Source organism: Aquila chrysaetos, chromosome 25, assembly GCF_900496995.4.
Source record: "Aquila chrysaetos chrysaetos chromosome 25, bAquChr1.4, whole genome shotgun sequence".
NCBI lineage: Eukaryota > Metazoa > Chordata > Aves > Accipitriformes > Accipitridae > Aquila > Aquila chrysaetos.
The window spans coordinates 509,946-651,994 of record NC_044028.1 but is presented as its reverse complement, the minus strand read 5'-3'; the positions used below and the strand labels follow the sequence as shown (position 1 = coordinate 651,994).

The window sequence follows — 142,049 nt, the reverse complement described above, 5'->3', positions numbered from 1 at the left end:
GTGGGATGGGGGACCCAGGTGCAGCTGCAGCAGTGGCACTGCCTCTCCCCAGCACCTGGGAGCTGCCTGTCCCCGAGGAAAGCAGCATGCTGCATAGTCCTCTATGAGCAGAAACTCCCTTGACGCACTTGCCAGGCTGGATGGAGCTGGACCCGTTCCCTCTGCAGGCTGTGTACTGCTACTGTGCTGGCGTGATTGAGCGTGGTGGAGTCTAAGTGCCTGTCATGCTGCCTGGGTATATGGCTGCAATATACTCGTGTGGAGCAAAGCTGGGTAGCAACGACATCTGCTTTTATCTCCTCTGCCCGAAGGAACAGAAAGAAAAGCAACTTTCTGTTCTGGGCTCTTTAATTTTGTGCGGCACTTTACTGCTATGGTGAAGGTGCTTTAAAAACCCTGGAGAAGGATAGAGGCTCTCAAGCCCCAGTGGCCAGGGGAGGTCCCTCGCCCTGGGCAGGACAGCAGCAATGGCAAGCAGTAGGAGGCAGCTGCTGTCCCCCTCCGGGACAGCTGGGCAGGACAGCAGCAATGGCAAGCAGTAGGAGGCAGCTGCTGTCCCCCTCCGGGACAGCTGGGCAGGACAGCAGCAATGGCAAGCAGTAGGAGGCAGCTGCTGTCCCCCTCCGGGACAGCTGGGCAGCTGGACACCCCAGCCCAGCTGAGTCTCCAGTTCCCACCATTGGTATTCCTGAGCAGCAGAAGGAGCACTGCGGCTGGATCTGCTTGCTTAGAAAAGGCTTTGCCTTGACTGTGGGCAGAAGCTTTGTGTCTGCTCAAGAGCCCGGCTACCTTCGGGGCTGGCTGAGCTTTCTGCCCGCTGGGGCTGCAGGAGGCTCCTGCCCTGTTTGGTGCCCACAGCGGAGAAACAAAGGCTGGTCCTTGGCCAGAGGCAGCTCCACCTCTCCTGGATGCCCCACTTGGCTGCTGGGGAGCGGCTGCCTGTATTTAAGATCAGCCATTTGCCTGTTTGATTCCTGAGCAGCAGGCAACAATGCACCTGCTGTGATAGTTCAAGTTGTGTTTGTTTCTGCCTTTCTTCCAGCTGAGAAATTCACTCCGTGAACTTTTCATCCTCTTCTCCTGGGGCAGGAGAGGCCATGGCTGGAGAGGTGGGCGGTAGTGAGCGGGTGTGTTTGCTGCCTGCTCATAAAGAGGCTTTCCCAGGCGAATTAACCTTGCAAACTCAAGAGGTGCGCAGGCAGCCAGCGTCCCTGTCACTCGTGGGCCTGCAGAGCAGCAATTTCAGGGATCCCCTCTGCTCCTTGTGGTGCTGGCAGCTCCTCAGCCTTGTCCCAGTTTGCACAGTCACCCCAGGAATGGCGGTGGAGGGAAACTGGGGGGCTTGGAAAAGAGAAGGATTTGCTGCATTTTCTGTAGGGCTAGCTGGGGCAGCCTCTGTGCGGAAGATCCTCACGTGGGCACAAACAAGCCCAGACGAGGCTTGGGAGGAGAAGATGTGTCTGGCCAGCCTTCTCCGTTGCCTGGTTTTGTCCAGGTGGCTGGAGAAGGTGAAGGAGGGAGGAGACCACGTGCCGTGGGGCTTCCTCAGCAGGTCTGAGCATGTGCCCCGAGCCCGTGGGGAGCTGGGCCTGGTGTGCTGACCCAGAGAACCACGTCCTCATCAGAGCCAGGCCTGCTGCTGGGGGCAGCGGCAGCTCACAGCATGGCGGGGGAGCAGGGCTGGAGGATTAGCATTCATGTCCCCTCCCCACTAATAGATGGGACTCCGGAAAGCGCAGCGTCTGCACCTGCCATTTCATTACACTTTGTTAAGCACCCTGTAACTATGACCGATGGCACTTCCCTGGGCGGCTGCTGCTATGTGCGTTTCAGTCGTATTTTTGCTGTGCTGGCAGCACAGAGCCGAGCAAAGGACAAGTGTAGCTGTGTAGAGACATTCACTCAGGCTCCTGAAGTGATGCTGAGGGAACTGCAGCAAGAAAAGCAACAGCTTTGTAGGGAAATCCGGAGGCGGGGAAAACGGCTGCTGACAAAGCCGTTGTAGCATGGCTTACTGAGTGCCTAATGAAGGCTGGCACCGAGCTTGGGCACCTTGCCCTGCTGATGTGCTCCTGCCCAATCCATGCCCTACCTGCCAAGGAGACCTCCTGGCCTGTCCCCTTCTGTACACCAGTCACCAGGTGCTGAAGCACCAGGTGAGCTGGTCCCTCCATGCATGCACCATTCCTCCCTTTAACAGCCAAGAGCATGCTTTGCTCCAGGGCACACTGTGAACCCAACTCCTTGTGCCATGGTGCATCCGTGCTGTTCCCTGCCTGGGAGACAAGGACCTTGGAAACATTCCCATCCGTCCCCGAAGAGCCAGAGCAAGTCCCAGTGCCACCAGATGGCACAGAGGGAAGCTGCTGAAATGGCACTGGAGCCCATGGGTGGTGAGCTGCACTTGTACATTTAAACATGCTGAATGTGGGTAGACACTACCAATGACACTTGATTAAATGGCCGATAGATGTCTGGTGTCCCATGGACAGTCACTTAATGGACATACTGTAAAGGATGTGCTGCCCTGATTAAGTGTCTCGGGGACTTTTCTGTCTCAGAGTGAAGACAGACAGTGAAGCACCTGGTAACTCTTTGCATGCCAAGATTTGTGGTACAAGAGGAAACAGATGGTACTTCGCATTCACACAAGACGAGAGCAGAGAAGTCTCTTCTGGCACTTCAAGTGTGAGCTAGGCGAGGAGCAGAATTTTGTATCTTCAGATAAAATCTTTCTCCAAATATGCTCATGTTCTGGCAATAAATTTAAAAAAATCAAATCTTGGCTGTCCTTATTGGTGCATCAGCCTTTGCCCGCGTGGAACTGAGCTGCAACTGGCAAGAAAGAGCAGTCAATGTTGTGGGGTAGTTAAAGACTTTGCAGCCCCCTTGAGCACCCCCATGGCCTTCCCAAGGGCATCATGACCCCAGTAGGCTCCCAGACCTAACAGCAGGGTGACTAACAGCATGCAAATACTCACACAAGCCACTCTTTACCCCCGGGTGTGGGCAGGTGCTGTGTGAAGACCCCCAAAGTTCAGTTTTTCAGCAGCACGGGGTATGGAGGTCGGGAGACCAGTGCCCATGCACTTCTGGCTGCGCAGCCAGCCTGGTACCGGCAGGTGCCATGGCAGAGGTGAGTCCCTGGCCTTACAGGTCTCCATGGCTTCTGCAACGTCGAAGGAAACTTTGGAGCACGTTGCTGTTTTATTTGCCTAGCAGCAACCTGCAGCCCTAAGGATGAGATCATGAACCTGTGAGAATTGTCAAGTCCTCTCTTTGCAATAAATCAGCATCTCATTGCATTTGTAACTTATCTTATCAGCTTAATACAATCCTTATCCAAAAAGCACTAATCCAATTCCTCTAGAGAGATGTGTCTGATTAGATTAATTAATCTGTTTGCACTAGAGATTTTCCTAACACTTGAACTTCTTTGGGGCAAACTCCTCTCTGAACCCTGAGCTGTTCTGTCTGAACTGGGGAAGAAAGGGGAGAAGGGCAAAGGCACCGCCAAGGTGGAGAAAAGGCACCGGTGCTGCAGCTACTCCAGTCAGACCAGGAGGGGCAATGCGCAGTAGAAGGGATTTTGGGAAGCGGGGTGCTGCCCAGGGATGCAGCGAGCCCCGCAGCTAGTGCAGAGCCCTGCCTCTGGCTGTGTCTCGCCTGTCCTGTCGGGCATGGCAGCCCCATGCTCGGGGAGCCGCAGCCGGGCACCAGCCCCCATGGCCGAACCCCACGCTGCGGACGCACGACACTGGACACTGGCAGTGCCTGCCTCCCCCCGGTGTGGCACATGTGACTGGGGAGTTCTGCCGGGGTCTGCTTTCTGGTGCTTTTCCAAGTTGCCCCACTTTTTATACATATTTTGATGAGTAAATTTGCCACATCAAGCTAATCTAACTCCCAGCAGAGCCCTCTCTGCACTAAAACATGATGGAATCAAAATGATGATGTTTTAATTGCCAGTCGGTATGGGCACACCTATTTTTAGCCATTATCTTCATAGCTGCCGGGATAAAAGCTTTGGAAAATTATTAGTTTTCCCTCAGATATGTGCTTAATTACACCAAGATTATTGTGTTGGTCAATGGTGTGTAGGTGAGGAGCTGAGTGGAGGGGCTGGGAAGGGCGGTGGGGGGTCCCCTCCTGCAGCAGGGCTCCAGAGGGCAGAGCCTGTGGTGATGTCTGCAGCTTGGGTCAGCCCCAGCTCTACTCGGGTCCTGCCAGCCCCTGGTCTCCTCCGGCCTCTTCTGGCCGCTGTTCTCCGGGGGTTGGCGGAGATGGCAACTCCCGCAACACACCAGGAATCCAGGCAGCTTGGGGCTGCCGGCTCGCGCTCGGTGAGCCGCGGGCTCTGGGACACCGCGCTGCAGAGGTGCCCTGCTGCTCTCCAGCCTGCCATGCAGGAGGAGGAACCAAGACACTCTACAGTTCCGCCAACTCCATGGGGACTCTGCCGTCACCTCGTCAGCTGACTTTGCGGGCACCCAGGGTGCTCCCAGCTCCCGGTGCCAGGGCGCGCAGAGGGCATTGCTCCCGCAGCCCCAGCGCAGCAGCGTCGGCAGCGGGCGGGCAGCCTCTGCGCCGGGTGGGAGGGCGAGCCTGCAGACTGTTCGTGCGAGCCTGCAGACTGTTCGTGCGAGCCTGGCTGCCCGGTCTGTGCAGAGCCTGTGCAGCCGACTGTGCTCTGGTGCGGGCCCAGGACATGGGACGGCCGCTGTGGCAGGCAGATCTCAGAGATGGGGACACGTTGCTGAACACCATCCCCAGGGCTGTTCCCACTCTCTGGCAAGGACTAAAAAATATCATTAACGTTTGTATTCAGATATGCTCTCCCTGCCCCTTCTCACACACAGCAAAAGAGGTGATGTAAAATTTATCAGCAAGTGTCAAGATAACCTATGCAATTCAGAATCAAAGTGCAAAGACCAGCATGAAATGACAGCTGCAGCATCCATGGAGTCACATGTTTTATCCCAGTAAGTACATGAAAATTGCAATGTGCTTTTCTGCTATTCAGGCTGAAGGGCTCCTTTAACACAGACCATCTCCTGATATCAAAGTGAATGATTTCTTTCATTATTCCTGGTTATGAAGCCTATTTTCATGTTATTTGTCATTTGTGAAGCAATTTTGTTTAAAGATGGCTCGAAGCTTTTGTACTGAGCAATCAGGGAGAAAGTAGGGAAGGAATAACTAAAGGGAAGATTGGGATTCTTCATCTGCTCTTGCATAACCAAACGCAGAAGCTGCCCTGTGCAGGGCAGGGATCCATTCCCCGGCAATTGGATTATGTGAGCACTCCAAGGCTCAGATGATTTCCAGGCAGGTGGGTGTGCAGGAGAGGGGCTCAGCTCTGCGGTTTCAGCTTCCCGAGAACTAATGGCACCTCTGGGACACATGGGGAATTTAAGTGACTTTGGAGCCAGCTACTTTCTGCAACTCACAAATTTGGACTTAAGAGCCAATCAATTGTGCAGTTGTTTTTGCACCACCAGAAATGGAGTATGGATCTTCTGGAGGAATTTTAGAGGGACTTTTTATCCTCCCATCTGCAGCTGGGCTGCTATTCCTCATGCTGAAAAGCCAGCCATAAGAGCATCCTGAAAACCAAACCCTGCACTGCTGCAGCTCCGATATATCGTTCACTGAGGAGTAATACTGTGGCACCAGCTAGGAGGGAAACAAAGGGCAGAATCAATTCTCCAGCAAGTGTTGTTTGATTTTGTCATAAACCCTTAATATTCTATATTTAAAAACGTAGCTGCTCAGCCTTGAGATGAAAAGCTGTGGCATTAAAATGCCACGGAGGGCAGCTGCAGCCAGCGAGCGCCAGTCGATTCCCACCCTAGGAGATGGGCACATTGCCCTCCTGTGCTGCTGGGCTGAGCCAGCCCCAAGCCCTGCTCACACCATGACCCACACCCTGGCTGTGGAGCCACTTCCCATGTCCATCCCCATGGGGTCCTTGTCCCCCAATGCTCCTGCAGCCGGAGCTGGGCAGGACTCGCTGTCCCCGTGCTGCGCTGCGAGACAGAGCTGCCCACATGCAACACGTCCCTGCCTGCCCACGAGGGCTTTGGGGATGCCTTGCCTCTTGTCCAGTTAGTGCATAGGGCTAAAGGCAAGCCGGCATCCTGCCTGGACTGCGGTGCCGAGGGGCTGTCCCCACGGGGCACTGCACCCAGCCGGGGCTGGGGGGAGCACGGCCAGAAACGCCGAGGGGAGCAGGGACCGCACACAATGGAGGCTGAGCAGCCTTTGTGGAGGTGCCACGGCCATCCCCAATATCAGGGGCTTCTCTTGCGGCCACCGAAGATGCTGCTCGCCCCAAGGAGCTGAAGGCACTTTGCACTCAAGACAAGCAGCTTTGCTGTAAGTACAGAAGTAAGAATCCCATGGCTTCCAGGAGGATATTTTTATTGGCCGCTTGCTGAGAAGTGGCATTGCAAGTCTAAAATAGCTACTGATGTAAAAGCAAATATAGGAATGTGCCTGCAAAGGCCCCTCCCAACGGAAACAGATTCCATCTGCTCCGGCACCAAGCACATTTCAAAAGGGTTTTAATCCAGTTCCAGGGATTTTGTTCTCTCTCTTTGTACTCTGTATTTTAAGACTGAAGTGAGATAGGGTGACATGAGCAGGGTTTTATCACGCACACAGCAAACCCCCTCTTGTGAGCGGAGCCTGGCACAGGGGAGCCCGGAGCAGCCTCAGCCAGGGCGTCCACAGTGGGTCCCTCTGGGGAGGCAGGGACCTTACCGGGGGCTTTCTGCCCTTGGGGACTCTTTCTTGGAGACAGAAATCGTGAGGGCTATCACAAAATGGAGCCGGAATGGGAGAACCCTCTTCCTGCTGTCGGGTGCCCTCTGAGGCTTTGTGAGCTCCTGCTGCGGCGGCAGCGGCTGTGCTGGCAGGGGTGCAGGCAGGGCGGGCAGGAGCGCTGCTGCAGCCTGTGCCCTGGATCTGGCAGCACAGGCAGCAGCTTCCTGACCGAGCAGACTCGCCCCTGCCCACAGAACACCAGGCGCTCGAGTCTCTCGGACCCAGCTGCAGAAGCAGCATCAGTGGGGCATCCACCCCGCGGTCCCTGGGCGAGCAGCAGTGGGGCGGGCTGAGCCCTGCCTTTCCAAAACCAGCCAGCAGACAAAACTGGCAGGATCTGTTCTGAGCCAAGGATCTGTTACAGAGTGGGCAGCAGTAATCCTGGCTCACAGGAGGCGGATGGCTTCAGCTGAGCCCAGTTCCCCCAGCAGGGATCAGCGGTTGCCATGGCGTTAATGCAGAAAGCGATGGCTGGCACTGGCAGGGCCGGGGCTCCGGCGCCTGCCGGCCTCGAGTGGCCGACGCACCACTGGCTCCAGCGCTGCAGGCAGAGGGGGTGCATGTGGTGCCAGGCCAGGCATCAGGCAGTGGCTTCTGAGGGTTGTTTTGGGAGCACAGGCAAGCGTCTTTTAATGAAATACTGATTTCGCCAAAAAATAGTGTTTCATAAATATGCCTTTGTTTTTAGCAAAAAAGTTAATTTGCCTTCAACAAAAGCATGAGAGGTTGTCACACTTAAGTAAGACCTGCATGTTCTTAATTGACTAAGATTTATGCTTTTCAAGGATTTTTTTTTTTAAATATAAAACTTATTTTCCCCACTGAACACCCCTCCTGCCCCTGGAATGCTGTTTCCAGCCAGAGCAGCTGCCTGGTTTCCCTTGAGGTGAAGTCGGGCTCCCGAGATGGTGCCCAGGCTGCCACACCTCAGTGCTGGCCCTGCGGAGATGGGGACATGGAGGAGCTGGGGGGATCCCAGAGCGGCTGGCGCTGGGGCCAGCCCCGCACCTCTCCCCCTCCTCGCCTGCACCCAAGGTACAGCTTGAGGGGTCCCTTTGCTCCCTGTCTCTTGTCTGCCTGCATTGCCATCACACGTCCCTGTCCCTTCGCGTCTCTTCTGGTTCCCACATGAAACGTTTGCTGAGAGCAACATAAATACAGCAGTCCCCTTAGAAATGTGTTTCATCAAACTCACCTTTCTCCCAGCAAACCTGCAATTAATTCTGTGCTGATTAGAAGTCACTGCTAATGAAGGGAGATGGTGGAGGTGGGCTGGGGCGCAGCAGGTAATAACCACACTGTAGCACTTGAGAATTAATTGTAAAGGCAGCAGAAAGGTAAAAAAGCTGCAGTAAGCGTAACGAGTCAGCAAAGCAAAGTGCCAGCTCCCTGGTCCTGCTCTACAGCCTTGTTGCTGCATCCCAGCGCTCCAAGCTCGCTGGGACTCACCGGTGGGCACCGAGGACCCCAGATAAGGGGCGTTACGTTACGCCCAGCCCAGCAAAGGGCTCTGCTTGCCCAGCCGCTCCGGGCATGGCACTCCGGCTTCGGCGCAGCCCCTCGCCCGCAGGGGCGTTACTCCCCATTGGTGAAGCCCCAGCATTGGCCATCTGAAGCGATAGCCCCGCAGAGCGAGCAGGGGAACCTCTGCTGTCCCAGGGCTGCGGCCGGGCTGAGAACTGAGAGGCGGTCTGCACGCCGGGGGACCCCGGGAGCCCTCTCCTGTCTGGGGCTGCGAGGGGACACTCAGACCTTGCAGCTTCTGCAAGAGACACACATGTAGTGGTTCTGTTCAAGATCGCTTCCTTAAAATTACAAGTCTGGAGACAAAAAGAAAGCTGCTTCTATGACTGAAAATTAAAGATACTGCTTCCTGATCATCGTAAAATTGACTTCTAAAATAAGATACTTAATTAAATGTATCCATTCTTCTGATACTACTCAAAAGAGTTAAGTCCAGAAATGATGCAGAGATACTGTGGGATAATGTATTCATATGGATGGTTATCTTCCTCATAAAGGCATTATGAAAGTAGCAAAAGTAATTGCATTATATTTATGTCAATTCTCTTATTTAACTTGGCTGCAAATGAAGTATTCTGTATTGAACTGCAACCCATTTTAATTTACAAAACCAGCTCTGCTTTGCTCAGTAGTATTGCAACTAATGAAAAATGACTCAAAGGAACAGATCTTTTCCATATGAATGCTCGTATAGACCCGAACAGACAGACTGGATAGATGGAGCAGCTGCCAGGGCCGAGGCAAGCTATGGGCTGAGGGAAAAAAATAAACTGAGTTTTAGCTTGTTCTGAAACTTGCAGGAGCAGAAGGCTCATCTCCCCGCCAGGCCCCTCTCCTGGGGGATGCAGCAGGAGGAGCCCCTCACCTCCCCTCGACGCACTGCCATCCCCCCAGGATCTGCTGCAAAGCTGCCTCCCACCTCGCTCCAGAGGGAGTGGGTCTTGGCTGCAGTCATCTCTGCTCCTCAGGGCCGGATTCTGCTCTCCTGGGAACCGCTCCCTCCCGCGCTCCCTGCACGCCCGTGTCAGCAGCACGGCTCCCCCCCGCCGCCAGCAGATCCATGCAAGCAAAACCATCAAGGCAGCCGAGCACCAGCCCAGCATAGCCCCGTTCTGCTGCCAGCTGATGGGGAGCCCGCGCTCTTGTCCTGACTGACCCAAAATGCTGGATCCCTGCCAACAGCCAGCCAGGGGCTCAGGCACGATGTGACTGGCATGACCTGAGCCGAGTAGAGGAGCCTGGTGCTGCAGCCGGACGCAGAGCCCATCACGGGACCTGGCAGCTGATGGGGACGGGGCCATTGTGCCAGGAGGGGCCGAGGGACTGTCCCGGGGGGGCTGCAGGGCCACCTCGCTCAGACGGACCATGTGCAGCCCTGTGGCCAGTGCGGGATGGCTCGCCTGCCTGCTGTCAGCTGGCACCCAGTGCCAGTGGGGACAAGGCATCCCGTGGGTGCAGCCCCTGTGGGCCTCGGTCTGCGTCTCAGGCACGTTTGGGAGGAGCAGGGCTGTCCCGCGCTGCCCATCGCATGACAGTGACATCTCAGCTGCGGCAGAGCTGCCACAGCGGCAGGACGTGCCCTTTGCTGCAGGCAGGGAGGTGGTGGCGGCACCACCCCTCCCGTCCCCATGTCAGTGCTGTGCACTAATCCAGCCTGATGTTTCTGCACGCAGAGGCATTCCTGAGTGTGCTCAAACATGGTAATTTATTATTATTTATTTACAAGTGACAGAATGTCTTCTGACCTTTCGGTCCCGCTGGGCCAGCTCCGGAGCTGCGGCTCTAATAGCGTCTTGCACATCCAAAGAATGCCAAAAGCGATGCTGTCCTGGGCTGAATCCTGGCGGCAAGAGGGGCTGGCACGACCGCAGGAGGCTGCTTTTGCTCCAGCTGAGAGGAGCACTTAGAGCCGGCAGTGCCAGTGCGGTGGGCTCAGGCAGCTGGCTCTCCATCGTGGTGGGGCAGGGAGGGCTGCCTGGGCCAGGCTGAGCACTGGTTCTTCCTCTCTGCCATCCTCCTAAGTGCTTCGTCTCACCTCTGCATCCCCCGAGCCCGGGCTCGGCCACCTCCATCGGCAGGTCCCTGTATGTCCCGATCAATCTCCCAGCCAGGCACTTTGCATAACATCTGAGGGAGAGCAAAGGGCCTTGCCTGCCGTGTTGGCTCTCCCCTGCACCAGCCTCTCCAGCCCCTGAAATAACTCCCTCCTGCCTGGTGAGTGCCTCAGCACTGCATCCATCGGGCCAGCCCTCTCTTCCTCGAAGGCTGGAGATGTGTGTGCATGTCCCCATCAGCTCTCTGCAGCCATCGCACCCTTTCCTCCTCCTGTTCTGCAGGTCCCTGACATCTCAAGGATGTTCTGCCCTGCTCCATGCTTTGGCCCGGCAAAAGCGTCCCTGCGCTATGGGCAGCGCTGGGAGCCCAGAGCAGAGCACTGGGCTGGGATGATGTGTGATGGGGCAAAAGGCTCTCTGCTCTTTCAAATATGTCAGAACAGGTTTTGTTTACACAACCCTAGGGGTTGCAGCTCAAACTCCAAGCCCCAGGGAGCACCGGGGGAGCAGTGCTGGGTGCGCTTCCTAAGCCCTGCATAGCCCCATGGTGAGCGCTTGCCCCGCACGCACCCTGCACGCACCCCAGCCCCAGCCCGCTGCCCGGGCTCGGCCGCCTGCCAAAAGGTGCCGCGGCCCCAGTCTGCTCCGTGTCTCCCTCACCCACCCACCGTCGCGGGCGCAGGAGCTTGGGTGCTTATTAAGCACATCTGAAGGCCACCACTCGGAGGCAGATGCGGAGATACAGAGATTTTCATTGTCAGTGACAATATTAATGTTGCGTGATTTACAATCTCCTGCGCGCCTGCTCTTCTGGCAGCAAAGCATCTGCTTCAGGCCCATTTGGGTGGTTTAGATCTGTCCTTGAGGATGTAATAGAGTTATTGAGAGGGCACAAACATTGATTGATTCATATTGCTTGGCAGATGGCCTCACATGGTTGTGTGGGAGGGAAGGTTTGGGACAGGGGAGAGGGACCCACGAGGTGCTTGCTGTGCACCCCACAACTGGCCCCGCTGTTCCTTCCTGGAATTGCCTCTGCAATGTGCTGAGCCTCATCTCTGCCACCAGCGTTTGGTTCCTGGCTCCGAGTAGCAGCAGAGCCCAGCCTGGTGCTGCCCCCCCAGGGTGTCCTGGCCCCCCACACTGGCGGGGAAGAACTGGAGCTTGTGCCACTGGACCCCCCGCCCCGAGGACCTGGCCTCCTCTGCTTCTCCCTGCAGGCAGCCAGTCCCACAGGCTGGTCCTGTCGTGGCAGCACCAACAGCCACTTGGTGCTGGGTCCCCACGTGCGACCTGCCGGGTGCCATCGGTGCTCACTGAGCCCCAAGGCAGCCGCCTGTGCCTGCTGCGGCTGACCCATAGCCATGCCCTGGGCAACTGCCAGAAGGATGCCCTTGAGCCGCTCCTAACGAGGTGACAAATCCTATTTGCGCCGTTCCCAGTGCAAAGCGCTCCCCGTGCAGTGGCTGCTGGGACATGGGCTCTGGAAATGGTGTACTGGTGTGTGCACACTTAACCCCAATGGAAAAGACGGGCAACCCCCTTCTTCCATCGGGCCAGCCCTGGTTTGAAGTCCCCTGGTTTTCTGCTCCTCTAGTGTGTGTGCTCTGGAGACACTTGGCTGAATAGAGATGAGGAAAGGAAAGAGATATCCATAAAAATTCACCCTGTTCAATAAGCTGAAGCAGAAAGGCACTGAAATCCATCATCCTGCAAAGCCACCTCTATTTTAAAGCTTGCAGTGTTTTCAAGTAGCCAGAGCCCACTGGATCCAGCAAAGCTGGGAAGCAAGGATGACAGTTTTCAAGATGGAAAATTCATGCAGATCCCACTATCTGGGAGGCAACGGGTGGCAGTGACAGCCCAGGCCTGGCCTCCGGGGTGGCTCTGCACCGCGTGGATAGGCAGGGATGGCAGCCAGGGACGGCCAGCGTGTGCTGCCTGTGGCTGTGGGGCCTCGGGCACTGCAGCCCCTAGACAGAGCCCAGCGCGTGCCAGGACAGGATGACACCCCCACCACCCTGCAGCATGACCAGCGAGGACCTTGGGGGCTTGCTTTAAAAACGCTCCTGCAATATCAGTGCTGAAGCACCCTCAGAACAGAGGCAGATTTTGCCAGTTCCCAAGCATGCAGACCGTGCACCCACGAAGGACCTGCGTGGGTTTTGGAGAAGACCCCCCCCAAGTCGGCAGCAGGCGCGGGTGGAGGGTGCACGGGGGAGACCTTTTCTAGGGTGCCAAAAAGGGATGGCAGGTCTTGCCACTGCGGGTGACAACCTCAGGGCTCACTCTGACCGCGGGGGACAGCTGTGCAGCCCCGGCGCTGGCCAGTGCTGTCCCCCCCACACAGAGCCCCCTCCCGCCCCCCCCATAGCCCCCCAGGCACTTCTCTGAGGCTGCCCCAGCTCATCCCCTCTCCCCTTGCAGTGGCTCTCTCACATAAACTGCTCCCTGATTTAAGTGATGTTTGAGCCAGGGTTTCTGCCACCCCGGAGGCTGCCTCTAGCCAGGGCGTCTCGGGAGATGAATGGTGGGCTCTGTCCACCTGGGGTCCCTCCCGTGAATGCCGGCAGCTGATCCATCCCCGTTCTGGTGGCACACTCTCCCTTGTTCCAGCCAGCCATCCAAGGCAATGATGGAGATGCTGCTGGTGTGCGGGCTGGAAGGGGCAGCTCTGGAGGAGAGGGAAAGTTGTGAACATATTTTCTGCCAGCATGACTGACTGCATGACTAATGCCCTGCACATCCCCGGCTCCCACCACACAGCTAATAACCAGCCAGATGCAAAGCTGCGGCCACTGATGGCAGCACTGGGGTGGTGTGATGGGGCCCAGAGGGTGGGAGCTGGGGGACCAGCCAGCCTGGCTGTGGCAGGAGCAGACAGCAAGACAAATACCTCCTCACCCAGTATTTATAGGCACAGGGTACTGGTGTAGGCTGGGTCCCCGCAGACCATCGCCAGGTCCTGCCCCCGGCAAGGGCCAGCCAAGAGCCCGTGGGAGAGGGTGAGGGGCAGGGTGGGTTCGGGGGGATCCTGCCCACCATTTCTGGGTGCACAGGGCCTCAGGGAGCTGCAGCTCTGCATTGCCCCAGCTGCAGCATGAAGGGACCGGGGAGCACTGCCAGCATCTGAGGTAGCAGTATGCTCAGATGGGAGACAGCCCCCCCAAGGGCAGTGGGAAACCTCCCAGGCTGGCAGGTCTGCTGCCCGCCGTGCTGCTGGCGATCCGGGCACGTGCTGCCGCAGCTCTGCCGAGCAGCACCCTCAGACGTAATTGAATTCGCACTCTTGGATTTAACTCATTATCCTGTCAAGATTTTGGCATTTCAAATGATTCACAATTGCTTCAATTATAAGAATTGGGGTGTTTAGACAATTCTACCTACCCTGCCTTCCACTGTTCCTGTGCCTGGCGTTCCAGGCTGTCAGGCGCATAACCCATCCCTGCTCCAGACCCCCATCGGAGGAGGGTCTCCTCCAGGGGCTCAGCTCTCTCTGCCATTCCCTTCTCCTTCCTGGGCACACTTTGTGTGGCCCCTTACAAGGTCCCTCGTGGGTGCGGTGCAGGGTGGTGCTGGGGACCCAGCCCTGTGAGGTGCATCTCCCCTTCTCTCCTGAAATGGGTAACATTTACTTAAGGCAGCATCTGTCCTGGAAGTGCCCTGCAGACTCGCAAGGAAATTAATAGCTCTGTTTCCTGCTTTTGTGGTGCAGAATTGTAATTCTTCACGGTGCTGTAAAGAGCTGCGCACAGCGGTGCAGGGAGGGATGAACAGGAGCAAGCTCTGCAAAAGGACATTTAGACCTGACCTCCGGAAAACATTTGTGTATCATGGTGGGACCAGCTGGAATAAAGAGTAGCTGTCTGAAGGCAGGTGCACAGGCAAGGGACAGGCAGGAGACGAAACTGCATGGACAGTCCTGCGTGGTACTGGGAGGTGCTGCCAGAGCCCACAGGCAGCTCCTGTGCCCCCCCCCCGGGGACGAGGGGACAGCACCAGGGTGCTGGGTGTCACCATGCCCATCTCATAGCCCTGCAGCAGTTCACCCCATTCTCCTTCAGCCACCACCCTCCAGCACCCCCCAAACCCCTCCCCACCTCGCAAGGCAAAGCCTTCGTCCGCAGACCCCGCACCCTCCGGGGCCTCCTCGAGAGCAGAAGCCTCCCGCTCCCACTTTGCTCTGTGGTTATTTCGTTCAAATCACCAGGTCAATACCTGATCAATTTGTAAGTATCCAGGACCAACTTTGGAGTCTTTAAATAAAGAAATTTTTAAAATAACAATTAAAGAAGCAGTTATAGCATTTGCTACTTCTTTGGGACAGGGATATTTTCATGCAATTCCTTGAGAAGAGCTTAAACATTTCATGCCTGAATATCCCAGCTCGGGGCCTGGGCACTTGCTGCTCCCTATCACCAGCGCCACAACCTCTCCCTTTCTGCAGGAGCCCACCTTTGGATTTGAGTGGCTCCAAACCAGGAATCTCCCTTGAGCCCCCGCCCCAAAATCACTGCACTGGGGTCCTGTCAGCCCTGGCTGCTCGCTGCCCCGGGCCAGGTGCTGCACCGAGCTGCTAACCCACACCTGCAGGAAATGTGCCCCGAATGGACATTAAATATGAACTCTGAAGGCAGTTTTAATGCCAAGGTCATTCGTTTGGTTTTGCTCCTTCTTTTCCATGTTGCCCCTCCCTTTTTGTGCTCTGAAAATATAAAATAGGATTGCAACACTTAAACTGTACTCTGAAAGTCATCAAAGGCATGTAAAATATGTATTTGTAACAGGAACACAAAATTCATCATCTTGTGCACATTAAATATTTCCTATTTGGAGTTTGATGACAAAGTGCATATCAAGGCGTATTATGTAAAATGGACAAGTTAAATCCAATTGGGTCTGAGTTAACATTGGTATTAGAAACTTAACTTCTGCATTTCCTAGCTTTCTGATATTTCCAATCCATAATTTCACTGTTGAGGTAAGGTTGAAGAGATTGCTTTTGATACCTGGGGTCCCCATGCTTCACGTAGGCAATTTTAATATATTTCCTAAAATGCGTGGTACACCAATGCCCGGTGCTCCCAAATAGCTGTTTAACGGCACTCGACGGTATTCGGCATGGAATATATTCATTAGATACCCACAAAAGTTAACTGCAGTTTCAAAAAGCCCAAGCCCTTTATAGGAAACACAAAACAATTAATATAAACGATGGTATTTACTTACAGCAGCAATCCAATGGCAGTGAGGGGCTGCTCTTGGGTCTGCCTGGCTCCCAGTGATGGCGAGGTGGGACGGAGGGGAGAGACCCACCTGGGGCTGGGGGGAACCTGCCCCAGCCCTGCTCAACGCCTTTCAGCAGAAGCATCGCTTCTTTACTTCCCGATAATGTCATTCTTCCACTACAGCGACTGCCCTTTTGCCGGGCAAGCTGCTCCAGAAGGGTCGGGCACCCACGCTGTTTGTGGGGAGCCGTGCGTGGCCCGTTGGCTCTGCAGAGCGCGCTTCAAAGAGTCGTGCTCAAGGGATCTGCTCGGAGGCTGCGTGGCCTGTTGGCTTCCGTATAACGGGAAAATCTCTCACATCCTTATAAATACATCACTTGCTCCTTCTTCCTCAGCCCCTTTCCCAAAGCAAACTGGCATTAACTCTGCTTGCTGCCTTGCCTGCTCTGGCCTGGAGGGGCTCATCCCCTGGATGTGGGTGGGTGCCCTGCTCGGGCAGCCTGGACGAGTGCTGGGGCACGAGGCAGCTCACCCTGGGCACGCAGCCCCTCACCCCCCAGCCCCTCCCCAACCTCCGGGGGCTTTGCCCTGTTCTGTGTGTGGAGGAGCCCTGGCTGGGGTCCCCTCTGCTCAGCTCACCCCACCCTGGTTTCCCGTAAGCTGGGCACCCAGCACCCTGCCAGCCTCCTCCTGCGCACCCATGGGGCACAGCCCCAGCCTGGGGCACGGCAGAGCCACCTGCACCCGGGGGGTCCTCCTGCAGCCCCGCACCTGCGGCTCTGCCAGGCGCCGCAGACCACTGGTGCCAGCGACGGGAACCGCTCCTCAGCACCCAGCGGGTGAAGAGTTTTGGTAAGATTGCTTTCTAAGACAGCGGCACAGTAATGGCAGAACACAGGCAGGAGCAGCAGGGAAGGTTCTCGCATCATTCATAGTCACGCTTGGGACCTGACGCCTTGGTTGGGCATTTCCTCTCCTGCTCTAACAGAGACTACGGAGAACGGGGCTGAGCCACACTGGCCCCAATGGGCGCCGGTGCAAGCCCTGTTCCCCATGCCGGGCATGCGCAGGGGCTTGTGCGTGCCACGTCCCCCAGACCCTCCCCGGGCTCCCGTGGGAGATGCCTGCTTTGAAATGCTGTTCAAGCAAGGCCAAGTGGTTTGAAAACGCACCCAACCGTTGTCCCTCTGCTTTCTTTGTGTGCCGCTGGGTGCTAGCAGGAAGAGAACGAGACTGTCCTCTGGCACCAAACAGGTCATTGCATTACATATGGCTAATCTGCTCTGAGGTACCCATGGCTATCCCCCTCTGTAACCCTCGTCCATACCCAGCAAAAATACATTTACACCCACGTCTACTCCTCTTTGGTCTGGTAGCCAGGCTGCTATTACCCCTGAGGGTTTCCAAATGCCAGTCTGCTGAGGACAACACACCCACATCTGCTCAACTGATGGTTAATACTCTGCAGATTTTTTTAAAATGTACCCCTTATTTTTCCCAGGCCCACTCAGGAGTACAGCGCCTGCAACACGCACAATGCAGAAGCACCAAATCCCACAGCCTCTGGAGGAACGCTCCTTGTCATTCCCAGCACCAAGCAGGGCCAGGGCAGCGAGAGGGCAGTGCTGCAACAGCACCGCTGTGCTGAGCTGAACCGCAGCAGCTGGGATTCATCACATGTGAAGCATCTTGCCTGCGGCTTTGGACTTTGCTCTGTGTCTGTATTTCTCCATTAACCCGATATACTGGATGCACTCGGAATATAGCCCGTGGGATTTGTATGTGGTGGGTGCTGAACTAATAAGAAATCATGCTAGAATTTCTCCCTTGTGTGACTACCCTCATGCTGGCTGACTCGGGCTCCCTGGGCGCCTGCCCTGTGTACTTGCATGGTGCCCTGTCCCGATGAGGTCCTGGGGACCTGCGGCACCAGGCAGGCCCTGGGAGAAGCTCTGCCAGGAGGGAGGAAGGGCACCGATGAGGGACGATCACAGATGCTGGAGCGCTTTGGGTGAGCATTTGTGCAGATCATCCCCTGACCTTCCCCAGATATTTCAATGATCAGCACAAGCATCCAAATATTAGCACCACAGCTCATTACGCTGAAGGAAGGGAAAGGCAGATGGCAATGATTTGCAATTCCTGTTCAGAGAGCGGCGCCTGGCTTCCCTGACCACAGGCTATCCCTGCAGCCAGAGCGTGTCCAAGGAAAGGGCTGACCTCCTGTCCTCGCTCAGCAGGAGCTGTAGGCTGCACCCTGAAACACACTGCACAAATCTCAGTGCAAGCCTGCAGTGCCGGACCTGGTCTGCCACGGCTCTGCTGCAGTCCCACGATGCCTGGCAAGGGCTGGCTTTCTGGCCATTTAATGCAGATGTTGGAAAATAAGAGACCTGCTTTGGGGGATGTCTTGTAGGACAGCCACCTCTCTGGTTCTGACGGTCCTACTGCAGACTTGCAGCTTTCACCCTCTCCCCTTCACTCCTCCCAGACTCATTTTCTTGCGGCTCTGTCTAATGCCCTCCCAGTGCTCCCCCACCTCGAGGCATTTTCTCCCCCACCCATGACACCCAGCGTCCTGCTGGACCAGTCCATAGAGGGCTTTGCTTCCTTGGCCCTCAAAGGGAATAAAGGCCATTTGTGTCTGCTGCCAGAAGCCAGCAGGGCTCCGACACCATAGCTCCCATGGGGTGGCAGGGACAGCCCGGCTGCCCGGCTCCGGGTGCACGCTGCAGGGGCAGCTACTCTGGGCTGGTGACCACTGGAGGTGAAGCACCCTCAGACCCCGGCAGTACAGCCTTGAGGCACCAACAGTATTGTTGAAGAGGGGATCTCCCCGCTGCCTTGTTTCCTGCCTCTCCAAAGGAATGCTGCCAAGTTCAGCCACCTTCAGCCACTTCATTTCCACAGCAGCAAACACATCTTGGCTTTACTGTGTGAAACTGAACTGGGGAGATGTGTGGGGGTGGAGAAACGGCCCTGCTTGCTGTCTAGCAGCACAGGGCACTTCTTTGCTGTCTATTATCTAGAGGCTTATTCAGTCCAGTTTATTTCTCCCACTAATGAACCCAGAAATGCATTCACCTGCAAAGAGCTTTCTCCAACACAGCCAGGAAGGGTCCCAAGGTCACAGGATGCTTTTCTCCAAGGCCACATGTGGATGGAGCCACGTGTTCTCACTCTGCAGTCGCAGGATCACCTCCAAGGGACATCGGGAGCTGGCCGCAGGCTGTGAGCAGAGCGGGGAAGGAGGCACCTGGACCCAGAGCTACGCCTCCGAGCTGCAACACCACGGCTGCACGCAGGGCTGGAGGCCAGTGCAGCCCCTGCTCCGGGGAAAGGGGCTCAAAGGAATGATTTCACTGGAAATGCTAAGGAAAGACTAACCCCCTGGGAAAAAGGAGGGAGGTGGCCAAATGGGAGCCCCTTGGTGTGCCCAGGCAGCCACCTTCCCTGGGGCAGTGGGCTGGGCGCTCCACTGCCTCCGGAGCCCCTTGGAGGGGCAGCGGCTCCGGGCTGGTTCTGTCCCCAACCAGGGTGAGGAGGGGAGCCCCATGCCCCGAGCCCCGCTCTCCCTGGGGTTGGCATTTGGGCCCTCCTGGAGCCCGGGGTGGAGGGCTCAGGCTCTATGATTTCTCCCGTGGTTGTTTCAGACCCTTTTTGTGCTGGTGAGAGCCCCGGCGGGGGGGATGCTCTGTCACCTCACACTAATAGCGGAGTGGAGGTTGGTGCAATATGTCCTGCTTCGCTAGGGAATAACAGCATTTCAGAAAACGCTTTCTCCAATCACAAAGGAAAGCCTTCACCTAGAGAATATTAGCTCAGACCCCCTGATGTAAGTGTGGCTGTTGAAATCCATCTCAACTCTTTAATAGAAAATGTAGAAATTCCTCTGCTATTCATCTCTGATATTTATATAACTAACCACTGAGCTAAGGCGCACTCTGAGCGCTGATCTCAAACAAATACTTACTCAAGACTAGAGATTTAATCATTACTTTTGAAAACATAGTTGTTATTTTTCTTATTATATTATAGAGAGACGGAGAGAGAGGCAAAGTGTCTTTTTCAGACCAGACCTGGGTTTGCTGCGGGTATGTTCCAACGCTGCGTGTCTTATGCCAGGCTGGGGAGCAGGGAGCTGCGCTGACGTACCCCTCTTTGGTCTTTGCAGCACCCAGATCAGCCTCTGGCGTGCAGAGTCACTTCTCACCATGCAGGTCAGTCCTTGCCCAAGCCTGGGAGAGGCTCCAAGGGAGTCTTCCCCTGATGGGAAGTTTTGCTCGTGCTGCTGATCTCAGAGCAGAGGTAGGGATGAGGCGTGGGCTGGGACTTGCTTTAAACTGGAGAGGCTTCAGTGTGAAGGATGCTCAAAATCCTGAGGGGGATTTTGGAAGAAACTTCTGAATTGCAGCTGGTCTCGGACCTCCGAGGTGGCAGGTGCAGAGTGGCAAATGAGGGTGCTCCTGCTGATGTCCAGGGTTTGCCTGTTGGCTCCTGAGTAGTCTCCAGAATAACCATGTGAAGATGCACTTTTGGAGGTCAGCGTGGCTCATTGGGAGCGCTTGCAGCCCTGCAACACTGGCAACAGGGCAAGGGCTGGTTCTCTACGAGTGGCCCTGCACGTTTCCCCTGCGCAGCTTGCAGAGCTGTCCCCGCCATGCAGCTGGGCGACCAGGCTCCAATGCAGCCGGCTGTGGGGCCTGGAGTCTGCCACTGACACCAGCACACTCCCACCACGCACCCTCTCAAAGCAACAGGGCAGCATAGCAGCTTATATTAATTAGGCCTTAAGTTGTACCACAGCACAGACAGGAGTGCAGTTTGTTTGTTTTTAAACAGGGCACATGTCACAGTAAATGCCAGCAGTCCCAGTGCTTGGAATAATAAGTGTGCAAATAGCAATTAACAGTTGTGTCTTCTGCTCACATGCAAAGGACATAATTAGCTAGTTCCATCTGTTAATTATACCTGCCATGGTTCAGATATTCATATCCCAGCCAGAACTCAGAGGAGGAAGGTGAGCTTGTGCAAGCAAAATTCTTGTCATCCAAACATTAGGTCCAGCAAGCTTCTATCTCCTCTCTCTTGGCTGCAGCTCAAAGGCACTACATACTTGCAGGGTACAAGACTGCAGCAGCTCCCCTTTCTCCCACTGCTCCAGCCCCCTCGCAAGGTCTCTCCCCAGTGCCCTCCTGCTGGCATTTCACCAGTTCGGGAAGCCCCAGCGATAGCTGCTCACTGGAAACACCCGCAGCTGCAGAGCCGTTGGTAGGTGGTTTCCAGAGACAACTTCCCTCAAAGCCCTTCGAGGCTGGGTTTGCACAGACCTTTGCCAGGGCAGGAGTCAGAGCATGAGTCCAGTGTGGTGGGAGGTTCGGGTCAGACCGCGGGCTGGGACTCGGTGGCTGATGAGGCTGAACCCAACACAGAGCGAGCAGACTAACACAGCGCTCTGGTAGCGGGCTCGGTGCTTGCACCCCACCACATCTGAATTTTTACCTCTGAGGAGATAAAGGACGAATGTGCCTGTCTCACCACACACCAGCCAAGGGTAAGGGTGGAGACGGTGCACGGTGCCAGGGACGGCGTTGGCGACAGTGCCGAGGCTGAGGAGCGGAGCCCCAGGGAAGCTTCCAGGTGGGATGCATCTGTCCAGCTCTCGCCCTTGCCAGCTCTGCTGCCACTTGCCTGGAGCCCCCCAGCCTGCCCTCCAGTGCCTGTCCCTGACCCCGACCAGACCCCCAGCACCCAACCCTGCCCCCCGACCAGCCTTGCAGCGGGGTGCAGCTCTGCAGCACCTGATCCTGCCGAGTCTGGCCGCTCGCTGTCTCCTCCTGTCCCACTGCCGTCCCTTTCACTGCCCTTTGCAAACAAGGGCTCATCCTATTCCACCCACCGCTGCCTGTGCCTAATAACAGCCTCCGAGAAAGCCCTGGCATGGGCCTGGGAGGGAGAAGGGCGCGTCGGAGTCATGAGCGGCTGCTTTGTCATTAAGAAATAACTCCAAATTCAAGTGCGGAGGATGAGGACCGAGTCCTGGCTCACCAGACACATTCCTGTATGCTAATTTCAAACAGACTTTCAGGATGTGCTCTCGTGGATCTAAGCAAGCAACAGAATCTTAACTATCAGAGCTCCTTGCTGGCTGATAAAATATGGATAAAGGAGCCATCACTTTAGAACAGCAGGAAGAAAAATAATTGCCAAGGTTGGCTCTCATTTGAATATTGTTTAAAACCCTTGTAGCATGGAGATGGCTGTTTCAGTTTCATTCTGCTTGTGTGAATAATTTTGCTAGACAAGATTTCTACTCAGCACAGCCAAAGCAGAGGTAGCAAGGGTGCCTGCTAATTGCCCCATCAGACCCAAGCGATTGGCCTGCTCCAGCCAGGGCTCCCCTGCTCCGGTGCAGGGGGGACCCCAGGTGTCAGGGCTGCATCCGCCAGCAGGGATGTAGCCTCCTGTGCAGGGCCCAGGGAAGAGCAGCAGTAGTAAGTAGTGTGAGCCATGAAGGAATGAGCCACGGAGAGAGGAGCTGGGTCTTGGCAGGATTTGGTTTGGTTTTAACAGGCTTTTTTGTTTGGGTTTTTTTTTTTTCCTACCTGAGCTAGTGCAGAGGCTGACAAGGACGGTAAAGTGACACTGACTAATTGAATTCTGAACTAGCAGGAGCAATGCAAATATCTGACAAATTGATTTAATTGCATTCACGTACAATAAAGCTGAGATCTAAAAGGTCAGCTAGAAAATGGAAAGGGTCCCTGGAGTGCTAACAGGAGGAAGCTGACTTTAATACACATTCATCACATTTTATCATCTAATTAGTTCACACAATGCCAGACTGATAGACAGAGGCCTAAACAAAAGTATCGATTGATTATTAGCCACATATCTATCATATTGCCACCAGCCGGCTGTCAGAGCGTGCTGGCAGCTCCTGTCCAGTGTATCAGCAAAGGGGGGGGGCATTTGATAAATAGTTTTTCTATAGCAGAATTTAGACTCTGGAAAGTGTTTTACACAGACACTGAATGATAAAGATCCTTGCAAAAGCTCTCTAGCAAAACCACGATCAAAACCCAGCCAGTCTTGCCTGCATCAAGAATATTTATGAACGTATGGGCAGCCAGCTCTGCTCCAGTAACAAGCGCCCCAGCCCTGGCATCGCCTGGCACCCGCTCTGCAGCCACGCTCACTGGACCCCCAGGGGGGCTGCCCAGGCAGGGTGTCCCCCTCCACTCCCTGGTACATAAACTCTCTCTTTTGGGACTCTCATTAGGCAGTTTCCCTTCCTGACTTTTCTAAAGCAAGATGATTTTAAGTAGGCAACAGGAGCCAGGCTGGGGCTCCTCCGAAGAATAAACCTTGGGGCCCTCCTGCTTCCATGCACAGGACATTGCAACCCCAGGACAAGCAGCCACGTGAAGCCTGGCAGAAGCCTCCTCCTGCGCCTGCCGCTGAGCGGGGGGCTCACAGCCCCTGACCCTACCCTGGGGGATTTACCCCAAATTGCACAGCTTCCCCCAAGCAGCACCACAATGTGGGGTCTCTCCCCAGCCAGGTGCCCGGCAGGGCCAGGGACTAGCAGACCCCATCCCCAAGGGGCAGCCACAGTTTGGAAAGGGCAAGTCAGGGCGGGAAGACCAGGCTCCTCTGCTGACACCATGCCAGCCCCAGCCCGTGCCAACACCCAGGGGGACAGGCAGCAACAGCCAGGGTCTGGCAAGTGCCCGGCGCGACGCTGTGGGCTCTGGCAGGAGAACGATAGAGTCAGAGAAGCTTGCCGAGAGGCTGGGTGCTCCCGCTACTTCCCTCACCAACCCTCCTCCCGGTCCCACCGCGCTGGGGAAGCCTGCTCAGCCTTGACGGCTCCGCACTCCCTGCCGAGAGGATCCCCGAGCATCCCCAGAAACGCCGTTACCTGATCAAATCCAGGAGCTTTCCCAGAACGCTATTGCTGTTTCACACGACATCCAACTCCTGCTGATCCAGCAGGATCAGCTCCAGGCTGATCACCTCTGCCCTGGGGGAAGCCCATCGGCACCCATCCTGCCGGCTCCACACGGGGCTGGCGCAGGCACCCAGGACCTGCAAGATGCACGGCAACAGAGGAGGGAACCAAGAAGCATCTGTCCTTGGCAAAGAGAAAACCCCAACCCGTGGGAGAAGGTGACTGCGAGGCCTGTGCGGTCCATGGGTCATCCCCTTGCAGGCAGGGACATTCAGCCTCTCCTGGGCCACCTGGAGCAGCCACACGCTCATAAGCCCTTCTGCACACACATATACAGCCACCGCACAGGGCGTGGGATGCAGCTGGCATGCTGGGCTGGCAGCTTGGATGCTGCTCCTGTCCCCCTCTAATACCCACAGTGCCAATAACCTCCTGAGAGACCCGAGCTCCTCACACATGCTGGTTCAGAGCAAGTGTTTCACCTTTCCTGGGCTGGGAGCCTCCCTGAAAAGCCCCGTGGGAGGGAAGGTCCCGGGGGCAGCTCAGTGTCCCCAGGTGCTGTGAGGATGAGCCCAACTCACTTCAGCTGTGCCAGTGGCAGAGAGCCCGCTCCGCTCCCCCAGCCCCGGCAAGCACATTAGCTATGCTCCTTGGGAAGGCTCAGCCTGTATTTACTAGTGATTTGTAAGATGGCAAATTTATGAACTGTAATTTCATTAAGCAGGAAGCAGTCACGGCTCCCCACCGCCCAGCTGCAGGGTGTGGGGTGGCCAGGATTGATCCCCGTCAGCCGGGCAGGGAACAGCGGCAGTGCCAGCAGCCACCGGCCACGTTAATAACCTGCAGCAGGGGCTCCTAGCAGAGGTGAGAGACTAATTAATGACAGCCGGCTCCATGCAACTTCACTCAGTTTGCCACTTTGCAGCTTGTACTGGAATCAGCCTGGAGCAGGCACCACTGAAAAGGATCCCCTTTAGAGGGGGTGAGGGGAGCACTCCAAAAAGCAACGCACTGAGCACATGCAAACCAACAATTTGAACCGAGTGCCGTAAGGTTACACGCTGGTCTTCTGCCACACATCTACATCTGCATTTATTTGCATTATTTTTGTCAGAACATATGGGATGGGACCTCACTAAAGCAGCTTGCTTTTCCTTTTCCTCAGGCTTTATTAATTCGTATTCTGGATTATCTAATCATTCGGGCTTTAAGTATCTAGAGTTAGAAAACAGATTTGACTATGGCCTAATTCAGAAGAATTAGCTTCTGCTAAAACTGACATCTTCAACAGCTGCCAAAATAACATCAGCCTTAAAAAGAAAATGTCTTCACTTTTTTATTGTTAAAAAGTTAGTAGAGTTAATAACTGGAATGGAAGCATTTAATTGGTGCACAGTATGTGCTGAATCTATTTGTTAATTACACTGCAAATCGGGCCTTAGAAGCAGTGCAGTTCTCAGCCTAAATATTCAGCTGGAGCTGCTCAGAGACCCGCAGGGAGCCTTGGCCAGACCCAGCTCACCTGCAGCCATGGCATCCCGCAGCTCTCTCCCAAACCAGTCCTAATGCAGGGAAAAACCTTCCTGCAGAGACCTCCTCTGCCTCCGACATCTCTCCGGCAACATGGGGCTGGCCAGGGAGCATCCTGCAAAGGCTTCAGCTCTGCACAGCCCTCCCACCTCCCTGCCCACATTCTCCTGCCCACCAGCAGCTGCAGGCAAGGCCTCCCCTTTTCAGTGGCGCTTGTACCGCACTTGGCAAAATGAGACCTTGCCTGGCAGCTCTGCCATGGTACGGAGGCAGCAGCACACACCAGCCTGCAGCAGCTTCGTCTCCCACCGGCATGTCTTCATTATCCTCAGATACTTTCCACAGGAGGGGAGGAGAAGAGAAGGTCCTGAATGCAGTGGGATGTGCAGACTTATGTGCAGGGCTGGGTCTTCAGCCCGACTTGGCCCCAGTCAAGTCTCTGACCTAGAGAAGGCTTCTTACATTCTGGTGTTTAGCCTGACTCTAATTATCTCTCTGAACAGACTACCACAGCTAATTTATTTTGAACAAAGCTAGAAATAAAAGGATAATCAGGTTATCCCAAATGACAGCTGCAACATCTGTATTTTCTGGTACACTGGGCACATTTGATGTACAGAATATTGTAATGAGGCTGAAAAACTTGTCAATGATATTTCTTTTGTCCCTTTCTCAAAGGAGCAATGGTTAGCTCTCCAAAAGAATATTAATTGGTGCAAAGTGTGGGAAACGGCATTTTTCTGTAATGATATTTGTTGTTTGCTCCTGACTTTCTGCAGAGAAACCTCTCCCTGCAGCAGCAAGCACACCCATCCCCATCCCATCGCCAGCTGGCGGGGAGCAGCTGGAGCTGCCTTTGGGAACCTTCACATCCACTCCACAAGTTGAGTTTCCAGCCAAAGACCCTTGCTGAGATGCCCCCAGGGCAGGAGCTCAGCACTCCCCCCGACCCTGCCTCTCGGGTCTCTCGTGTCCAGACCCAGGCAGAGCCGCTGGTGCCGATATGCCAAAGCACCCCACAGCTGGCCCGGGGTACACCGTAAACCGCCAAGCCTGTTTATTTAATTGCAGGGAAACTGATGGGTCTGTGTAACCCCGGGCAAGGGCCCGCTCTGCTGCCTGTCCCGCCGTCCCCGGCTCGGCCAGCTCTGCTCAGTCCTGCCTCCTCCCGGGCTGGCGCCCAAGGTCCTCCCCTCCTGTCAGCGGGGCCACACAAAGCACTTCTCTGCAGAAGACACACAAACCTGCTGCATCATCTTCTGAAGCCAAGCAGCGGCTCCACCATCACCACCATCCAAGCTGGCCGGCAGCAAAAGCCCCCAGTCCCGCTCTGCCAGGATCTCCCCTGCACCCGGGGTCTGTGCACAGGATGGGACTTGCCCACAGTCCGGGTGTCCTCTGCAGATGCTTCTCACGAGGGTTTCAGAACAGCTTTGAGGCAGCAAAGCTTGGAGAACAATTGCAGATTTTCTGTTTACACTCATTTTTGCTTTCAGCTTTTTAGCTCTGCTTATTCTGCAGGGGGATTATATGCTCCTCACCACCAGGCTATTGCTTCAGTATTTTAATTTATTTTTTAGCTATAAACCCATTTTCCACTCTGTCGCAAGGAAAGCAGCAGCCACCACGGACTTGCTGCTGGCAGGTTCAGGCTGAAGGCAGGGCAGTTTCCTCCTCACGGCCAGGGCAGCAGAGGGGCTGGGTGCCCCTCGCACCAGGAGGTGCCAGCTTTGCTGACTGTCAAGGTGGACACTCTTAATCACACACACCCTGATAAAACTCAGGGCAGCACTTCCTATGAAGTCCCCCTATTACAGCTTTTCTCTTTCCCAAAATTGTTGCTGCTCACATGAAAATTTTTAGCGCAGTCTTGATTGAGCCTCCTATTAAGGCTGGAACCCCCTCAAGAGCAAATCTGCACCTGGAGTTAGAACCACGAAAAGCAGAAGCTGTCTCAATAGACACCCCCCATACACCCCCAAAATCCAGAACACTCCCATATGCTCCAAACAGCTGGAGCACAAGGCAGCAAACCACTAATTCAAACAACACAAGATACTCCAAGGAAGATCCTGGCATAGCACAGCTATTCTCCCCTCTCCCATCCCAAACACAAGAACAGACAGCAACAGGCAGCTGTGGCCCTCTCCTTCTTTTATCCTAATTAATGATTATTGCTTTCCCCTGCGTGCCCAGCTGCTGCTCCTTGCCATTAGACTAAATTAAATGCTGCTGGGGAGCAGGGTCTCCATTCCTATACAGCGTGCCCTGATCCCGGGATGGCTCTTCCCCTGGGAGGGAAAACTGCTGTAGTTTAATGTTTTACAGCTATCAAAAATATTTCATGTGCTCCTCTCAGTCATCTACAGAGTGGACAGCTAGCAACCTGCAGGTACCCGAGCTGGGGAGGCTCTCATCCGTCTCACCTCTGTGTCCACCATCCCTTCCTACCCACCCCGTTATCCCTGAGGGGCTGCATAGTTGCAGCTGCCCCATCACCCAAACCTGAATTGTATGAGCTGCTCTAGGCACAGGGACTCCTGTATCTGAGTTGGTGCGGTGGGGATGGGGTCATTGCACCTGGGCAGATGTGGAGGGTCCCCTGCATGGGAGGGCTGCAGGAGTCCCTGGGCAGCCAGGGGGGAGGGCACCGGGCTCGCTGAGGGACGTGCCAGAGGGACATGCCACACATTGTGGCTGGCCATCTTCTGCAACTGGAGGAATTCTATTTGGCTGCAAGCTTACAACTCATCTCCTGCCTTCTTTCACGTGGGTTCCCAACAAAAGTGACTGGAGCCACCCCAGGGCAGTGATGCCGGTACGGAGCACCCACTGTGCCGCTGGGGACGCTGCCAGTTCAGTGGGACTGAACGGGGTGCTGGCTTGGGTAACAATCTGTAATTCACTAATTTTCATTTAAATTGAGCTTTGTGCTGCTTAGATGAGGGAACGTATTAAAGCCAGCGTGGCTGATGTTTTTTAAATAAATTCCAAGATGAATTCCACACATATCCTGCATTAATGTGGAAGGTGGAGATAGAGGCCAGGGTGAGCTGAAGCAGAAAGTATACTGTAAATTGAAGCTTGGCATTGAATATAAATGGCAAAGGTTGCTGACTGCCAATAACAGTAAATCAGGTTCGAGCAGCACGTGGCGATAAGGCTGCGAGATGGATTGCCTTTTGGCCGGAGCTCACCCGGTCAGGAGGACAGCTCGGGGCCCAGGTGGCAAAGGGGATGGTCGCTCACCCCAACCAGCAGCTCCCGGCGGGTGAGGAGCCTGCGAGGTGCCCGGGCAGGGGCTGGAGGGCCTGACAGGGAGCAGCTCCTCCTGTCCCACAGTGCAGGGGGAGCTGAGACCCAGCCCTGCTTGCATGGCTCGACACCGCGTCTGGGGCTGGAGGGCTCAGGGTTGTTTATGTTATGCGCTGGCTAACTTGCTTGGGAGGTAATGGAGATAATTAATATTTCCTTTCTGACTGAGCTGTAACTATGCTGCCACGGGATTCCTGTGCAGGACAAAGTCCAGGGAATTTTCTCCACGGGCTGGCAGCCGACTCCTGGAGGGAGCAGGGCTTTGCAGAGCTCTGCCCTGGGGCATCGCCCCTCCCGTTGCCGTGGAGCAGCCAAAAATTATGCCCCAAACATCTGTCTGCTTACCTGCTCCCTTGGCAAGCCAGCACAGCCTCGCAGGACCCCAGCCTCTCTGGGGCAGAGACTTGGCTTTACCAAAGGCAATTCCCAGCTGCCTTCACCCACCGGAGGAGGAGACATTACCAGTGATAAAAACTACACCATCCATCCCGCCGCCATACGCACGCTGGGGCAGTGGCTGGGATCCATCTGCCCTGTGTCCCCAGCGTCCTTCCCCCGTCTCCCCTAGGTAGCACGGCAGTTAGACTGGGGAGCCAGGAGCTGGCATAGGGGCGACGGGCGCCCCAGGATGCTGGGTCCCCAGGGAGCCGCAGCTCCCGTCGCAGGGAGGGCATTGCAGCTGTTGGCAGGGGTTTATCTGAGTGTGTGAGTGTGGGGAAGAGCTCATCTGCTGCAGGGTGAAGGAAATCACTTGGGTGAGCTGCTTCGGCCTTCGAGGAGGGCAGCCAGTGGGCTGAGAAGCCGATTGCAATGTGTGCCACGCAGCCTCGGCAGTGCCAGCACTGGAAACCCTTGGGCTGCAGCTTTGTCAGCCCGGCGTGTGCTGCAGCTTCCCTGGGACCAGCAACGTGGCTGGCAGCAGAAATAAACTGCAGTTTGGGGGCCTGGATGAAAACTGGTGAGTGCGGGACTCCCAGGCTGGCCAGACCATTGAAGTGGGATTGCGCAGATGCTATCCTTCCCGAGAGCACTTCAAAAGCACCAGGAGACTTCAGAGCTCTGCAGCTGGCCTTTACGGAGGGCAGAAACCCAGCAGTGTGAGTGCTGTGAAAAGGAGAGCTCACAGCCTGCTGGGTACAGGAGAACAGAAATTAAACGGTCAGTCTGGGGGCACCTCGCCTGCCCAGACATCGGGCATGCAGGAGGCTGACGGGAGGAAGCGGTGCTGGGAGAGGCTGGTCAGTGGGTCTGGGAAGCCAGGAGCTCCCTCGCCCATCCCCGCTGGGGCTGCTCTGCCCTCTCCTCACGAGCCCAGCCCAGGGCTCTCCCAGCTGCTGCCAGCTGTGGCCCCACTGCAGGCGCTCTGGGCATGCAGGGGAGATGCTGCTTTGCAGCAAATGCGGCCTCCTGCCATGGCAGGAATTTTAAGTGTCTCTCCTGAGGACATGCCACGTGCGCAGGGAGGAGCTCCCTGTACCCCTCCAGTGGGAAGATGCGGGGAGTTAAGGAGTTTCTGAGGCTTTTGCTCTCACAGCCAGCCCGTGTAGGGAAGGGTAATTTGTATCTGCAGCGAGAGGGGAGAGAAGGAAGATGACCACACAGAGACAGTTTGAGAAATGAGAAGACAGACCAGAATGTTTTTATAATGAAGAAGGAACCTGTGCAAAATTGTTTTCGATTAATCTGCAGCTAACTGAGCTCATTAAATTGAAATTATTTCATACAGGGCCACGAGAGAGCGCCTGCAAAAAGCTGTGTTAGAGAACAGGGAGGTATCAAACCCTGCAGTGCTGGCAAAGTTTGGCCTCAAGCAGGAGACAGGAGTGGGATGTCGGCTGCCTGGCCCTTGCTCAGCCTGCTGTCCTGAGCAGGGCTGCCGGTGGGAGGATTGGCAGCATTGGAGCGGGGCACTCCGGGACACCCTTGTGATAAATAACCTGAGGGGGCACCTCCTGCCCACCCCTTCTCACAGTAGCTGCTGTGCTGCCGGACCCTGTGCTGCCATGCTCAGCCTGGCACCAGGCTCCCCTGCGTTTCAGCAGTAGAGTGAGCTGTGTAAGCACAGCCAAGTTCTGCTGCCCTCGGGCAACACAGTCCCCGTCACCCAGTGTTTGTAAAGCATTCAGGCATGCTGGGCTGCCTGGTCCGCGTGGGAGGGAGGGTGACCTTCTGACAATAGCCAGACGTAACAGGATGACTCAAAAATGTACAGGACGCATTGAGTATATGGGTCTTAATTTAGTCCTTTTTGTCACTTCTTGTTTCAATCTCGGCCTCAACTGGATTTAGCTGTTTCTGTAGGTTTTTCCTGAGGCAGCTGAAGAAAAGGAGCAGCAGGAAAACGTTGGAGCTCCCCGCACCTGCAGGAGAGCAGGCAGGAGGACTGCTGGGCTTGCTGTCCCCGCTCTGTCCCCCTGACACTGCCAGCGCGGGCCTGGGTGGCCGATGCTCAGCCCAGTCCCACCTGGGGTCCAGTCCTGGTGCGGCTCTGCAGCCTGGGGTGCTCCTCTTGCTGTGGGCAGGGGGTGGCAGGTGGTGGGTCCCTGTGCAAAGGAGCAGAAGCTGCAGATAATTGCCTGCTCAGGAATTGCCCAGAGTGGTTCTGCAGCCCCAGGAAAGGACTGTGATTGATGGCAGCCGAGGCAGGATGACAGCTCTCGCTAACCAGACCTGAGGATCTGAACTGGCTCCAAGTTCCTTGTGGAAAACCAGCCAGACCAGGGTGCTCCGTGCAATGCTTGGCTGTAGCACTGCCTCCTCAAAGGCAAAGCAGCTTCAAGGTTACACATGCAGAAATCTGCGTGGCTTAGCATCAGTACTAATCCCACGTCTGCTCCTCAGGAACAAGTCCTGGTTTTGTAAAAAGTATCCCCCAAATCGTCACTGTCTGCACTCTCTTCCCAGACTGGGTTTTGCCTTGACAGCAGCCTAATTCCTCTGACCTGGAGGATTATTCCAGATTTATGCTGGGATGTGAGAAAAACCAGGACTGATCAGGCCCAGTGGGAACAACAGAAGGCAAATCCCAGCTGTCTTCCTAACGTGTCCCTAATAATTAAAACCTTTTAACATGATAATTTTGCAAACGGATTTATCTCAAATGGGTCTGACAACCAGTCTGCTCGTGGAAATTCATCCTCCCAACGCCAGCCTGGAGGAATCCACAATACGGGGGTTTTTATGATGGTGAGTCCCAGCCCTCTTGGCTTGCTGGTGCCTCCCCCAAGGAAGCAGCAGCCAGTCTCAGGCACTTTGGATCCATGGGGTGGGAATGGCCCCAGTGCCTCCCGGGTTTTGGGTGGGCAACTCTCAGCCTGCAGAAGGTGTTTTTCTCTTCCAGGAAACAATGAGCATTCACTGAAACTCTGTGGAAGTGCCATTGCCTCTGCTCCTTGAGGATCAATTTCCACTCTTATCACCACAGTAATGCTCTCTGCGAGGCAATATGATTTTCTTCTATGTAAACAGCAATAACTTCAGAATTACTCAGGAAAGACAGAGACCTCAAGAGATGTTTAAATTACTGGCTATCTCATTAATCAAACACAAATGCAAGACTAGCAAAGGCTCTAGTTGCTGAGCTGGAAAATGCTTGAATTCATTTATTGAGACAGCAGGGAAAAGCGGATGGCTGCCAAGGACTGGGAGGTCCGAGAGCTGGGAGGTGACCGTGCTGATGTGCAGCTCTTGCTGCAGTTGTTTCCGGAGGCTCCGGAGCCTCTGCTGGCCCCAGTGCCAGGCTCCTGCACCAGTGTTTGCTCCTGCCTCTCCCTGAGCTGAGCTCAGCCCTTCAACCAGAGGGAATCCGAGCGCAGGTGTTGGGCAGCCGCCCCAGGAGCTAGGCCCAGCGTCGCCCACAGAGCTGCTCTGCTTGGGATTTTTGCACCATTTGCCCAGATCAGCGGGAGCACTGGCACGAAGGAGCTGGGATGCGTCTCCAGCCATGAGAGCTGTAGCAAGGCTGTGCCATCTATCCTCCCGGGTTGCCATGCCAACGAAGAGGAGACAAGAACCGATTTAATTTGCAGAATCACCCTCTTGACACAAAATCCAAGCAGCTTGTGAGGAGTAGGATCAAAGATGTCAAGGGAGCAGGGAGAGATTCTCCATGCCTCTCTGCATCCAGTGCATGGCTGTGTTTCATCTCCCAGAAAGGTCTCTGACTCCTCTTCTGCAGAGCTGGAAATACAAGAGCCAGATACAAGCCCATGGAAGGTCAGCTGGCTAGTCTTCAGAAAGCAGCTGGGAACCCAGTGGATATCTCAGCACAAAATACATCAGCATGCTGCTTTGATATGGTATGGCTGGGTCACAAGGAGGGAGCACTGTCCCAAGGCATGGAAATGCCTTCACCTCAGATTCTCCTTCCCCGTTGTAACACGAAGGGGGAGAGAAATGGTGGAAATTGCAAAGCCGTTTCTGCTCTTCACCCTCTTCTTTTCATGCTTGAATCTAGCTGGGACTGTAGATGATGAAGACTCAGCATCATTCCTCTCTGACCAGTTTCTGTCTGGAATTGCAACCCAAGGAGGCTCTTTCCTTAGAAAGATGTCCAAAGATAAGGGCCAGACACAACTGCCTCTACTGCACGTCTTGCTCAGTAGCTGATAGTATGCATGTAGCACAATATAATGTCTGGCCATCCCTGGAGCCCTCCAGGTCTGCCTTTCTGGCTGCATATCATATTTGTACCATACAAACTGACACTGGAGACACCAAGAGCTCCATGCTGTGCTGCCAGGAGCAGGGCATCCCCAATGTTGTTCCACGGTCAGAATGACCTGTGCAGTGGGGAGCAGGACACAGGGTTTCCTGTGCCAAGTTTCCTTGTGCCGAGCTGCAGGGATCCACACACAGTGAGGTCATAGATGTAAAAAAGAAAAATTATTATTTCCTCAAACATCTTGTGGTGATGCTCCATCTTCCTCTGCAGCAGCCTCCACTCCATCCTTCCTCTCCATCTCTGTGCATTTACCATTCTGTGCACTCTGCTCTAACCCAGGTTAAAAACTCATTAAGGACAGCCTGCCACCAGACGTGTTTTTGGTGTGCCCAGCAAGGGGCTGAGCTTCTGCCTGTGGTTCTTCCATGCCAGTGTGATGGATGTGATAAACAAGAATAACGGTGGACACAGTGTCCTTAACAACAGCACAACATTTAATTCTGTGTTCCTGCTTCAGCCTCTGATGTAAAATCTGAAGAAATATAGATTGCTCTTGGAAGGGATTTTTGAGTTTTCACAGCTATCTGGAGCACCCGGGATCACAGGATCTGGCCAGATTATCTCAGCAGTGGACTGCCATCATCACCAATCAATATCCCAAATTACCTCTTCATACTGAAGGTGCTTTGCTAATTTTCATGGATCCCCTGCATTTCATGCCCTTGGTGTCCTGTCATGCACTGATAGTTTTAGTCCACAAGCTAGAGTGCAATATGCTTATGAGTAATAGCATCTTATTGGAGTGTAAAGATCTTCCTATTTCACTGATTTATCCTGCACTTAAACTAATTCAAAATTCACTTACTTCAAAAGTACTGGAAGCAAAATGCTCTCTGTAAATAGCCTAGCTTTTTCTAAACTGATATCGCTGAAAGGGAAGACAGAATAACTTGCACTATCTATTTTCTCTTGGAGGTAGCATCACTGTATTATTTTGACTGTTTTCCATAACGAGGGCCATAGTTGATTCTTCGCTGTAAAAGAGGCTTATGTGCTGGCAAGGACTATTTGACCTTTATACCTGAATCTTTAGAAACTCTGCTCACATGAATCTGAAGTTTGTTTAAGCAGCTAGTTAGGCAGCCACTTTGTTTTCAGTTCACTGCACGGTGGATTTCGGAATCACAAAATGCCAGATATCCAAATCCAGTCCCCTTGCTTTGGCATTGTGGGTTTTTTTTACTTTTCCTTTCCTCAAACATTTCAGATACTCTTTCAAGTTTATGAGCTGTCACTTCTCACATCATAGAAGAAAAACTGAACCCGGCCAGGAGTGGTCGCATTGCTCAGCTGCGACAGAAAGCTGCACAGCTGGAAATGTGGAAACGGGGACCGAGGCAGGGGATGCGAAGGCAAGCGCTGGGCCCCAGCACAGCTCCTGCCAACGACAGGACGGGGACAAGGAGAGCAGGGTGGGAAATCCTTGCAGCAAAAGGGTCCAATGATCCCTGCATAGGCATTTCCAGTTCTGTCCTCCACCCTTTCCCTGCCGTGTCCTGAGCCCCTGGCAGGAGGCAGCAGCCTTTCCTTCTCGGTCACTGCCTCCAGTCTGGAGCCAGCCCAGGAGCACCCCACATCCCCCCTGTAGATTTAAGAGGTCCTGGGGACTGAGCTAGTGCCACAGCAAGGACAGCACTGGACCATGCTGGCCATCTCGTTAGCAGTTGCTGGAGGGAAGGGTTGGAGACACAGATGGGTGATGAGGGCTGCTGCGGGTGGGCAGCGTGCTCCTGCTGCTGGGGTCCTGGCAGAACCTGGGGATCACTGTCTCCCAGTGAGGCCAAGCCCTGCTGTTCCAAGCTGGTGGGTACCAAGGGAGAAGAAGGTACAGAGAAGAGCATGGTCGAAGTGCAGCAGCCCAGGAGATGCAAGTGCAGCCCTGCTGTGCTTCCTCAAGAGGACGCAATTTGGGGCAGCATGGGCTATTTCCCTGTGGACTGTGCACTTTAGCTGTAGATAATGCCCTGTCCTGACATGCAGTGACACAAGCTCATGAAAGTCAGTCACTTGGCACACTGCAGGGGTTTTCTGCTCCCAGATGAAGCCAAATGTTTTACATGAGTCAGTTCTACCTAGAAATCACACCTACAGCTAGACTAAATTACAGGCTGAATACATTTACTGTATTCTGGCACAGCAGAGGACAAGCTCAGGTTGCAAAATTTATCAGAGGGTTGCATGCAAATTGCTGAATGGGTGGCAAACACCCATTTTGTTTCCTGGTCCTTTTCTTAATCCCTTGATATTCTGTACTCCAGAGCAGGACTGCTCCATCACTTGCAGCTATGGGGTGTGAACTGTCATCACCAGGGAATGCTTTCAGAGGCAGGAGTCCTGAGTACTTGTGGGCAAGAAGGGTTTCATTTGAACTAAACTATCCAAAAAGCTCTGGCTCCCTTCCTGCTTCCTCTCTTCTCTGTTGCCTCTAATAAAGGCTCAGATGCTCTGAGACACCCACAGGGGAGGTACAGTGACTGTCTCTCCCTTCCACCTCTGTGGGATGTTCTGGTGGTGGGGAGGATTGCATCCCACCACCAATTTTGGCAAGCACTGGCAATGTCACCTCACTCTTCTGTGGTGGGCAGTGAAGGAGGGGTAACAGGAACTGGCTCTGTGCCGCAGCCAGCTCCCAGGAGGTCTTGGGCTGTCTGCGGTGCTGCTGGCCAGGTGATGCTCTGATCCCACACCAGCAGCTAGCTGGTAGCTGGATGATGATGAAACAACAGACAGGGTTGTAAAATTTAACATCTCAACAATATTTCTAACATGAGAGAACAAAAACTTCTCATTTTTGATAGAGAAGAAATTACTTCAGACTTCACTAAATGCCATCCCAGACAACATTAACTGCTATCTTGCTCAGAGCCCGCTGTCTAGTTGGTCGTATAAGGCGTGGAGCATAGTTCATTTCCCCACTTGAAATTCAGGTATTATTTGTGTCACAGCAGTTAGGGACACATCAGCAGAGGTTTCTTTTTCTAGACTATAGAAGATACCAGAACCAAGGAAGGCAGATGTGGTATCAAAATCTAGTAAATGAACAGTCATGATCATTTATTAATTCTATTTCAATCCCAAGTAAAATAATTCAAAATCCTAAAAGAAAGACTCCCTAAGCAGTCAAGAGAGCAGAGCCCCACAGAGTAGGTGGCATGGGTGTTTCTGAAGAATAAATCTTAGAGGGAACATGCTGGGTACCTCGTTACCAGGCAGAGAGTGATAAATTAGGCAGCTCACAGAAGAGCTACAGAAATGATGAGGGAGGTGGAGGATCCATCTAATGAGCAGAGATTAAATGACTGAAATTGGCAAGGCTTGGCTGAGTGGCAAGTGAGGAGGGGAGGAAGAACCGTGTAGGGAAGGGAAAGGATGAGTAAGAACGGATGATTTACAGAGACTCACGCTGGGCATTGCTCCTGCCAGCAAAGGGCAGTAGATAACAGGCAGGTCCTGGGAAGCCTCATTGCTGGGTCCCTGTAAAACCTGGTGATGATTCGGGGAGGCAACTCTCTACCACAGCAGTAGGGTGAAAGCCCTCCCGGCTGAGCACTCACTACTGCCAGGGCTAAGCCACGCAGCGATGAGCAGCAGATGCCATAAGGTGTCTGTGGCTGTCCCGCACTATGAGATCAGAGACATCAGGTGCTGTGCCGTGTCCGGGGCAGCGCAGGGGAGTTGCAGGTTATGACGCAGAATCAGGTTCTGGTGCCGGTACAGGTTTGTCAGCTCTAGTTTAACAGTTTAAACTGGCAGCACTGCTGGCTACCAGAAGGTCTTCCGCAGAGAAGGAATGAAGTGAGTGAGGTGACAATGTCTTTGCTCCATGGCCCAAGCATCAGTGTGCGATGGAGAGAGAAAGCATTTCGGCTGTTAGGGCTCTGGGCTGGGGCTCAGGGGGAGCTGCACCTCCTCGGACACAGGGCTGCAGAGGCTAGGCTGGCCGTTCCCTCTCCAGGCAGCCTATGCGATTGCTATGGTAACACATGAGGAGCACCTCGGAGCTTGGTGTGAGCCAGCTACCCGAGGTGGAGCTGGGAGGCTGGCACAACTGTGCTGATTCAATGGCATCTCGCCATAGACAGTCATCCCTGGCCCACGAGCAAGCGCAGGAGATGTCCTGCATTGGAGGGGGTGATGCTCTGCAAGGCTGCAGCACAGTGGCCCAGCACACTCCTCAGGCAAGGAAGCCGCCCAGCCAGTGCGTTCTTCTCCTGCAGTGGACCATGCAGCCAGTGAAGGGCATTTTAGAAAGCACGGTGTATGTTGGCAAAACACTTCTAATCCGGCCTCCTGATGCAAAGCTGGCAGCAGGCCGTGCTGCGGATGAGCCGTATCCAAGGCCCTGGGCTCTATGCTGTTTGGCAGGTACGTCCCACTCCTTCCCAGTTCAGGATTTGCCCCAGCGCTGTAGACACTCTTCCAGCACCACATGAGCAGGGCACCAGGAGCGATGGCGAGGTGGAGAGGCCAGGTGGTCTCCTGGCTGTCCTGCTAATCTCTCACCCTTGGCTGGCTGGCTGCATGATGTCACGATGGCTCAGAATGAGCTCACCGCAGCCAGCAGTGTTGCAGTCCACGTCAGCGGCCAGAGACGTGCACAGCTCACACTGCCCTGGAGGCAGCCCTGTCCGCAGAGCTGCAGCGTCAGCAGCCGGGGCCAGGTCTCTGCGTGATGTGCTACCAGCCCCTGCGAGCCTCTGGCCCTGAGCACCGACACACAGCAGGGCTATGCTGCAGCCGCAGCAGGGCTGGGATGCGGACAATGTGCCTTCCAAGACTGGGATCAAAGTCACTTTGTGACCACAGGTGGATCAGTTCCTCCCTCCCTGCCTTGGTTTCCCCTTCTGTAGCCAAGCAATAATGTACTCAGCCACCTTACAAATATGAGGTGGCTTCTTCTCTGCAGCTGCTGCCTTCCCCTTTCCTACCATCATCACTACTTCAGCACAGGATGGAGACAGCCAGCTAACACTGTGTTCAGCGTGGCTTTGCCATGTCATCCTGTCACGCCATCAGCGAAGGACCTCATTCTGCAAGAGCCGAGATTAGAACAGGAGATTATCTCCTGATTATGTGCAGATAGAGCCACTCACCCACTTCCACTGAGTAAGTTCATGACAGATGGGATAGGTCCCGCAATACCCTTCCTACAGGGAGAACAGCCTGCTCCCATGCTTAACAGTGAGACTGAGGGCAGCTGTGAGGGGAACTGGAGGCTTCGGCCCTGAGCAATAACTCACTTGCAGAGTAGGAGCAGGTTGCTCAGCAGCAGTGGGAAGTCTGAGCCTCTGGCCATGGCACGACCTCAATGTGCAGCCCCCCTTAGCGGGACACTCCTCAGGCTGAGCCCTGGGAAGCCTCGCTGCTTGGGGCCATGTCTCTGGGGGTGCCAGCAGCCCCAGGCTGGGCTTGCTGTGAGCGTGCTGGCCGCAGCCTTCGTGATTCTCCATCCGCATCTCCTGCGGACAGGCTCCTTGCTGAGGAGAAGCAAGGCTGGCTCTCCCCATAGTGCTGCACGGATCCAGGTCAGCAGCAGGCTGCTTGTAGGAAAAGCGAGGGGGAGGAGGCAGAGCCCCAGCCCTGCAAGCACAGGGAGGATTAGAGGGAGCAGATATGTAATTCAGGTGTTCAGCAATGGAAGGAAAATTCCTGGCTTCAATCTTTTCACAGCTTTCCTAAGGGCTGGCTTATCAAAACAGTGACAGCAGAAACAACAGAGCCCAGAAGCCGTTGCTTCCCCCAGCGTTTGCCACAACCTCTCCCATTGCTCATACGGCTGGAGCCAGGGGCCTTTACGATCTTTGGCCATGCGGAGGGTACAGAAACAGATTTTAAGGGCTGGTGGGGCCTTGAGGGACCATCTAGTTCATTCCTATGCCTGTGTCACCCGTGACTGCCCCTTGTCTAACCTCTTCTATTGCCTCTGCCAGCATGCACCTCTCAGACTGAATGCCTTTCCCTCTGGCTATGTTTTCAGGACTATTCACTGTATAAATCACGTACCACAACATATTTGTGGCACATACACTTTTCCAAGTCTAAGAGCTGTTCCCTTTTTTATAGCAACTGTGAACAATGCATCAGTGAAACAGGGGGTTTGGTTTCTGAGCAGCTTGCCCACTGACGCTCTTCTTCCACCTTTTGTTAATTTTAGGCAAGGAAGATGGATGTAGGTTCCTAGGCTGTATAGTTTAGATCACAGGAGCCACTACTAAAAGCCATCAGAACAAACACTTATTCTAAACTTGAAGCTGTTCCCATGAATGCGAAAATGTTTTGACAGCGTGGAATGCCACTGCAAAACATCTTGAGTGCCTTCTTGGACTAGAGTTTCAATGTCATTGCATTTTTACTGTTTATTTTCTATTCAGTATATATTTACAAACTTCATTCATTTCCTGAAAGAGGTAGAGCACCATGTGACTTAATCTACCTCTTTTCAAGGTGTTTCACTGCTTCTGATGACAAGTAAATAATGAGAAGGAATTATGGGAGGTTAACCTCTGAAGTTTTCTGAAAAATATATTTCTAGTGTTTGTAGAAGTCAGGAAATAAAGGTGATAATCTCTGGAAGCTTACTTCTTAGCAGAAGCAATAATTGGGATAGCAGGATGTAGAGATTCACAGGCCAGAGACTTTCGCACAGGGACCGCATCCCCAGCTTACATCTTGGTCCAGTAGGACCATTTCTTTCAAAAGACTTCAGGTCACAGCGTAAAGCCTTCCAAGAGAAGTAACCTGCCATATTCATTCACAAATTATTGCAAAAGGCAATTACCGTCCCTGTTAAAACACACTTCTCATTTCACTCAGATGTGTCTAATTCCAGCTTCCCATCAATGGGTCTTGTTAAGCCTTTGATAGATTAAAGAGCCCTTTCCTGTCAGAGGTCATCTTCTCAGACTGGTGCTTGTGAATCACAACAGGAGCGTAGAACTGGAAGGGACAGCTTGGGCCATCAAATCCCATTCCCCTGCAATTGCTGGCAACCATGTTATAAAGTCCATTTCAAACTCAATCTTAAAACTAATTGCATGCTTTGCCCCCAGTACTTCTCTCAGGAATCTGTTCCCAAACAACATTTCTCCTGCAGTTAGAAACCATCTGATTTCCAGCCAAAATGTATTTGTGCCAATTCATACCTCTTTGTTTTTGTGCCAGCACTGCCTATTATCTGAGGCCATTTTCCTCCTTCCTTGGTGCTCATCTGCTTGTGCGTTTCAAGAGCAGGAATACGCTCCCCAGCCCTCCTCTCGCTTGGCTAAATATGCCTAGGTCCCCTCAGATGGGGTCTTCAGTCAGGAGGTTGTCCTTGGAGTCTGGCTCTGCCCCTGTTCCTCTCCCAGTTTATGTTCCTGGAACAGAGGTGATGATGAGAATGGTGGACATTCCCATGTCTAAACAGTGAATGAGCCAACCCTCACCTGTCCCTGCCTTGGAGCAGAGTTCTGCTTCCCCTTCATGAGCCAGGCCACCAGCCTTTGCACAGTCGAACCAGGCATGAGAAACCCTTGTGCTGCTTGGAGGTGCAGCAACATCTCAGAAAGGGCTTTCCAGTCTATTATGTGGGAAAACCAGCTCTAATTAGAGCCTTGCATGTGCAGAGTCAGGCCCTACCAGCTGGTGCAGGGAAGGGGTCCCAGCTGCCTGCTATGACTTATTGTCACACATCCCCATAACCAAGATTTTGGCACAAATCTCAGCGCTGCTGTCCCTTTGGAGATGAGAGCATCACAGGCATGTCCCCCAGGCTGGGACAGCCACAAGTCACACTAAATGATGGGCACTTAGCAGAAACTGCATCTTAGGGGACGCTGCTCCATGGCTGCCCACTACAGAGTTCTTCTACCTTTCTCCAAAGCAACTGGTCTTGATCCCTGCCAAAATTTGGGGCATGAACTAGATGATCCACCAGACTGACCTATCCTGGCAATTCCCATGCAGGGCTAACAGCATCAGTTGGCCTCGCTAGACTGACACTTACTGAATGCTTGGGAAGCACTCTTACTGCTAATTAATGTGAATAGAAGTGTGCAGGTAGGCAGTGTAAATACATAAGCCTTTAAAAGCAGAACTGTCAAATAAAGCGTTCCACTCCATCAGCTCCTATTCATCTACTGGCTGAACACCACCAGACACTTGGATAACACTCCGATCTGCTCATGGATGATTTTGACATCCATACAGGAGAAATACACATTCTATGATGAATAAAAAGAGTCAGAGCCCAGGCAGCAGGCATTTAAGGCTAAACCATTTGTTTTAGAGGGCTTTACATTCTGGTTGTAAAATTTCCTCTGGGCTGGAAGCTGATGCCCTAGAAGAAATAGTCTTTCTGTTATGTATGATTTGCCTGCAAATCCTATTAGTCTTCTGTGCAGCACATCATAGGGGAAGAGATACAAGGATGTCAAACGAGGCCATTTTGCTAAGCACTGCAGTTTAGATGTGTGCTCGGTATAAGGAAGACCAAAGCACTGTGACTCTTCATTAAATGGTGTCTATTTTGAGGTTTATCTTATATTTGTGGAACTGAAAACAATTTTTTTTTTTTTTTTTTTTTTTTTTTTTTTGGTGTGATGTTGGGAAACTCGAGAGCAGACTTGTTGATGCCAGCAGACTCACTGTGGGTTCTCCAATTTGGAATAAATGTTGTCTTCATGTATGGGGAGGATTCATGTCTCTCAAGGTAGATCGATACATATTAAAACAATTATGTGAAAGGACACATATATGAGCTAAGCAGGGCAGCAGAGCGAACCCACTCTGCTCAGGGCTTCCCAAGAATGTCAGTCTGTCCCCAGTCCTGCAGCATGTGCTCCTCCCCACCATGACCGAAACTGCACCTAACTTGGGATTTTTGTTTAAGGTTCAAGTCTGATTGCTAAATTTGCAGCAACCTTTCTGTGGGCTCCGCAGAGCTCTAGGGAACGCCCCCAGGCCAAGCGCCTGCTGCCTGGCCACAGGCTGTACAGCCTCCCTTGAGCACCGGGGCAGGAAGCTGTGAGTGAGGGATGCGAGGCTTTGCTTCTGTCAGTTCAAGTTAGTCCCTTAACATTCACATTACCGTAATGCAGTTGAAAACGAATCTACGAGTTACAGGAAATGATTTACAGGACACAAGACACTGCATTTCAGAGGTCTCATGTGTACCATAAAAAATATATTATGAAGGAATAATCTCTATCGGAACTGTAGCTGCACAGAGAGAACACATGTCCAGCTGAGAGCAGTATTGAGCTTTTGTTCATTATGGGAAAAGTCTGTGCTCTTCCTCTTTTTCAATGAATATTTTTCTCAGCTCTGGGTATCTACTTAATATTGGCACTTAATTTTTTTTTTCAAATGTTGCTTTTGCCATGAGACCAAGCATAGTTGAGACTCCAATGGCATGTTGCTCTGGTGGAGTTTGCAGTCCTGAGGGATATGGGACAGGTGAAGAGCAAAGTCAGGACCCTGAATTTTAGGAAAGCAAAATTCCAGCTCTTCAAGGAGTTAGTCAATAGGACCCCCTGGGAAAATGCCCTCAGGGACAAGGGAGCAGAACAGAGCTGGCAGATCTTTAAGGATGCTTTCCATAGAGCACAAGAGCTCTCGATCCCCAGGTGTAAGAAATCAGGAAAAGAAGGCAGGAGACCAGCATGGCTGAGTCAAGATGTGCTGGTCAAACTAAAGGGCAAGAAGGAAATGCACAGGCAGTGGAAGCAGGGACAGGGATCCTGGGAAGAGTATAGGGATGTCACCCGACTGTGTAGGGATGGGGTCAGGAAGGCCAAGGCATGGCTGGAGCTGAACTTGGCAAGGGATGCAAAGAATAATAATAAGGGCTTCTACAGGTATGCCAGCCAGAAAAGGAAGGTCAAAGAAAGCGTACCCGTCCTGTTGAACAAGACTGGCAAACTGGTAACAAGGGATGGGGAGAAGGCTGAGGTTCTCAACAATATTTTTGCCTCAGTCTTCACTGGCAGTCTCTCTTCCCACATCTCTCGAGTGGATGGACTGCAGGATGGGGACTGGGGGAGCAAAGTCTCTCCCACTGCAAGAGAAGATCAGGTTCAGTGACCACCTGAGGAACCTGAACATGCAGAAGTCTATGAGACCTGACGAGACGCATCCCAGAGTCCTGAGGGACTTGGCTGATGTAGTTGCCAAGCCACTCTCCATGATATTTGAAAAGTCATGGCAGTCAGGTGAAGTCCCTGGTGACTGGAAAAAGGGAAAAGTTGCACCCATTTTTAAAAAGGGGAGAAAGGAGGACCCTGGGAACTACCAACCTGTCAGCCTCACCTCTGTGCCTGGGAAGATCACGGAACAGATCCTCCTAGAAGCTATGCCAAGGCACATGGAGGACAGGGAGGTGATTCGAGACAGCCAGCATGGCTTCACCAAGGGCAAGTCCTGCCTGACCAACCTAGTGGCCTTCTATGTCAGAGTGACTGCATCAGTGGACAAGGGAAGAGCTACGGATGTTGCCTATCTGGACTTCTGTAAGGCCTTTGACACAGTCCCCCACAACATCCTTCTCTCTAAATGGAGAGATACGGATTTGGTGGGTGGACTGTTTGGTGGATGAGAAGTTGGTTGGATGGTTGCCTCCAGAGGGTAGTGGTCAACAGCTCAATGTCCAGATGGAGGCTGGTGACAAGTGCTGTCCCTCAGGGGTCCGTATTAGGACCAGTACTGTTTAATACCTTCATCAGTGACATAGACAGTGGGATTGAGCACACCCTCAGCAAGTCTGCAGATGACACCAAGCTGAGTGCTGCAGCTGACATGCCTGAGGAATGGGATGCCATCCAGAGGGACCAGGACAAGCTCAAGAAGTGGGCCCATGTGAACCTCATGATGTTCAACAAGGCCAAGTGCAAGGTCCCGCACCTGGGTCAGGGCAACCCCTGGTATCAATACAGGCTGGGGGATGAAGGGATTGAGAGCAGCCCTGCTGAGAAGGGCTTGGGGGTACTGGTGGATGAAAAGCAGAACACGACCCAGCAATGTGCACCTGCAGCCCAGAAAGCCAACTGTATCCTGGGCTGCATCAAAAGCAGCGTGGCCAGCAGGTCAAGGGAGGGGATTCTGCCCCTTTACTCCGCTCTGGTGAGACCCCACCTGCAGTACTGCATCCAGCTGTGGGGTCCTCAGCACAAGAAAGACATGGACCTGTTGGAGCAGGTCCAGAGGAGGGACACAAAAATGATCAGAGGGCTGGAACACCTCTACTATGAAGAAAGGCTGAGAGTTGGGGTTGTTCAGCCTGGAGAAGAGAAAGCTCTGGGGAGACCTTATTGTGGCCTTTCAGTACTTAAAGGGGTCTCATAAGAAAGATGAGGACAAAGTTTTTAGTAGGGCCTGTAGCAATAGGACAAGGGGTAATGGTTTTAAACTAGAAGAGGGTAGACTAGATATAAGGAAGAAATTCTTTACTGTGAGTGTGGCAAGACACTGGCACCGGTTGCCCAGAGAGGTGGTCAATGCCCCATCCCTGGAAACATTCAAGGTCAGGTTGGACAGGGCTCTGAGCAACCTGATCTAGTTGAAGATGTCATTGCAGGGGGGTTGGACTAGATGACCTTTAAAAGTCCCTTCCAACCCAAACCATTCTATGATTCTATGCTCCCCACTGAGCTGGACACACTAACAGCAAGATTTGAAGCAATCCCTGGACTTCCCCTGTAAAATCTAGGCCATGGCTCGTCAGCTGAAGGAGCATGAGGGAGCTCCGCCAGCTCTCTCCCATCCAGCCCTTTCCCAGAGCACCTCTGCTTGATGGGATGCACAGCTCTGCAGTTTCCCAAAGCAGAGACTAGTGGAGAAGGTTCACTGCCTCCAAACACTGCTCCTGCTTGCGGGCAGGATGAGGTACCCAGCACTCACAGCCACACAGGGCTGTAAATGTACTCTGAATTTTTCCAGTGCTTGCTCAGAAGCCCAGCTGTGGCCCTTGTACGTGTTAACGTGCAGCTGCTCTGCAGCTTTTGCCACCTGGATCTGGTGCTGGGTGTTTGGGTGATGTGCAGCATTCAGATAGCGCTGGTGGTTTGGGGGTAGCAGTTCAGGTGCAAAAGGTTAGGTTGCTGCTCCTTCACTTGTGAGGGCTTTAGGAAATGACTGTGTTCCTCAATTCATCTCTGTATCATGGCAATGCCAGCACTGTTCTGCTGAGGGGGACCATGGTGGCCAGGATGCCAAGAGCTGTGTGATGTGCCCCAATGCCACAGGACAACACTTACGAGGGAGACACTCCTGGCAGACCCCAGAATGAGGGAGAGGAGGAAGCTGAGAGATACTAAAGCATTTCTTTCCCTCACAAAATCCTTGCTAAAGCCAAAGCTGAGAACTGGAGGTGGGAAGTGCCAAAATGTGGAGCTGGGGAGAGGTGGTGGCTGCTCCAGAAAAACTGTTAGGAGGGAGGCTCTCAGCCCCAGCCTGCTCCACCAAGGCTGGGGACAGAGTTCCTGGAAGAGCAGCATGCGAGGGTGCAATTGGCCTCACCTACTAGTGCAGCTCCTGGCACCTAAACTATGAACCCTCCACGCTCCAAATGGCCCTTAGCTCCACTGTACCGGCAAAGAAGCTACTGCCGGCCCCTGCCCACGGTCTGCCACCTCTCCTGTGAAACCTATCCACTCTGCTCCAGATCCTCAGAGGGCCAGAGCCAGGGGACCTCGGCCCTGCTGCATGGGGCCATCCCAGAGGACCCCTCTGGATGTTCCTCCCTGGGGAGCCGGAGGATTTGGGCAGGAGCTGTGGGCCGGGGGCAGCGGGGCGAGAGGGTGACAACACAGACCTTTGGGGTAGGCGGAGGGGAGCAGGTCGGGACAAGGGGTCAAGGAGCTGCGGCACGGTGCTTCCTGCTGAGGGAAAGGAGGATTCGTACAGGATAGCCGGCGCTGCCTCCCGCCCTTGGGGGCCCGTGCCCTCCCGGCGGCCGTGGGCGCTGCCGGGAGCTGGCTGCGGCCCAGCGGGTGGATCTGGGGAGCAGCTGGGCGGGCGGGGTGCGGGGCTGCTGGGGGCCGGCCCCAGCCCACCGGGGGCCAGCGGGGCTGCTGCCCCCGCCGGGGCTCCGAGCTCTCCCCGGCGCCTCCCGCGGGGCCGCCCGGCCGCTGCCCCGCTCCGCCCGGCGCGGCGCTCGGCGGGGCCCGGCGCGCTCCCTGCGCTCTCGGCGGCGGCGGCGGCGGGGGCGGGCCCTCCCCGCGCCGGGAGCGCGCTCCCGCCTCCCACCCGGCACAAAGTTTAGCGGCAGGAACTCGGGCGGCAACAGTGCGGAGCCGGCGGCGCCGGGGCGGCACCGGAGCGCAGCCGCGCTGAGCCCAGGCGCCCCGGTGCCCGGCGGGGGCCGGCGGCGACCGTGCCATGCGGGGCTCCCCCCCACCGGCGGCGGCGGGGCGGGAGGGCAGCGGCGCCCCATGCGGCTGGGGCGGCCGGGCGGCGGCTGACACCATGTGCGCCCGGTGCCCGGGGCGAGGAGCGGGGAGCAGCCATGTCCCCCCCCGCCCAGCCGGGGGTGCCGGGCGGGCGCGGCTCTAAGGTGCCCCCGGCGCGGAAGCTCCTCTGCATGTGCAGCCTCTCCCTCTGCCTCACCTACCTGTGCTACAGCCTCATGGGGGGGGGGCACCGGCCCGGGCGCCCTGCGCTCCCCCGCCGCCCTCCCCGGCACCGCGGCCCCCGGGGCCCCGCGCTCCCCCGCCGCGCTTCCCGGCACGGCGGCGCCGGCGGCCCCGCGCTCCCCCGCCAGCCCGCCGGGCAGCGGCTCCGGCGCCCCGGCCCCCTCCGCGGCTCCGACGCGGGCCTCCAACGGCAGCCGGGAAGGCGCGGCGGGCGCCTGGCCGCGGACGCCGCTGGCCCCCGGGGAGGTGATCACGGCGCAGAGCGGAGCCTTCGAGAGGGACCCGCAGGAGTCGAGCACCACGGACGAGGAGCTGAGCCGGGCCGGCAGCCCGGGGAGCCGCGGCGGCGGCGGCGGCAGCACCACGCCGGACTACGGGGAGAAGCGGCTGCCGCAAGCCCTCATCATCGGGGTGAAGAAGGGGGGGACGCGGGCGCTGCTGGAGGCCATCCGGGCGCACCCCGACGTGCGCGCCGTGGGCACCGAGCCCCACTTCTTCGACAGGAACTACGAGAAGGGGCTGGAGTGGTACAGGTGAGGGTGCGGGCCCGCGGGCGCGGACCGCGGCGGGAGGATGCGTGTCCGTGCGCGCCGGGGCGCGGGTCCCCGGTGCCCCCCACCCCCCCGCAGTGGCCCCGGTAGGTGGCTGGGCGGCGGGTGCCGGGGCCCCGGACGGTGGCGGGGGCCGCGGCGGGTCCCGGGACCGCGGCGTGGGGCCGCGGCAGGTGCGGAGCGCGACAGCCGAGCCGCGCTGTCAGGGCAGGCCGGGCGATCGCGTGGGTGCCTCGCCTGAGAGCTGCGGTGATTCAAAACGCGGCGTTCGGGGGGCGGGGGGGGGCAGAAAACGCGTAAAAAACATCCCCGTTCTGTCACCCCCGTGCAGAGAGCGCCTGAGCAGACCGCAGCAGTTCAGCTGCGCTTGGCGTAAAACACGTCTAAATAGGTCAGTAACTACTGAAATAAACAAGATTGTAAGTTGTTCCAGGTGGTGGTAGGGGCTTTGAAGTGAAGAAGGATGCCTGCTTTCATACAAGCTGCAGGGTTCACTTCACAAATAAGATTTACTCTTTATTCAACAAGTTCCACGTCAGAAAGTTTCTCCCATTGACAAGATCTAATTCTATCCGTGAAGAAGTCTCTAAATGTTGTTGTCTGACGTAGGGTAACATTTTAAAGGAATCTTATGCTGGAAGTCCTGATTATTAGAAAATACTGGACTGCGGGAATGAAGTGTTAAGTGCCCTGGCAGGTTTAGCAAATCAATGAATTGTGAGGGCTCAGGGTCTCTCTCTCCTCCCCCCCCCCCCCCCCCCCCCCAAAAGAATGCAGTACATCAGTGGAACTTGCAAATTACCAGTAGTTCTGTAGTTAAAAGCAACCCATACTAGTTTCTTCATAAGAAATATTATGCGGCTAAGCTGATGAAGTTCTGTCTTTTTATTGCACTTAGTATGGTAGCTGTTTAGCTGCTCTGAAAAGGAGGGAAAAAATAAATAGAGGCAGCAAGTTAGTTACTGCTTGGATTATCTGGTCACTCTTTATTAAAATGGAGCACACAGTCTTCATGTCAATGGCATTTAAATGGAAGGAACTCCAGGCAGTTTTCTGTGGCAATTGTGGAAGCAAAGTCTTCATAACACTTATTTGGTGTAGCATCCACCTGGCTTTGTTAAAATGCTGAGGGATTTTCTTGAGGGACTTCGATAAAGTGGAGATCAGCACTGGGAAAGCACATTTGTCTCAGTGTTTTCAGTGTGCTGTACCAACGTGGGAAAGGAATAAAGGATTAACTGTGGTTATTGTGTTTATATATATAATTTCAGACGTAGTTTCTTATTTTACTGAATTTTCCTGCAGGAAAGGCTTGCCTTGAAAAATAAGTTTAGAAACTTGCTTGAAGAGGCTAGAAAGTGGAATATAAAAAGGTTTCGGTTTATTCAAAATAGGCAGAAGAAGATCAAGCACTGAATATGGCAAGCAGCTGCTTTTTCATCTTTAAAGTCATGCTACAAGAAAAGGGCTAGAGAGTGGGTGTAACTCCTCTCGTGCAGTAAAAGGCACACACAGGCTTTCATTTGCAGAATGCATTTTAAAATTTTTCATCCCTGCAGAAGCTCTGTGGTTTGTTTAGCTTATTTCTAGCACTGGTGCTATGCTGCCCTGGTAGAGAGGTGGGAGAAAGAAAGGTTGGGTCAGAGCTGATTTTTGAGGGTCCTGGGCAGAGTAGGCTGGGGGATTGATTCTCTGGTCATGGGATGAGTAAATTAAACTGCTGCTTAATTGCCATTGTGGCCCTGAGGATTTGCCCTGATTGTTTAACCTAAAGCCATCTTCACACCTGCCCAACCCAAACAACATTATTCTCCTCTCTCCTTGCAAAAGTTTTTCAGCCTTGCTGGGACAGGACAGGTTGCACAGCACTGGCAATCCCCACCGCAGTGGGAGCGACAGGGTTCCCCCAGTGCTGTACCGGTACCGGGCTGTTGTCACAGACTAGGAGGCTGGTGTGCTTGGTGCCCTACAAATACTAAGCAAAAACGGAGAGGTGAAAGATCGCCATCCACACTAGCAGCTATTTCTTCCTGACCTTCTCTGAGATTACCTGATTGAGTGCACCAAGAAGGCCGACTGCTTGCAGCTGTGTCCCAGGTAGAGTAATTGGAGATTGTTCCCATCCACAGAAATGTCAATTTTCTTTAAGCAAAGAAGCAACTATTGAAGTGTTTATACCAGCATCTCCTTACAGTGACTTCTATCACTTGTTTATATTTTGCATATGACACTTCTCTTTATGCGCTATAAACTGTTAGCTTTTAATACTGTCAAGTTTTTTCTTATGTAGTGAAATAAGGAAACAGCAGAACCTCAGGATTCCTTGCTTTGTCATGAGAATATTTTCTAGTCCGGCAGAGCTGTAGGGAAGAGAAGCAGTTTCCCCACCTTAGTTTCTCCGCCTGTAAAATGGAGACAGCACCTGAACGCTACCATTTCTTTTGTGTGTGTCCCATGCTGCATTATTCATGTCTTTGCTGCCTTGAGGTTAGTCAGCTATAAACACTGTGTCCAGGATCTGTATCGGGACAGTAGAGAGAGGCTGAAGTTAGTGCATATGGCTTTCTGCCTGTTGGCTGGTGCAGTGTGGCAAGCCTGTTACACCAGCTCTCTGCAGTCTGTGCTGTTTTCCTGGTAACCTTTAGGGAAAGCTGTGCTGTCTGCGATTGCTTTAGCTCTTCAGTCAAAGTTTATGTAGAAATTACCGAACTGAGGTCTTCCTACACAGGTACTGATGCGAACTGAGTTGAAGGCTTGTTTTGGTTGGTTAGTGTTATGCTGCCAGAATTGTTCGTGTAATTGTAATTTGTGATTCCGTACATCCTAATGTTGGGCTGTCTGAAGGACAAGTTCCATGATATAGCTTTCCTTAAACTGCACTTAATACCCCCATGTACATTAACTTTTGTTGATAAATTTCCTAGCTTGCTCTTTTTTTTGTTTCCTTAATGCAGAATGTAACTTGACTACTGTTGAACAGTGTGTTAAAGGCTGAGTGGGAAGTGACTTTCAACCTTTACTTTTGTTAAGAGTGTGGCAATACTTCTCTCTGGTGTATGTATTACTTGTATATCTTCTTCTCTCTCTCTTAAGTCCAGGACACTGATACGTGGCAGTAAATACTATCTTTGGTGATGAACTTTGCTGACTTCATCCCTTACAATATGCCAGAACTTGGTCCCACCGTGGACGAAGGTTCTGGCAAGGAGCAGGTATCTGCTTTTCCTTTGGAAGTCACTGGCGGCTCTCTTTCACCCGCTCGTTCCTTCTAAACTACAGGATATGCCATCCTTCCCTGTAGGAACTGCTGCTGACTTTCAGCCAGTGCCTGAGTGTCCTTCTGCTCCTTTGCACGCCCAGGGCAGCTCTTGCTGCCCACTCAGCCCAGGCGCAGGGTAACCCCCCTGCATGGCCCCTGCGGCCAGGCTGGACCGGAGGCGTTTGCATGGGCAATGTGCTCTCTCCAGCGTGATCCTCATGCCTCAGTGGGCATGTCCCATGCCGTGAGCTCTGCCCCGAGCTATCCTGCAGTTGGAAATGAATTGTGAGAGCCTTCTTGAGGGTGCAACAAGGACAGCAGAACGATGGGAAGACTTTGGAGGCCTCTGAGCACAGAAGGAATTCAGCTTACATCTACAAATGCTCATTACCAGCACAAACAGAAGCAGCATCTGGGGTATGCCTGAGTCCCTTGCGTGAGCATGAAACAAGGGTGCATGAGCACGAGAGGATTTTGTGGATAACAGGAACTGCAAACTGCTTGCAGTGTCTGACACTCAGACAGGTTTGTCACCTTGTGGTGCTGGAAGCCTTGGTTTGCTGTCTGCTGCGACAGCAGTTGGAGAGGCCGTGTGCCGGAGGGCTGGACCTGGGGTCTGCGGGGGAGCCCTGGCTTCGCTGTGGTGCCGCATGGCTTTATGTGGCTGGAGGAGAAGGGGAGGCGATCCTGTTGGCGTTGCATAGCTGTCGCGCTGCGGTTTCAGCGGTGGGATGGCTTCACGTGTGCAGATGCTGATGCCTCCAGATGCTCAGATGCTGCTGGTGACCGGTCTGGAGGTGTTGGAGGAGAAAAGCTTTTGGGTGGCCGTGTGAAGAGAGCGGGGCTTCTTTGCACCGGGACAGATGGTGCTTTAGTTGGGTCGTTCTGCTGAATGACCAGCACAGCAGACCTCGGCATTTCCGCATCTTGGTGGCTCCCTGAGCTGAGCGGAACAGCCCAGTGCTCCGAGTCTACCGTTCCCAGCTGCCCGCAGGCTCAGCACGGTGAGGTGGTTCGGTTTTGCCCCTTCACACTTTCAAGCCTGTCTCGACATCCTCTGTTTAGCAGGAAACTGGAGACTCGTAACAGTATTTTGAAAACAAATTTGCAGTTTTAACAAAAATACGATCTCTACAATGCAAAGAGAGTATCTGATAGTGGTGAACTTAAATTGTGGAGTTTTAAAGTTCACTGATTTGAAGGCTGCTCCAAATAATTGTGAGTTAAATTCTATGTGTACATGCACATTACTTTACTCCTTGCCTCCCTCTCAGTGGAGCCTTCACAGAGAAGCTGCAGCAATGTCTCTGTAATTAGCCCACGTTCCTCTCACTCTGCCCTAGGCCTCCACACGTTAAGCACTTATACAGGGGTGTAGCTTTATGCGTGGAGTGGCCCCATTGCAGCTACTGCAGGGAGCAGTCACCATGACAGGCAATGAAATGGTTTGCATGTCTAATGCTATTTTCACTGCCTGTCTGGGTTTTTTGGAGCGTTCTCCCTAACAGTCTCCCGTGTGTTATTCTGTGAGCTGCTACCCTCATACAAATAATGAATAATACCATGACAGGGAGCTCTTCTCCCAGTAATAAACATGTGCTCTCGAGCCAGCGGTTCCAAAGAGCAGCTGGCTGTGGCTACAGAGCCAACACTCTCAGTCGTGTCCCTGTGGACATTAAACTCGTCTGTATTGGGGAAGCGGCTGTCATGCACTGTTATCACTGTAACGGGCTCTGCTCCTCCCGGGGGGCTGCTTGCTGTCTCACCTACCCCCCTGCTGTGCTGATCTGGAGTCTGGCTTGGTGGGGCCCTCTCTTTGTGTACCAGGGCTGATCCTACCTCAGAGTGCCCGGCTCTTGCCGCCGCAGCTGCTGGCAGAAACAGTGCTGGTTGTGTCCGAGGATGTGTGACGAGACCCCCCTGCAGCATCCCTTAACAGCTGTTGGACAGCAATAGCTTGGGGCCATTTCAGCCTCAGTCCCACACAGTGTGACCCTCACTGTGAGCTGTAATTGCGTTGCTGGGTAATGCTTGCGCCTCTCCGATCAGCTCAGGATATTCAGAAAATCAAACCTCTTCCATCAGCGCTGTGAGTCCGTGCTGATGGGCACTAGAGGAACACCTACGGTGGACGGACAGATCGGGGTTTGCTGCTAATGACAGGCACTGCTGCAGAAGCCTGGTAACTGCTGTATTTCTCTGCAAAAGGCCTTCCCAGTATACTGTGCCCTCTGTACTTCTGGTAACTTAGGGAAAGTGTATTGATTTTTTTTTTTTTTTTTTTTTCTGGGACCTGCTGTGAGTTGGCTTTTGCTGAAATGTAGTGACTCAGCTGCCTGCCTTCCTCTGTGGATCCAATGCATTGGGATTAATCTGGCTTGAAGACTGTACGAGTAATTTCATGTAACATAGCTCTGTCAACACCTTGTCCCCTTCACCTTTCCTAAACTGTTAGGTCTGGGTTAGATCCTATATGTGCACTGTTTTTCCTAGCCCAAGTCTTCTGTGCAGAGCAAGCACACATGTGCAGCACTGACCTCCCACTGATGCCTGGGTCTGGCTCTCAGTAAAGCTGGCGGAGGGTCTGGGCTGACCTGGGTTACAGGCTGGAGGTTCTGAGCAGAGGGCCAGGCTCTTCGCTGGTCGGTGCCTGTGTTTTTGCCTGTCTGGGGGCTGGAGGGAGGCCACTCCAGCATCAGGCATGGATTTTCTTCTGCACCCAGAGCTACCAGAGTAGCCACCATGTGCCAGAGCTGGGGGTCTCCTGGCCTCTGCCCCTGCCCTGTGTGCTGGGCCAGGGGAGCCCACCCTGCACCCTTGCTGGGCAGCAGTCTTCTCCCAGCCTTTCTGCTCAGTTTCAGCTCAAGGGATGGGATGCAGGAATGAATCGGGACTCTTTGCAGTGTTCTATCACCTGATGATGGTTATTTGCAGGCTACTCGATTGTAGCCATGGGAATGGCAGCTGCTTTCAGCACCCGCAGCCCCTCCACACTGTGCTTGCTCTTCTTGCAAAGAGAGTGAGAGAAGAAATGCGAGGGACAACACACTGGCAGGGGAGAGCTCCGGAGAGCCCGCTCCTGCGGAGCTGGTCGCTGCTTCTGCCTCTGGGTAAAATGTATTCATTTGCAGGCGACGGTGGGCACGTAGTGCAGAGAGAGCCGGCGGGAGCGGGGAGGCAGTGCGGCCGTGCGCCGAAGCCCCTCGGCAGCCCCCACGCAGCTGCCCCCGCAGCCCTGGCAGGGACGCGGCTGGCACCGCTCGCTCGGCAGGGCGGAGGGGGGGTGCGCCAGGGCTGCCTCCCACCACCGCACCCAGCTGGGTCCTGCCCTGCTCCCCCAGCGTGTGCCCGGACCCTGAGAGCGGGAGCAGCCCAGCACCTCCCAGCAGAAGCGCTTGGGAGGGTTATGAACGCAGGGCTCGGAAAACCAGCCAAACAAGGCAGGGGTGCCTCTTCCCGTAACTTTTGGAGCATCCCTTGGAGCACGTAGGGAACCGTCACGTGTCGCCAGGCCTGAAGTAATCTCACTGTTGCACTGTATTTTCAAGAACACTCTTTCTCTAGGATTTTGCTCAATAATCTGCTAAGTAAACACTACAGTGCTTCACTGCTAATGGTTTAAGTGTTATTTGTAGCGTCAAAGCTTGTGAGCTTTGCTCTGTGTGTGAACGCAGTATCGCTCAAGCATGTAGATGCTACAGAGAACCCAAAGACAGGCCTGGGGAAAAACAGCCCCCTTGGAAAAGAGAAAGGCGAAGAGTCAGTTGGTTGTGTTCATGGGTTTAAATGATGAGCCTGACCCCTGCTCGGTTTCTGATTTAGCAAGGCTCGTTCTGCTCTGTTTGAAGCCCAGACTAGCAAAGGAGGAACAGCAGGTTCTCAAAGTAAGTTATGGACAAAGGCTTTTGATTTTCAAAGTGGAAATTCCAGCACAAATTGGTGACACCTTGTATGGAGAGAGGTCGGAGTCCTTTGCTTTTCATGGATTTCTCTTACCTCTTGTTGTCATGGGGACTTCTTTTTCCTGAGTCATTATATCATGCACTTCAGCAGAAATTTTATTGCTTTGGGGGCTGGAGAGGCTCATGTGGGACATTTCTCACTGCTCGTGGTGTAATACACAGAGGTAATTTCTTTCAAATGATTTTTGCTTGAAGTGGTTTCAATGAATTGAGAAGGGTATGAGTGTGAATGAATGGCTGAAATGTTCGTGCTGAGTTCGGGTGAGGAACGCGTACTATCAAACTTTCCAGAGCATTAAGTGTGGATATTATAATTTCACTGTGGTATGTATGTAGGCACCAGTCCATTTTATCCTTTTTATTCACTTTTTAGAAAGTATTATTTAGGATTTGAAGTGGTTTAAATTGGTTCCCCCTCCCTTGTAAAAAGTTTAAAAGAAAACCCCTAAACTGTAAGAGTCTTTCCAATCACAGTGAGAAATTACTGTTTAGATCAAGGGCACGGGGTCAGCCCCAGAAAAGCGTGGCCTTGCCTTTGCTCCTGGGCATGGCAGTAGAGAGGCCCGGGCAGGATCAGTCCCTGTGACCCATGCCGGGAGCAGCTCAGCCTCCCTGTGGATGGCGAAGCCAGCCACGAGCAATGGGGCTGCAGGAGCTGCTTCTCAGACCTCTGCTGTACGCACAATGGCATGTGGGCACCACTTTCCGCTTCCACTTTTTTGGGGGACACCGGTGCGTGGGAGTGCGTGGCCGGAGTGCCCCTCCCCTGCTGGGGTCCTGTCCCCCCACTGTGGCCCGAGGCGAGCATCCCCCGGGGAGCCCCGCATGCCAGGTAGCTCCTTCCCACGCAGGTCCCTGCCCAGCCGTCTGTTTGTTTATTTAGGTAGCTGCTGTTTCCAAGCTGAAGGAGAGTATTTAAAAGCCAACTGTTTGAAGGCTGTGGAAAGGATTCATATTTATGGAAAAAAGAAAAAAAACAACCCAACCTCAAAAAAACCTCTCCAACCTGTTTTTTCAAATCTCCCATTTCCATCCCCAGAGTCAACACACCAATTTAGTAAATGTTGCAAGGCACACTATTTTCCCCCTTGTCATATTATACATCCAAGCATCAAGGATGGATCATAAACTTGCTCTTTATGGCTTTAACATTTCAATTGCTAGTCACATTTTATGTAAATGAAGGTATTTACCTTGACAAGCTCTCCTGTGAAGTACAGTACTTCTTTAAAGAATTTATTTGGTAATATAAACAGGCCAAATGCTGAGGGTGGATGCAAAATTCACAATTGATTTTTACAGCTAAGTAATGTAGGATCTTCTCAAAATACATCCGCGGTTGTCTGCTCCAATCTCGTCAGTGCCTTGGAGAAACTGAGGCAGGGGGACTGGCGGGCGAAGAGGAAATAGCAAAGGGACATCATCTATAGCCACGGACCTACTAAACAGAACTGGCTTTGGATAAAAATAACTCCATCTGTCAGACTTTATTTTGTATTACGGAGATTGCTGTAACACATTTCAAGCCAAAATCTGTTTCCATTCCCTCCAGAGCCAGGCTGGAGTGGACTCGGCCCCCTCCTTTATTAGCGGGTAATCATTTTGGATCCGAGTGGAGCAACGTTGCTCTGGTAGCCCGAATTTGCAGCTCTCCTTTGTTTTAGAGCATATTTCCTTTCATCTTGCATTGAGAGGGGTACAGTAATATAATATACTTTCTATTAGTGTTCATCTACATCTGCAAATAACTTTATTTCAGCCTCAGCTCTGCCCTTTGTGTATTTGTTCTTGATGGACATTCATATAATTAAGCTGAGCAGTGAGCACGCTCGTGGAAAGCTAACGTCAGCGTCAGAAGCATGTGTTAAATTCGCATTTGGATTCAGCGGCTGACAGCATGAGCTGCCATCACCCAGCCAAGGAAAAGACAAAACCACCCAATCTGTGTAACGCCGACTGCGAGGAGGCAGCAGCTCCAGAGGCCTGGGGGCTCCTCCAGATGCCCCCGCGCCCCGGGGGGCTCAGCTGCCACCCCCATGTTCAGGACCCACCTCGGAGCCCCCAGACGGGTGGGGAGGACTCGCCTCCTGGCTCAGCCGTGGGTGGAAGGGGCTGCATCACTTGGGCAGGTTATTAACGGTGAATTACTCGGCTCCAATCCCACTTGTTTAAAGACAAACCGCCCCTTTTGCGTCCAGAGCGCTGACTCATGAGATGCCGATGGCAGGCTGTGGATCCTGAAGTCCTTGCCGCTGGAGGTCTTTGATTGGCCTTTGGTTCATCCCCTCTTGGTCTGTCCCCCAGGGAGCACCAGCATTGATCCCACTGCCGCTCGCCTGCACTGTCAGCACTCGCACCTCTGAGCTAATTTCTGGGCTATTTATTTGAACCGTGTGAATCCCAAATCACCAACCGCCGCCACTGCTCCGTGGCGCTGGGGGCCTGCAGAGCCAGGCGATGCATGGCAGGGACCCAGGAAAGGGCTCTGCCTTTTTTACGTGAGCCGTTAAAAATGTACAGAAAGGCAAACTGCTGCAATCCACAGCTGGGCGTGAACGAAAGGCTCTAGGGGAGCTGGACAGCGTGGTGGGGAAGGCGCTTCAGGGGTGCGAAGGAAGATGGAAGCATGGTGGCTGGTGCTGGATGCTGACCTCTGCCATGGGCAGGAGGGGATTAAACCTGGCCAGGGCCCAGCAACGGGGGGGAGGCATTTGGCAGTGTTCTTGCTCGCCAGTCTTCGTCAGTGGCTACCCATGGTAAATTAAATGTCTGGCCAAACCACAGCAATCCAAGCTAGCCAGGCATCTGCTGCAGTTGCTGTCGTAACCACGCGTGCATTCGCCCCGGGGGAGCTGGGCCTGACGGGCAAGCGCTCGGCGTGGGCCCAGGGTGCCAGGGGAGCCCTGGCAGTCCCCGGCCAGCAGCGTGGGCAGTGCCCACCCGCCTCTCCCTCGTGAGGGGCAGAGAGCCCAGGGCTGCGCAGTCCCGGCCCCCGACGGGGGTCTGGCCCTCTCCTGCAGCCGCTCTTTGGGATGCTCGTCCCTCCACCGCTGCCCGGTCAGCGCAGCCTGCTCATCGGCGTGGGAGGAGGGCGCACAGGCCGTGACGCTGGGGCTGCTGCACACGCCTGGATCAGCAACAATAAAGGTTCCTTACTCAGCTCAAAATCCTCTAGAAACCCCCGAAAAAATCAAAGCGCTGTGGAGAAATGCCTGAGGCAGTAACTTCATTGGTAAACTAAAGAATCTTGCTGAGAATTTCTAAGACCCAGCAAATCATAATGCAATTTCCTATGCAAAAAGGGTTTATCTCTATCTAAATATTATTCTGCATCATTACTCATTGTAGGGAAGCTATTGCTCTCGTAGGTTAACTGATTGAACTTTGGAAATAAAGCTGCAAGCTTATCAGACAGACGGGAGCTTGACTTTTATTGCTCCTAAATTGTAGTGATATTGTTAGATGTGAGTAAATGTATACTCCATTAGAAAATATTAAAGTTTGATACTACTTTAGAATTAAAAAGATTAAAAGAAGCATTTCTGCAGTCTAGCCCACCATGAAATTGGAGTCTATTTGGTATGTAAAATGTGTAATACAAATAGGCTAACAATTAATGACAAAGGAAGAGCTGGGGTAGATTTAAGGCTCAAACCACCCTGGATTTCTCGAGGCTGGAGTGGCAGCAGGGGAAATGTGTTATTAGATCATTACAGATCTTCTGCTAGAGCCGCTGCTGGTAAAGTTACATCAAGGTGTTTTATTATTACCCTGTTCCCACATAATATTCTGAAACACTCTTGTGTTGGGATGTGGCTGTCTCTGTGGGAGACCATCCGTGTCTCTACCGCGGGCTGGTTCATTTGGAAAAACTGAACGGAAATTCTTCAGCCATTTTTTGCAGTAGGCAACGGTGAGAAAGTGCTTTCCCATTGCCAGAGTGTTTAAGGAGCTCGTTTATTAATGTTTAAGTTCAAAGCTGCTGACTGCAGTCAGGGTAATGTATTCAGGAGCGGGGATTCCTGCTGGCTGAGGTCCCCGCAGGGCACAGCAGTGGATGCAAGTCTTCTGCTGCCCGGTTCGAGGTACTTCCCTAGGGTAACCTGGCGAGGTGCTTCCCAGGGCGGCTCTGCCAATGCCCCCTATTAACTTTTGCTAATGCTTAGAGTGCATCACAGGCAGAGGAGAGCCTGAAGTTCTCTGCTGTGCCCAGAGGGTGAGGATTTGGGATGCTGCTGTAGGGAGGGATTGGTGGGGGGGGCTCTGCAGAGAGGCAGATTTCATCCCTGATGGCTCTGTCCTCCAGCGAGCCTGGGGAGAGCTCTCTCAGCCCTGGGTTCCCACTGATGCTGGGTGCACAGCACTCCGCAGCACCTCGGGGTGGGGAAGGCCTCCTCCTCCCGCAGCTCTGCTGGCTTCTGCCGACGGAGGGTCTCTGCTGCAGACCTTCTCCTCCTGCCCACAAGCGTCGGGGTCCAAGAGGAGCCTGGGCACTGCGCAACCCCACCAGCAAACCCGTGCAGCCTAGTTGTGCCTTGGTTGTTTTCTAGGGGGAGAAAGTAGATTGAAAGTACAACAGGCTGCTCGTTATGCCTTTGGGATGCAGGTTCAGGGCGTACAGTTGCGGTGATGCCAAATGAAAGTTGTGTGGCCCATCAGAGTATGAATTGCATTTCCATTTTTTTCACCTGGAGCACCCCCTTGCACTTCATGTAATGGTCATTTTGTATGTTGGTGCCTCTGTGCTTAAGCATACAGTGCAGAATATGTAGCTCCTTCTTCATTAACGGGATTTATATCCTTGGTGTTTCTTGCTGGATGACTTAGTATTGTAATGAAGAACATGAATGCTGCCTTAATTAAAATGCAATCCCCTATGTTAATATATATGTTGCCACTGAAAATTAAGGTTCACTGGAAATGGTGAGTTTAAAAGCTTGTGGCAGGTTTAACTGGCGGCAGGTGAAATAGGAGGTGATTTGGGGTGAAGTGCCCTGGCTCTGCAGCCCAGCCACGCAGGACCGTGCTCAGCCCACAGCAGGGACGGGGGATCGCAGCTGCCTTCGCAGCCCCCTAATCCAGTAGGCAGCTGCCTGCTCACCTGCTTGTCACCGATGGGCAGCAAAACTGCCCCAAGGGTGCCTGCTGCCTGCAAATGTGGCACCGCAAGGGTTGGTGGAGCTCCTTTGGGCACTGCTGCCCACCTGCGGGCAGGACGCAGGCAGCATGGGTGCCTTGCCCTGTCCAGCCTCACCCTGCGCTCAGCTGTGGGTGGGAATCGGCCCCGGCCGCGGTGCTCGCTCCTAGGCTGTTTCCTTTTACCAGGGAGGTGCAAATCAGCTTAATGAACCAGAGAATTTGTTCCATAATATTACTTAAAAAAAATACTGTAAATGCAAACATTCCCGACTCCCTCTCTCCGAGCACTGTGCATGCATTGCCATTGGCAGTATTATCAGTTATGAAGATATTTTGCATTCAAGGATTTGCAGTTTCCAGGTCCATGAATATTCAGGCTCCAGTTCGCCCTTTCTGTCTGTGCACTGCACCTCTCCTTTCCTTTCCTTCGCTCCTTTTTTTTTTTTCCAGCGGATTCAATTAGTTCTATTTGCTGCTTTAGCAATAAAACAATTCCCTCTGTGGCATTAAAATGAGTTTCTTTCATTATTTCATTTGGCTTCTTGTTATATGTTGAAGGAAAGGGAGGGGGGCTCTGCTTATTGTCTGCCCCGCTTTGCAGGGGCGGGCTGCCAAGCCGAGGAGGACACTGGATGTACTTGGGGCAGCATTAAGAATTAATGAAGGGCATTTGCTAGCGCAGAGGCGCAGGATCCTCACTGACAGAGCCACTCTCAGAGCCACGGGTAAAATTTGACCGATCCCAGAGACTTTCAGTAGGACTTTGGCACCCGAGCTACTGAGCTAGCCTTGGGCATGCTGGGCTTCGGAACACGTTCAAGGACCTGGGTCTGCTCAGTTCCTGAGCACGCAGAGCCTTTGCATTAGCAGTTGGTAATGAAATGCAGAGTCTGAGCCCGTATTTGTTTTAGCTAAGGCACAAGTTAATCTGAGCTGAAACACCAATTTAAACCCAGCAGATCAGTTCATGGGAATGGTGTGGGCAGTGGCCGGTGCATGGCATTGGGGGCTGGAGCTGGTCGAGGGTCCTGGTCCTATTTTCTCCCAAAGCGGAGCCCAGCATGGCGTAAGGAAAACACACAGGCATCGTGAGAGCCAGAATAACGGTGATTATGTGGGCAGGGTATACAAATAATTACATGTAATGCCAGAACTCTCTCATCAGTCTGTTCTTGGAGTGCCCTTTCGGGGGGCAGAGATGGCGTCAGGTAGCTGTGTAGTGCTAACAGACCCATAAATCATTCTTGTTTCACACTGTGCTAAACACAAATCATATTAGTTACAACGCTGAAGAGCATCTAAGTAGAGAAAAGAGAAAGGCAAGGTAGAAAGAGGAAACTAGATTTAAATCCAATTGCTTTTCTGCGTGCGTTTCACCACTGTTTGGCTGGGACACGATGGCACGCTGCGGAGAGGGAGCTGGGGGCCGGCATGGGGCAGGAGGTGGGAGCCGTGTGGCATTCCTCCTCTGCTCCCCCTGGATGGCAAACAGCTGACGCGGGGTGTTAAAGGTGGATGAGAGGAGACGTGGCTTTGTGTATTCAATTTTTTTTTTTATAAATTACTTTTCCTCCTCTTTCTGTGACTAGGGAAGGTTAAAACAGTTGCGCTGGTTCCAATTCCTTTTTCATTACAAGATTAAATCTAGAACCAAATGAGAATTTCCAGGCTGGTGGAGTGGCTGCGACCCCCTTGGGTCCGACAAGCGCCCAGCTTTTAGGAGAAAGATGTTCGTGCTTTTCCTCTCCCCACGGAAAAGGCCGGAGCCCCTCTGCAGCGGGAAGCGGGGTGATGAACGGTGCCCGCTGCCTCCAGAAAGAACTGTGGAATCAGGTGTGGGACGGGCGGCTGCTGGGCAGGTCCTGGGGAAACCTTTTGCCAGTAGGATTGGTTATTAACAATGAGTTTCAGTGGGACAAAGTGAGGGAGCGTAAAAAGGAAATATGTCTATTTGGGATGGAAAACCATTTTAAAAGGAAGAAAAATTAGACCGTACAGCAGGGTAAGTAGGCCTGCAAAGTTAAGTAATTAATCACACCGGTTGTAACCTGAAAAGGAAATAAACGTGATAAAAGGATTTGTCTGAGTAGATTACAGGCAAATTAGAAAAAAAAAGGAGGGGTCATCACGGACTTGGGAATTGTGCTCTTCAGAAATCTTCAATCATCCTCACAATCAATTCTGCATTTCCTTAATAGCAGTGTGAAACACAGCCCGCTCTGCATTGTCTTAGATTAACCGCTAACTGCAAACCATACATTAAATGAAGTATTGAATATTTGTCTCTCAACAATACGCTTGGAAATTGTTTATTTCCCTACTAGGTCTTCTGCAATGCATTTAGGTACTGTAACCTAAATTGTAAAATACAGACTTGAAATACCTGCACTCGATACCCTGCCAGTGCCTGGCCCTGGCGGCAGCTGCACCGAGGACCCACAATTACGGGAGTTTTTTTTCTCGTAAATGGATTGTTTGTTTCTGGAGACAATTACACTGACTTTATTATACAACGTATGTTTCTCTGCAACAAACAATCTGCTTTATGGGTTTTCTTAGTAAAATACCAAGTCGCTATGCTCACTAATATGATTCAATTGTATTGTGTTATCTGACCTTTAAGGAACTTGCAATCTATAATAACATGGTTCTACAGCAGATCCACTAGTAAAAAGCCTTGGCTTCTGGGAAATTCAGTCTACAAATAAGTGGAGCCCAGGTATGAAAGGAATAACAAGGCACTTTAACCCCTTGGCTGCTGGCCTGCCTGGGGTGGTTTTGCCATCCCTGTAGCGAGGTGCTGTAGGGGTGTGTGTGCAGGAGGAGGCTGGAGGTGGGAGCACGACTCGGTGTGTCCCATCCCAGAGCACCTGGGAGCTGGTGCCTCTCGTCCCTCTCCCCAGAGTTGTGGGGATGTGGAGGGGACATGGAGGGGACCCGCTCTTGGCCAGCGGTGCCACAGCAGGTTGGCTGTGCTGAATGGGCAGCTTTTGTGCAGAGCCGGTCGCCCGCGCTTGTGTCCACCGTGCACAGCGCTTGGCAGCGGAGCGGCGCAGGCTGCGCGCTGCTGCATTCATGTACGGTGGCACGGAAATGATTAACGCTGGTATCATTCCTGCCCGCCCACCCGCTCCCGTCTGTCCACTTCACTTCGGGCGCCCTGCCACGCGTGGAGGCACCGGCGAGCTCCGTTGCAGATGGGGGAGTCCGCGTGTGGCCCCTCGCCCTGCTGCCGACACAGGGGTCCCATTACTGCCAGTGCTGGCTCCGGGCTGCCCCCGGAGAGCGCGGGACTGCCCTCCTGATCCGGCACAGCCTGGCCTCCGGCCCTCCCTGCTCCCCTCCTCGTCTGTCGGGGCCCCAGAGGGATGCGGTGCTGCAGCCAGTTGACCCCATGGCGCGGTGGAAGCTCAGGAGCCACGCCACCACGTGCCCACATCATCCCTTAGCCCAGGCTGTTCTTCACCCGCCTGGAATTTATCCGCAGGGTGCTTAGAAGAGCTCTGTAGGTCTTGGTCCTGGGCAAGGCTGGAGTGACCCCCAGCTCGCAGGTCAAATAGCCCATTCTCCGCAGGAAAGGATTTGCTATCCCCCAGCTCATGCTGCTCGTGCCTCCGTTCATCTCTCCTGGCATGGCTGGGAGGACCTCAGGCCCGTGCAGGACACACCGCTGCCGAGGAGGCGTTGGGAAGCCCAGCGTGATGGGGCTGTTCGCTCCCTCAAGGCCGGAGGGGTCTCCGGGCAGTGTCGCTGCATGGTCTCTGCTGGGCAGACAGTCGCGGGGTCTCTGTCCCACACTCTGTTTCAATGTGTTTCCAGCCCACTAATCACTCTCTAATCATCCTGATTGCTTCTATCTGATCTCTCTCCACGGCGGTAACGCTTCTAAGAGGCGTTTGAGTGATTTTATTTAGCAAAGTGAAAGATGGGGGAGAGTCAGGGATCTGTTAGACCCAGGGAATTGGCAAGAGACTGGGAACTTGAACAGAGAAAGAAATACTTCAGGAGTTTTTAATGATTGCTTTCTCAGAAGCTGGAGGACATCCTGTGCCTAGCTCTAGGTGTTGGGTTTTTAAGAAAGTTTTCTCAGCCAGCTGCATGGACTTTTGGCAGAGATCTTTGTGAAACAACTTTTCCACCGAGGAACAGGAGATCAGAGAACTGTTCCCTTTAACGCTTGAGTGTGCATGAACTTGCAGGGATATCGTTTGAGGCTCTGCTAACCTTGTTAAAGGTCAGCTTTTGATCCTGTCAAATACCCTCTTTACCTGGAGATAAGATTTAAAAATGAAAGACGAAAGAGAAAGAGCTTAAGAAAGAAGGAGAACCTGGAAGCTCGCTGAGCACACCCGCGCCTGGCTTGTGGCAGGGGAGTGATGAAAGCGAGCGCTGGCACAGCCGGGGAAATGGCCGTGCAGGGTAGGAAGGGAGCCCGAAGGGAGCAGCCGGGGCGTCTCCAGGGCCGTCGGGCAGCCCTGCGCCATGGCTGGGGCCGGGAGCACCGGCCGCCCTGCGCCGCTGGTGCTCCCCTGCCCGCCATCCTGCCAGAGCGGCTGCCGGTCACCGCCATCGCCGCGGTGCGGAGGCGCTCATGAAGGAAACCGCGCCGGGCCAAGGTCGTGGCTGAGGTCAATAAATAATACATGACAATTAATCTTAGAAACCTGCGACTTGGGGGAGAAAGGCGAGGACACTGCGGATCCTGGGCCGGGCTGTCAGGCGGATGCTTTGGCTCCATGTCAGCCGAGACAAGTCAATGAAAAATAAGCCTCTGCTGGGATGCTGTGAGTGGGTGGTGAATCACTCGGCACGGCTGGCACGCTCCTGGTGCTGGTGGGAGCCAGGTGCTGCCGTGCCCTCCCCGGCTGAGCGGGGAGGTGGGTGGCTGTCGCTGCCCGGGCGGGGGGTGCTTGTCCCTGCTCCCTCGCAGGGTCCCAGGGTGCCCACCCGTGGGAGGCACGCAGCCTTCACATACGCCAGCTAGCCGTGAGCCCTCTGTGCTGGGGGGGGTTGAGCAATTGTTTGCCTTTTACAATCAATCCCTATGTGAGATGTTTTAAAATGTATAACTGTCTCCTTGAGACTACAGCATTCAGCAGGTGGTAACACTCAAAGCTTTTTTCTTAATCTGTAGTAAGGATTTACAAAGGAAACCTTGACTTTTAGATTGATTTTTAAATAAGCATATATTTAGCTGTTAGTGCTTGAAGTACATATTGGATTATATTCTTCTGCAAACAGAATATTCTAATTGATCTTGCTAATAAATAATGAAAGCCAGCCCTGCTACATATAATTCAAGGTTACACTGCATTTGTACCAGCAGCACTGGGGAGTTTTTTAATGCTTAAAAGAGTATTTCTTTAAAAAAGGGAAAAAACCTGTGTATGGCGGGGGAGGAAGACTAAATGCTGAGCTTTTCTCTAGAATTTCCTTGTTATTTTCTAAAATGTAATTAGCCAGTGTCACCATTTGAGACCCTCATATACATATAAAACCAAACTTGAAAGCCTTTCCTTCTCCCCAGCAGCTGCCCTCTCAGGAGTGGCTGCAGGCAAGGGAGCGCGGCTCAGCCCTGGCCTCCCGCAGTAGCAGCCTCCGTGGCTGGCTGGTGGGGTGGGATGGGGCCAGGCCCCTCCTGCTCCCGTGCCATGTCGTTGGGTACAAATAATAATGGCAAGGCTGCAGAAATCATCGGGAGGAGGGCACTGCTCGCTACTGGAATGTGAGATCAGCTGGAGAATCAATTTTAATGTTCAGCCTCGTATTGATCAGCGCTGTGATGGGTCGCTTGGTTTGTGGCATGAGCAGCTTCAAGGAGCCTCCGCTTTGGGATGGGCACCTGCACACCCCAGGGATGCGGAGCTGCTGGGGCTGGGGCTGAGGTCTGGCACCGCACCGGGAGCCCACGCGGAGCTCTCTACTCCAGCCCCCGGGAACCAGCCAGGGCTCTGTGCAGAGGCATGGGGAGCGGGGCTGTCCCCACACCCTCCCGTGTCTCACTGCGGGCCAGGGGCCAGGCAGCCGGTGCTGTGCAAAACACAGAGCCAGCGCAGGTCAGCCGCCCGCTCCAGTGCACCGTGACCAGGGGGTAACTTTGGGGCTAGGTCGTGAGTCAGGCATAGCCACAGCTCTTGACGCTGGTGGAGAACAGCCTTTCTTTGTCAGCTTGTGACCTGCTGCAGACATGTGCTGGCAGGTCTGGAGACCACCCTTTTGTGTTGGCTCACCAGAGCCCAGCAAATGACCAGTGACAGAAAGGCCATGCAGAGCTTGGTAACTCAGGGGAGCTGGGTTATTATGGTTTGCAAATGTTGTACAGATTCTCAGCTTGTAGAGCAGGCATTAATCACTCAGTGACATTGCAATTACCATACAGGATAGGGCATTTATTTGGCATTTAACTTGTAATTAGGGGAAATAACTATTTCTTCCCCATGCTAAGAAAGCGCAAATCGCAAATGGCCAGATTTGACCTGGTGAGTTTATGCAGCTCAGCTGCATTGGCTTTGCCACAGGGCAAAGAGCTTTTTTGTCCAGCTAAGGTGAAGCCTGCTATTAAAGCTGACATTCGTAGCAGTCATCCCTGCTCTGTACAAAAGCCTCCCACTGCTGGAGTGACAGCAGTGACCGGAGAGGTGGGGAGGGCATGACACCTTATGAGTGGTCATTGTGGGGGAAGGTCACCGAGCCCAGTATCCTGCCTTCTGACTGTGACCACAGGTGGATGCCCAGGGATGCAGGACCTGGCATCCCTGTACGTATAGGGTATTGCTCCCTAATATGTATGGTATTTCTCCCTAATGATCTCAGACATGCTCAGCCCAAGGATTAGGATGGAGGCCAGCTGAGCATCCAGTGCAGAGCTGTGTGCAACTGTGTGGCTTTATTCTTTGTTTCCCGCTGGCTGCTGGAGGAACGGAGAGGTCTCCAGGGACAGGGCAGCCATCCCAGCCTGCCAGCTGGGCAGGGCTGGAGGGATGGTGTGATGCAGAAGGCAGTGTCCAGTTCCACCCTTTTGAGACCAACAAAGCTCTTAATTTCTGAGCAAAATCCTATGTACCTTGTGGCTGGGACCTGCCGCTCCACTCCCCATTGGGGACAGGGCAGCAATCTGTGGCTGCACACATCTGCTGCTGACGCTTTTGCTGCCATCCTGCTACCTGTTGCAAGAAGCCATTCTTTTGTAGAGTCAGGAGTGGTGCTCGAGGATGAGCCAGCGCAGGTCTTCCAGGCAAGAGGAGACATTGCTATCTTCCTTTTCCTGTAGGCAGCTGGCAGCCACTCTCCCCACCAGCTGGAGTGATGACATGATCAGCCAGCAAAGGCAGTATAATATTAAAGAGCTGCTGGCACCTCATGGGAAACTCAGTTAAAATTATTTTATTTAGGTGCATGTCTCTGAATTTTTCTGCTTCTCTCCCCCTTGCTCCATACAACAGAGAACACCTCCTGGAGTGCAGGCGCCTTGCTGGATGGAGTCCTGTGGCTCTTAGTGGGGAGAGGACAGGGATGCAGAGCCAAGTGCACAGAGCATCCCCAGGACCCGTGCACTATCTCCTACCTCTGTAAGGCTGCCTCATGCCCAGCGCACACCAGGTGCTGGGAACAGTCTGATGTGGAGCTGCAGGGCCCCATGGGCTGCTGAGGGTGGGCATGCCAGGCAGGAGCAGAAGAATGGACACAGCGGGGGAGTCAGGAGAAGAGGACAGACGGACTGTGCTGGACCCGGGCAGGACAGAGGGCTGTGGCTGGTGGCTGTTTTTTAGCAAAACTACTCCTCATGGTTTTGCCTTATGTTCTAGGAAGTCATGATGAATATGGATGCGAGTGTGCAGCGAGCTGGTAATTAGAGTGGAGCCCTGGGAGTGGGAACTCCTGGGCTGTAATCGCACTCTGGGGAGGGTGCTGGTCCTGTGGGTACTGCGAGATCTCCCGGGTTGTATGCACTGCCTCTGCGCTGCCATGCCGTGGGACCTAGGGCTACTGGCTTCCCCTCTCAGTGGATCTAATTGTACCTGCCTCACAGGCGTGTCGTATGAGTCTGAGTTAATTAACGCTCATAAAGCCACTCTGCATCCTTGGAGAAGAGCAAAGTATCATAGCTGCTGTTATGATTTGCTAGGCAATGCAATTAGTTTAATTTCAGAAAGTTCCCAGCCAGCCAGCCCTTACCCCAGTCACTGCCCTGTCCCTGTCTGCACGCTGCCATGTGCATGCTCACGGAGAGCCAGCTCACACTGTCTACCAGGGAGGAGACAGCAGCACTCAGCGTCTGCTCCCTGTGACCACCTCTACCCCCTGCCCCATCCCTGGTTCTTGAATCATCCCCGGTTGTCGCCCTTTTGTCCCATTAATGCCTGATGTCATCGTGACCTGTGGCTCTGGTCACAGCAGCCACCAGTGATATCATGAACACATGAAGAATAAAAGTCATCCCATTTGTCCTCAGCTGTTTACCTCGTTGTGAGCTCTGGCCATGCCAATCCCTCTTCTCCAGCTGCAGAGGGGTCTGGATGACACCCTTGTACTACAGCCCAAGCTACTGGGACCCCAGATGAAGGATGTGAATCCAAACCAGCCTCTGCTCTGGTGACAGTCTCCTTTTTCCATGCTGCCTCTGCCCAGCAGATGTGCGGGACAAACTCTGTCTCAGGCTAGCTCCAGGCTCTTTGTAGGGCTGAAATGCTCCCGTGTCCCAAAGACTGGGGAAAATGAGAGTGTACTGGGCAATAGAGAGAGACATCCTTCCTCCCAGCCACGCTGGCACCACCCTGAGTCCAGGAAGAGCTGCAGGATGTATCACATGTGGATCACAATTTCTGCCAGAAGACCTGAGCTGGGTAAGGGCTGCAAACCAGACTGCTGTAAGGCCAGCTGCATGCCTGCCTCGCCAGAAGTGCTGTCAGGTCAAGGAGCATTTAAACAACTCTGTTATGGAGAGGGAGAACAGGGTGTGCATTGCTGGGGAATGAAGCAGCTCATGGCGCTGCTTTGCAGCAGTCCAGCCCAGCCACGTGTGTTTGCAGGATGAGGCCGGGGGGGAGGGTGTATTTATAGATATATATGTATATGAATGTACATGTATGTGTGTGTATGTATATATTTAATAGGTTAGAACTTGAGGACCTATTCCAGCTTTGGGGAAGCTAAAAGCCTTTTCTGGCACATGCTGAGGCTGTAGGTAATAAATCACTGAGGGCTCAATGATTCACTTCCACAGACCGTGGTGTTGCTCTGTGCTGGCTCTGATGCCCCGTTAGCTGCCTCTTGTGCAGCTGCAGCTGGGGCCACCTCTGGGACTTGCAGCCCCCCCGGGAGCAGTCTGGGCCAGGTCTGGGGATGGCAGCGGGGCTGTGGGGAGAGGCAGTGCCCCCCACCATGCGCAGCACCATGGGACCATCGCAGACCCCCAGCACCATGGGGCTCAGGCCCTTCCAGTTCAGCCTGAAATAATTAGATTGCTTGCTTCTCTCCAGCCTGCTGGGGAAGGAATGCCTGGCCTTTCCCTTTGTGTCCCATATCTTCACAAACCCATCCTTTGTTACCGGTGCTTTTTTCCTCCCAAGACATGAAAACTGAGGCCTGTCGTCTTTCCCTCTACCTTTGCAACAGATGAAGATGTCAGGGAGCTTGACTAGCTGTTTAAGAGATCTGCCATCACCTTTTTCCTCCTCCAATTCTTGAAATCATTTCATAGGGATCCAATTTTCTCTTTCATATTCACTCCTGCAAACAGATTTGAAAAACTCTTTGTTAGCTGAAATAGTCTCTGAAATGTGCTGCTGTATTTCTTTTTGCTATTCTAATTAGCCTTTTAACTCAGTGCTGCTTGTATTTATAGCTGGCTAATCCTCCCTCTTCAGTCCTCCTCCTCCTCCATAGCAGAACATTTCCACTGTTTAAAAGCCGTTTGCTCTTTCCTGTTTTCTGTTTCCCAGTTCCTTTGCTATTGCTGTTTAAACGCTCCAGCTCTTGACTGTGCTTCCTGATCAGACACAGGGTCTCCTTTGCTGCGGCACCTTTCCCCGAGTGAGATTCAGCTCCAAGCTGGCACATGCCTTTGAGCAGCTGCCTCGCTTCTCTCCCTCAAGATTATTTCAAGACCACCTATTTTAGCTGTTCAGCTCCTACCATCCGCTCCTGCAAAAGTGGGCAACCCAGGGTGGGCACAAACGCAGACCTGATTCACTTGCCGCCCTTCTAGCTGTGCTAATGCAGGAGGGAGCCTCTTGCACGTTTTTGGTCGCTGCGGTCTCACGTCCTGCCATTCTCCACGGCTGTGCAAGCTGCGACCATCCAGAGCAACATCTTGCTCTGAACATCTCGGATTCCTCTGCTCAGAACAGCTTCTGCATCTGTGCAAAAGAGGCAACGTAACCAGATTTGTGTCCCCATCCATCATCCTAATTAATCACCATAGTTTAAAATACATTTTTACTTTTTGATGCTTTTATGTACTTAGGAGCTCGGATGAATTGGTTTGCTGTAGTTTTTCAGTAAGCCCTTCAGCTTAGCGCTGGTGAGCGTGTTGTGGTTTTCCTGGGGGGGTGTGTGGGGTGTAAGCATGCACTTATCCCCCCAAAGCCAGTGGGAGAGTACCCCATAAGAACCCTTTTTGCTGTGCGCCTCTAGCCCTTGACTTAGGAACAATTCCCCTGCTAATGCTTTAGCTCTGCATTTATGAAGCTTAAGATAACTCAGAGCTCTTCTGGAGCAGTGCCAAATTGTAGCATAAAATATCAGAATGTCTTGTACGGTGCAAAGCTTTATCTGCAGGCTGGAGATGTAGGGCTTTCCCTTTATGTGGCCCTCCTGCCAGAGCTTTTCATAGTGTGGTTTCAAAGAGCAAATATGCAGGAGATCTGCTGGCTTAGCGCAATTCCTAAATGCAGATAAGGCTTACAGCCCTCGCGCCAGGTAGGAAGATTCCAGTGACAGTTAAATGTGCTCGATTGTGCAAATCTCTGGCTGTGGCAAGGAGAGATGGGGAGCACAGACAGATGGTCTGGCACAGAAAGCACACTGGGAGCCTGCTAACACACACTTTCTAAAAGGCGTCCTGATTGCCTTGTGGCAGAGTCCTTTAAAGACACGAAGGTGAGCGTAACAGGAGTCCCGACTCCCAGTCACACTGTGGGCTGGGTCCCACCATCACAGGTCACGGTTTTCCCAAGTCCCTCAGCACGCTGTCTTCCTCTGGGGTGCACTCAAACAGTCTCAGTGTGTGGTAACCACACAAGCATAACTAACTAACACTGCTGAGCTGAAGAGCATCCCCTGTGTAGAGAGAAATGCCCTTGGTGGCAGGGAGCAGCGGGCACGAAGCAGCAGCGGGCGCAATGGGGCGATCGGAGCGCGTGGGCTGGGCACTTCTGCACCTAAAGTCTGCACATGGGGTTGTCAGTGTTGGTCACTGGGAGAAAGTGCTCCTCTGCACTGGAGAGCTGGAGCAATGAGCCCATCTCAGCACGCCAGGCTCCAGCGGGGAGAGGAGAGTTGCTGAGGAAGGAGAAGGGCAGGGAAGAGGAAGATGTTTAAGTGCAAGGCAATGCTGAGTGCAGGGTGAGGAGGTTGTACTTGTCAGGGACTCTGATGAGAAGTAGAGGAAACCAGGACTTTCTTCCTAATGCATTTTTAAATGGACATATCTGTTACTAGTGAGTTATTTGCTCCACTTAAAATATTAGTCCTTGTCAAGATATATCTTTCCTGTGCATAAACTGCATATTTTGATGCCTTGTTTCTTCATTCAATCTCTCTGCTCCCAAAAATTCATCTCCATTTTATCATTTGCTCAATTCTCTTCGTGTTTGCATGGCATTTATGAGATAGCCATGGCATTAATCCTCTGCCGTGGGACTCTCACAAAGCCCCAGCTGAGGAGAAGGGCTCGCAGTGTCACCAGTCACGGGACTCCCCACTGGCATCAGGACTTACACAGCAGGATCTAGTAGCGATAGATGCAGCATGGAGAAGCAGATGTAGGTGGGTGGGAGCTTCCCAGGGACCCTCAGGTTTGTTCCAGGAGCAGTGCTGAGAGGCTCAAACACAGGCTTTGGTCAGAGGCACAGAGACCAGCTCACTCCAGCTCACCAGTGCACCAGGGCATGGTGACCTACCATTTGCTTCTCAGCAGCCATGAGCCGAGCACAAAGCACCAGAAGAGTTAGCCTGAATGAGCACGGAAAGCGTAGACTGTGCCGGCATCTCTTGCTGCTACGTAGCTACTGCTTCAAGGAAACCTTGGCAGACACCGGTAACAGCCCTGCATTTCACAGATGTTTGCTAAGGAGCAGCTAAGCCATTTCCAAAGGACGGCACTCCAGGAGTCGCAGTGCGAGTGGTCCAGGGAGCCCACCCTGCCCAGCGCCCGCACCTCCTGCGGACACAGCCCCTGCACTAGGGACCTGTGCAGCTCATGCTCTGAACGGCCTCACGTGACTTTGCAGAGCACAACCTCTTTAATAATTCGCCGCTCCCATAGGGAAGGAGGGTCCAGAGAGCTCAGGGAAGGTTTCAGGATGAAAAATGACTTTATTCCATTTAACACTCTGTCATAACATAGGAAAAAAATTTAAAAGATAAAGCAAGGAAGCCCGCTAAGAGCATATTTAGGTACCAGGATTAGCCTTGGCTGCCTCAGTGTTTCAGCTATCGCAGGAGTCTTCAACTTCACCTCCCCAGTGTGGATGTGATGCCCCGACCTCCCTCATTCAGCCCTCATCAGATCTGGCGTCTCAGTGCCTTGCATCTGGCTTTGGGGTATTACACGGACCTGGAGGAGACAGGATAAACCTTCTCTGCCTCTCTTCTCTGGGCTCAGGCTTCTCCCAGCCCTTCCCCAGCCTCCCCAGATTTGCCTTTCGATCCTTCCCCCAAATTGGCATTCCCTCAGCTGGTGTTCCCTGCTCACAGCCTCCTTAAGACCTTGCAGTAAAACTTTACACATCATTTATCATGAGATGTATTAACGGTACAAACAATCTCTTAGCTTCCTTTTATCTCAGCATGCCCACCATGTGGTCTACTCATGACTATTAGCAGCACAGATGACAGACTAGGCAGTGAGAAGATGTTTTCTAATTTGCTTTCTTCACCCCATTGTATTAGGGGGGGTTCTACCACCAGTCTAATCTGAGAATAGACTGGGAAGAAGTTTATAGTATGCAAGAGGTTAAAGTTTTGTGCATCATTATGCACAGACCAAGAAGATTTCTGTCTGTTTCCCAGTCCAGTCTGTATTTTTTAAGCATCATAAATCTGTCTCCTTGCTGCTAAAGCCAGCAAGAAATCACGTCTCACTGTGTCAGTCTCTAGTCAGTCTCTTGTCCTGATTTAAGCAAAGCCATGCAACTGGTTGCTACTGTACACGAATGCAAAAGTAAATGCCTCATCTGCTATGCTGCTGGTGGTTCTGCAATCATTAATCTAATGAAACCGATAATAACTCTTGGGGATGTGGTCCTGGGTGAAATCTCAACTCAACCAGAGACATGCTGTGCAGCCCGTACATTCAGGGAGTGATTTGTCATCTGCAGGATGGAGGCACCTGTAATGAGCAAGACGACTCCTGGAAAAACTAGATCCTGCTTCTTGTGGGAGAGCAAACTGGGAAAGTTTGCTGAAGGAGCTGTGCACGCAGCAGTGAATCTACAGGTCCTGGGCGGTCCCTGGGACAGGGATGGTCAAGCATGACATTTGCAAGAGAACCTAAAGAACCTTAAGTCTCACTAAGACCAGGCACCCTGGAGCCCAGGTCGGCACTGAGCCCAGGCCTCTGTGTGTCAGCACCCTTTCCCAGCAGCGTGAGGTGTCCGTACTTCTGGTAGTTTCACCGTCAGAGGCCAAGGGAAAATGCAAGGGCTCATTTTCATTCTTGCTCTCAGTGAAGAATTGAGAAAGAGCAGCCAGCGGAGAGATGGGAGGTTTCTGCTGTCAGGGAAGCTCGGGTTATTTTGCTCACATGGAAAGGTCTACTTGGTGTCTGGCGACAATGCACCCAGATGCCCATGGTGGCATCTTCCCGCTGCTCAGCCAGAGATGTACTTCCACACCCGGGGGTACCTGAGAGTGATGGGGGCCAGCAATGGCCCATGCTGACAATGCGTAACCCCAAGGACATGGAGCCATAGCCAGGAGCCTGTGCTCTGTTAAACATTACACCATTTTGTCTTCTTTATGGCTGGAGGCTTTTACAAGAACATGCAGTTTTTGTCTGCACTCCAGCAAGAGGAAGAAGGATGCTTATAATCCGGTGCTGGAGAAGTTGGCTGAGGATCAGAGATCTGTGCCAGCCCCCTTTGCTCTCCCAGAATCTGCAGCAGAGATGCCTGGGAGCGTTTCTTAACCGTTCTTTTTGCCACAAAAAAGCTGCTAATTCAAAACCTAAACAGTCTGCAGACTAAAGTTGATTTTGATGAACCTTCAGATTTTAAAGTGTTTGGGGGAAAAGTTCCATTGTTGACAGAACACCTTCCTTCAGCTGCTCTAGTGAACAGGTTGAAAATGAGTCAGAATTTGAAGGCTTAATTAATTCAGACCTAGCATGTGAAAAAAACCCAAAACTAATAGGGAAGAGCTTTTTATGTTTCAAAATCTCTTCAGGAGAAGAGAACCATTCCTGGCTGGTCTGTAAGCAGGACTTCCTTCCAGCCAGCCCCTGAGAGGTGTCTGTACGAACCGGGCAGGCTCTGAGAGGGAGCAGGAGCTGATTTCAAGCCGGCCAGCCCTTTGTGTCCGGAGGTGCCATGCTCCCCAGCACATGCCCAGCCAGGAGCATTGCCCATGGAGACCTCCTCAGATGGCAGCCGCAGCTGCAGAGAGCCCTTAATGTACAGAAATTCAGGCTCCCTTGCTTTGCGCTTGTCCTCCTTTCTCTGCTCAGGCTTGTGAAGGGGGCGAGTGATGGGTGCCAGTTTCTGGGAGCTCCCCCCGAGACCTGCCCAGCTGCTGCTGCCCCATGTTAGCTGTTGCCTCCCCAGAGGAGCCTCCTGGGATGATGCTGGTTATTCTGCAGGTTTTATGCACTTCCAAGGGGGCAGAGGGAGGAAAGTTTATGGCTGCATTTATGAGGGGCATGAGATTATCTGCATACGCTGAAAAAATCACATAGGCTCTATAAAGAAGGGGAAGTACCATCCTTCGGCAAACGAAGTGAATTGGTATTAGCCTGCAGTCAAAGAGGATCTTAAATTATTGTTGTCTTTTTTGTATTGCTGTACAGTAGTTTAAAGATAAAAGCCATCTGGGAAGAGTTCAGATAAGTTGGGGGGGGAGCCAGACAAGCTTAGATGCACTGACTGCAACGTGCTGAAATGAACCTGCTGCCTGTAAGTGTTTCTGCTTTGCCTCCCTGCATTCAGGCTGATAAAGCTGAGATACCCCGAGGCGGGGTAGGGTAAATCCTGCCCAGGTGCTTCAGCCTCTTCCCCCGTTGTGTGTCCCCTGTCCCAGCGTCTGCCTTTGCAAAGCAGCATTGCCGCTGCAAATCCTGCTGACTGTAGCTGCCTATTGGAAACACCTGCTCGCCAAGCAGCACTGGCTATAAATTCACTTTCTTTCCTTAGTGTGTCTTATCTTTGCACTTTCCCCAAAATAAAAGCTGCAAGCCCTGATCAGAGGGCTCGTCTTTGCCTGGTGCCTGGGACATCTTATCCATCACTGGCACAGACCAGGTGAGGTGTTTGCTCCTGGTGTCCCAGAGCTGAGGCGTGTGATCGGGCATGTGGTGAGCCCCTTTGGGCTATCCCCAGGCCCAAAGAGGTGGCCGAGGTCCTCAGGTGTGAAAGCCCACCCAGCAGAGGAAGGGGGGGCTGCGGGGTCCCGTCCCAGCAGATTGAGAGGGTGCAGTCAAGGGCTTTGCCTGGCCCACAGCTGACTGCAGTAAGGCTAATGGAGCGAAAAGCCCTCAAATCAGCTGGCCCCTGCCTGGTTCTGTAATTTAGACATGGGTTTATTAGAAATAATTAATTTGGCCTGCAGGAGAACAGCGCAGGGAGAGCAGCACGGCTGTTTGCGCAGGAGCTGGCATGTGATAGGAAGGGGAGCTGGCAGCACTGCGGGCAGAGGAGCCTGGGAGTGCAGGTCTTGCCGGCAGCCCTGCTCCCCAGCTCCGCTGCTGCTGCCCAGCCAGCCCAGCGGAGCCCGCAGCTCAGTCCCGCGGGGATGGTCCAGGAGCACGGCTCCAGCCGTGCCACCGCCTGCTCTCCGGCGGGTGCCGGGTGCGTGTCCAGTGTGCGTGGCGGGCGGGCGGCCCCACGAAGGGCAGTGGGCTTTGCAGACCGGGTGTGGTGGGGCAGCGTGGGGCCCGGCACGTTCCTTTCTCCGTGGGCACGTGCAGGGAGGGGTCGGGCAGCACGGCCGGCCCTGGTGCCCCCGGCTGCAGTCGGTGCTTGAAGGCTTTAAGTGGCATTTTGGACCTTTCCTGGGAGGAGGAGGTTTCTGGCAGTCACTTCCCAGGCAGTTTTACACCAGTCCGGTGGAGCATTAACAGCATTAATGTTTGGCCCCACGAATGCCAGAACAGTTTTACTCTGCAGCGTCAGGCACGATCGCTGCCTGCAGCATGGGACAAGCAGTGAAACAACCGGGATGCCGTTAAGAGCAGCCGCCCTCCTGGCGCAGCGGAAAGGCAGCCGATGAAACACCAAAGGCTCCTCTGGGGGGGCAAACCCCGAATGGAAGCGGTGATGGTTGCAGAGCCCTGGCAGCGCTTTGTGGCCAGGGTGACAGGGGCACTAGGAGCACTAATTGGGCAGAGCACTCATTAAAGCTGACGACCTGGAGCACTCTCCTTTCGAGACCTTTCCAAGAGAAAAAACGGCCCGGGGCCAGCCCTGGGGTGAGGCGCTGGGTTGACAGTGGCCACGCTCTGCGCGCGGCTGTGGCTCTGCCCTGCAGGGCTGAGGGCTGGTAATCAGTCCTCCTGGCAAGCTGGCAAGCTGCAAGGCATTACTGTAATCTAGTCTGCAAGAGATAAAAGCATGAACAAGCTTTTCGGAGTCAGACAAGGATAAGCACTGACAAAGTCTGGAATGTTTTTTCAAATGATAATGGCTCTCCTTAATAAAAAGCTAAATGCAACACTCCAGCAGGGCTGACAGTGGCAAACAGCAAAGGCTGCGTGGCCATCACAGCCTGGGAGCGCTGCCCAGGCAGGCCAGCCACGGGCTGGCTGATTGCAGCGGCTTGTAGCTGGTCACAGCATTGATCTGGCAACCTGGAGGCTTGCCCCAGATCTGCCTCAGCCGGCGCACGCCCTGGCACCCGTCACCTCCAGCATCTCACCAGGAGCCGGCTCCCACCCTCCCTCTAGCAAGGAGCCAGCCCTCCTGGGTACTGTGGGAAGTCCGAGTGCCCCACTCTGCAGGTAGTACAAGGACTTATCCTGCTGCCAGCTGCTAAGCGAGAAGTGCCACGGGGGACGTTAGACCTCCACTGGCCTTGCTGGGACTAAGTCACCGCCTTGGGACTAGCCATGCTGGAACATAAGCTTAAATCAGGCAGGACAGGCGCAGGGTGAGTGAGTCTTTGAGAAACTATATTACTGATTCCCCAACGGCTTCAAAACCTGTCTTTGTGTGGTGCTGCTTTTTGAATTGCTTGCGTTCACACAGCAGCTTGAGGGGAGTGATAAGACTCATGAATATGGAAATTCTTCTCAGAGGGTGGAAGGGGGTTTGCTGGGACCTGGGGTGTTTTCCTGAAATGTTCACATCCTGGCTTTCTTTGAGTGCCACATGCTGAAGTGATGGGCAGCTCGGGTCCGAAACCACTCCGGGGGCAAGTGCCTGCACAGGCAGCACCCAGCCCTCCCTGGGTCTGGAGCAGGGACCGAGGAGTGGCTGGGCCAGTTCCTTCTCAAGAGGAGAAGAGCAGGGGCCCAAGGAAGCGCCTAGGGGAGCTCTGTGGGTGTGATGAGGTGTTACCTGTGACTGTGCAAAGGCACCTGGTTTTCCAGCAGTCACTGTGGGACCGGGATGTACCACGCGGTCTGTGGAAACAGGCATGTTTCGTTCAGCACACGTCGTCCCTGCCAGCAGCACAGCCCAGCATCCCGCTGGTTGCCCAACGCAAATGAAGTGGTTTTCCAATTTCTTGGCATTGAACACTCCTCTCCCTGCTAATCTGCCTGCCAGATTGAAGCTAAACTTCCCCTTGCTCCTCGCAGACGTCTGTGTGCCCAGAGCCTGCCCAGGAAGCGGGCAGCAGCTAGAGCCTGCGGCGCACGGTGCAGTTGGGGCTCGGCGTGCCCGCAGCTACAGTCCCGTCCCAGCAGGACGTGGTGTGCCCTGGGAACCCCCCCCACTGCTGGCCTGGCTTCGTGCTGCCCACATCCCCTGACGGCCTCTGGGCTCAGTGCCAAGAGCCCCCAGTGCCGCAGGGCTCAGCGTCCCAGTCCCCCGAGCCCCTGCAGTGCTGCGGTGCCCCCCAGTCCCGAGCTGTGGGGGACCGTCACCACCATCCGGCGCTGTGCTCAGCACAGGTGCTTGTTGCACTGGGAGATGCTCCTGGATGCTGCTCCAGACTGCTCTGCATACATCCACTGGTTGGTTATTGATCGCTCTAAAAATCTTTAAAGATTAACTTCTGGGAACAAATATAACATCTTTATGGAGCGCCGGGAACAAACTGCTTTAGCATTCGGGTGGCTGCTCTGTTGCACAGAGACATCTGTTTGCAACAGGACGCACAGAGCAAATGATCTGTCAGTGTTCGAGGGGACACGTCCTACAAGCGGCTGCCTCCCCTGTGATGGCAGGTAAAGGTAACCTTGCCATCCATTGCAGCTGCACAGGTCGCACTCCAAGACTGTGTTAGTGACACTTGTTACTACACCGAGTTCCTGGCATGTGCTCTAAAATCAGCTGGTGTCTTCACTGTTTTCGACCTCCAGCATCACAACAGGTAGGGTACAGTCTTCTGGAGGCATGGGGGGAGCAGCCAGCAGCAGCTGAATATGTCCCAACCCTTTGGATTAATTTATTTGCCACAGCTATAGAGAGCTTTTTTGGCTTCTGTGATTGCAGAGCACACCTGGAAATGGGGGGCTCTGGCTCTCCCGCGTACGGGCACCACGGTGCAGGACAGCAGAGCCTCTGTGGCTAAAGGAAGGCTGGGAGGAGCACTGGGCACATTTTGTCATCTTGAAAAATGCAGAAAGTGCATGGTGGTGTGTAGCAAGTAGGCTTTGTGGGCAACATGAGCTGGGAAGAGGTGGGGTACCACAACCGGTGGGTTTCAACCTCAGCCGAGATCTGTGAGTTCAGCAATGGGGTTCACTGTGTCTACAGGGGTCTCCTAGGAGGAGGTCAGCGCAGGTACAGCAGTGCTCTTGCATTCACTACAGTGCGTCCAAATTTCTGGAAAAGCTGCTGTAAAAATAGAATTTATGACTTGGGGCTTTTTTATTCTTTCACCTTGCAGTTTTTGCTTTTTCAAAGGCTGGCTAGAGCCCAGCGTTCCTGCTCGCAGCTGCTGTGCAGGAGTGGGTCTCTGATGCGGAGCTGTGGGATGCTCCGGGTAGCTGTCAGGCAGACACACCATTTGCCTGGAGCCAGTCCTGTCCCGCTGCACTTTCTGTGAGCCTCCACTCCCAGGCAAGGCTGCAGCTGTCATTCCTCCACAGAATTGCAATTACCCCTGTTTCTGCCCCAGAATATTAACATATGTGCAAAAAGCAATCCAAACTATTAAACTGTTTTTATTCTGTGGGACCAGCAATTCCTAGGACCCAGTCCAGCCAGTTCCAGTGTCCTCCCAGGCAGCTCCCTGTACTGCAGTCTGCCAGCACCACTTGCTGCACCTGCACAGGGGCTGTATCCCCAGGCAAGGGGGCTGCAGCGGCTGCAAGCTCTAGCACTCAGCTACAGGCAGCATTTGCCATGCCCAGCCTGGGAGCAGCCAGTCCACCAGAAACCAGTGCTGGCAGGGCCTCGCTCCTCTTGGGTTCAGCAAACAGCAGCCAACGTGCTCTGGGCCACTCCTGCCCGCCTGGGGAGCCCACAGGTTGACGGCACGTGCAGAAGGATTGCGTGCTGCAATGGAATAACCTGCTGCAAAGGAATAACCTGCTGCAAAGAAATAACCTGCTGCAAAGAAATAACCTGCTGCAAAGAAATAACCTGCAGCAGAATGAGCATGGAGAGACCTGGGTAGCAAACGCTCTGACCAAGGGGGGAGACCTCGGTGAGTACGTTGCTGGCTTGTCAGGCAAGCCATGAATGAATGTGCCTTTACCCAGAGTAGTGAATCGTCATTAGAAATCACTCAGTGATTGATATTAGGAAAAGCAAGTCGTGTATTGGGTCATCCTGTCCATCTCATGAGCCAGCATTTGTGCATTCCCTCTGGGATATTTGCCAGGGATCTCTGACCTGTATCATGCCGTGGAGTTTCCCCCTTTCCCTGGGATGGCAATTCTCTGATTAACATGGTTTGCTGCCAGAAAACTTTCTCCGATATTCAGTCTGTGTTTTCCTTATGTTAATTTCTTGCCATTACAGCACCCTGATTAATTACTCTGTTTATGCCTCTAGAATATTTGCAGTCTGTTGCCATTGATGCAGGAACACTTTATAGAAGAGAAATGTCTGTAGATCTGTAATTGCTTAATGAAGTGCTGATAGACAGGAATCAAGAATATTCACTGTTATCCTGGGTTTTGTAGGACCAATTAATGTCTTTGTGGTCTGCAAAAGATTTGGCTCTGCCCCAGTTTATGATCACCTTGTAGCCAAACTGGGTAGCTCAAGCCTTCTGCTCACCCTTGTAGTCTCCTCCGCAGCTGGTTGGCTTTGCTGCCATTGCATGGGCAAAGTGATGTCCGTAAGGACTCATGCCACAGACTCTTTGTCCCAGGGAACACTGCTTCAAAAATGCAGTTCAGAAATGGGATGGGGCTTCTGTATGGCTTTACTGACTTGTGAACTAGGGTAAAAAATCACTGTGAAGATGCCTAGCAGTGAGCGCATAGGGGTGCAGATTCCTTGGCCCCGCTACCCAAGTGTGCATGCATTTTGCACTTCCTACCTGTCAGATGAACCTGTCAGTTATGTCTCTGTTTCCCCAGCTCTGGCTGTTGTTTTTGCTCCTTGGCACTCAGCAGTACCTCCTCCGCAGACACGTAACGCTGTGCATCCCCAAGCAGGGGCTGAAATCCAGCCCGCTGTGCGTTTCCCAGATTGTCCCATTTTAGCTTGTGGCATTGCTGAAACCAAGCTCCCTGCGCACCCCTGGGCAGCAGACGCGTGATGCTGGCACCTGGCCACCGTGAGATCGGTGTCGCTTCGTGCTTCTGCCTGGGCATCTCCTTGGCAGAGGGAACTCATGGGGGCAGATGCCGGCTCAGCTCATGCTTCCGCAGCCTCAAAATAAAAAGATGCTCCAAAAGGTCTTCTGACTCCCCTGCAAGGCTCCCCTGCCTTCTCAAGTGAGAAGAAAAGGATCCATTAATGTTTAGCTTCATTTCTGTTTATCAAAGAATAGAAAGCTTTTGTCAAGCATCAAAGCCGGGATTTAGGACACAAAGCAAACTGCTTTGCTGGGGGCTTCTGAGAAACCTGAGGAAGAAAACCAGTTGTTTGAAATTCCTGACTAAACTGGTGAATCTGAAATCTGCAGTTTGTGTTTAGCTGAATAGAAGAGGCTCAGGAAATTACTTCTCTGCTCTAAGTCTCTCTGAAGTCTGGAGCTCCATCTGGGTCTGAAATCCAGGGGCACCAAGGATGCAGACTCTGCACCGAGTGCATTTTCCAGGCCATGGGCTGGGATGGGTCTGCAGCTGGAGCCGGGCCCAGCTGTGCTGCAGAGCAGCCCTGCGCTTTGCAAGGGCTGGCGGCAGACGGCCTCAGAAAGCCCAGAACAGGGTGAAGCAACTGCAAGGAAAATGTAAAATAAACATGTGGCCTGAAGTCCGGATGTGCAGTTTATTTTAAAACCTAATAACTCCAGATAATTGATAGTGGAGTGCAGTATTTTCAACGCTTTGGATTACGAGCGTCTGTCGCTCATGAGAAGCTGTAACCTTGAGCTATGAGACATTATTGGCAGTATTTAACACAAATCTGTTTTCCATCATTGTCAAATCCCACTTCAATATGCACCACAGGAAGAAAGCTGAATACTAAATTGATTTCTTTAATGGGAAGTGTTCTTCAGGAGATACCAACCTGTGTGGAGATACATTAATAGGATTACAATGGAACCTTTTTATTTTGCTTTATTGTTTGTGGACATTTTTTATGGAGATTTCCTGTCCTGACATGCCTGCGATATGCTGCTCGGCCACAGATGTTGCAAGGCGAGGCACCATGAGGAGAACATCTTCCTCAGGAGATGGAGCTCATGAACTTGGGACTGTTTCTGTGGTGAGCCTGCCAAGCCATCGCTGCAGGGAACAGCGGCATTTGCCAAACACCAAAGAAGAGCTCACCAGGCACTGCCGACCAGGATAAGGTGCTGCATCCTGCTGGGACCTGGGAGCACCCAGCATATCCCTCCCTTTCCTCACCCAGAGACCACTAAGCTGCAGGCTGTGGGACAGCAGCCCTGGGGAGGGCGTGGAGAAGCATCTGTAGAAAAGCAGGAGAGAAACAAGGACGGGCACAGAGCAGAACCAGGTGCTGGAGCAAGAGACTCAGGACAGTCTGCATCCAGGCCTGGCCCAGACCCACCGTGAGCCCCCCCTTGCCAGCAGCCGGTGGGGTTCATCCTGCTGCCACGGAGCAGAGTGGGGAGTCACGCTGCAGTTCTGGTTTTCACTCTTCTCCTGATTGTTGCAAGTGCTGAAAGCCTGATCTGCCGGGGAACAGCGCGGGTTGGGGCACGTTGGTGCTGTGCCTAGGGCTGGGGGCACCAAAATGGGCAGCGCTGGCCATCGCCTTGCAGGCAGTGGGGCGGTGAGGCTGGCGGTTAAGTGCAGGGATCCTTTGCGCCAGGCAGGGAGGAGGAATGTTTGCCTTCTCCAGGAGTATGGGAGTACTGGAAGTGATAAGGTAATTACCTTCTTCAGCGTAGGCTAATTGACAGAGAGCTAATTGACTTTTTAAAAGTTGCTATTTCCCTTCCCAGGGCAGGGCGAAAGCCCCTGGGGCTTCGCTCAGCTGCTCCTGCTGATGCGGCTGAGCCCCCCCGGACCACAGGGCAGACCTGAGGCTTGGCTGGGAGTCCCGAGCCGGGACGGCTGCAACCCCCCAGCTGCATCAGGGTCTTGCAGGGGGGAGTGAGGAGCCAGGGAGCTACACCCACTGTGAAGGGCTCCTGGCTGTGCCACAAGCCCTGAAACAGGGCATTCGCGTGGCAATTGCCGATGCCAGCGTAGCTTCAGCGCACAGTGGTGCCACATTAAATTGTCTATGTCAGAGTCGTGGGCTACTGTAAAGCGGTTTACAAGTCTGGCTGGCAAAGCTGAACCTTTTCTTGTGATATGCCGAGGATTTATGTCTGTAAATAGAGAGAAGATGTGTAGGAGGCGTAACTGGTAACTGGGCTGCGAAGGGCGGATGCTTCGCAGCTGAAGGTTTGCTCCTCGCAGGGGCTGTGTGTCCGCCACAGGTTGTTGCTGCCCAGCTGAGGATCACTGCGTGGAGCTGAGGCTGTGGAGCTTCCCGGGGGGGGCTGCGCTGAAGGACAGTGTCGAGGCAGGGAAGAGCCACCAGCTGCCAGTCGCCCCTCAGCCCCACTGGGGCCGGGAGCAGCAGAGCCCTGGGACCCCCATCTCCAGCGCCGACCCTGGCCAGTGGGTCGGCCGCTCTCCACAAAACCATCAGAGACAGCTGGATTAATCGGGTGCTCAAAAGCATCCCGGTGCACAAGAGGTCCTGCTGCCTGGGGTCTGCAGGGCCACCCCTCACACTGCCAGTGGGGAAAGCAGAGGGAGGCTGCGGCTCCGCAGCCGCCAGGCCAGCAGCGAGGGAGGGAAGGGGCGCGCAGGGAGAGGCCCTTCCCGAAGCTGGATACGCTCCTTCGGGGACGCTCTCACTTTGTGCATCTTCTAGCAACTGCCGCTGCTGGGCTGTTAGCTCTCTCGTCAGAGACACAGACATGCAGACATATGCAAACACACACAGGAACACTTTCCCCCACTGTAAAATGAGGATTCTAAAACTTCAGCCCGATACTGAAACCGTTTACTGCTCCTTTGTGGTGACATGTCTCCCCACGCGTATCTTTTGGAGTCTGACAGTCTGTTTGGCATCCCCAGGCCCCACAGCCATCCCAGGATCCAGGCTCAGCTCCTCAGATCTTGCCTAGCATGCACCATTTCCCAGCCTCAAGATTAGTTTAACCCCTCAGGAGATGAGATGGAGATAGCAAACAGAGACACTGTCAGCAGATGAGCACACTGAGCACGGCATTTCTGGTCACACCACCAGCTAACAAACAAGAATTTGTAGATTTACAGGAAAACGCTGCACGTTCCCAAAGGCGGTACGGTACACTCTGGAGCTAATCCAGAGGAAGGCATTGAATTCAGAGATGTGTTGCCCCGGGTTTGATTACCAAAGAAGGGAAGAATTCGCGGTGAAGTTTTGTTCACGTGCCCAGGGGTGCAGTGGGGCCGCGCGGTGGTGCAGACCCCCTCTTGCCTGCTTTGGCCTCCCCTGCCCCCCTGTGCTGTTAGCTGCCTGCATCCTGCACCACTCCTAGCAAACACGGAGAGCAAGCAGCCCCCACCCTGCCCTGGCATACCCTTCGAGGCTGTGGAGCGTGACAGTCAGTGATGCTGTTGCCGTGACAACTCCCCAAATCTGCTCTCCCACTTTTGGAACCCACCTGGGCCTCCCACTGCCCTGGGGGTGCATGGGGCCAGCACTGCACCCCCCCCACAGGGTGGCTGGGACCTCAGCTGTGGGCACCTGCCTCTGGCTTTGGTCAGCAGGACTCGTCCTGCTGGTCCGGCTGCAGTGACGGGGAGCAGGGGATGCCCATCAGGTGCTCCCACTACTTTCCTGCCAGCTGCTCCACTTCTTCTCCTCTGCTGCCGGAGCAGTAATGGGTCCTGGGCAGGTAGAAATAAGCTGCCACTGTGATGGATAAGAAAATCACAGCACCAGTTAGGGTGGATTATGGCTTTTTTCTTCTCTGACAGGAAGGAGACATCTCTCCATATGAGCCTGAGGTTGCCCAGGGCAGCCACCACCACCATCCATCACTGCTGGTCCCCAAGCACTCCCAAACTGGAGATGCATTTGGTCTGAAATGCGTTCACACAGGGTGAGGCTGCTGAGCATCCCCACGGTGCCTGGCAGCCAAGCAGGTCGGAGCTGATGGAAACTGCTTTGCCCCAGAGCTCCATCTCAGGCAGGGAAGTTGTCCTGTTGCCTCCAGCAAGCACTGCCCGTCCCTGCGAGCTGCAGGAGGCACAGCAAATACCTGGAGTCTGGAAAAGCCCCAGGTGACAGCGGGAAGAGCCGCTCGGCCCCAGCCCCACAGGCTGCCATTTTCCAGGGGTGCAGGGTGTGCATGGGGCAGGCGGCAGAGAGCTGGGGTCTGGCAGGGCTGCCCTTTGCTGGGTACCAGGGCTGCTGCTGGGACTAGGCGGCTCGGCAGCCAGTCAGCAGCAGGGTCACCATTAGTGCGTGGGGCTTCGGTGGCTTTTGGGAAGGGTGTCCCTGCCCTGCTGGGTCTCTGGTGGCCCCACTGACCAGCATGTGTGCTCAGACTGGTCACGGCTCCCCAGCCCTCTCCCTGCTCCTGAGCCCACCGCCGGCTGGGATGCAGTGTGAGTGCCTGCCCGCAGGCAGCAGTGACCAGATTCGAATGGAGCATTGCTAGCTGCAGCCAGCAGAGCCGGCTCTTCCTTAGAGCAAGGTATTTGTGACCAGACAGATAACACAGAAACATCTGCTGGGATTACCTGCGATGCCCTAAGTGTTAAATGTGCAGGCGGCTTTGTCCCGTGCTAAGTGCAGCAACGAAAGGGCAGAGCCACCGAGAGTCCTCTGTGGCAAAGCCTCTCAGAGGGCAGGGAGTCAAAGAGAAGTAACGGCCTTTCCGGAAGGGCTGGGACAGTGTCAGGGTTTATCATTCCTGGCAACAAGTCTCCCTGGAAGGCTGGTGCCTTCCCAGCAGAAGCTGCGTGGGGAGAGCGGTGCAGATAAGTGGTGTCGGCAGGGCAGTGCAGAGCCACGCTGGAGATGCCCTTCCCTGCAGCCCACCAGGGACATTTAGGTCATTCAGCTCCGGGAAGACTCCCTCCTTGCTGGGCAGGAGCACTCTCTGGGGCACACGGTGTGCCGTGTTCCCTGCTCAGGGGTCAAGGCGCTGCAAACGCCCAGTGACACCCCGAGGCTCCATGAACAGGCTGGCTGGGAGTGCATCGCCTGTCAAAACAGCATTGATCCAGGCTCTGTCTTACCTGAAATGGCCGCAGCCCCAACCAAGTGCAAGGAAGACACTCCACTTAACAAGCACAATTAGGGCGGCGAGGCTGTGACACAGTGGCAGGAGAGGAGATTAGCCATGGTGATTAATTTCTTCATACCACTGTGCGCTGTGGCGGGGCTGCATGTCTGCCTGTGGTGCAGGACAGGCCAACCCCAACTCTGCTTTACTGTAACCCCAATTTGCTGGAAACTTTCAAGTACGGAAGTACTCTAGGGAAGTTTGTGGGAATGCAGTGCCCAGTTTTGGAACCAGACCTGTTCACGTTGTCCCTGTCCGCCGGGAATCAGGGCAGGCACGAGCTTAGGTCGGGGCAGGGGTGACTCAGCAGTGCCCTGCGATGGCAGTGCAAGAGCTGCAGTGGGATTCAGTGTGCCGGGACGGCTGCATTGGGCAGGACAGGGCACAAGTAGGCACTCCTGCAGCACATGGCAGCACTGCCGGTTGGAATGAAGCTGCTCACAGTACAGAACCCACCTGCTGCCGAAGCTGTGGCCATTTTCCTTCCATGCAGCTTGGGGCTTCTCCAGCTCCTTCCCGGTGGTGCTCCCCTGGCACTGCTGGCCCAGCCTGTCCGCAGGCAGCACCGTGCTCGCGCTCCCAGCGCCGGGGCCCCCGGTCTTGGCAAGCACCAGAGATTTTATTGGCTGTTTGCTAACGGAGTTGGAAATTAACATGATTATTTTGCATAGTAATTGGCAGGATGTGTGGTGAGGAGATCAAAATGCAGAGAAACTAGAAGCGAAGAGGTTTAACAGAGCGAAGTGTCTTGGGAAGTTAAATGGTGTGTTCAAATGCCTTGAAATGGTGGTCTGCAGCCAGGGTCCCCGCGATGTGTGTGGCACGTGCCCCCTGTGCTCTCCTGGCTGGGGACGAGGCAGGGACGGGGCTTCTCGCTGACTGCCGAGCAGCCAGCGCTGTTCAGGGGTTCCGACCCGGGCGGCCGCCAGCCCGCTGCCGATGGCAGGCGCCCAGCACGCCGTTTGGTATCCGCCGCAGACAATGGCGGGCGGAAGCTTTCCCTCCCACGGCGCCATACGGGAAGGCTTCTGTCACCGTGCCACTGTGGGGAGAGGAATTCAAGTGTGACAAGTGAACTGCATCCAAATACCCACCTAAGAATAGTCTCTCCCCTGAGAAGGGCGGCTGGTTCCAGCCTCTCGGCTCTGCGCGCTCACAGCACCCCCATTCCTCCCCTGGTGCCTGCAAACCCGCGGCTTGTTACCAGCTGCTGGTGATCAATGTATGCAGGGCCTTGGTGTAATTTAGGAGTCACAGAGAGAGCACGGTTCTTCTTCAGCCTAAATCTGCACCCCACCTGCACGAAAGCAGAAGTCCTGGATTTATTCACCAGCTCCTTCCCCTGTTAATAGCAGGCCCTCTGCTCTGCCTGTAATGTCTGGGTGTAGCAGCTTTTATCAGGTGATAAACCTGGCTCAGTGAAGCCAGACTTTGTGTCGAACACACTGTAATATTCTCGAAACACAGCCCCGGCAGTGCGCATCCTAATGCCAGACATGCAGCGCTCAGGATTAGGCGGCAGAGCCCCCGATGTCTTGTCAGTCAGGATACGGCAAATCCTGTACGTGCGGCACGGGGGGGGCTTCTGTTTGAGCAGCACAGCGGCAGAACCCTTCGTCCCTGTTTACTCTCCATTGTAGACATTTACCTTTGGAGCAAGGAGCTGGGAAGGTTTTCTTGCTGATTATAAGCCCAGCATTAGTATGCAGATGAAAATGCAAATCGGCCTAGATGAGACTTCCTGGGCGGCAGTGGAAGTCAAGGATTTAATCTAGCCTGATCCTGGACATAGTTTAAGCTCCTCAAAACAAGAACACACAACCTGATGCAAAGATTTCATCTCAATAAACCTCCCTGTCAACAAGCTCCAGGAGCCCTTGTTTGCCTTAGCAATGATGTTCAGGCAGAGGTGAAGTGCTTGGCATCGGTCCCCATGCCCGAGAGCATCTCCACTCTGCTGCCTCAGTAGCACCCAGCCCCTGCCTCTGCCCTGCATCCCTCTGTGCTCCCGGGCAGTGCCACTGCCCCCCCCAGCACGCCCAGCTGAACCTGCTCCTCCGAAACGCACCGGCCTGAGCCTTCTGCCAGCTCCCCCAGGCCATCGGTGACTTGGCTGGACCCTCTCCCAGCACTGTGGTCATGGGCAAGCGTGCTTGCTGCTGCCTTTCAGAGACCTCGGGCAGCATCTTCCTCTCTCTTCTGTCCACCTCATGTGGCTCGTGGGAAACCTCCAGGTCCCTTCCCAGGAACCCGCCCAGCTGTCTGCTGCTGCGGACTGGGACATTTATTCTGAGCTGTGCTGGAGTCCTGACTTGCGCAAATGAACTGCATCCCTCTTGAGTTTTAGTATTTCATCGTAAGAAACTAATTGTCATCTCTGTGCCAGGTTCTGGGATTTCTTCTGCCAAATCCTGCCCATTTCCCTTCAGTATAGAGGCCAAAGCTGCAGAAGAGCCAACCAAGCCCAAAATTTTGATCAGAGCTTGCAGCGGCTCAGATTGCCAGCTACGAGTCCCCACATCCAAACAGAATTCATGGGCTGCAAAGTCTATGAACTGCCCAACTGAGGGCACTTGGGGCAGATCCAGCGGTGACGCCGAGTCTGGTGGCTGCAAGGGTCAACGCTTCTGCACTTCCCACGTGAGAGGTGCAGCTCACACCCCGTGGCGTGGCAGAGCCGCAGCCAGCAGCAGGGCAGGGAGCAGGTCTCCTCACTGCCCACAACTCAGACGACTGTTTGCCAGGCTGCGGTGGGGCGATGCGCTCGTCTCTGTCCCAAGGGAGCTGTAGGAAGGCACGTGGGGACGCCATGCACCGGCATCCAGGGATGGCATCTCCCATGCAGCAGCCTCCAGGCCGTGAGTGCAGTCAGGCTGCTGTTCTCCGGGCAGCAGGAGAAGGGCAGGCTGAGGGGGAAAGGCTCAGGCATGGAGGAGCAGCAGACCAGCCTACTTGATAAGTGAGCACTTAATTAGCCTCTGTGTTAAAGGCCCAGTCCCCAGGAGCTGTACGTAGGAGCTGTGGGGACAGGAAAACTTCTTCAGCAAGAACAAGCAGGGAGACTGTGGGCTTCCCAGACCTTCCTTCCAGAGTTGGAAAGCCTTCACACCAGGAGCACGAGCCAAGAAATGCTGGCAGCGCCAGGCAGCTGAGCGGAGCCCTCACTGCTCCATCCTTGCGCATAAATTACCTCCAGGCTCTGAGCTAAACAAAGGGCCCTGAAATAATTCTGCATTTTAATAAAGTCAGTGTTCGTGCCACTGTCGTCCTTACAGAAAGGGAATTTGCATTTCTTTTTGCCAGCTCATTCTGCACAGCCTGCTGGCACTGGAGATCAGCCACACTCTCCTGCACTCGCCACCAAGGACTAAGTTACGTTTTGTTGCTTAATCACTGTAACACCAGAAATGCAGGGTGGAGCTGCTCTAACCCCCCAGACGAGAGTGTACACCAATATCTCAAAAGCCCTCGAATGTGCAAGTTTGTCTAAAAAGCAGCACTCTCCAAAACACTTCTGCTGGTGACCGCGCATCTCCCCCAGCCTCCCTCCAGCTGCTCTCCCGCAGTACCCTGCGGGCAGGCTCGCACCTGATTTACCCAGGAGCCAAGGGAGGAAGAGCTGCCACTTGCACTTCTGGTCTGTATTTCTGTAAACTCTGGACAGAAACGAACTGCGGCCTCTCCCTCCCAAGGGAAAGGCATCCCCCCTGGGCTTAGAGCCTGTCACTAGCTGTGCCTCTGGTGGACAGGACACCACGCGGTGAGCCAGTGAGCTACCTAACGTAAAGAGCTTCCCTGGCCTGGGACCATCTGCCGCCCCAGGGCAGCAGGCAAAGCGCAGCCGGTGCACTTGTTCTCCTGTGATGGTCCCTTCACTCCTCACATTTGTCTTCACAGACCCCCATGGTGGACACACGGGCCGTGGGGTTTGTCCAGTCTGGAGGCCACTGCCTTTCCCCGTGGGAGGTGAGACGGGGGCTAAAGCGCAAGCATGTCCTGCCAGGGGCTCTGGGGCTGCAGCAGGGTGAGGAGCACCTGCCTGCTCCTGGGGGCACCCGCATGTTTTGTCACGGTCTGCTGAGGGTCCCCCAGCCCAGAACTCTGTCCCTCCAGCGCAGGATTGCTACAAGCTGAGCAAAGCTTCGGCTGCCCGAGCAGCAGCGGTCCCCCGAGCATCTCTGCTGCCTGGGCAGGGTGGGTGCGTGGGGCTGGCAGTGCCTCCTGCCGCATCCCTCTCCTGCCTCCACCTCCGTCCCACTCCCCTCCGCTGCCAGAGGCTCCCGCTGCGGGGGAAAGCCGTGATCGGAGCTTTCAGCATGTTCAATTACTGTCAGTTAATGATGATTAATTTACAATTAAGGGCCTCTAAAGGGTAGTGTGTGTGTTAAATAAATATTGATCTTTCATTTGTGGCCACAGATATATTACCCCAGTTACGGAAAACGCGGCAGTGGCAAGAGCCGGGCTGCCTGCGCTCCCAGCCCCGGCACGGGGCGAGCTGCCCCGCAGCGCCTCGAGCTGATGGGCTCTGTCAGGGAAACAGGGGCTGCCCGGTGCAGGAGGGTTTGGCTCAGCCTCGTCCCAGCCAGGAGCTCTGGGTGCTCAGGGCTGGATGAGGATCGCTTTGCCGGGGGTGTTTCAGTATCGACTGCAATTGCGTGGTCCTGTTTGCACTTGCAGAAAGCGTGTGAGAGCAGGGGGGGTGCTGGGAGCTGGCAGTTTTCCTCTTGCACAGCCCGTAATTGGCCTTGTAAAATAAACAAACTGTCCAGAGCTGTTACGGTTTCATTAGGAGCCGGACGACTTAACAGACTCGTCACTGAATACCCAGTGTGTTTCTCAACCCAGTTTCGGCTGTGCTCTGGAGTCTTTCTGGCTGGCATGGTCACGCCACGGCCTGGGCACTATAAAGTTTTCTTTATGTCAGAGGGTTTCCTAACATCTATCTGACTTTGCTGTCTGTAATGAGTGCACTCTCCAAGATGTATTTGCCTAAAAATCTTTTATCAGTTAGTTGCTAGCTATACAGCTCTCCACATTTTCCAAGTTTATCACTGTTTTTAACTTGCATTTGTAACTGCTTTGTTGGGCTAGCAACGGATATCTGTGTGTTATCATTATTCACATCAAGATCCAGACTAAGCTTCTGGAGAGTCCTTCGTGCAGTGTACCATGGGGCCCTTCCTAGGCCACCACCATTTAAAGGATGTCTGGAAATGACAGGTAAGGCAGCACTAAGGGTCCCAAACTGAGGAACGTGCCCGAGCTGCCCTGCCTCCAGCACGTGCTACGGCCAGCAGCTCCTGGCACCATGACTGGCAGCTCCTGGGAACCACCACAACGTGTTACACTGGGAGAGGGCAAGGAAAACAGCACAGGCAGAGGTGGAGCATGAAGACCAGGGACCGGTAACTGTTGGAAACATCCGCAGGAAACAGGGTCATCTCCTTTGTATTATTTTTCTCCGGCAACATAAATTTAGTGTAGTTGCTGCTCTATCATACACTGCTGCATCCTATATGATGGCAGCATGGATACAGCCATCCATGCAGATGCTTTTGCATCCATGCAAATCCATGTGGAAGGACATTCAGAGGCTCTGTGCATCCTCTCACATATCAGTGAGTGATATCTGCAGCCCTGAGATTTTTTTTTTCCTTTAAATTTCTTCTGATTTCCCAATATCTGGTACTCAGGAGTCCAGAAAAATATCTAAACATGGTGCAATCCATCCCAAATAAATGAAGGCCATTTCAACAGGCACCAGAGCCAGCACGTCCTGAATGCTGGAGCTCAGTGGGGATTTTCGCAGCACCATAAAACTCTTCTTTCCCATCTGGGATTCTTTTCCACAGGTAGATGATTCAGGAGGTGGGACTTCCATCCCACCCTGCCTCCAGCCATGTCCCAGGCAGCTTCTGAGTGATCTCTGCTCCTTTTCCCCAGCACATTCCCAATCACCATCCCCTTGCCAGGAGCTAGTCTCCCTTTTCCTCTGCAGTGCATCTCTTGGAAGCAGGCTCACAAGAAGAATATTGTCTCTGGCTTTCTCTTTTATTCAAGGCATGCATTTAAAATGATGCTTTTGTTCCAAATGAATGAGTTGATTCATTCAGAAGTGCAGTTTCTGTTTTTGAATCAGCGGAGCTGTTTATGCTCATAGTGTCCATAAAACTGTTATTTTAGTCCTGACACTGATGCTTATGAATAAAATTTAGATCTCATTCAGAAGTACATTAGCTGTAGCTATTTGGCTTCTTGTTAAAGCATTAATTTTTATTGAGAAGACTACATTGCCAAGCAGCTCCTTCTGCATCTTGCAGCAAACTAAGTACCATAAAGCCTAGACTTCGGTAAGACCAAATTAAAGCATGTGCCCCACCCCCCCAGTAGCCTCGGGTCTAAAAGTTCAGTTTGTGGCTGATTTTGTTCTGCTGCTGGATGACGGTGGGAACTTCCCAGTTACGCTGGGTGAACAGGGGAGACTGGAGCAGATGTGCCATTGCTCAGGAGGAGATGTTCAGGGTCTGCTGGAGCCATCAGAAAGCTGGCACTGCATTGCTTCTTCATGACGGACTGGATGTCGGGTATACTGGAGCCAATTAGCTCTCCCATGTATTTATTGCACTTTTTTGCTTGAAGCAAGCTGTTAAATGTCAGAAATACTTTAGCATTTTAGCAGAAAGATAATTTTTTAATAGATTCCACCTACAAAAAGGAGCTGACTGGCAGAATATTAAACTCAGGGAGATTTATTTTTAATCCGTGCCTCCAAACAGCTTGAGATAACCATTTTTGCATTGCTCCTGGCTGATTAATACTGCTGTCCCTTGCCTGTCCTCCTCACTTGGTGCTGTGGCAGCTGTGGCCTCTCACATCCCATTAACCTTGTCTGCAGAAGGGACACCTGGCCAAACTGAAAAATTAGCTCTTGTAATTAGGAATGTAAACATCACACACTGCCTGCTAACATCCCCATGTCCCATCCCTGCCTTCTTGTGGTGCTCGTTAGGGCACGATACCTCCAGCCGGGCTCTTCCCGTTATCAACTTCCCACACAGCAGCTTCCAGTAGTTTCTAAATTAACAGGCATATAAACCCCAAATCAAGTCAAAAGTAGTTTTAGTTCTTCAAGGGTTGAGATTGGTGTTTTGTCAGTGCTGATTGCACTCTAGGAAAGGGCAGCAGCAGTTAGCAGTGTTTGCCAGGACTGTGTGGTAAGTCTTGTCCTCTTCCTTAGAGGAGCTAATTGGTGCCCTTGACTTGTGTCTGGTACCAGCGGAGCAATAGTATCCTTAGTAATGGGGACGTTTATATCCTGGTTCTGTAAGCTGATGGCACAGCATCAGGCCAGCATGCCAAGTGCTTCCACAGTGAAGCTACCTGAGGTGACACAAGGATGCCCTCTTGCCACCTCTGCCTGTGGTCCTACTAGGTTTAATTTTTAGGCTAAGGAGTATCAGTCTGTTCTCAGTACCAGTAGTAACTCCTTGATGCTGGATGGAGCAATTAAGTCATTGTTCGTAATACAGTAGCTTCTGAAAATTAAGGTGACTTTATTTGTTTCTCAGTAATATAATGAGCTATTTTGAGTGATGCTAGATTTAATGGCTAAATCAATATGTGTATTTAGTGTTAGGCTTTATTTTAGCACTAAGTGACATGAGATAAGCAGACTTAGAGAGTGTTAATTGGTTTGTGTTTAGCATTTACACTAATCAGAGTGTGCAGTGCTGCCCAGGGCTCTTCAGCACTAGTAATTCTGTTTATCCAAACCATGAATTGTTTACTCTATTGACTGGAGTGGCATCAGTCTGTTTTTTCACTTACTTGAATGTTACACTGCATGTGTGAATTTAACAGAGAGTCCTGGCTAAGCCTAAGCTATGCTGCGCATAGTGTGTATGGGGAAAAGATGGCTAAACAAACCCTAAAGAAGACAAAACATTAACAGGCACCTATATGGACGAAGTCACTACATGGAGACTTCAGTATTTCAAGTAAACGGGTTTATTTTCCGTTTGTGGCTGGCATATTTCTCTACCTTCATTTTGAGGGTGTGCATAAGGGAAGATGAGCCTCTGTTCCCCTTCCCAGCTCACTGCCTGCTACAATCAAGACAGAGCTCCTGTCACCCCGTTTATTGGATGAATCCACCAACCCTGCCAAGCCCTCATTACCACGGTCACAGTGCTCTGTTTTCATGAACCAGACACAGGAGATGGACTTTATCAGCTGAGATGCTCAGGCTGTGGTGCCCAAGGAGGGTTCCTGCCCGGGTCTGCCAGGTGGTGTGGACATAGCCTGCAGGGTCTCTCCCAGGCGCGAAAGCATATGATGTGCCAGAATCCTCCTCCGCAGTTGTTGCTGAGCTGCCTGGCCCGGGCTCGTGTCCGTCTCGCACTGACGGGAGCAGATGTCTGGGGAAGAGCCCACTGGAGCATCCTGAGAGCCGATGCCAGTGGCAGCACACCATGGCCAGCCTGCATGCACGGCATGGCTGCCTTCAAAATGGTTTGGAAACAGCCTTGCCACTGCTCTGTTCCCATCACCTGGCTCTTTTTTAATAGAGTTGCTTTTGGATCATTTAATTTTTATCTAAACATTTGCTTCCCAGCTGAGGTTTTGGAGAGCACAGCTCTGAGCCCCTGGAAATAGAGCTGTCTGCTGGAAGTGCTGACAACCCTTTCCGGGTTGCTGGAAGCTGCCTCCTGAGCCATTCCCAGGGACCTTCCCTGCTGCAGACCCAGTGCTTGCTCTGTTACCAAACCCCTTCCCCTTGCAGCGGGGCAGGTATGACTTACAGACACCGGTGGCTTGTGCAGAGCCTGCGATGTTGTTCCTGCAGCAAGGATGCTCTGTATAAGGAAGGTCACATGCGCCACAGGCTACTCCTTCTCCTGGCTGCTCTAAGCTGTACTGAGAGGTAGAACAAGAAGAAATCCCTTTTATTTTGCAAAGTGCTATTTTATTGATTTCTGCCAAACAACCCTTAATTCGGTCACGGTGCCCCTCCAGTGCTGCTGCCCGGGAGGGGAGTGTGTGGCCACGTGCAGTGTGGGAACAGGGGGGAAAGCCCAGAGTCGCTGTTATCTGGAGCTGCAGCAGCGTTTTGACAGTTCCCGAGATGGACGTTAAATCACTTCTGCGAGGGAGAGTGAAGGGATGTCACTCGGGCTCAGAGAGGAAGCTCTGCTGTACCGATTGCACTGACTGTGTGATCCGAGTCAGAATGAGAATCATAAATCTTGATTATTCTCTGTCTCAGCTGATTTGAACCAAATGCCTTGGACAGGGATATAGTTCACATCTCGCTGAAAACTGCAAAAAACTGATTAAATGTACAAACTGATATAAATAGCACTCTATCTGTGTTAATGCCCAAACTGTCACTGCTTGGGAAGAGGATCCTGCGTGGATGGGGCTCTGTCCCAGCCCAGAACAGCTTCCTGGGTATTTTCAGAGGCGGCTTTCTCCCCACTGCCATTTATTTTAGTACTTTGTTCCTGCGATGCTGGCTGTTATTATGATGCTGTCAATTACAGCTGGCATCTCTGATTCTGATTGCACTTTGCTTACAATTAAGCATCCTATAGAAAAATGGAAATGCTGGGTCATTAACATAAAGTAATAATAAGGTAAACCGTTCAATTATGGAGGAAAAAACATTTTGAATAATAAGGATATTGTATGCCTAAAAGACATTCATATGCCAGTGTATTACCATTTTTGCATACATAATAAATGAACTTAAACCCCAAAATAATCGACAGAAGCAAATAATAAATAGCTGTGCCCTCGGCAACAGCCTGGCTGGCATTGCTCCCTCCCGGGGCAGAAGAGCAGCTCCTGGATGGGAACGGAGGAGTCTCAGATCTGTGCAGTCCTTGGCGGTTACTTTGGGGGATGCCTTGGCCACCGTGGGGCTTGTCTGATGCTGAGACCAAGATGGTGCAGCGTCACCTCTCAATGCCTCGAGGGTGCTCTGGGGACTCAGAACTGAGACAGCCAGCTTGCCTGGGGTGCTGAGCGGGGGAGATCGGGGGCTGCAGGGAAGAGGCAGTAAAGGGGGCCGGGGCGGTGGTGTTCATTGCTGCCTGGTAATGGTGAGGGAGGGCAGCGGGGCATGTGCTGGGCGCCTGGGGCTGGATGCAAACACTGCCCCACTGTAGATTAAAAAGTGGGATACTGTGTTTTGGACAGCTGGGAGGTTAATGCAGTCGGGAAGACCTGGCCCCCAGTGTCTATGTGGAGCGGTTTGGGACTGGCTTTGCTACCTCCAGCATCTGCTGTCGCCTCCCTGCCAGAGCCTGTCCTCCTCAGCCCTGTCCTCCTCCCTGCCTGCCCCTGCATTCAGCTGCTCTGCCTGTGGCACCAGTGGGCCTGCATGGACCCATCTTGTCTACAGCTAGAAATAAAACAAGTAGTTGCACAAGTCTGAAGACTGGGGGGCTGCGCTCCTGGCCACCTGCCTCTGACCAGCCAGGAGCTCCTATGGCCACCTTTACTGGTGCTTTTGTGTCAGACCTTTCTGTGCTGGTGGGCTGAGGGTGCTTCTCGTTCCCCTGGCTGCCAGCGGTGCAGGAGCTCAGCAGCAGGATGTGTACAATTACTTTTGTTATTCAACCTGTTCTGCAGATATCGTTCCTCTGTTGTCCCTCCGTAACAATTCCCAGCCTTTTAGCTGTTGATGGCTCGCCTATTACTCTGGCACTGTGTTAGGATAACATCCAGATACATCTGAAGCGTTGAATTTATTTACTGTTTTTCCCTGAAAAGCTTTTAGCATGATACAGCAGCAGTACTTTCACTTAGGCAGCTGTTATTGTCAGGGTTTTTTTCTTGGTAGAAGTAAATTTTCCAGAAGATGAAAAAGGACTCCTCACAATGTGTAGCTCCATACTACTACATTTTAATATTCTATTTTCATGGCCTTCCTTCTCAGGAAGGGCCGATCTTTGGGAAACAGGAATGGTTTGATCTGCCCAGTTGAGTCAAATCAGTATTTAAAGTGAACTGGACTGTGTGTATAGCACTCTCTTCCTCAGCTGTATCTTTTCCATATCAAACTGGCTTTTCCAGGAACCGCAGCCAGCAATATCAATAGCATGTATTATCAACAGTCTTGAAAGTTCCACAGATATTACTTAGCAATCAGCAAGGCAAAGCTGGATGGAAATGCTTCTGCGTGGGTGCCTGCGCAGTTCCACACAGACGCCTGCCAGCCGTGTTCGGGGCAGGAGGACGTGGCCAGCTGCGCTGGGGCTTCTCCTGCTGCATGTCTGAGGTGAGTTCCCACCTTGGGAATGGGTCTTCCCAAGCAAGTGGGACGGGAAGGTCTGCGATGGCCTGCTGCCCACAACGTGCGCTGGATCTAGTGTTTCGGAGAGGATTTCTGTCCTGCAGGCATAGGCCAACACATTTATCGGCATTTCACGTAGTTCATGCCCATTTTATCTGCGGGCGTGCTGGGGACTGGCACATGGGCAGGCACGGCTGCAGTCCTGCGGCTTTCCCGAGGTTGCAGAGTGGACTGGGACAGCCAGGGGAGCATGTGCATGCTTGTACGTGCTTCAGCTTAGCTGGCCTCTCAGCGCTGCTTGGGCACTAGCGTGCAAGGGGAAGGCGGAGGGAGCCCAGTGCCCCTGCCAAGCCCTGGGTACCGACCCCTGGCAGGGGCTGCTCCTGCCCGAGCTGGGGGAGCGGGGGCTGCAAACGGCTTTCCAGGCCAATCCAGGCGGTGACAGCTCTGCAGCACACAGTAGGTTCGGCTGATCTCAAAGATGGGCAGTGAGGTTAGCTCACTTGTGTCAGGGATTTTTCCCCCCCGGGAGGTTTTCATCCCACTCCAGCTGTATTGGTACTTTCCAAGCAGGTGTAGGGAAGGCGCTCCACTCTGCTTCTTTCTGCTCTGCTGCTGTCCTCACTCAGCCCTGTACTGAGCATTAGCACGTGCGTTCCCAGAGCCTGGAGGTGCAGGTGACACCCTCGGCTTGGCCACGTCTTCTGAGCAGGCAGGGGAACGGGAGTGGGGAGAAACAGGAGCACTGCCGTTCTTTGGAGGACCCACTTTGCAGAGCAAGCTGCCTGTGACTGAGACATGGTATTGGGACACCCCAAGTTTTTCAGAGCTAGTTTGTATTTATTTGCTCATTAAAGAGCTGCTGTTTGCTCCCCAAACTATCTGAACTCCTTCTGCAAGACCAAGCCTCCCTTGAGTGTGGAGCTCGCCATGGTTACACACAGTCCTGAGGGTGGGCATGCTTCTTTCTGGGTTGGCTGCTTGCTTTCTTAGCCCTAGAATTTATACCAAGTCATGGATGTCCAGGTCTTTTCCGTTCCTCCTATGACAGTGGAAAATGAATGAGCTACCACTCAAGGGACATGTACCCATACGTTGAAGGGAAACCTGGACTCGGAACAGCCTACCTTGACGTGAACATCCTCAGTGAAAGGAGGCAGGACTCGCCACTGCCTCTGTCAGTGAGCCCCGGTTCCAGCACATGTGTGAGTGGCAGGGCACTCAGACTAGTGCTGCTTTGCTATAACTGTGATTAATACAGTAATTAAATCTGGTAGATGACACTGAGATATTCCCAGTGAATAGGATCAAAGCACTTCTGGAGAGAACGGTAGTGAGGCTTCGTCAAAACAATTTTGACTGCAGTGGTGTTAGAAATATGCATTTCCAGCCTTTTTCACAACTTGTTTCATGGCTGAGCACTGACCAACAATAAATCTTACACTAAAATTGGAGAGGTTGGGCCAAATTTATGCCTGGTAAAACCAATGTCACACCAAACATGCATCTCCATCCACAGGACTGAGATTGCTTTGCGCAGTCGAAGCCAAGTGGTGCCGAGGGCCATGCTTGTGAGCCACCCGAGATGGTGCATGCCAGCGCAGATGTGCCAAGCACTTCCAGCCGTGCCAGGAGCTTGCAGAGCTCTGGTGGCTCTTTCTAGGTAGGCTGCTGGACCAGGCCAGGCAGCTCAGGAGTCAGCACACCCCTATGCATTCGCCGTGGCTGCTGGTGAGGAAGGCGGTGGTTAAGGGCACCCCCCATTAGGAAAGCAGTAAAATCATAGCAGCATTGTCTAATCTGAGACTGTCCAATTTGTGTGTGAGCTGTGCAGTCAGATGGGCAAGGGATTTCGGCACAAGGCAACAGCCATATCCCAGAGGAGATCCACTTGAGCAAAGAACAGAAGAAAGCAAGATTTAGCATTAAGATCATAATTTCAGATTGCATTGTGCGAGCATCAACAATCTATATACATGAGAGTCTTTGGGGAACACAATGCTGTAATAGCTATCCAAGCCAGCCTGAACAGCGAGGGTTATTTTTAATTGCAACTCAATGGATCTAACCTTGTGATGTCTGTTCACAAAGCATTGCTGGATTAATACAGGTTCCATAGTTGCTTCTGCTAAAAGACTTTAATGGATCAGCTTAGTTCTCTGCTCCATGATTATAGCATTCTTACCCGCCTATCATGCATGAGCCAGATGGTCCCAGTGAAATCAGAGCATATTTATATTTTTGTCTGCTACTCAGCCAGCTGCCCACTGATTTTGTTGCATAGTGGTAGGAGGAGAGGAGCCTTCCTGGGTGAAGTTCACCCACCTCTTTCCCTAGCCCCAGTATCTCCCTCACTTCCTAAAATGCATCAAAGGAACCACGGAAGGGTTCTCTCCCCAGGGCTGCCTGGGAGGCTTGCCTGGCTGGCCGTGGAGGGCAGCCCCACTCCCACGGCAGCAGTGCAGCACTGTCTCCTGGCATGGATTCATCTGCTTCCCAGTGCACACGGGGATGTTTTCAGTTCTATTGGCAATGAGAGCCATTAAGAAGGTACAAGTACTAAAGAGATCCTGAGCAATGCCTATAAAATCTCTGAATCCCTGACAGAATCAATAGTGGGCTCTCAGGAGTAACTTCTTATCCAGGCCAACTTAAGCACATGCCAATGAGTCGTTAAAGATTTTGCATTTTGTGAAGACACAGAATCCCTTTCATTGCGATTGTTGGACTCCAGACTGGGCGAGACGATGAAAAATCACATTAGAAATAGACTGTACTCCAAAGGCATTTTCCTCAGCGTCTGGGAGGGCGGCTCGAATGGTGCGGCATCCTTCCTCCAGGCGCGTGCCCAGCCAGTGCCGGCGGTGCCCTGCGAGCCTGGGCTGCCTGCACCGTCACCGGAGGGGAGCCCTGTCCTTTGCGGTTTGTTGCAACAAGAGGCACAGACCCCTCTGGCCATGTCTGTGAGGAAAGCAGAGGTGGAGGAGCAGGAGAGGGAAGGAGAGAGCTGGGGAGCCGTGTGCCATGAAATGGAGGTCCCGAGGCTGGACCTGGGATGCAGCGGAGCCTCTGCGGTGTCCTGAGCTGTGCCCCGCTACACACGCTTGCCTCCTCTTGGATAACTTTGCTATTGACACAATTTCCAATTTGGCATTTTGGTTACCGTAGCAACTTGATGCTGCCATTCTCTGATCAGATCAGCTCGCCGTCAGTCAACACCGCATTAGCACCTGCGTTGGTATGGCAACGCAGGACCATTCTCCATCCTGGCTGAGCTGCTGCGGGAGGGACGGCTCCAGGCAGCCCCCGAGGGGAGCGGCAGCACTGGGGGCACAGTTGGCCCTGCTGCGGGGCAGTGAGATGCGCTCAAGCCAGGCTGCCCCCTGCTCCGGCCGTAGTGTCCTGGGCTCCCGAGTCCTGCAACGGCCTGGGAGATGCTGGGGAGAAGCTCAGCAGGGACGTGGCTGGCACAGAGCAAGGAAGTGTCCTTTCAGTCTCAGACTGCCCCTCATGAGAGTGTTTTGCGTGGACACCAAATGACTTTGCAAACTTTGGGACAAGGGAAAGCTGCTCGTCTTGGAGAGGGAAACCAATGGTCCCCAGGCAGCCCTTAATTTGGGGTATTAAGTCCTGCAAGAGCAGAGCTCAAGTCACAGAGAAGGGTGGTTCACCCCCTTCTCCCACAGCCACCACCTCCAAACCATTAAACTCTTTCAGTGAGCCTCCTGGGGGAGATTTATTTTGCTTTAGCCCCAGTCTGAACTGGCACCCGCTTTTCTGAAAGTGTTTTACAATTTGCGTTTAATGTTTTTTAACAGACATGTGCAAGCCATTTGAATTAGAGCAGTATGAATCTATTAGGCAGCGACAGATGCAAGTTTTGTGTCTCTTATTAGAAGGGATTGGATTCTGAGGTTTAGTGATGTGCAAAGGATTGGACTTTGGAGAGATTAAAATTATTTTCAGCGTTAAGCACAATATTTCTAAGCTAATGCACTCAGTCTTGAATATAGATTCACAGACCAAAAAGATTATAAAACATTAAACCTATGTAAATTCAGCTGTAAATTTGTGTTTGAACAAATTCAATGAGAGATTTGACTTGGGGGCTTACAGCAAATAGGTTCTGCTTTTAATGTGTATTGCAGTCTTTGGTTGCAATGCCATTCTCCCCTTGAAAGTCCCACGCCTGCTGAATTACTGGTAGGTCACAGTTGACAGCTCAAGCGATTATACCAGAATGTGTTAATAATAAAAAGGAAAATGACTTCATGTTTGTCTTTTCAGAAGACAAAAGCAGATGTTTGCTCTACCCTGAGGAGCAGCAGAGATGAGCTCCATGGGCAGGTGACACTGTTGCAGCACCTGGCCGTTGCCTCTTTTGGATAGCAATCGTGCAAATCCATGTCCTTCTTTGTGGTTCTCCAAGCCCTGGGAGTTGCTGTGAACTTTTTTCTCTTGTTGAGAACATGAAAATACAGTTAACAAAGACTCCTTTTGAGTGGGATTGCAGGAAACCTGCAACATCGTGAACAAGCTGCCTACACGGAGATAAATGACAGCTGTGACTGAAGGAATAAACAAGATAATCTGGATTTAAATAAACCACAAGGGGATTTTGGCAACATGCAAATTCACAAATTTATAAAATGTATCCTTTGAAAATAAAGAGCTTGTCTGAAGCCAGCAGTTAAGAACAATTACTACAGCACATTTTCCCAATGAGGGCTTAGAGCTGGCCTTTGCCACAAACCGGAGGAGAGTGGGAGCCAGATGTCCTGCCCATCGCCACACAGCCGCTGGGGGCCAGTTTTATGCACAGAGCAAAAAACTTGAAGAAGCGACGCAGCGAGTCCCCTGTCCAACTGGGGAGCTGCAGGAGTGGTGGGGGTGCTGGGGAGCACGCAGAGCAGCGTGGCCCTCCTTAGCCGCCAGGCCACAGCACTGGGGAATGAACAGGAAAGGAGAGAAATATCAAAAGCCCAAGCAAGCACCCAATAATACGTATTTGATCATCTGCTTGGAGGACCAGGTAATTCCTGGATCCAAGCCCAGGAATGGCAATAAAAGTTTCATTTTGACATTGCACAGCGCAGAGATGCTGCTACCAACAAGCATGAAGAAATGACGCCCATCCCTGTAACCGAGCAAAGGAGTCATTAACGCAGGATGGCGGTGGAGCTCCTTCCAGTGGCTTGTTGTCATTGCCCCCCTTTTTCAGGTGGGTAGCAATGGAGACAGGAGGGGCAGGAGGTGGGTAGAGACCAGTGGCAGGGCCATGAGTAGCCATGTCCCATTCCAATGCTTTACCTCCAGGGCTGCTCTGCAGAGGTGCATCAGGCGTGGTCAGCAGCATGGCAGTGCCTCTTTATCAACCAGCCTGGCATCGAAAGGGGAAGGAACACTGCAAGAAAAGCCAAAGCGTGTCCAAGAGGCTGTGCAGTCCTCTCCAGGAGCAGACCCCTGGCGCAGCACTGCAAATTGCTCTGCAGCAGCCACCAGAGGAGAGCGATCCGGAGCATCGCATCCTGCCCAAGCATGCGGAGCTGGTTAGCATTCTGTTGGCACGCGCGCAATTAGGGCCAGAGCACATGGCAGCAGCTCTGTGAAGGTAACTGCTCTGAGGAGTGCTCCTGCCGTGCCAGAGACTCCGCTGCTCCAGGTTTAACACCCTTGTTATTCTCGACAACAGGAGCTGGTGGTGCTGTGTATTGTTCTCTGCTGCGCGCTTGGCAACAGCTATTGTGTGCAGCAGGACATGTGCAGGACGTGCTGGCTCTTGGGGCTGCCAGGCTCAAGCCTCCTTCACAGCTGCCTTTGCACAGTGGGAGCTCAGCAAGGCAGTCCGTATGTCTGCCTAGGAAAGGCAGCACTCAGAAAGTAACTCTGAAACAAGGCAGAATTTGGGAGAAAGCATTTCTGTGCGTGCATCCCAGAGCTGCAGTAGTTCTGGTGCTCTGCAGGGCCGGGGTGCCTCGAGGACACACTGCAGCTCCCAATGTTATCCTTAAAACCGTACAGCAAAAGCTGAATCTGCTTTTCCTCCTCTTTTCCTTGATCGCTACTTCCCTGCTGTCTCTTCTCAGTGTCAACCTATCTATCCATTTGTCTTTATTGTGCATGGAATTAAACACAGTCCTTAAATGTGGCAACACTTTCAGATTATTAGCTCTGCAGTTTCTTGGCTCCTGTTTATTGTGATAACATCATCTGAAGGAGCTGTTGTAATTAATAGTTTGTTCGTGCTTCTTTTATAAACCCCTGGTGTGTTTGTTTTATACTTGAACATCAGCCACTAACACTTGCTTCCAGTGTATTGTCTGAAGTGTCCCCACCACAGAGAAAAGGCTTAGAGGTTTGGGGGTTTATTTGCAACAGCTTATTGAAACCATAATTTAAAGTAAAGACTAAGTAAGTATAATATTAAAGGCAAGACAGAGGGGACCAAAATCCTTGTTTACAAAACTGTCCGTGAAGGAGCTATTGCCATGGCATGGCAGTGCCTGGAAGGAGAGGGAACCCTGCTCCTGGCTGTCACCCAGCCCCTGTGAGCGGCAGGATGGGCAGGCGCGGCAGCATGGGTGAAGGAGAGCAGCAGTACTTCCTCTAAATTCTGATTAATTTTTATCTCTTTTAAAGCATTGTCATCTAAAAACCCACAAATCACAGCCACAATCCATAATACAGAGCAAACGAAGGCTTGTGCAAGCACCAGGTCCCTGGGTACCTGCCCAAATGTCCCAGGGGCTGCAGACAGCTCGCAGTGCCAGGGAGATGCTGGTCAGGGGGAGCAGGATCAAATGCACTACAAATACCATCAGTAACACCCTCTGGTCTCATTGCACAGCCAGAGCATTGGCACAAGGGGCAAGGGCCCAGCCAGCCCCTGTTTGCTCTGAGCTTTTAGTTTGAGACTCCACAGGCACTTATTTGCAGAACAGCATCTTGTCAGCTAGGAGAGAGACAAGATACAAAGATGTATTACAAAAAACCAATAAGCTAGTGGCTGTGGCTAGACCAATTCACACTGCAGCCGAGGTGCTAAGTAGCAGCTAGTGGTGATAACTAAGCCCAGGAGCTCCCCCCGGCCCCTCTGCTCCCCAAGCTCCTTGCTGCAGAGCAGATGTGCTGGTGGAGGCAGCGCTCCGGCTGGGCCAGGGCAGGTCTGCCTCTGCGATGCAGAGGGTCAGAGCAGACAACAGCAATGGTCCCCTCGAGCCCTATTGCCTGAGAGTCCATTGCTTGAAGTCCAGCAGAGCTTTTAGCATCTCATAGTTGCCACATTTTGACATTTGGCAGCCTGTTGCATGTTGCCAGGGTGTCTGACTCTGAGGAGCTGTCGTGGTTTAACCCCAGCCAGCAACTAAGCACCACGCAGCCGCTCACTCACTTCCCCCTCCAAGTGGGATGGGGGAGAGAATTGGAAAAAAAAGTAAAACTCGTGGGTTGAGATAAAGAGAGTTTAATAGGACAGAAAGGAAGAAAATAATGATAATAATAAAATGACAATAATAAAAGAATTGGAATATACAAAACAAGTGATGCACAATGCAATTGCTTACCACTTGCCCAGTTAGTTCCTGAGCAGCAATCTGCACCCTCCAGCCAACTCCCCCCCAGTTTATATAGTGGGCGTGATGTCACATGGTATGGAATACCCCTTTGGCCAGTTTGGGTCAGCTGCCCTGGCTGTGTCCCCTCCCAACTTGTGCCCCTCCAGCCTTCTTACTGGCTGGGCATGAGAAGCTGAAAAATCTTTGACTTAGTATAAACACTACTTAGCAACAACTGAAAGCATCAATGTGTTATCAACATTCTTCTCATACTGTATCCAAAACACAACACTATACCAGCTACTAGAAAGAAAATGAACTCTATCCCAGCCAAAACCAGAACAGGAGCATACACCAGCCAATTCTGCCTTTGCTGGTCCCTCCTTCTGCTCAGACAATTGCATAGGAAACCCAGCTTATCCTGTCTGAGACAGCACAAACAAGTGTGTGGTGCTGATGCGCAGGTGTTGGGGTAACTGAACACCATGGGGTAATGGTGTTTGGTGCTTGCCTGACAGTTCAACACCATTTGCAAGGTAGAAGGACTTTTACACGCTGCTCCTTCTCCTGTTATCCAGTCCACTGCTGTCTCAGTGGATGCCCTCTTCACTCAAAAATCAGAGCTGCCTCTTCCCGTTTCCCATAGTGCCACACGCCACAGGTTCACTGCAATCCTGTTGGTCTGGTTTGATGCTCTTGTCTCAAAGCACTGATCCAAGCTCCCAGCAGCAGCCGCAGGAGCAGTAATGACAGCCCCCGGTCGGCCCTCCCCAGAGCTTCTCTCCCATTATCAGCTCAGGATCAAACATGCCCCTGGCCTGGAAGGGTTGCTTTGGGAGAACCTGCAGGGAATGGAGACCTTAGGTATTCCTGTGGAGAGCTGGCAAAGGGAACATCAGAGCTGGTCCAGCCCCTTCAAGCTTTACCATGGTGTAAAATGAAGGTTGGGATAAAGGGAGGGGGTGGAAGAGCTCCGTACTCCCACTCTTGCGGAGCAGGACAGCAGTGAATATAGAGCCAGCACGAAGGATAAACACTGGCCAAGCACTGAGGAACAAGTCTATGGACCCTGTTGCTGCTTGATGTCATTCTTGATGTCGCTGCTTGAGCAGCGAACTTAGCAAGACACAAGAGGGACTGGACACCTCTGTGCATGTTAACCTTATCTAGAGTAGCCACTAACTACAGAGATTGGAAAGCGATATTAAAACTTTCTGCTTCAGGACTTCATTAAATCTTCAGTGATTGATAGCAATCAGGAGGAAAGGAGCATGGGCAGAGTAATCCCACAGCTGGTTGAGAGATTCTCCGTCCTTCCTTGGGGGCTCCCATTTCCTGCCTGGTGTCAAAGACAGGAGACCTGGCAGGAAAACTCCCAGCCACCACCCAGGCTGTGGTACCTCTGTCCCTGGGGGCTGGCAGCTCTGGTACTCTGGAGGTGCTCTGGGTGTTAGCACAGGACAGCAAGCAGCAGGGTAAAATGTGGTCTGCAGCTAGGTTGTGATAGAATCTGTTAAAAAGGAAATGCATACAAATTACTAGCTATAACTGATGATAAAATAACTATTTTGTGGAGCAAGGAACAGAAGAGTAACACATTGATTTTGGTAATTAATGGTTCAATAGAAACCTGTTCTAGGAACGCCCTGGGCAAAGTCACTGGATTGGAAGCGCCTTTATTCCCTGGTCTGTTTTTTGCCTCACTCCTCCACGTGTTCTCCGAGGCTGATTGCACAGCCCCGAGGACAGCCACAGGCGCTGGCTCCTGCAGCTCCGCTGCCACTCCTCCTCGCAGGCTCCTGCTCTTTCTCTGGAAGGTCTTTGGGGCAGAGATTTTGGCTCAGCCTGTGTGCAGCACTCATCCCAACAGGGCTGGAAACTGCCTCCAGTCACTGCTAAAGTGGTTTCCAGTGCCAGATGCTGCCCTAAGCGCTGGAGCGTGGACCCTGGTGAGATCAATGTAGCACCACACCTGAGTCACTCTCGCTGGAGGAGCAGGTTGCAACATGCAGACGACTGCAATGGCTAAACCTCAGACAGCACAGCCAGGAGTGGCGTTGCCTCCTGGCATCTGGGTGGATGATGGATGGTGCAGCAGCAGGAGGGAGACGGCAGCACTGCGAGAACTCTGCCAGGTTAGGGCTAGATCAGATGTGGGGGGAGAACCGCAGCCAGCAATATCACTGTGCTGCTCGTGCCTCTCCAGGCAAGTGAGTGAGTGCAGCAGAGGGTGGTGACAGTGGGGAGTGATTGAGCCCCTGTGGCTGAGTGTGTTCGGAGCAAAATGCCTGATCCAAACAGAGAGCCTGGTAGCAGGGAAATGGAGTCATTGTTCAGAGGTCCTTGCTGGCCTGCTCTTCAGTGCTGTTTCTCTAAACAGCTTTTAAAAGATAGTTTAGCTTGCCGCGTTGGCTGCTGGCATGGGCTCAGGGCTGGGTCCCACCAGTGAGCCGCACCTGCGATGCTGGGCCCGGGGTGTCTGGTGCTGCTGTGGGGAACGGATGCCCTGTGATCGTGGCCCTCGTCCTTGCTGGAGGTGGATTGCTCCCCCTCCTCCACTGCCAGCAATTAGCACCCTGGCTGCGAGAGCCGTTGCACAGAGCAGTGCTGCCTGGAGCCGCCCCCAGCAGCCCCCAGCCCTCCTCCTATTCAGACCCCAGCTCTCCTCCTTCCTTTCACCACTCTGTCACATCAAGACCGAGACCTAGTTTCCATGCAGAAATTTTAGCCTTTTGGCTCCAAGTTTGTAAAGCAATATTTAAAAAATAAAAAATCAAACAGGAAATTTTACACAGCCACGCTTGGATTTTGTGGGCAACGCAGAAAGGACTGGTGCACTGCAAGCTTGCTGTGCATGTGAAGGCAGTGCCTGCCAAGGCCAGTGAGTGGGACTCTGCAGCAGGGAGATTTCTGCAGTGGGTCATATCCTGAAATTGAGGGTTATCTTTGGCCAGTTGCTCTCAAGACATGCTGCTGAGTGAATGCAATTTCCATGGGAATACAAACACCAGTCAGAATCATGCAGAGACTGAGAAGTCAGGTCAGCCCCGGTGCAGCCCCGGGAGCTTGGCAGGATGCCCTTGCGGGGTCGGTCCCCAGCCACTGCGCCCTGCGGCCAGTGGCGCCAGTGCCCAACTGGTTGCTGCCCCCGGCCATGGCGGCAAGCTGGAGCGTAGGTACTGCGTGGCGCTGGGGAGGGGAAACCCTGGTCTGGCCATCAGTGATGCTCTCCTGTCTGTCAGATACTTTTGGAGGGCAGCAGGGAGCACTTCTGCTCCAGCCCTCCTTGGGGCAAGTGCTGCCTGCCCACATGCTCAACTTCCCGGTCTCATTTTCTGTGCACATCCCTTGCACCACTCCCTTACACAACCGAAGGGCTCAGCTGAAGGGCACCCTATTTGTACGGCAGTGGGCACCTGAGGACTCAATCCCTGATCACGCTGTGGGTCTTGCTGTGATGTGGATAGCCATAAAAGATGCTTCCTTCCCACAGGGCTGTTAAATCTGGGTGCTGGATCCCCCCCAGGAAAGCCAGTCTGTAATTCTGCAGCATCTGCAGTCCCCAAGTGCTTGCATCCCTCTTAATTTGTTCAGGCTTTTCTTAAAAGAAAAATACCTCAACATGCATCATTGCACCTGATCCATGCTCCTTGTGTATCACTGCTACTCAAATGGCTGATGCAAGGCAAGGCCAAAGCACCAAAGTGCTCCAGGCAGAAGGCAGGACTGCAGACACCCAACTGCCATGTTGGGAAGGCAGCTCTGGCAGGGCACGATGCTGGAGGGATGAGCTCCCTGGCAGGGCCTGGCCACTGGCATGCTGGCCCTGAAACAGGTGAGCTGGAGTTCTGCAGCCCTGCTCCCCACAAACCCCCATTGCCAGGACTCAGCTAGAGATTTTTCAACAGGAAAGATGCTGACTGCAGGAGAGGGGGAGCCATGGGACCCGCTGGCCTCTTCACCCAAAAATGCTGAAGGCGCAAGCAGCCCTGTGGCAGCACCAAACCCACCTTTGCTCTTGCCTTGACAGGAGACCCAGCACCTCCTCCAGCAGCACCTTGGCAAAACAAGCCCAGCTGGATGGATTACACCAGCAGTAAATACACAAATTACGGAGAGGTTTAAAGCAAGCTGATGCATTTAGTAGTCACAAAGACAAGGCAACACTGACAGGCAAATCTAGCTGGGCCTTGCCTGACAGCCACTTCTGCTTGCAGACTTCAGCTGCGTAATTCCTGAAATGGCTGTTTCCTGCGGCTTGGCGGCTTGACGTCAGCATCGCTGCGGTCGACAGTGCCCAAGGTGCTCTTACAGAACCATTTCCAGCCTATTCACATTGTTTTCTCACCATATGTTGGTACTAAAAATAGTTGCAATATGAAGGGATAATCCTGTAAGACCCCAAGCATCGCTATCCTCCGTGTCTGCTGCAGGAGACCTGGCCACTGCTGCAAGTGCTTCCAGCGATTAGTGACACCGCTCCTCCTCATGCCTCCCAGGCAGCAGCACCATCAGGCACCGCATCTTCACGGCAAATTAGTCAACAACAGGTTAAACTATGCTTCATGTGGGTGTGCCTAGGTACAAGTATTTGAGAAGCTTAAGATAAAAATATTGTTAAAACACACGTAAGAAGCAGCCAATACTGTGCCTGTAAAACCTTTGAACAGGTACACTGTGGGTACAGAAAGCCTTGCATGGGCGCGCTCCGACAGACGTGGCTGTACACGCAGCCACCGCAGCTCCGTGGCCTCCTGCGTTGTCTCACCTCACCCGGTGCTGGGAAGGGTGGCGGGGGCTGGCAGCGCTTCCCCCACGCTGCTGGGGTCAGCGCCTGCACGGGGTCACTGCCGGCAGGCGAGGCGGGTGTTTGCAGCTTTTGGGATCCAGCCAGTTTCCCACTTGGGCATCTCTATTGCAGGTGACATAGCGGGTGCCGGAGTGGAGCCCTGGGGGCAGTGGGCACGGCGGCAGGGCTAGGGCTGGCCACGGCCACGGCGCGTGCAGGAGCAGGAGGTGGGTAGCTGCCTGGTTCATGGCACTGCCCTCCAGCCTCTCCAGCACTCGGCAGCCAAGGAGGTGTGAAAGAGGCTGTAATGCTCTTGCAGGGACATCATTTAATACCTTCCGGCTTGCTATGATAATCTTTAACTGGGGGCAGCTGGGACAAGCATTTACCTCTTCATTTTCTTAGATATAAATGCTATCTTGCTGCAGTTTCATTTTACAATATGGTAATATGCTATCCAGGAAAGTCTTGCTACATGCTAATTTATCCAGTAGGCAAATTCCTTTTGGCTAATAAAAGTGCTTGCACAGGAAGCTCAAAACCCAGCAGCAATTAATTATTGACAGAGCATGTGAATTAGAGATAAAAGAAAAGTCATTCTTTCTCACACACAAGATAGTAAATAAATTTAATTATTGTACTAGAAGCAAGGGATCTTATTCTGTATTAAGTTTTATTAGCTGAGACATTTAAAAGCATGTCATCATAACAAAAAGGTCTTGTGTAATCCTAACTGCACCACTCTGGTACAAGGCTCTGAAGTGAATAGGCTTAATTGAGCAAATGGAAGCAGATGGCTTGCTGAACAGACAGGTATTGTACAGGTTTATTGTCAATTAACTTTTGTCTACATATGCCTATGGCGAATTGACTGTATAATGTGTTACCAAGGCTGATTTAACACTTCAGGTGCCCACCATGTCCAGGGTCCGAGAAGAAACAAAGCCAGAAGTGCTTTGGTCCCTGGGGCCCACAGGTGTGGCAGCATCCCTCCTTCTGAACATCCCGACAACACCTGCATGGGGCAGGAGGGACACTGAGGTGTCTGGCCATGCCTGGCACCTTGCTAACCACCCGTCCTCTGCTTCTGCACAGGAACGTGATGCCCAAGACGCTGGACGGCCAGATCACCATGGAGAAGACCCCCAGCTACTTCGTGACCAACGAGGCCCCCAGGCGCATTCACTCCATGGCCAAGGACACGAAGCTGATCGTGGTGGTGAGAAACCCGGTCACACGGGCCATCTCGGACTACACGCAGACGCTCTCCAAGAAGCCAGAGATCCCCACCTTCGAGGTGCTGGCCTTCAAGAACCGGACCCTGGGGCTGATTGATGCCTCCTGGAGCGCAATCCGCATCGGGATCTATGCCCTGCACTTGGAGAACTGGCTCCAGTACTTCCCCCTCTCCCAAATCCTTTTTGTCAGTGGCGAGAGGCTCATCACTGACCCAGCTGGGGAAATGGCTAAGGTCCAGGACTTCTTAGGCCTCAAGAGGATTGTTACAGAGAAACATTTTTATTTTAATAAAACCAAGGGGTTCCCCTGTCTAAAGAAGCCAGAGGACAGCAGTGCTCCCCGGTGCTTGGGCAAGTCCAAGGGTCGAACTCACCCCAAAATAGACCCAGACGTCATCCACAGACTGCGGAAGTTTTACAAACCATTCAATGTCATGTTTTACCAAATGACGGGCCAAGATTTCCAGTGGGAGCAGGAAGAAAGTGATAAGTAGAACCATGAAATCAGGAATAAAGTTCTTTTCTTTTGAGATGCAAATCATCATTAGAGACCCAAAAGTCACTCGGGGCTAGAGGCTCAGCCTTGTGAGTGCAAGACTCTTGCGCTGTCAGGGTTGCAGCCAAAGCTGCCCCACGTTTCCAGCTCTGAAACCTTAGTGGCACGTCACCTTGGGTTGCATTTGGGCTCTCCCCCCTGTGATGCTGAGGAGGATCAGGGGGTGGGTGGGAGGAGGAGGAGAGAGAGGGAGCAGGGTTCCTCAGGGTGATGGGATGCTTCGTGTCGACATTTCACTGCTGATGTCCCCCTCGCAGCCAGGCAGGCAGGACCAGCACCACCTGCCATGGCTAGCTGAGCGGGAGAGTGGCTCACAAAACCCAGCAACACCGGGAAAAACCCATAGATTTGATTTCTCCTGCCCTGGCTGTGAGTTTTCCCAGACAGCAGCACCAGATCTGGTGAATTCAGGACATGTGCATTCAAATGCACACTGGTATTTGTGTGTGGAAGGAATAAAGCCAGTTATGCTGCAGAGGAACTATGTACAGAAACTTCATTTGCACCAGACATTTCAATTACTTGTTGCACTAAAACTAGTATTTACCAAGTGCCACAAAACACCTGGGCCCAATTCTCCTCCGACTGGTGGGTGTATCGCCACTGTTGGAAGAGAGTCATTCCTGCTTTGCTGGGCTGCTCAGTGAGATCAGAACCGGGGCCTTCCCCGGACTCCCCCGCTCCTCCTGGAAGCCGTACCGAAGGCCATCCCCAGGCATCCGCTCGGAGTGGGGGTCTCACCGCCTGGCCAGGCTGCTGAGGTGCGTTGCGGAGCTGCGTGTGCCCATGCAGCACCCCCCAGCAAGGCCGTGCTGTGCCCTGCTCCGTGGTTTGGAGCCAGGCGTTCCTGGTAGGAACCGAGGGGCTGACTGTAGGGCAGAGGCATGGGGGACAGCCCCAGCGTAGGGTCTGGGCAGGGCTGACTGTCGGAGCCCCTGGCACTGCCCTTCATTTGCACCTTGAAAACGAGAGCTCTGCTGCTTGCTGTTGACAGCCAGGTTTGCAAAATGGGGAAGCAGCCTTCATCTTTACTTCAGAATTACAAAAGAGCAATTAATTCCCAGGGCAAGTGCTGCTCTGCGCAAAAAATGTGTGCTTTCTAGTGGAAATGACCACGTCAACCAAATTTGCAAATCCTGGTAGAAACTAGAATAAACCCATATCCCAACTGGATCCTCCAGCAACGTGATGAGAGATGCATGCTGGAACCAGTGGAGAGCAGGCCAGCAGCACTTTAACACAGCTGCGCTGTTTCCATCTCCATTACTGAGAGAAAAACAGAAAGAGAGGGAACAAAAGGAAGAATGCAGATCTCCTGTTGCTGAAATGTTCCCTTCGCATGGGTGATTTCTAAGGGCACTCAAATATTGCTGGCTGCTTGCTTTGTTTTAACGAGTGGTAAGAATGCCTCCCTGGTGGAGCATAGCTGTGTGTGAGTCCCCTGTCCCCTTTCAGGTGGGTCCCTGGCTGTTGGAAAGCAGCAGAGATGCAGTGTGAGATCGCTGTGGGAGGACCAAGACTCAGTTTTGATTAAGGTGGCAAGAAATCCCTGCTGATCCAGCTAACCAAATGAAATCACTGTTACGTTGGGTAACAAGCTGAACCTGCTTTGAGTTTCATGGCCTGTTGTGTGGTTCATTATGCCATGAAGTGGTGCTGGTGCCTTGGAGTGGATGAAAAAGAGCTGAAGCCATTTGGAAAATTTACACCATGGGCCATGCTGGAGGGGTACCGCAAGGTCCCTGCTAGCATCATGTCAGTTCCTATTAGCCTGATTAGATTTAAAAACAGCTCCTGACATAACATAGCTTTTCACAGTCCCACAAATCCTGAAATTATTACATGAAAATTGGAAGTATGTAATAGGAATAATTTTACAGTGTTTCACACATTATTAAAATGTCAGATCAGCTCCTAAGTGAAAACTGTTGTTACACAATTTGGTGCAAGCTCGATGGATTCAGTTGGAGGATGAGGGGCTTATTGAGGCCCAGTGTCCAGGCTCCTCACCGGAGGGATATCCAGAAATTTTTGCCTGTTCCCAGCATGCTGCAGCCTCGACGCTGCAGCGGGCTGGCCCTGATGGTGCTGAGCAGAGCCTGCCAGTGGAGACGGCAGGACCCGCGGCCCTGGCTGCCTGCCGGAGGGGCTTGGCTCCGGCAGGACGCCATCCCAGGTCATGGCTTGGCCAGGACCTGGCAGGTTGGTGGCTGCACGCAACCCCAGCTGTTATGGCCATCTGCGTGGCACTGTGCATTGCCTTTGTGGTGAAAGCTTGGACTCTCTCAGCCCCCATCCACGGCTTAAGCAGGAGCAGGTCTTCTCCGAGCAAGGTCTCCTTGAGCTTGAAAGAGCCCCTGAGAACCCCTGTCCCCAGCCAGCAGGTCTCCCTGCACACCCCAGCCTTGGTCTGGTCCGGCCCGAGCACTGCCCTGTGTCTGTCTCCCTGGGTGGCTCCGGCTGGCTTCTCCCGGGAAGAGCCTCTGGTCCCCGACTGCCGTCAAGCCACCGTCACTCTTCTCATCGTGCCCCTTGCTGGAGGGACAGGAGGTCTGAAAACGCATGTTTGTCTGAGAATTACGACCCAATGAAGCACCCCCTTAGGGAGGTCATGGCGTGCGGCGGGGCCGGGCAGGAGCGTCCGTCCTGCGCTGGGATGAAGCACAGTTGCGCCTGGGGCTCAGTCCTGGAGCTGGAACAAGGCCCTGGAGCAGGGATGCGGAGGAGGGTCCTGCAGGAGGGCTCCCAGCGCAGGGCTCCAGAGCAGGACGCAGCCGGCCCCGGCCCCCGGGCCCCCCAGGAGGGGCCACCCGATGGTTTACAGAAGCGGGGCGGGTGGTGGGAGGTGCTGCGCCTGCCCCGGACTCTTGCTCCCGTTCGTTCTGCCATATATTCAGAGGTTTATTTTTTATATTGGCTGCAATCTCCAGCTCTGGAGGAGCCACCGAGCACCTGGCGGCAGAGGAGGGCCCACTCTTCCACCCCTGAGCGGCTGCCCCATGGACACCGACCGCCCCAGCACGATGGGACGGGACCCCCTCGCCTCCCCAGGTGCCACCGCAGCACCACCGGCCCCTTCGCAGCGCTGGAAGGGAGCGGGGTGCGCCAGCCACCCACCCTGGGGGCGGGTGGAGGGCACGGGGGGGCCTCTGGGGTCGTTTATTCTCTTTTCTGTTTTTCTGAAATGCACCCCGTGTCTGCCATGCTAATGCAGGGGCTTGACAGAGGAATTATTTTCTATCTGGCCGGAGAGTGGCCTGCCAAATGAGAGTGAGTCAGGTTAATAACACTTTTTTTTTAAACTATTCAAATGTCAGCATTAGAATACACAGGAAATTGAATTTTGTATTTGATTTCAATTAACAAAGCATAAATTATATTTAATTTTATACACAGACTGGGTGATTCATTGTTCTGGAAAAGCTGGTACTTTATGGTTCAGAGACTGGAAATGGAGAGTTAATCTTTTCTGAAACCAAACTGCTGTGCTGTTGCCTCCTCCCAAACGCGTCTCTGTCTGTCGGTGTCACTCTGTACCTGAACAGTATGAAAATCCTGAACTGAACACTTGAACCCACAGCACTAACAATAAAACATTGTAGCAGCTGCATTTCTCTGCTCCATTTCTCCCAGCCCTGCCAGCAGCACCAACACCCAGCAAGTGGCAGACCAGTGGCGGCCGCCACCAGCCAGTCCAGCCCTGAGCAGCTGCTCTGACCTGCTCCGCAGGATGCGGCCCCACAGGTGCCAGAAGGGCCGGGGGAAGGCACGTGCCACAGCCGGGACCAGGACCAGGACCAGGACTGCCTGGGCCAGCACCCGGCCTGCAGGGTCCCAGGCATGGGGGAGTTTCCAACCCGTTGGGCAGCATCCCCAGAGATGTCCTGCATGAGATCAGGTCAGGGACCCATGGAGAGCACAATCCCCGCTTTCCTCTGCAGGCAGAGACCAGCCACCGGCCCCCAGACCCAGGACTGCCTCAGCTGGGGACAGCAGGCTTGTTCCTGCGGTGGGGGGGCAGCAGGATGTGCCCCTCCGGTGGGGGACAGCAGGATTGTCCCTGCAGTGGGGGGCAGCTTTCCTCATTGGCCTCGCAGCTCGGGGTGCACCTCCCAAGGTCACAAAGAACAAATCCCTGAGCAATGCCTGGGAAGTTTCACTTGCTGCTGATTAAGGATAAATCAGTGGGTAATAAAAGGAGAGAGAGGGCTGGCTGCCAGGCAAAGAAATTAGGGGGAAAAATTTTTTATCTTATTTTGTGTGCATAATTTCCTGCTAGTTTGAAAAAACCTATTTCACAGCACGGCCCTATTGTGTCATCTGATAAAAACCACTGAAAAACTTTTATCAACAAAATTAGGAAGTAGTGAACTATAAAATTGCTAATTATTTTCTAGTAAATTTACTTTTAAATAACTTTAGACACCAATTACAGGCACCATTAAGCACCATTAACACTGGGTATATTTACCAAACAAGGATGGAATACTTATTATTCAAATCAAGATCATTTTGGTGTAGATTTTGCTGTTTGGAAAGCAGTCCCCTCTTACCAGATGTTTAAAAAGTCATCAGAAGATCAATTACACCTCAAATGTAGTCAGATTCCTAATATTTGAATTGTGGCATGATATAATTCAGCCCGTGAAAAAAACACCTGTGTGAGCAGGCACCGTAACCCCGAGGAGCTGCCCCAGCAGTGCCTGCACTGGGCCAGGGCCAATGTGCTCCTCTCTTGCTAGCCCTGAGAAAGCGAGTCCCACATTGCAGGTCCACCTGTCTCTTGCAATGTCTTCTTCCCCTGCTCCATGCAGGGCTCCACCACCCTTTGCACACCCATCCATGTTGGGCCAGTGAGCATTGCTCCTCCTGGCAATCTGCTGCTGTTTTGTCTCTCCACCACCATAGCTGGGCACCTTTCGCTGCCTCCATGGATTTGCTCCCCAGAAGACCGGTGCAGCTCTGCAAAGCGCTTGCCTGCTCCCTCCACCTTTGGGAATGCATGCTGCAAACACAGTGCTGCAGGTTGCCCTGGTGCCGGCATCACGACACCCCTCGTGCCGGCGCTGGACGCGCTCCGCACTGGGCTGAGCGGCGGTGCACGCCTCTTAATTGGACATTGCCAGGCGGCTGTCAGAAAGCTGGCTGCAAAGCTGTTACCTGCTCCCACTTTCCTGCTGTTATCTTTGACATCCTCATTATTTATTAACTGCCCTGTACCCAACAGGCTGCCACCGATGCAGAGATGCTCTTATTATGCAGGTTCAATATTCTGCCTGCCTTCCAAGGTCACATCCTCCAGGATGTCTTGCAAACCAGATTGAAGAGGTACCAGCAAAGATGCAACATGTTCTGTATATGCCAATGCCAGGTTTCAAACAGAGCCCTTTGAATAAGGATGACATACTAGATGGTGATATAAGACCCTGTTGCTTACTGCTTTTCCCTATCCGGTGTGCAGCACTGAGCTTTCTGCATCTACATCAGCAAATACGGGAAACCGGAGCATCAGGCAAGAGCTCCAGCCATCAGCTTTCACATACTGGAACAAAGAGTTTTTCTCTGGCACCCGAGCCTGGAAGGAGAGCAACATGGGGATTATTTAGCTGGCCAGGTTGCAAACCCGCAATGACCTGTTATAGCTTTGTCAGCATGAATAAACTCCTTTTTCCAGCCCCCTTCTCTGCCGCTGCCTCCTTGGCACAGTGCCGGGTGCCTGTGACCCCCGCAGGGTGCGGTGAGGTGGCTTTTGCGCCCTGTGCCAGCAGGCTGCAATGTGCCAGTGGTTCCAGGCAGAAGCATCAAAACAAACCGATACTCTTGCCTCCCCAGGTTTTGTGGTGCCTTTTGCTCAGGTTTTTTTGGTTCTGCTGACCTCAGAAACTATCCCTCCATGAGTCATTCACTGAAAAAAAAAAAAAAAATCTCATTAGAAGATTCTTGATGCCTCTTAAGAAGCTCTTCCAACTTCAGGTAAAAGACTTGAAATCAGAAGAAATAATTTGAGGGTCACTTCACTGTTACTTTGTACCACCAACAGAGATATTTTGGAAATTTTTAGGTGTAACGCAAGGTCTAATAGCCCAATAGATATGAGCACTTGTCCATATGCACTCCATGCAAGGGTAGAGGCTGCCAGCTCAGAAAGGAAGGATTTACCTACAGCTTAACAGGAATTTCTGCTCTAACCTAGTGATGCTCTAGGATGGCAGAGGAGAAGGACATTGGGGCTTTGCAGAATAATGCAGAGAGCTCCCTGTGCCGCCAGCACCCAGCCCCGCAGCTGCTCTGGGTGGGGTAGGACATGTCTCACCCATGTCAGAGAGGATCCGCCAGACACCCCAGCAAGGGAGCTCTGTGGGATGTGGCACCCTCAGAGGACGGTGGCCGAGGCTTTGCCTTGTGCCAGGCTGGGAGCCTCAACAGCGGGGGCTGTGGACAGCTACGAGACCTCAGCCACTGGGAAGACGACATTTATTTGCTGCTAACTCACCAGCTGCAGGACAGGCTGTGCAGCCTGTGCTCAGCTCCTGTGTTGGCAGGCGAAGGCTGGTTTGTTGGCTCACGGTTAGGGTAGGCATCACCTCAGCGCAGCCGAGGAGCCCCTCGGATGGAGGTGGGCATCCCCCGTCCCCCAGCAGCTGTGCAGGGAAGGAAAAGGTCCGCAGCCACTGGATCCCCTCCCCTCTCCCTGTCCTCAGAGGCAGGATTGAGGGCCCTTCTGCAGTCCTCTCCTGCACTTTGCCCCAGGGTGGGCTGCCCAGGAGGTGGGCTGCCCCGCTGCCCCCAGTGCTGTGCCTGGGCACGGGGCTGGGAGGGAGGGCGCACTATGTGCACAGTCTCCGAGGAAATCGAATTGAGAAGAACCGGGATTTTTTCAACAATACATTTTGTGACTAAAGTCATTATGTGCAGAGAGATGTACGGGTAGCTGAAGGACAGAATTAATATAGTAAGTAATCCTCTCCCTTTAGCAATATCTTTCTGCATGAAATAATGATTTAATGTCTAACTTTTTCTAGCATACACATTTCCTCATAACAAACACTTCTATGATATGCAGCTATTTATGTTTCAAGGCAAAAAGCGTGGAGTGTAATGGACTCTACTCTGACTATCTGGCCGTGAAGAAATTTCACTGTATCATGGGAAACGAGGAAAAACATTTTATTTGGAGGCAATTTATTTCTGTTTAAGCCATTCTTATCTTTCTCCCTTGTCTGTGTTGGAATGGATATCTGTATGACTCTGAGTTGCCTCTCCTGCACATGGGGTGTCTGTCCTCTCCAGGACCCCGCGACCAGCTGGAATCCCCGTGCTGCTCCTGACCACTTCTCACAGCTGGTGAATGGCCCTGTCAGGTGGCTTTCCTGGTGCCTCCAAAGCAGCGGTAGGTGGCACGTGGTATTAACTCCAGGAAATCGTTACAGAAGTTTCTGTGTTGAGATAGTGCACCCGTTTGGACTTTACAGCTGTCAAGAAGGGTAATTAATGCTGTAACCTTAAGTAGCGGCAGGCACTATAATCTGTGTTGGAGCACGGGACACAGTCCCAGGGTGGTCCCTGCCCCAGAGGCGTTGGCACCGTGGCAGCTGAGCACATCACTGCCCTGGGAAAGGGCAGCTGCTCTCCTGACAGCTGACCCTGGCTGCACCAGCCCTGCTTTGTGCCAGCCGCTCCACCCATCCTCCCTGTGCCTGGCTGCGTTTGCCCAGAGCCAGCCGGGCCCTGCGGCATGGAGCCAGCCTGCAGCCGTCCCAGCAAGCCGGCCCGAGGGGCAGGGTACTGCTTTCCGAGGCTGCAGTGCCCAATCCAGGCAGCCTTGGCTGCTCTGGAGCCCCAGTTAGGAGGCTTTCAGCTCCCTTTTCCTTCCACGAGACTAATACCCAGAGCAGTGGAGGACAGAGATCTGTCCTGTACGGAGACTTGCCTCCAGGATGTTGCTCTCCATACTCTCTAAGGCAGATCCCACAAACATCAACACGACGCAGAAGAAATGAGCTTTTCCCTGGCAGTGACATACCGCTTAAAAGCACTGATCCAGATAACACAAGAGATGTCTGCGTAATGAAGGCAAACGACACATCTGGCAATTTTCCACCCAAGTGACAGAGATAAACAGTTATAAATACACCCCATTAATAGTGTAAGCATCCTTCAAAGCTTGTCTTGAGAGTCTGTGGGGCCAGCATGCAGCGAGCGGGGGCTGGTGCTTTGGCTGGGCACCTGAGCGGCAGCTACAACAGAGCTGCCAGGCTTGCAGCCCCTTGTTAGCAGAGGCAAAATGAAGCATGGCAGTGGCAGAGGGAGACACTTCCCAGAAGGAGACAAGGGGTTATGAAGCCGTAAGCGCACCAGGCAGTACTGCCAGGGCAGCTTGCTTTGCCCTGTCAGGTGCCGACCAAGCCGTGCTCCCCCCGGCTGCCTCCCCCCGGCTGCCACGATCACCACCAGCCCAGCCCCTGGCAGGTCGGCCGGTGCTCTGGTGTCCCTCCCTGGGGACTGTCATCCTTTCCCCTCCCCAGGGACCCTGCACAGCACTCAGCCTTGCCAAGCAGCTGGACTCAGCTGGGGTTTAGCCCTAGTTTAATGAGGGAAAGCTAATGGATGATTTTTGCCCTTATCTTAGAAAACTACCTGCAGAATAAGTTGCAGTTAATGAAAGGAGTGAGGAATACACAGGTCACTGAGGGTGTCTGCACTCCCCTCTTGAAGGATTTCATCTGAGCCAAATAAGCAGCTGACAGCAAGTCCTCTAACAAATCCATTTTTTTTTCAGGGAATCTTTCCATTCACATGACAATTCCCTAGACATTGGTCCCTCTGAGTAATATTTTTAAGGTTTTTCACTGTGTCTGTGACCTGTGGCTTTTAGTTTCACTGCCCGGAGCCCAGCTGTGTTTCCTCTCTTACCGGAATCTCCTGCTTGTGGAAGTGATGCTTGTGGCCTTGGCTCTGGCAGAGACAGGCTGCTCACAGCAGGAACCATACCTAGTGTGTGCAGACCCTACAACCAGGGGCTCTGCCATGCATGGGCACTCTCGCCCACTCCGCTTCTGTTGTGCCCCAACCCCAGTGTGTGTTGGGGACACCAAGGGCACAGTCACCCCGGGCTCCCTGCAGCACCTTGCTCCTGCCAGGAGCAGGCCATGCTCAGCCCCCTCTGTCTGCAGCGGAAAGGGGGTCTGAAAGCAGAGGGGTCTGGGGCCCTTGGCAGGGCCAGGCACACGGGCCATGGATAACACCCGGGCAGAGATCCCGCACGGCGGGGAGAGCCTGTGTATGACCATGAGACAAAGCAGTCATTGCCTTCTGCACCCAGGACGCACTGCCATCATTTCTATCCTTGCTGAGGGAGGGAAGGGAGCGCGGTCCATGACCATGCAGCACATCCCGGTCATGCTATGGGAGATAGCGAAAGGATTCCCACCTCCTCCGTGAGACCTCACTACTGCAGCTGCAGGGCTCCTGTGTCCCACAGAGGCGGGTGCCCTGCTCTTGCCATGTCCCGGGGCAGCAGCACCCGTGTCCCCAGCGTCCCGCACGGCCGGGCAGGTCTGGCACTAGATGGCACCCCGGTACGGCCTTCCCGGAGGAGGAGCAGGGCATGCAGCCTCCAGCGCAGAGCAGGGAGGGAACGAGGGGGTCAGCATCTTCCCTGTGCTCGACCCCAACCCCAGGGCTGACCCGGAGCACGGCCCAGCCCGGGGCAGCCCACCCCACCCGCCGGCCAAAGGGGCTCTGCTCCGGCCAGCCCGGGCTGTGCCCTGCCTCAGCGGCCGAGCGGGGCTGCTGCGGAGACCTTGCCAGCTGGACCCCGCACGGACAGACCCCGCACAGACAGACCCTGCACGGACAGCACCTGCACAGACGGACCCCGCACGGACAGACCCTGCATGGACAGGACCTGCATGGACAGATCCTGCACAGGCAGACCCTGCACAATCAAGCCCTGCATGGACAGGACCTGCATGGACAAGCCCTGCACGGACAAGCCCTGCATGGACAGGACCTGCATAGACAGGCCCTGAGGGAGGCCAGCTGCAGAAGCTGAGAAAGCACCAGAGGCTGCACTGCCTCCAGCTTCTCCCTGCTCAGCAGGCCAGAGCCGGGGGTAAAACCCAGGAAGGGGTTGGACTTCAGCTGGCTCCACGCTGGAGGGCTGGATGATGTGCCTGCCTCAGAAATCTCTCCCCTGGTCAAGCACCGCAGTGGAGGGTGGAGAAGTGCTCCATTTCCTCAGTGTTCCCAGTCTCCCTGGAAAGAAGTGTCTCATCACAGTTAATTCCTGCTAATTTAATCTGATTTCTCAACACTATGACTGTCTGCTCCACGCTGCCCCATGGCTTCAAAACCACTTGTGGGCAATGGGCACCACTGGAGTACTGTGACTACAAGGCCTGGCAGATGAAGATGAGCCACTCTCAGCAGATGATCTCCTTGAAGGAGGTTGAGCAATTTACGTTGTTTTGCCCAAGCACCAATGATTTTGGCTGCCCTTTGTGAGCTGACCTGTTTGTCTAGCAAAGGTTTACTATCTAGCAAAGGTTTACTGTTTAGAAGTTTGCTTTGTCTTAAAAGCCCACTGCATCTCCTGAGCCTACTGTGGCAATTTCTTAATCCTAAACACTGGCACCACAACAGCCTCCGCCCAGCGTGATACCAGTCTGCAAAGACAGTTCATTAGTGACTATGCAAAAAGGCTCTCTTTATCTGGGCTGCAATTTGGCTGCTTTCCAGTTCACACAATCTGTCAGAGTTCACAGAAGAGGAGGTCCTGCTGAGAGGGACTTTGCAGTTTCTGGAGAGCTACAGCTCCTAAGCTGGAGTGCATACACAGCAGCAAATACTCCGCTCATCCATTTGGTCGGGGGCCAGCTCTACAGTGTAAGATGATAGAAAAACAGTTTAACTAACATTTTCTTCTAGCAAGATTTAATAATAAAATTGTAAGTCTAGTGTTTTCCTTCCAGGTATGACAACTTATGTGGCAGAGTAGATTTGTTAGATTTACAATATGAGCATTACTTTCAAAAAGGAAAAAAAACCCAAGCCCGTGTTCCCAGAGACATACATTAGAAATACTCTAATGCCCTGAGAACTCTGAGTTTTATCCCCATTCTATTAGGGAAAATGTCTTTTCATGCAACTCAGAGAGGGAATGGCATATGCCACTGGCTTGTCCATCTGTCTTGCTCTGTTTGCAGCAGCAGAGCTCTCAAACCAGAAAGGCAGCCATCGGTCCTGTCAAAAATTGCAGCATCTACTTTATTACTGTAAACACAGAAAACAAGAGCTACACAGCAATATGAGCTGGAGTCATGACTGTAACACGCACAGGTCAGGCATTCGTGAGGGTGCTAGGTACAAACAAGCACACAGCGCTGGAGAAGAAGAGACAGACTCAGTGTTGACGCAAACCCTGCAGCAGGGGAGATTCTTCCTCCTGTGCCATGAACAAGCTGAACTGCACCTTCTTGGAGGACATTATAGATAGAGACGCAGCCTTCCCATTAAAGCCCATGCCTTGCAAGAGCACGGCCATTTTTAGGACATTCTTGTGTGCCCATGCATCTCATGTGCCGCACAGCCAGTTTGGGAACTGCAGCTTTCTGTTGCCCCTCTGTGTAGTGTTACACCATTGGCCTCAGTCAGGTGGAATTCCCATTTTCAGGTGGGAAAGGTTTTCTGCATTTTGAATATATAATCAAAGAGCCAGGCCAAATAATAGACTCACAGCCCTGTGCTCATGCTGGCCTAGTGATCTCTGCAGGAATGTAGGACTTCTGGAGATTTAAATGCGTGTGCTCGTACAGAGGATATCTTAGGAGCTGTGTACTGCCTGCTACCTTTCCTCCTCTACACAACTGCATCTTTCTTTCCTTAGCTCCTTCAGTTCTTGGCCTGATTGCAACTGCCAAATCATTTCTGCTAAAACCTTTTTTCTCCATGCTTTTGAAGCAGTCTTTTCCATCCACTCTTCCCAGCTGTGCCCAGGTGATAGCAAATGCTCCTGCTCCGGGGCTTTACTGTTTTGTGTTCTGGAGAGCACCCACAGCCCCATCAGTCATTCTGGTAGGGCTCTCAGGTGGTATTTGCAGTTCCCTTCGGATTCCCTTGGCAAGCACTGGACAGTCTAGGTCCAGACAGACCCGCGTGCACTGGAGGTGTCAGCCTGTATCCCAGAAGAGAAGGAGCAGGAGAAGGAGAAGGAGCCACACAACTGGAAGGCAGCAGAGAGAAGCAGTGTCCCAGGATGGTTCTTGCACACTTCTGCACTTGAGTGTGCTCCCACTATTAACGAAGACACACAATGTTATATCCTCTCTCACATTAAGGGCTGTTTTATCCTTGCTAAATCACAGAGCAGCCCAGACAGACATGATTCAGGACTGGATTTCATTTCAGGTGTACTTACCCCTGACAGTCGGCAGGTTGCGGACTTGGTTTTAAAGCTTCCTGGAGAAGGACAACTCTGTCACCCCTGTGATCGTGCTGGTGGCTGCTGCCCCGATGAGATATGGAGCAGATGGAGGTGGTACTCGCAGCCCATGGTGCCTGGCTATGCTGGTTTCTGGGCCATTTACACTACAGGTTTCTTATGTGTTACAAATAAAAAGCTGTTGGCACATTTCAGCATCACCAGGCACACATCTGCTGCTGAAGTCCTCCCCTGCCACTGAGGAATCCTGCTCTCTCTGTAGGCACAGCTGCTTGGATTTAGCCCACACAGCACCTACAGCTTCTCTGGTATTCACCTTCTTGTTAAGTGTTTAAAAGTTTGTGCAACTTTTTGTTAAGCGGCGAGGAAGTGTTTTCCAGGGGAAGCTAATTCCAGCACATCCTCCTTGTGTAGGTTTGATGTTATGGAACAGTGAGTCTGTTGAATTAATTAGCATAGAGCATTTCACTTATTCCGCTAATCTGCATATTTTGCTCTGAGGGTGAGGGAAACCTCCAGGTGCTGGAAGGATGCTCACGCGGTCATGGCTCCAGCCCCAAGGCAGGTGGGCACGGGCAGACGCGGCAGAGTGCCGCTGGCTGCCCCATGCCGTGGGCTTGCCGGTGGCCTGGGGGTGCCTGTCTGACCCTGTTCTCCAGCCAAATAGCGGCCAGTGGGACCTGCACAAGGCAGCACTACCTCCTGCCAGAATTTGTGTTCATTCCCTCCCCACCCTGTGCCCAAAGCAGGTGCTGTCCTGGCAAGCGGACCATGCCAGCCCGTGCCCCCACCACCCCAGCCCCCTGTGGGGGAGAACGAGAGCAGCTGCCCCGCAGCTCCCTCCTAGGCTGTGCTCATAGAAGGACACACACACACACACCTCTGGGATCCGGGCATTTTTTCATCTTGGCATGAAATTCTTCCAGAGATGATTATTTGAAAGATGAGTCACCAAATACAATAGCAAAGACACATCCTTGACTTACTGGCAGAGAAGAGAGATGTGACCAGCATTAAGTCTCCATGCAATGTCTCCATCACACAGTGTCTGGCGCTTATTCTAAACAGCTCTCAGTCTTGAGCAGAATTGTTTTTTCACATCAGAAATCCAGCTACTTTTCCGTAAGAAATGTTTCTTAATGAAAGGAAAGACAGACTGTGTGCACGGATGTAAAAATCATTATAGTGTAGCTCTGTTTTCTGTACAGCTGCTGTCTTTTAAAGCCTGTTTGTATGAACACATGTGCACATGTGGAGATGCACAGTAGCATCTTTGCGTTGAGGTTATGCTCTGAAATGGGGCATAAATTCCAGCTACCTTTAGGGAGCAGGAGGGTTACTTCTTATGTTTCTTGAATTTTCTGTCTCATTCTGCCTATTTCTCCTCATAGGCTTTTACAGAAGTGGGCTCCGTGCCTCCTCTGCGGGGACTGTCGTCCATGGCCATGGCTGCACTGTGCTGAGGGTTTGCAGGATGGGTTGGTCCAAGCGAGGGCAGCCCAAGCGGAGAAACCTCCCTGGCTGATGGGAAGGGGAACAAGGACAGCACAGCAGCAGGGCAGAGAGGAGGGTGCAAGGCACACGTGCTGCCTTGAGCAGAGCTCGGAGCTGGCTGGGAGCAGGCATCCGACCGTGCCCCGAGAGAGCCCTGGAGGCCCCCAGAGAGCAGGAACGTTGCTGGAGCAGCCAGTCTTGCCCAGGGGAGAACGAGGCAGTCTGTCCCTCAGCGCTTCCTTAAAAACCCCCATGTTCCCCCTGCACCTTGTCCAGAGCGGGGGCTGACCGAAGGGCTCTGCCCTTAGACCTGTGAGCCAGGGCTGCAAACCCCAGAGCTGAGCCCCTGCCTCTGCAAGCGCCTGCCTGCGAGCAGACCCTGAGGATGCAAAGCGAAGCAGCGGCTGCCCGGCCACCTCTAGCCGCAGGGCTCGGGTGGGCAGTACCTGGGGCAGAAGCCCCCTTCCTCTTTTCTGGGAGTGGGCTGGGGCAACAACGGGTGGTCCCCAGGAGTGGAGGGCTGGTTTCTGCACTGCCCCTGTGCCATGAAGGGGGATGCTGTCTTGTAGCCTATTCCAATTCAACAGTGTGTTCTGACCTTGATGATGTTGGTTTAACTAGGATATGAAATGCAAATATAGCCTAAGCTCAACAATTCTGGCACCCAGCAGAGAGACTGAAGGGTGGAACGCTTCCCAGAAGGGTCAGCAAGAGCAGGAAAAATTATATAGAGCAAATAAACAGAATAAAAGGCTTCGCTATTATCCTGGTGCACAGGGCTGCAGCTCCAGAGGACTGCAGGAGATTGTGCTGCTCTGAGGCTTATCCTCAGGGACAAGCTGCTGATCAGGAAACAGAGAAAGGGCTAAGGGCAAGGAGACAAGTTGTTTTTAAATAACTACAAGCCAGGAGGGAGTCACTCTCATTCTGCTCCTTGGCTGATTCTGCATCATCCATCACCCCACCCCACAGCCAGGGCAGTCGCCCCAGTGATTTCCCTGGGATGTGGGGCCAGACCTTAGGAGAGGGTTTAATGCGCTGCCAGGCTGGGGAAGGGGAATTGTTTCCTGACCTGTAGCCGAGCAGATACCCTGCAGGGGAGGGCAGCCTCCATCAAAACAACCTCCCCACGCTTTGGAGAAGCTGCTGTCACCAGCCTTGTAGGAAGCTGAATATACATAAGCTACTGCTGCAAGCTTTGGATGCCACAAGACACTCAAAAACTTTGAATTTAACAGGTGTAAATGCCTATTTTCAAATCAAAGTGGGATTTGCACATTGTTAGTAATTTTTAGTGAACCCATCTAGAATGCTAATCCTTGCTCTGCATCTCGCAAGCAGAGCAGCTCGCTCACTAGCTGGGAGGGTCAGAGCCCTGCTTGTTTCGGCTCCACGGGGACAGAGGGACCTCATGCTCTCGGCTCCAAGATGCATTAGAGACACCGGACCATGCAAGCCAGCTTCGCCCGTGGGCTGGCAGGAAGCCCAGGGATGGCACTTGTGAAGGGCAATGTCAGCCGGGGTGAGGTTGTCTCCCTTCTCCTTATGCCATTAAGGAGCTGATATCCTTGTCTGCACGGGAAGCAACTTGTAGATCAGATTCAGCTCAAACTCAGACAAGCTTCTCACCTCAAGGGAAAGCAGGGATTTCTCTAAGGGTTGCTGCATCCAAATCACTACAGGAGTATCTCATTGCCCGCTCTGCCATGTGGCACGCTCATGTGTGCAAAGCTGGAAGGTGTTGCAAGAAGCTCTGTCAGCCCTCGGAGCAACCCAGAGCGTGCACAGTTACGATGCTGGGACAGATCCTGCACAAGGGTGACAGCGGGGGCCAGAGAAAAGGCTTTGTATGTGCAAGGAGCAGCTGGCACACCTGCCTTTGGTCAGGGCTGGAGGTTACCAAAGCCTTAGCACCCTCACTGTCCCATTGGTGCACGCCTCGGAAGGACTCGCAAGCAGCAGATCAAGGGACACAGACCTGCAGTATCTTCACACCCACCCAGCCCATCGCACCCGATGCTGTGACCCCCTTGTAGGGGAAGCACAGAAGGAGGCACGGATTCAGACAAGACTGACCTGAGATCCCCACGAGGGGCACGCCGAGGGGTACCGTGGGTGGGGGGACAAAGCCAGAGGCCAGGCAGGATGCTAGGCAGAGACGAAGCCACGGGTCGGTGCTCCCGGATGCCACGGGGCAGCCCCGTGATGCACTGGCCAGGGGGAGCCCAGTGGTGGCCGGAGGTTTGAGCTGAGAGGAGCACCCTCATTTAGGCATCTGCAGTGCCATCATGACTTTATTAAAAATTTAAAACACAAATTACAACATTCACCGGGGAAGAATCGCTTTCCTACCAATTACAGTTAATAGGGTAAAATTAATGTACCAATTAATATGGCTGCTTCTAAAACTCAGTCTAATATGTTAAATACTGTTCCTGCCTCTGTAAATGCAGCAAAATAAAGTGATGATCAGGATGGGAGCTAATAAAGTTTTGCTTCTCTGTACTTAAACTATTTGGCATCACTGACTTAAGGCACAGGAAAAAGGAGATTATTTAACATTTTAAGGTTTGTAAGACCCATAAATCATTTCATACATGCCATATTTGTTGAAAAGGATAGAATACATTCAATTTTACAGTATATTAAACTTCATCTAATTTGAACGTAAGAACAGACCAGCAAAATAAATGACCAATTTCTGAAGCAGAAATTACCATTTGGCTGCTGCCATTATGAAACTGCTGGTATTTTATCATGTTCTTAACATAATATTGCTTGTCTATTGATGCATAGTTATAGTGCTAGTCCAAATTGGAAGGCGGTGAAAGAGGACAGTGCAGAGGTTTTTTTTTAATAGGCATCATTTGTCAGATGTTATTTCAGAGGTCTTTGCACTGATGATAATATGCAGATTAAAGCAGAAGTAAATAGGAAAAGAAAAAAAAAAAGAGAGAAAGAAAGGGAAAAAGGGAATGAGAATTTCAGCACATTCTGGCTGCAGCAGACAGGCAGGTGGACCCGGCCCCAGTGGGTACAGATAACAGTAATTAATCTGGGTTGAAGGGTTTCTTCTGAAACCCCGCAGTGTTTGACAAAAGGAGGCATCCTCCTCTGAATCTCAATGCTGCTGGGGACACAAAGAGCAGGAGCACTTGGTCTGTGGGGCAGGACCCGGGGATGGAGCACTGGCCCCTGGCCCGCACCAGCCCTTCTCCCTGCCCCACGCTCCCCCCTGCAGCAGCCACAAATCTGAGCACAAATAAAAATTATGTTTAGTTTGCAAAACAGGAGGAAGGTATCTCCATCCTCCAGAGTTCATTGTTCTGCTAGACTTGGTATTATAGTGGCAATATATTACAGAGAAGAAAAATCAGCTGGCTGCGTTGCCTCCAGAATGACAATGGAAAGCCACAAAACATGATGGAGGTGCAGCTGGCCGGAGGAGATCTCTGCCGGGGTGCTGCCAGGAAGGGTGCTCGCGGGGAAGGAGTCCCACGGAGCACGGCGTCCCACGGGCCGTGGCCCACTGCCCCGCGGCAAACAGACACCTTCTGGGCAGAGGGGACAGCCGTGCTCCCGCACAGGGCTGGCAGTTGGGACCCGGCACCCTCAGTCCCTCCTGCTGCTCCTCAGACACCTCAAGCTCTTCAGGCAGCAGCTCCTCTGCCAGGGCAGGGCACCATGCCAGGGCAGGGGATTGCCCCCGGGACAGGGCACTGCCCCAGAGCAGGGCAGCTCTGCCGGCACAGGGATCAGCCGTGCCCGCATGCTGCGGCTGCGGAGGCAGCTGGCACACCTCTGACCCCAGCGTCTGACACAGCGATGCTGTGGGCATGCCTGCAGAGCTGAAAATGCCTACCTACCAAAAAAAACCCACACAAAAATGGCAAGCTGCTTCATTTGTATTAAGGATAATCATCCTGTTGCCCCAAATCCTGAATTTCCTCCGGTGAAGCGTTTCTGCTGCTGGCAGGCTGCCAGGGGAGGGTGTACGGCAGGGGGGGAAGCTGGGATGTGCATGGGCAGCAGCTCTGCAGCCGCTGTGCAACCTGTGCGGGTGCTCGGCACCGATGCTTAATAAGAACACCTCAGAGCCTGGGTCTGCTTAAACCAAATGAATTGCTCGGATATTAGAGCTGAAATTGTGTTCCATGACTGCAAATCTGTGCAGGGATATATTGTGCTATAACATAGATTTCAATTACTTTCCAACCTTCAGCGTGATGATGCGACATTACGCTCCACTGTCAGAGTTTGCCAGCATGCTCTTACTTTTATTTCTCCTGTTAAATATGGTCTTTGTTGCGCTTCATTGATCTCTGAGCATATTCTGCTGTTTACAACTTTGATAATCTTTGTGTAATCTTCAGGGGTAATTGAATTCCGACAAACATAGCTGAATTTTAAACACCACGCAGATTTAAGTACATTGAAAAGCCATGATATGAAAGTCAAACCTGGAGACAGGGAGAAGCACTTGCTCTCAGCTCCCTTCCTGAAAATCGGGAGCTGAGCCAGGCCCAGAGCCTAGGGATGTCATGAGCAAGTTCAGAGACACGGCTAGGGGTAGGACCAGACCTACCCCAGAGTTTAATCCCAAGTAGTAAATATCATGTCATGTAATGATTTTTGAATATGCAAAACCAAAATGCTTCTGCATTTGCACAAAGTCCCAGGAATTCCACTGGGTCTCACTCTCTGCTAGGACGGGATACAGTCAGCAGCTATCAATCTTTGTTTAAATACCTAGGGAATTACCCTTGTACAGATAAATTATTGGTTTTATGGGCATATTTTGTGAATTAGACAAGGGGGAAAATGTTCCGGTTGGATTTTGATGTAAAAGTTTTTTTGCAGAGCCCTAGGGGCACATGCACAGTGCTTTCATAATCATTATCGTTATTTATTATTTGCCAGCACCAGGAACGTGCCCAGCACAGCGCAGGCACAGTGTAACGTGACTCCCCGGCAGGCACCATGCTCCCAGTGCCAACAGACCACAGGCACTGACCAAACCTCCCCCTCGCTGAGATGCAAGCACTGCATCCCCCTCCACCCCGAGACCAGGCAGCATGCTTGTCCCTCCCTCCTCTCTCTGCTGACCCCCCAAGTCTCTGCAGTTAGTTACAGCCTCCCTTTTGGTGGCTGGAAAAACAGATGTCTTGCTTGAGGACATCAGAATTTTGATGTATTTCCTACAAACTTTCATTTCCCAAACCATCCTCGCTCAGGATGTAGGGGGACTGCTCAAGTACGCTATAAATTAGTATGCTAGCAGAGCTTCTCCTGGAAGGGGCATAAGCTCAGCCAGACAAGAAGGAGTCTCCAGAAATCTCAGTGCTGGAAGGGAAAAGTTGCTGGTCTCCCGCTATTTGTGCTGGAGCTCCATGTCTCCGGTTTATTGCAGTGGCAGCACATGGCAGCCTCCGTGCAGCAAAGATTTCCTGCCGAAGGGTGTGAAATGCACGGAAGGGTCCCCATGCAATCGAAAGAAAAGGAATTAAAGGGTTGTCTGGCTAGAGAAAAGGGATATTGAATCTAATCCGGGCTGGTGTAATTTGGAAATCCAATTGCACTTGTCCATCAGCAAAGGCAGCAACTGGCGAGGGGAGCCAGGAGGCTGCGGGCGATCCGAGCCCACAGCAGCAGGACAGGGGAGGTGGGGGGCTCAGCCCTATGGGACCCCAGCCCACACGGGGAAGTAGGAGGCCCAAGATGCTGCAAAGCCTCTTTGCCCTGCTACAGTCCACAGCCCTTTTCCCAGAGGGGTTTTACACAGACTGGCACTGACAACGGCAGCCACGTGCAGGACAAGCGCTGCTGCAAGTCAGAGAGAAGCAGGAGGGGGAAAGCAGCTTGGCAGAAGCCCTCCCCACCTTCGCTAGCAGCACCGAGAGATGCCGGGAGGGAAATGCAGGCTGCGCCCAGCATGGCTCATCCCTGTCAGGTCTGCTGGGGTGCTGTACTGATACCCCGTCCCCAAGAGAAAAGCATAGCTTTCTCTGCATCGCCTTCCTTGAAGGTTTGATTTAAATGTTTTTGCTAGGATTTTTAACTCGGGCTCAGATACCTCCTCACATTTCACTTGCCCTCAGTCATTACATTGATATTTTACCAGAAGCCAGACAGAGCTTTTCAAGGTCCTTGATGGACTCCAGTGATCCGACCAAAGCTCAAGTCTTCTGCTGCATGGCTCTGGCTCAGCCCTTTGCTGAAAGGCTCCTGCAAACCACTTGGAGCCATTTCCTACCCCATTTCCCCCAAGGGAGGAGGCTTTGAGGGCCCATCAGTATTTCAGATGCCAAATGTAAGTTACTTTGCACCCAGGCTTTGGTACTAATGAAATAATCAAAGTCTGATTGCAATGCCCACGCTGCAGGCTGTTCCCTGGGTTGCAAGGTGGGATGCTGCCCCGTACTTGGGGAGCAGGTTACAAGGCCTCCCACCAAGGAAGTTGCTAGCTCGGCAGCTCTGCCTCTCACCAGCCTGCAGGGAATTGCAAGGCAAATAGGAAGGACATGCATAAAGATGCATCAGGCTCACGAAGCAGCCCCTGTCCTGAACCATGCAGCCAGCCCCTGGTCCCTTCACAGGCAAGAAGAGCAGGGCAGAGAAACAAAGAGCCAGACTCTCAGGCATGTCTCCTGCAGGACTGGGGGACCCCGAAAGAGCCCCAGGGCTGGCCCTGTCATGATGGGGAGATGGGGACCAGGCTCCAGAGGCAGCACGGTTTGGATGTCACCTCCCTGCCTCTGGCTCTGCAGGTTCTCCCAGCAGCACGCTACTGAGCATCCCACCAGCGGGAAAGCTGGAACAGAGCCACTCACAGCCATTATCCCCCTCACATGTGCTTTATTTCCTGAATTAAAGAGCAGAATTATAATGAGACTTGACGTTAAATTCCATAAAAAGTCAAGCTAATCAGTGACCAAACCTGTAATTGATTCTTTTGCAAGTTCAATACTTAATGCTACATGTTAAGCAATAGGATTTTACAATTTGCTACCACTTCACTTACAGGGAATTAAGCAATAAAAATCCATTCTAAGCACAAACAGCAGGAAGGGAGCCACGTCCACTAATAAGTGAATGAGCCAATAAAGTAGCTCAACACTTGCATCGATATCTTGTTTTTCAAAATATCTATCCCTGTACGATACATGAAGCCTCTTTAACGCATGCAAACGCAGTTTGAAACCCCCCAGGAGGTAATGCTGAGGCAGGGAATGCCACAGATGAGGTCTAGGAGGCTACGGTTCACCGCCAGGTCCAGGGAGGCTGGAGAGCCTGCAGACCATGCCACAGCGAGGGGAGCACCCCGCTCCCCCCACAGCCGCAGGGCCCAGGGAAACCCCTGGGGGTGCTCAGCCCAGCAGAGAAGCTGGCCCCACGGAGCTCATCTGGACACGGAGCTCAAGACACGGCCGTTCCCCCAGGTGCAGATGTGCAGTAGCAGAGGGAGCAGGACCCGCATCCAGCCACTGGTTCCCTGCGCTGGGAGCACAGCTCCTGCCAGCCACGGGTCCCAGCCACCCCTGCGCAGCCAGCAGCACTGGAGGGGATGTTGTGGTTTAAAAAACTCTGCTTTTTAGAAAAGGTTGTTTGTTTTTAAACTTCCTGTAATATTTGTCTTATTTTATTCAAGGCAAAATTCAGAACAAGGAAACACAGTTCCCACAGCCATTTTCCACAGAGAGGTATCAGAACTCAGTTAAAAACTGTTTGGTTTTTTTTAAATGCAAAATTGCTAGCATTTTTCTTTGCCTACTGTTCTCAAAGATGCTCTCCTCCGTTGGTCTTTTATTGTTTTTCAGCACAAGTGAAATCTTTGTCTCAGAGCAGCAAGATGCTGCTGCTGAATGATTAACCCACAGCAGTGACAGGAGAGCCATCATCAGCGGATCTCATGTATCCCCAGGAAAGGAACACTGTCCATTCATTTCCCAACTCACATGCTGACCCCCAGCAAAAAGAAGCCCTCTCGTGCCATGACTTGCTGCTTCCAGGGCATCGGTACCAGTGTAGGGAGAGACAGCACACAGCAGCTTCACCATCCACTCTTTACAAAATGACAGCGTTTTATAGATCTCTAAAAAGGCTTATTTCTCCTCCAGGAGGAACAGTTAACAGAGCTTTTTCCTACTTGATGGGCTGCAGCAGCCAACACAGGAGAGCCTGTTGCAGAAGTGTTGTCCTCACCCCTGCCACCACGGGCCTGGTTTGCTCCCTGGGGGCAATGACCCCTTCAGCTCTGGTAAGCGGTCGGGGGGGGGGGTGCCAGGCAGGGACCCCCCTGCACACAGGAGCTGCGCTCCCCTCGGCTCCCCCCCCCCCTCCCATCACTTGCCACCCTGCCGCCACGCACGGTCCTGCTCAGGGAACAGGGGCAGATGCTGTGGGACGAGCCGTCCTCCAGCAGCTCCTGCTGCAGCCGGGTGCCCCCGTGCCCCACGCCCCTGCGGCTTAGTGGGCACCAGGCACATGCACCGAGCACGGTGGGTGCAGCACACTCCTCGACAGATTTTGGTTTCGAAACTGTCTCTGCTGGGCCCCGTGCAGCGTGGCAGGAGAGACATGCTTCAGAAATACAATTATTATTGTAAGGGGAACGCTCCGCTCCCGGTCTCCACAGGGGTTAGGCATCCTGCTGCGATGATTCAGGGAATCTGTCAAGGCACATTTTATGAATTCCACTGAAGCTGTGGAATTGCTGCATTAGGCGAATACCTCAACGGTTGTCAAGTCAGCCACGTGCTGTCAGAGCTGCTTTACATTGCCCAGACCAGAGACAGCAGATGCTCATAAATAGCAGTCATTTTCTCCACTGCTTTCAGCACTAACCCTGCACTGCCTTTGCATCTCACCCAAAGCCTATAGCAACACATGCTGCAGACCCAGATCCATTTTCCTGGGCTCTCTTTCAGGGCACTTGTCAAATGGCTGCAGAGATGCTGCAGAGATGCCTCCCAAGCCATGTTAGAAACACCCAGCACCTGGACGCTGCCTGGCCAGCAGACCCTTCCTGACATGGAGTCAAGACAGCCTGCACATCGCACACAAAGCTGGTCTTTGAGGAACAAAATGCCGAGCAAGGAGAGCCTGATTAGGACCAAATCTGTCCCGGGCGCAGGTGCATGGCACTGTAAAGTCTTCCCACAACAGCCCTAAGCCAGGCACACTGTGCTGCAGGATTGAAGCGCTGAACCACGGCAAGGAAACAGATCTATAGCCCTAGAAAAAGCTTCAGAATTAGAACTTTAAGCACTAGTAAATCTCAGTTTTAATAATGCAGATTAACACTGCTGAGAGATGTGGCACAGCAAATCAAATTTCACTGAGCCAGAGGAGAAACTAGAGAAATGAAACCCTATCACGGGGCAACAACACCGGGCTGGGGTGGGGGGGCGGCTGCCGCACAGGAGCCCCGAGGTGGGTGAGCAGGGTACAGGGCGATGGCATGACGGCCGGCAGAGTCCCAAGGAGCCGGTGTCACTGCTGTCAGAGCGACTGCAGGCAGCACTGTTGGGTCCTGGAGATTATATCTTCAAAATATACCTGGCTAATGAATTTGTGTCTGACAGCTTCAAGTGTTAGACAATTTGTACGGTACAAGAATGTGTCTGAACACTTGTCACTAAAGACTTGTAAAGGAGTGCTGTGACCATGCACCGGGCATGCCCCACATCTATTACAGGCACATCCATCACATTCTGCAGGCACGTTATGTAAATAGCTGAAGTATGCAAGCCATGCGCTGCTGCCACTGCAGCCAGCGCAGTGAGGATGTCTGGTCCCAATGTCCCGCACGCATCCCTCTGCAGCCGTGGTCTGGCTGGGCTTGAGCATCTCGCAGGTGACTGGAGAGGCAGAAAACCAGAGGTTAAAGGGCTTCTACTGTCTCCTGGGGAAGCAGAGGAAGCAACTGGAAATACAGGTGCCCACACAGATGGGACGAAGGCAATAGCTGACTAGGCAGTCAGGAGCTCTCAGGAGCAGACAAAAGTTACAGGACAGCAGAGCATACTCTGACAGGGGTAAGAAAAAGGAGATAGATTTTTGGTGACAAATTTCAACAGTGGCAGATTCTATTTCTAGGGGGATAGCAAAGATGCCAATTTGTATGTACCTTTTCCACATATATTCAGCAGGTACGTTTGTTCTGCACTCAGAACCATTGTGCCCGTTTGTCACACATGGGTAAGTGCTCTCAATCAGTGACTAGCTGAGGATGTCACAATGACAGTGACTATAACAAGTCTCACAGTGTCCCATACCTGAAAATTTCATGTCCATGAAACCTGGGAACAGGCAGAAGGAAAAAGCGTCCGGCCCATTGCTCATTTCTATTCAGGCTTGGGCTTGGGGGGGAATTGCAGTGCCCTGGAAAACTATAAGGGGACAAACGAGGAGCTTGATATTTAAAAAGGCTGAAGAGAAGAGCTACCCACAGGGGAGTTAAAGACTCCTCTGGGGAGTGACTGCAGCCTCAAGGGAAAACAACAGGACAGCTCACTGGAGGACCCATGAAGATTTAACAAGCAGGGATAAGTCCAGCTGGCATGGATCAATGGCAAATTGGCCTTGTCAAACAATCCACACCTCCTCCTTCGATGAGATTACAAGTTGGGCTGATTAAGGCAATTACACTGATGTAACAGGCTTCTGTGAGGTGTTTGGCACTGCATCACATGCCATCCTGAGTGAAATACCGTACTCCACACCAGAGCCCGTGCTAAATGGATTAAGCAGCAGCTGAAGCGTCTGTGAATGAGGAATCCCCATCAAGGAGTTGCCTCTTGGGGACAAGCAGGGGTTCAACGCTGCTCAGCCTTGTCACCAACATGGGCACACCAGGCAGCCCTGCCACACGGGACCTGGGCACCGGGAGCTGGGCACAGAGCCAGCTCCTGCAGGAGGAGCTGCCTCCTCTAGAGCACTGACCTTGCGAAGCTGTCGAGATGCACTGACAAGCAACACAGCATAAGGTCCCAGCGTGAGGTGGTGGCCAAACAGGCTGACGTGCAGAGGCGCCAATTAGGAGCAGGGAGGAGGATGTCTTCATGCAGCTTTGGGGAGACACAGCAGGAATATCACATCTCTTCCCCTCCCGTGCTACAACGAGGTGTGAAAGTTGTAGGGAGGGAACAAGAGCCACAAAACACAGTTGAAAGGCTCAAGAAGATGCCTGCTATTGAACAGCAAAGCCTGGACCAGATTAGCAAAGGGAAGTGAATGGCAGAAGCTGCCCTGGAAATCAACTCATGATCTCAGGTCCATTCTGGTGGACATCTGGAGATTCAGTACTGCTTCAGCACCATCCTTTTCTGCCCAGGCTGGGAGCAGAAGTCCCCAGGTGCTGGTGTCAGGAGAGGCAGGCACCCTACATGGGCCAGCCAGGATGCAGAGAGCTGTGAGCCCCCCAAAGCATTTCTCCAGATGGGATCCTTGGAGCTCCAGATGGGATCCTGCCACTCCCAGAGCTCAGGACACACACCCAGGTGTTTGGGGCTGAGCCTCTGCCCCAAATGCATTCAGCACTCCTTCGGTGGCATTTCCGCTACAATACCAAGCACCTTATCAGTAAGGTGTCTGCTGCAGCCCAGAATCTTCAACCATGAAATTATATGACTATACCTTGACCTCACACTTTCTAGTTAATATCTCCTACGGGATATACACTGCAGCTTGGGGGCCTTTCTCTGACTCAGCCAACAAGAAATGCAGCCTCAAAATGTGGATCTCTGCTAATTCACTGGGATGCCTTTCCCCCTTTTCAGAGCAGCCTCAGCACCAAGACCAGAAGCTTGCTTGCTACAGTGAGGGCTCCAACAAGGGTCCTCTCCTGCACCTAACACCAGGGCCTGTTTGCATGCCTTTGTGTTTGAAGAACATGATGGACTGACAGCTCCCTGCAGGCACCCAGTTCCCCTTGCCCCCATTCGCCTGCTGGGCTTGTCCCCACCAGCCCATCCAGGCACTGATGCTCTGTCAAAGTCTATGCCTGCCCTGGAGGAACGCTGCACTGTCTGTGAGAACAGGACAGGACCTGCAGAAAAAGGACAAGAAGGTCCAGCTGACGTGGGTCTGCCTGGTGGAGTCCTGTCCCTTTTAGAGAACCCCTGGGACTTGTACCACAAGCCACAGGTGATGTTGCAGACATTGCACTCACTACGCACTCAGTCCCAGATTGCTCCAGTAAAGGCTGAACCCAAAGCTCAGCTGCCCTCACTCCCAGGTCACACCAGCATCCCTCTGGCTCCATACATGGCTCTTCCTCCTGTTGTGCCTGCAGAAACAGGCGCTGCAGACAGACACGCATCCAAACACAGGCTGAGCATCTGCCAGGAGCCCAAGCAGCTGCCCTCATTTGCCTACCTTCTTCCAGAGGATTTAAGAGACTCATGTCTTAAAACTAACAAAAATCTCTGAGTGTATTGCAGAGCAAGGGGAGGTGAGGAGCTGCAGGCTTGCATCCAGGGACTGGGCTTCAGAGGGCTGTCAGAAAGCTCCAAGGGCATGTTTGGCTGGGCAATGCGCCACTTCACACCAGTATGCTCTCCACTGGCACCTCTGTACCAGCAACCTGATGCCTCTCTCACCAGCCAGGGGGAGAGAGAAGAGCCAAGAAAGAGCCCCCAGCTGTCCCGGCGGAGCAAGCACAGTGGCTTGGCTGCAGGTGTCCAGCAGGCACTTCTATGCATGAGGGAAGGGTGGTCGCACACTCGTATCAGCAGAGCTCTTGGCACACAGTAGCTTCTCAGGGACACGGGAAACAGCACCGAGCGCTGCTGGCCCCTGCCCGGAGCTTCTGGGAAGAAGCAGCTTTTGCCTGTTGCCTTTATCTGACTGCCAGCAGAAAGACCCTGCTGCCTGCAGTGCTCCCAGCTGTGGGTGGGCATGGGGCAGGCAGGGCACATCCTGCACAGAGGGGGCTTGCGGACGTCAGTGGCCAGCTCCTTGCTGAAGTGCACATTTCCACCCTGATCCAGGCATGCTACAGCCACATACAGCCCCAGAGCCGCAGGATAGCTTCAAAAGCAACGCCGTGGCCTCCTGGGGAAGGGGAAAAAAACCCCTTGCTTTTCCTGCCACTGTTAAGATTGCTCTAACAATCGAGAAGCATCTGATCTTCCAGGAGACTGATAGAGAGAGGATGCTGGTGTCATTATCAAGTTAATTAGAAAAACTCAAATGGAGCTTTAAACATTTTTATAATACATTTGGGCCTTTTTGGCAGGATTATGGCATCTTTTGGGTTTCCATTTCCCATTAAAGCATTCTCAGTAGTGCATATATAAAAGCCATGTGATCTTGGCTCCTTTTTTTCTTTTTTTAAAGACATCTTTTTTCGGGTAAGATTTATTAAATATTGTAATCAGTTAAATTCTGGCAGTTTAAACATTTTCTTTAATAGCCTTGTTAAATGTGGATTAGATTTAAAATCCCTCTCTGAACTCTTGAGCAGCAGTATTTATATGCAATGTTAAAAAAATTAAAAGCTTTACAAAGTGGTAATTACTCCTCTGCTGCAGGAGGAAAGAGAGCAACTTTCTAAGTTATTTTAAGGCAAGTTTTCCAGCCTCGCCCTTCTTGGGCAATACTACACAAGCATAATTTATTCTTCCTGAAGCACCCCTCAGGTCAGGGTTTGGGACGCGTCTCTTGCAGAGCCGGCACCAATTAAGGCGCTCTCAGCTTTAGCTTTGTTTTGTGATGCCAGGAGCAGCCAGAGGCCCTTGCAGGACACTGCACCTGCTGAGCCCCCCCAGCGAGCGGGACCCCTTCACCCCACCCACGAACAGCCCGGCGGGAGCCCATGCACGACAGCACCCTACCTGGCGAGCGAGTCCCCAGCACCGCTGGCCACCGGGGCCAGCCGGGAGCAGCGCAGCAGCCGGGCAGGGCTCCCTCCCCCGTTCCAGCAGCTGCCGCCCCCGCGGCGGGGCAGCCCCCGGCTCCTGCCGCGCTGCCCCCTCCGCTCCGGCTGCTGCGTCCTCCCCTGCCCTCAAAAAGCCGAGCAGAACCTGGAGAGGCCAGGCTGGAGGCTTGGACCACGCTGTTAACGACGCTTTTAAGGCTTTTGCTGTATCCAAATGACGTGCGCCCTGACCATCATCACAACTTCTTTGCCGTGCTTGCGGGGAGCACTGCACAGACACCTGGTTTGGTGTTACTTGAACCCCAGGAAAACTTTCAGGCTCCATTAAGAACAGCTACGGCAGAGGGGAAATTCCCAGTTCCCCCTTACTTTCCCCCATGCAGCAGCTCCATATTGCCCCAGGCTGAGACAGAGGGGGGATGTGCAGGCACCCGGGAGCTCCTCGACCCCAGCCCGGAGCTGCCCCGGCTCCCATCCCACCAGCCTTGCACAGCACTGGGCCGCATGGCTCCCCTCCTTCAGCTGCCCTGCAAGCACGGAGGGATTTTGCTGGACAAATGGCAGGCCTGAACGGTTAAAGCACAAAGCCCAGCACCAGAGATGTGGTCTCTGTGCTCCTAGTACCACTGACTTGTCTTGCACTGCTGTGGACAAGTTGCTTCACACCACTGCTTCCCCATGCAGAATGCACCAGCAATGCTTACTCCACTAATGCCACCAGCCTGGTTAACTGGTGCTGCTGAGGCAACCAGAAGGCAGTCATGCCCTGTCCACCCTAAGGCTTCTGCTGTGGCAGAAGGCAGCATCCATTTCTGTGTCACTACGTGTTAGCAGCAGTGGTGTAAAGCCTCTGCAGTTGGTCCTGCTTGTTAACAAACATGTTAATGAGCTGGAAAGGGCAGGGAAGGTGAGCAGTGATTTACAAAATGTGCCAATATGACACCAATTTAGGCGAGCAGGAGCAGAGCAACACCTCAGGGGCAACCGCACTGGCCACAGGGACAAAGCACACATGAGCACTGCAAATGCAAAGCCACGAACAGGGGAGGGAGGCCTGACCACGACTCACGCCCTGCAAAGCTCTGAAGAAACTGCCCTGGCTCCTGCAGGTGGGTCAGCATTCAGGGCAGCAGGCCCCGTGGGCACCTCTGTGCCCCACCACAACACGAGCACGGGCAGGGTGAGCCCCACGCGGAGGACAGCAAGGTGCACCCCAGCAGCACTGTACCCAAGTCTGCAAAGCCTTTCTGGCCAGAAGGCAGGATTGCTAAGAGCCCCTTCAGATGGCCTGGAAGTCAGGGGGGCGGTCCTGAGAGCTCCCAGCCCCAGAGTGAAGTTGCCAGACTTGTAGGCAGCACCCTAAACTCTGGGGAAGTAAAATCTCTGCCCATGTGTGTTATGGAGGGTGATCCCCCCGAGCAGCGCTTGACTGCAGAGCCTGCCTTCACCTGCACGCCAGTGGAAGAGGGCAGAGGAGCTCACTCGCTATTGCAGCCTTGCCTGGGCAGTACCAAAACTCAGTTCGTGTTGTTGGAAGTATGAGTTTTGCTGAATATTTCTGAGGAACAGAAGGTACCTTTGGGAACCTTAACTGGGTTTTAATGAAGCTTTTTTGCCATTGAAAGTAAGTCAATTTTCTTGGTGTGATTACCCTGTCTCTAGAGGGTATTGTAGGAATAGATGAAAACTAGAGAAGGACAAGAATAATATCAAGGACTGGAAAAATTCTCAAATAAGGAGAGACAGAAAAACAAGGTAGAAACAGAATGAATAAATAATAAATAGTCTTGAAGAGACAGTCTGGGAGCTCCTCTCATCCCACTCTCATAACAAAGGAAGAGAAAACATGATATTGAATTAAAAGGTGGAATAAAGGGGAAGTACTTTTCTCATGTGAGCTGTAACGAGTGGGTGAATCTCGGCGCCGCACAAGCCCAGGTGTGCTCCCTGGGGACCAGGGTGCTCTGCTCTGCCTGACAAGTGCAAAGTGCTCCAACCCCAGGGCTGCAGAGGAAGAGCCTGGGAACCTTGCATGGCTTTTGTCCAGGATGCAAACTGGCTCACTTACAAGTCCCTCCCTGCAGAAGAGGTGTCTTCACCGAGCTGGAGAGACTCTTGGACTTGGGTTTTTACGGCTGAGGTCTCTGCAGCCAGAGATCAGGGAAGGATGCTCTGCTGATGCCCCAACATGCAGATGCTGCACCCCCACCCCCGGGTGCCAGTTTCCACCCTCTGGATCTGAACGTGGCACCCACAAAGACTGTCACCAAGCCACAGGTAAAACATAGGAATAAATAGATATAAAATGTGCTAATGCAGAAAGAGGTCCATGAGCACATTTTTCCAGTCTCACAGTCAGTCCTGTGAAGCTGACTACTGGGGACAGGACTTCAGGGAAAAAGAAACTCTTCAGTTCTGTACTAGAGAATGAAGACTTTCTCCTTTTAAAATTCATAAACCAACACAGACTGTAAGTTAAAAAATAAGGATCCCCTATTTACATATATCACTGCAACAACCACAGTGCTCATTATGAATTATTTAGCATAATGCACTTTCACATTGGCTCTGCTTGCTCAGTGGCCTCCTCTCAATTAGGCATTTATGGCAGAGGGGTCAAAAATAACAGGTCACTTAAAATGTAAATAAAGGTGACACTGGGAGATATGCCGGAGCATTTATTTATACTGTTATATTACTGTAAAAAAGT

At 53.0% G+C, this 142,049-nt stretch overlaps 1 protein-coding gene across 1 annotated transcript; it reads left to right on the top strand.

Moving 5' to 3' along the window:
* The first annotated feature begins 46,365 nt into the window (after positions 1 to 46,365).
* On the top strand, positions 46,366 to 115,131 carry HS3ST4 (heparan sulfate-glucosamine 3-sulfotransferase 4). The gene is given in 3 exon segments (XM_030002262.1): positions 46,366 to 46,758; positions 46,760 to 47,296; positions 110,823 to 115,131. Coding segments are annotated over 3 exon segments (1,296 nt in total). The 5' UTR covers positions 46,366 to 46,636; the 3' UTR covers positions 111,460 to 115,131.
* The last annotated feature ends 26,918 nt before the right edge of the window (positions 115,132 to 142,049 follow it).